A 144,179-nucleotide genomic window follows, 5' to 3' on the forward strand; every position below is an offset into this window, starting at 1 on the left:
CGGTATCTATGAGAATCGGCCAACATCTATTTTTCATACCCCTATTAAGTTTTTTTTCACTGCGCGCGGACGGAGTTGCGGGCGACAGCTAGTAATAATTATATTATCACACTTATATAAAACAAAGGTGTAAATATGTAATAACGTATAATTGATTTCTGTTAAAATGTTTAATGATTATTCATCATACCGCAGTTCGTGGAAAGCAACGGAGTTTGAAATTGTATTCAACAATGCTAAAACCGCATTTCCCAATTAGGCGTTCGTAATTCATTAGAGATTGGCAAATAGCCCGAAACAGTTTCCTTCACTGTAACAAATAGTTCAATTGTGTTTAAATTGATACACATAATGGAAACTTTTCATTACTTAAAATACTTATTGCTGTGATACTGAGAAATAGAAAATTTCCTTATAAGAAATACTAAACCTATCAAGAAAACTCAGTCGTATAGTTCTGTATTAATTCACAATATGGGTCTTTTTTCAAATGCTAATTGTTGGTCGCTCGCTTGTTTGCCACCTAATAATATAAAAAAAGATTTTGCTTTTCCCCATTTCACCAGAATCCACTGGAACACTCAGAAAGTCTTTTTCATACTTAAAAAGCACCACGTATGCAAAGTAAAAGATTTATTGTAAACAATTTATAAGAGCTCTTTCATTTTCTCGGAAGACCGCGGTAACTTTTCAGTCTACTTACTTACATAGCTTGCTATAAATATGCTTGACTGATATTTAGCACTATAACTATACCTTTACAATCATCTACACAAGCTTTTAGATTCTAAAAGTAACTATTAAGAAAAATGAGATACTCTTTTTTTCATATGAAAAGGTGGCAAACGAACAAACGGTCACCTGAATTCGCCGAAATAGCGAGGCGACCGTTGCCCACGGACATCCGCAAATTCAGATGCGTTGCCTACCTTTAATCGACGGAGAATAGAATGCACAGAAAGAGGATATTTCCCCTTCCTACGCATCCCCTCCTCCGCCAAATCCACTTCCCCTTCCCATACTTTTCTAATAAGAAAAGATTGTAAGACTCATGAGACGAAACGCGGAATTACTTCCACTTCAGGCCTGTCTTCTGTGTCGTCGTGGTATTTCACCGGGCGAGTCGGCCAATTCGTGCAACAGGTGTTGTTGTTGCTGGCGTCTACCACTGTTATGTACAGTTATTTACACTCAAATTATGATCAACTTTTAAAATTATGTAACGAATAGTTTGTACTGTAATCAGTTTGTTTTTGTTTTCAAATCGAATTTAGACATCGTGTATTTGAAATAAAAGTTATATTGAGTTTTCAGTGTTAGTAAAACAAAATTTGTTTTGCCTCACAAAGGCGTGCTAACTGGATTGTTTAAACTTTTTATACAAAATCTACGTAAATTTAAAATTAGGAAGTTACGATTAGAATATTTTGAATAAATTTCTATTCTATAATAATAACATGGCGGCAAATGAATAAATATAATCCTGGAAAACTTAAACGCATTAGTCTTTAACAGAAAAGTCGGACAATCTAATTCAAGCGATATGTAACCTTATTTAAAAGTAACATAACCTACTTAAAACAATAAATTTTGTTTCCAAAAACGTAGGTTAACCTTTGATGAAAAAAAATTATATGAATGTAAAATCAGGAGTTAGCCCTAATTAATAGAGGTCACCAACGACGATGGACATTAGCAATACGAGAAGAACCGCAGATGTTACTACCCTTTATGAAAGAGATATGCTCGCTCACTTAACAGATACAAAAGTTAGTTAAGACAAGCAATGTTTGCTGATGTGCTGAATGTAGTTATAAATATTTAAATATTTTTAACATTAAGCCTTATAGTTAAGAGGCTCACGGGAACGCAGTCACACGTATTTATCACGACGTGTTAATTAAACAGAGAACGTGCTCTAAATTATTATTGTGCGCGGCGACGGAAAATGGCGGAGCTTCCAGAAATGTGAAACGTTAAATCTTGCTTTTATTCGCCCGCTACCTTTTGACTTGCTCTATTTTTACCTTTTTTCGTCTTTTTGTTGAATTTTAAGCTAACGACTGTCGCAACAATCATGTATTGTTACTTTTTAAATAAAATTTTAAAGTTTCAAAGTCTGTGGCTTAAAAAGAAGAAATAATTTTTGTTATGGTTTATCTTCGAGTATACATTTTTTTTTTAATTTTGAAAAGTTTTATTTCTACCTAATTGATAAGACATTAAAGTGTTTTAATTCAATGCAGTTTCAAAAATTTTAAAGGTGCTCTCGACAACAGGCTGTCTAGACAACCTGAACATGTTTATGTTTTCGTTTCGTATGTTCTTTTACAGTCCGACGAAACGTTTCATTGTGTCCTTCACAATGTTGCTAAGGACTAGGTAAGCTGACGAGAGCTTTCCAGTCAGGTTGTATGCATTTAAAGATTATACAGAAATATTTTAAGTATATCAGTAAACTTTCTTATTCATGATAACTCGTTTTATTGAAGTATGTACTACCACATATAATACAATACTATACTATAATACTATTACTTTAAAGGTCAATGTACTTTGATCAAATGAACGTAAATGATTAGTAATGCACATAGAGGTCGACCACCCATGGGGGTTGTTAACTCGGGGTGGTCGCCATGCAACGGGAGAGGCGACACGACAGCGACGCGACGGCGCGACTACGTGGCGCGACACGTGACGCATTCGACACCTCTTTACGTTAGGAGAAATGCTGGCAGCCTCCACAAGTTGACTCATCGGGGGCTTTATCCGAATAAAGATTAGTCATTTGATTCCAGTTAGATGAAAATAAAAAAGAACATCTACGTTGCATGAATGAAATGGAGTTTGCAAGAATTTTACCAATCGGCATTTTATAATATCTGCTAATTGATCTCAATAATCTTAAATTACTTACAGGATTCCTAAATAAAATGAGTCAAATTTGAGACCTTTTTAGTGCTATGAATTGAACTTCTTATAAATTTTACTTCAGTTTTGATATCGATTATTCAGCTGTAGAGTTTTAATGTTTTTAATGAACAGGTCTCGTCATAACACTAGCGCATTGATTTAAATAAAAGGGTATTTCTTTGGGAATTTATAGAACCACATCAAAATAATACAATGAAAAATTAATTAGGTGTCTAAAGTTTATGTATTATGTGTAGAAGTAACATTACGTGTAAAACAGTTCAACATGCAGTGCCTAATAAGCTGTTAGACTTTTTGCTTGAAAATTCGAAACAATTACCTACTCTGTGGCTGAAAAGGAGCAATTCTTACAGCAGACGCCATCTTGCTGAAGCCGAGAAACAAAAGAAATTGTCCTACGTGTTACCTTGGTAATTTCACAACTTACAGTGGGTCTCAGTTTCGAAATTCCTGTATAAAAATGATAGGTCAGTATGAATCTTTCTTCTTACTAATATTATAAATGCGAATGTTTAAATGGATGTTTCTTAGAATCTATCTTCATAACGGCTCAATGAAACTCTATGAAATTTGGAATCGATACAACATTGTCTAGAAGAACACATATGCTACTTATTAAGTTACTTGTTAAGCGAGCAATGGTAGTAAATATTTCTTTGATTAATTTTGTTTTATGCAAAGAGATACTTTACGTGTTCCACGTAAAAAAATTAACATGTTTTATCTCTGTTTTGTCCAAAATAATGATACAGATGACGTTTTATATAAGAATTTTGGTCTCAGAAACCAACGATAAAACTTATATAGAAATAGTACAGTAATGTATTAAGAAATGATAAATCTTAATTAAAAATTCTTAATTAACTTTAGTAACTAATTTCAAACTTCAACACTAAAAAGTTACATTACATTCAAAAATGGATTTTCTTATAAGGAAAGCTTTGTTAAGTATTCATTCGTAATTTTAAAAGTGTGTTAAAGTCCACGGTGATTTCAAACTATTCAGACCGTGAATACGGAATGAATGTAAAATATTATTGTTGGCTTAAGAGCAGAGCATTTTGGAATAGTTCCATGTAACGTCTGCTAGCATCGAGATAGTTACTTCCGTACAGATTCAGCTGGATCATTTTAATTTCTTTTTCTAGCATTAAACAGGGCATTCGTTTTCGTTTTATAATACACGTCTGTTAAGAACGTGCTTCCCACGAAACACTTTATATTTTCTTATGCTAAACTTAAAGATATGTAAATATATTCTCACTTTATGGTAATATTGTTATTAGAAAAGATTTAAATACCTTTTCATTTTTCAAAGAAATTTTATACTTAATGTTATCAGCGAACCAGAAACTGATAGCTAGTGCATATAACGTTTTGTTAAGTTACCGTCCGCACGGATTAAGGAAAAGAACATTAGTGTATGTTTTCTATCCACTCTATCTCTATGCCATATTTCATCCAGATCCATGCAAGCGTTCTGAAGATACCTTGAAACAAACATCCATCCATCTATAAATCTAAACTTTCGCATTTAAAATATTAGTAAGATTAAATGTGTTTAATACCTTAAACGAAGGTTTAATTATAAAGTAGTTCTGTGATTCTGCTACACCTATATTGTAGCGATTTGGAATTTAAAGATAGAGGTGGAAATTATTAGCGTTTCGTAACAGAATTTTCATAAGATTTAGTTCGTTCAGAAATATAAACGAAATCAAGGGCACATAGCACATTCTATTGACGATACATATTTTAAATGTCTATCTTCGAGAGATTTTGTAATTAGGAGGACAATAATTATTAGTAACGTAATTAATAGTAAGCTTAATTATCGCTGACATTGTGATTTATGCGCATGATCTTGGCATCGAATTAGCAGCACTGATGAGCCGATTGAACCGACCGGGCTATCGCAATTAACGAACCAATTCGACTGCTGACATCCGATTGCTTTGAAGCAATGATTAGACGTCGATTAACGACATTGTATACTGAGATTAAGAATTTCAAATTCAAATAATAATTATGCGTTAATTAATTACTTGTACTGTTTTCTGTTAGACGGCAAACAAGTATTCGGTTTAAATTAAAGTGATGATCCTTACATAAAAGTTACTTAATAATTATTTCATTATTAAAATAAAGATTTTTGTACTCGCCAGACAATTCTTTATCCCTCAACATCAAACTACAAGAATTTCATTATATAAAATAAATGGGAATTTATATTTTCGACCAGTTTGCCGTCACAGGTATCGCTGGATGGATGAGGTGGATAGGGATCTTCGGGAACTGCAGGTCCGTGACTGGGTCGGACGGCGCGGGATCGGACGGAGACTTTTGTTGTCGGAGGCCAAGGCCCACTTCGGGTCACTGCGTCCCCCCAATTAGTTAGTTAATATTTTCAAAGATAAATTGTTATCAAGAATGATTCATTCTTACCATTGTTGAAACAAAAACTATTTTTATTAGTAAAGTGTCGACCACAAAAGGCAAAAACACGAGCATTAATTTAGCACCGCTCTAATCCGATGTAACACTAACGCGATAAGAACTTCGAGACTAATAGATGAAAAGAAACGTTCAATAGAATGGAAAGATAAAACTTTCTTGTAATATTGAACTTGTATAGGAAAACTCGCTAAAAGCAAAAGGTAAGCGTGGTATGGACATATGCGGAAAAATGATCACATAGATAAGAAAGTAATGAGATAGAATGTGGACGCATACAAAGGTAGGGGAAGACCGAAGAAAGTATGTATGGATTGTGTGAAAGAGGATTTGCGTAAGAACGGAATGAATTCAGATATGACATACTGTGCCGATCCTGCGTAGAGGCGATGAAAGGTTGATTATAAATAGAAAACTCGCTACCAAATTCAGAGTCTAGTCTAGATTTGGTACGAAACGTTCATACTAATGGACGAAATTTCATTATTACCTAGCGACTTTATACAGGTAAAAAGGAAAAAATTATATTATTTGTTAATCAAGTTCATAGCTGTATTAATTTTAGTGCAACAAATTCATAAAAAAAACTATATGTATATACCTTTAAAAGCTTTTAAACGTATTTGTTGAGCAATGTGAATTAAAAATATTACGGTTTCGCGTTGACAATGGCACGCGCCGTAAAAACATTGCGAAACAAATTGAAACCGCCACTGTATCAGTGATCAATCCACTATTTATATGTACATATATGTATGTAATGTTTTTGTTACTTTGTAAAACATTTTCCATTACTAGCTTTTCATTTTCTATAGAAATATACAACTTTTTATTGTTTCAGCAGCGATTGTTATAGTATATGATAGGTACCTATTATGTGTTTATAATAATGTCACCAATCTAATTCTGCGTGAGTTAGACATAGGAATAAACCTTGATCAAAGTTGAATGCACTCCTACAATTTTCGTCTCATCGTCAGTTTATAGTAGTGTCCTAAGAGATAAATGACAAAGATTTAGTTCTTGTACTATTCTATTCACGGTTAAACCTTGTTTTAAAAAGATTTTCGAGATTTTCCTAACGAATAGTAGTCGTACATAACGCTACAATCCAAATTGTATTTATTTATCTTAAAAAATATATGATAAGAGGCATGCGTTCAGAAACATACAATTAAAGGGCCGAAGCTCGGCGGGGGGTGACAAGAACCCCCGCGGGACAATCACGGAATGCTTTTATTTTCCTGCCCGCGCCGCATTTATTGCCTCATCAGTGTTGGTTATGGCTCCGGACGCTAACTTTTCGTACATTACTTGCAAAATATAGGTACAGTATTTAGAGATTTTGAATGTTGTTATTTTTGTGGGATTGTGTTATCAAGAGGAGAAAAATGTCCGACTGTCTTTTACTATATGATTCCACTACCGTCAAGTTTGTGCTAGTACATAGACAATGTAAGGCATAGTATATGTATTAATATAATATAAATGTCAGTGGAATTGTACGTTAATGAAGTTGCATTGAAACAAAGGACGTTAAACCACAAGGTTTTATTTATAGTGTTATGTGTGTTTTTATATAATGTTCATATATGTACAATGTGATAAATATTAATAAATACTGAACTCGCGGTCAAACGTAAGCACTTTAAAATATTAACATAAAGCTGGAACAAAATATAAATCCATACATTTTAAAACTAACGTAATTATTGACTTGCAATTTTACTTGCCCTTATTTCACGTGGTTTTTGATTAATGATTAATTTTACATTATTCATGATATAGCAAGAACTTAAAATAGTTAAATTGTTGATAAACATTTGTTGGTAATACTTGCATAATAGAATTAAGCTTCGTTTAACTTAATTAAGAAGTTTATTCTGACTCAAAATATAAACCCAAAAGTGTTTCTAAATTAGTAATAATTCAAATAAACATAAAAACACTCTCAATAAATATAGCTTTGACAATTTTATCCACGCGGGCAAAGTAGCTAGCGTGGCGCAAGCCAGTCTAAATGTTGAAATTGTATTTGTGTTCTAAATTTTTTGTAAAATAAATAACTAAAAAAAATTAAAGGTTTGAAATTTTTGAAATGTTATAAAAAAAACATATTTCGTGCACATGAAGTATTTGCTGATAACGAAAAAGCATTTTTTTTAATTTTTGTCTGACCGCAAGGCCACGTTTGTTCCGGGTAATTTTCGGAACGGCTAGGCCTAATTTGACTGGAAAGTAGCTGATGCAGGAAGGCATGTTATAGCCTATTTTATTTTAAAATTTTGCTCCGAAAAATTGCGGGCAACTGCTCGTGTTTAAATTAACATAGTTTGATACAATTGATCAGGAACAATCCGAAGTAATTTGTATGCAAGTTGATTGCTTAACAAATCAACTTCGGTATTCGGCACGCTATACATTCGAGTCGCGTTTGACTCAACCCTTCCATGTTAACTTCATTTCTTACCTAAAATTGTCATTTTATTTTCACCCCAATGTGAACGCAATAAAACAACAACGACATTTGAGTGGGAAGAATAAAAGGTATAATATAAACCTTGCATAAATGATGTTTCATCGGAATTGTTGAACACTTCCTTAGCTCTATTTAAAAAAGTCTCAGGACTGCGTGTACTCTTGGTGTTTTGTTCGCTTGATATAAACTAAAGATTACCTCATTATAAAAAGAATTACTGGAGTACATAAATTTTCTAAGAGTTGCGCTATTTTTAATATTTACTTACGTTAATTATAGTAATAACTAGCGACCCGCCCCGGCTTCGCACGGGTGCAATGCAAAATATACCTACTACAGAATGTCCTTATACACAACGTTCACAGCGTTCACATTAGAAACCTTTAAATTTATCAGTGTTTCTCTACTATATTATGCATTTATTATACATACAAACCTTCCTTAAGAATCACTCTATCTATTAAAAAAAACCGCGTCAAAATCCGTTGCGTAGTTTTAAAGATCTAAGCATACATACGGACATACAGCGAAAGCGACTTTGTTTTATACTATGTATTGATTGATGACAAAGAAAAATAATAATGAAGCAATTAAAAACTGTGCATTATAGTGTAGTGATCCATTGTTAATAGACACCCCGTTTGTCGTTTGTTATGTCGCTGTTGAATTTCCGATTAATTATGACAACTGACCGTCGGGGAGGGAGGCCGCGGGTGCCAGTGGGGGTTGGAGGGAATGAATCAACCCTCACTACGTCAATCACACTCGTGTCGATCGTTAGCTGAATTTCAATTTCGTTGTAAATATGTAAAACATTGATATTTTAGTATGCTTTAATAATATGTAAAATTACGAATATAGCAAAAGGTAATATAGAACACACTTTCTAAAGTGTAGTGGGAGAGAACGACCAAAATCCCAAGTCTGACTATAACTAAGTTTAAACTTATAAAAGCTTACATTTTATGGAATGAAATAAACAAAAAAGTGTTTTTTTTACCACGTCATTTAAAATCAGTCAAATAAAATAACGGAGAATATATTTACCAAATCGTGCAACAAAATGTTCCAATTCCACATACAGTCGCACAGAACATGTCCGTCATACGAAAAATATTAAGCAATCTCACAAAAATTACCATAAATGCTAATGCATCATTTCGGTAACGCTGTTTGCTGTTCCATTTTACATTCGGGCTAGTTTATTTTTTATTCTGCTTAATATTTTACATCATTTATTTGGAAATGTTTTCGGATTTTTGTACTAATGTATGCAGAATACAAACAATTTGCATAGGAAGCGGAAGTTGTGGCTTGTAAATAAAAATGTTTACTTTAATAACATTTCCTAATGTTTCTGTGATTTATTCACAAATTTGGCAAGGCTTTTTTATTATGCTACATTATGATGTTCACTAGTCTTATTAGATTTCACGATATCAATTCTGGGCATAAATGGCCCAACATCGTGAGGTCAATAGTGTTTAAGTTAAAAAAAAAAACATATACGCAATGAAAGTTGAGTGGATTGTGGTTGGTGGATTCGTGATCATAGAAATCTTACTCGAAATATGCATGTACAATCTCAAACATCAGTTCAATCAAAAGCACTCAACCTCTTCGCTTGCAGAGCCTTTGAGATCTACAAAACCTTTAATGCTAGTCTGAGTACCTTGTGCGTTGCTGTGACGTTTCAATTTAATGATACGAACCCTTCATAACTAGATAGTTTCTACTTCGATTTTACTCCAAATAAACAATTTCACTTTGAATTAATTCAGTTATTTGTTTTAGACTTCAGTACATCAAAGTGAGTATTTTCGTTTGTTTTTGTTCACTGCAATAATTTTTTTACGCTGCCATTTGCTTCCATAAAAATAAAATATTTTTTTATACATTGTTAGTTGCGGTTGGTCAGTTTGAATACGGGGAATAGCGTATAGTTAAATTTAAACTTAACATAGCACACAGGCTTTAAAACTAAATCAATTGTTTAATGGTCACTAAGGGCGACACTCAGGATACATTTAATCGAGAAATCGACACAATGAAACTCTGCACCAATTAAATTAGCATTTTAAACATCCCGAATGCTGCAATTAGCCACCTTCGTATCTTTTCGATCTTTTGGACAGTTAAATAATCATATAAAGAATACTTCGAAACATTAGCGAAGTAATCACGTGCCTAAAGTATGAAGTGCTTTTTCCAGTAGGGGTAGGATGGGGCACAAGGGGCAACACATCCGCTACAAAGTTGCATGGTATCGGCAAATTATATTTGACACGTGCGAAGTGAAGTGATCTCTGAATATTGAGGATCTCAGCGACGCGGCTTGTACGTGACTATGGACCATTTTACCCCTATACAATTTATTTAAGTAGTCATTCTGTATCAGCTTTGTAAATAGTTGCTGACAAAGTTGCTCTTTTAGTTTCCCCGCCGATAACTTGTGGTTTATAACTAAAAGTTTTGAAGTAACTTAAAATTTGCTTATGGCAACTTGATAAGTATGAAGGGATGTTTTTCATTGTATTTGATTGATAGGTCTATCTCAAATCCGTGCTCAATAGGGCTAGGCAGAGATAAGAATAATTCTATTTGTCGCGAATCAACACGCCCTTTTCGTTTTTTAACATCCAGGCGCCTACGCATTTAACTCGGCCGGATTTTCATTATTTTCATAGGGTACTAAGTTATGTTAACTTCGCTCTAGTCTTATTTATTTTAGTTGTAATTTTATAATGAAAGTTATTTTCCAAAAAGGCTAACATGCAAATATTTTCGATTTTCACGAAAAAAAATCTCCAAGACTAATAACGTACATTTATTTTAATAAGGGCCTTACTGAAAAATAAAACAGAGTAAAATAAATTAAATAAAGACTCTTCCGTGCCTATGAATCATTGTTAGTGCCCTCAAATCTTGATACCTATCGCACAAGGGTCAGCACCCCTCACAAACAGAGCTCGTGTGAGATGACCAAATTTACTTAGACACGAAAACTATACGAGTTTCGCACTTCGGTACAGTCAGGTACATATCCTATAACCTCTGAGTCATTTTACCAGTACCTTAGTGCCTAGGTTACTACTATTAAACCTTCACTCAAAGGGCTGCCAAAACAGTTCTAATACGACGACATTTTTAATCAAAACTATCGTTGAGCTTCTGAAATAATATCAAATTATTATTTTTTTCGTTAAAAAAACTTAAAGTACTTCATAAATTCCTCCTAAATGCAATTTACCATATTATGTACATACGAGTAGTGATCGATATATATGCATTTATATTCTTACAAGATTTAGTTGGCGACTGTACTTCACGCTGCTTCCATGAGGGTACTGCAAACACTACAGATGAATCATAAAAATCCCCAATAGTTTACGAGTGCTACGAATTTTATGGTTCCTCAGCAGATTGCCCATTGCTTTCGTATTTATTACAGAAATAGGCCAATATAAAATATAAAATGTCTAATATTCAATTAGTATTTATATGGTCATTTCTTTATTTATTTTTTAAATATTGTTACTAACATTAGTTTCTAAGCCATTACTAACACTAGAATAACAATATTGATCTTAATAATCTGAATCAAATAAACATTATCATTATTTGCTATTATTTTATGTTATTTATGTAATAACGCACTGACTACGAGGTTACTAAAAAGGCTTTTTGTAGTTACTTATTTAACTAGGTTTTATCCGAACACTTACTATTTATTACTTTTTAAACTACATTTTTTATTATGAATACATTCCCGCTATGATGTGCATAAGCAGAATTGCTAATAAAATTTGACAGGCGTCAACAATACCATTCGAATGTTAAATATTTAAAAAATTTTATCACAATTGTAACAAACAACACGGTCAATTGATTGATTTAATTTAAAAAATGCTTCTCTAAACTATTACTTTTTGCTACGGGTTCGGCTTTAAAATTTTACTGTTTACCCTATTTCACACCGTGATAAATAGCTGTGTCGAAGCTGAGCTTAATGGGATTTACATATATGTGGTAAATCCTTCCGACAAAGCCTTTTACGCAAACATTAGCAGGATTTAAACGAGAAACCTATATAACATCTGTATATCTATACCAACTTTATACAATTGTGGTGGTTTTGTTTGCGCTCTTTGGAGAGACGTAAGCCTCTGTAATACCGGCAAAACGTCGAGACATGTAAAGGGTACAGGATAGCTTAAACCCAATAGAACGTGCATCGAATAATGATTTTAAGGTAGGAGAAACTTTATTTTATGTTTAAACAATACTTTATTAGTTGGTCTCATTTAGACCGTTCGTCTTATACGTCATAGACTAGCTAGTAGACGCGATGCCAACATTTATGCCGAAAGAATAACATAAGTGAAAGATCTTGGTCTTGTGAATTAGTTATCAACAGTTACGGGACCATAAGTCCCTTGTAATCTTCATAAACTTCAAATATTTCAGGAAAAATACTTCATTTTTAACCAGCAAAAATGAAAAGTGTGACATGGCGTAAACACAATACCGCGAATTATATTCCTGGCATGTCAGTCTGGTGTAATGTATCTGTACGTAAGTCTATGGGAGGCTGTAATGAAATGCTGGTGCTGTGAGTCCTCCCCCCACAGTACGGCTGCGGAATACTGATACCGCTGGATTCGGCGATGCGTCTTTCAGGGGTGGCTATGTCGTTGTCAACAAAAAATCCATACTTTTTACACCATAAGGAAATTATGTTACGTTGTTATCTGCAATAGCAGTTTTTTAGTAGTGTTTATTATTTATCTTGCTTGGAAAGCAAAATTTTTCTCTGTTAAATGCAGCTTGCATAAGGAACGACTGACCAATACATTTTGTACGTAATTTTATACAGTATTAAAATATAACATTTTTAGAATAAGACCTAGAATCATATTACTTACCTATTTGTCTGCTACAAAATTGTATGAAAACTAAAATATCTAATTTAAGACGTAACAATTATTACTTCTGGAAATAAAACGCAATGAACAAAATGTTAAAGTTATTATTAATTCAGACGCCGAATTAGTTAACGAGCTGCTTTACTGCGATTAAACGTTTTATAAGCGTTCGAAATTAATTGGCAGCAAGGAATCGACGATAAAATTCGAAAATCCCGGTGTTTAAATCGAAACGGGCTTCGAAAATTTCTCATCTGCACCCTTATCTGTAATTAAAGTCTCCTGCTGTAGGATATTGTTTCATCCGCGATATTTCCTCGCTCGCCGCCGCTGAAATTATTTACGACACGCCCTGGACGTCGCTTGAGTTTAGAAAAATTACTATACATTTATTGTGAAAGTCTAATTTAACAATTTTTATCATCTATAAACACAAAAACCTTTCCAGCTAAGAGAGTAATGTTCACTAAAATTTATTAATAATCTATATATATAAAAGAAAGTCGTGTTAGTTACACTATTTATAACTCAAGAACGGCTGAATCGATTTGACTGAAAATTGATGGGCAGGTAGCTTAGAACCAGGAAACGGACATTGGATAATTTTTACCCCGTTTTCTATTTTTTATTCCGCGCGGACGGAGTCGCGGGCAAAAGCTAGTATGAAATAAAATAAAGTTTGTTGCCAAACAACCAATGAAGTGTTTAATCCCGTAGCTTTGGAGGCTCTAAATATTATTGTATATCATATGTAAGGAAGTTTGTTACCATGTGGAACTGTATGCAATAAACATATATTTTAAAACTTCCATGCCATGCGCAATAATGTCATGTATAAGATTTGTGAATGTTACAAAGAAAAAAGCACAATAAAATGCATAAGGAATATTTATTATTTAATGGCGAACGGGAGTTTTATTGTGAGAGCTGGTGGCAAACGATTTAGGGGCGGTCGTACGATGTCCGCTATTTCTGATTTAACGCATCGCTTCACAAGGACTCAAGATTTATACCGTTTTTTCAACAATAAAGAGAACTATGCAAAATACTTCTAAATATTTATTTTCTATATATGTACGATATGGTAAATAATCCCAAATAAATGACATCTATGTATGTGTTAATGTTTTTGATTAAAACTTTTTGCTTGCACTGTGAAATTATTTTACTTTTTAGTTATTTACTCCTAAAATAATTTTGACTGGCATTGCATCTGATTTAGTCAATACAACATATAAATCCCTTCAAAGGGAAAGATGGTTGTAAAGAACAAATATGGTGTCTTCGAGAGTTCGCTATGAATACTTTATGTGGCAAAGCCAGATCGGTCGCGTTGCGGCGGCGAACGCCACGGCTTTTCAGTTCCCTTACCAGCCATTTCACTGAGCTAAGGATCAACATAAAATAAAATTGAAATACAACTAGATGGAACGCGATGTTTCAACATTCTATGACTTTTGTATTATTCTTGCTGATGTCTAAATAGTTATGAGAAAACAAAATATCATTTTATTGTTTCTAATAACTGTAACTGAGTATTTTATTTGATGTACTCGTATTTATAGTTAAACCTAACTTAGGCTCGATAATTCTAGTCAATTTGTTACTTTAAAACATTCCTGAAATATTTTTTCAATTTTCTGCGATAAACATCACTATTCAAAATTGCTAAGTGTAAGCAAAAAAACAATAATTTTGAAGTCTTGTCGCTTCCTCCAACGTTCACGGCAATAAAGGCTCGTACACAAAGTAACAATCTTGTGCACATCCCCTTTCATCTGCTTGGAGGGAATAAAAGAAACGACATGGTTTGTTGTCAATAACATCAGCAGGTGTCCTTAGGGACTTGGGTTCATTCACCCCAACACAAGGTCCGTATTTAGTGCTTTATTACTTTGTGGTTAAGGGTAACGGGTATGTTGTTAAGTAATAACAATTTCTGTTCCGGGTCATAACTATAAAGCAGCGAAATAATTTATTTCTACCTGCAAATTGTTTGGTTAATTTATGTAGTTAGTATCAGGCGAAAATGATGGTCTATCTGTCTATGGCTAAACTATGATATTCAAGCAGGTTAGAAATATTCTTTGTGAATTTGAAAAATCACAAATGATTACTTTTGAATCTACCGGTTTGATTATTATAGGAGTTATAAATTAATTACTCATTTGCTCTCAACAAAAAGGCGGGCCCTGTTATAACGTAATTTAATACATGATATTGAGGGAAACAGTAAACATAACGCCATTGAAAATAATGGATATATGCGACACCATAAAAGAAAGTAGAAAGCTGACGTCCCTTAGGAGAGGAAGGGAATTTGCGGACTGACCGGACCAAGGAAGTTTCATAAATATTTTATACCAACGTAATATGGAACAGCTTTGTAATGTACTTTTTATGGGATAACGCTTTATACCGGGTTTGTTTCAACATACATCATTATTTAGTCATTTTAATAATAAATAAACAACATATATTTTATTTATTTATTTCTCTCTATGAAGACGGACTTGAATCCACATTACGTTTTGAAATTGAGGTTTAGTTTAGATTACATTATAGTCAAACAAGGATACCTGAACCGGTAAGAAAGACACTGTTATCGCGGTTGGTTTTTTCGGAATATATAAAACCTACTTAGACATAAAAAAAGAAAAAATTGGATGACAGCTACGGTACAAAGAGGATCTTTTGAAATTACTTTTCGTTGACAAGGGGCGCTAGTGATCGGTCATAATTTAGTTTGACTTATACCCAAATAGCCTTACCGATCTATAATTACTTTGTCTCTGTGGATTAACACATCACAAAAAGATGTATTAAAAATACTCAGAGAACTATTTGTGTCCAACTAACGACCTCGGGACTAGTCCTATTAGTATTAGGCGTAAAATATTAATTGAACAGTATGCAAACCTTGGTTAATTGTTTGATTTGGAAACCGAAAAGCGATGTTTACCTTATTTTAATGAAATTTAAATTCATGAGAGATTATATAACAATTATATTTTCAATTTAATTTAACTATACTAAACAAACAATACCGATTCGTTTACTTCATAAACATTTATGAGGCAACAACATGGCGTATGTTTCCAAATTGCCGCATTTCCAGCAATCATTGCTTTAATACGTCCGCCTTTCATATCAAAGTACCAGCGTTCAGTTAACAACTTGTACTGCAAGATAATTAAAGAGCACATCGCAATACGATTCCTTCAGTAACAACTTATGCAATCAAATAGTAAGATAAATTAAAGTGTCTAAGTCATAAAGTAAAACAAATTTAATTGCAGCTTTCAACTGGCTTCAAAGGTGGTAAAAAATTACTCATTTGATACGAGTATTAATTTTGTAGGCAAAAAAATTAGACGGGAAAACAAAATATAAGTCAGAGGACTATGGGAAATCATAAGTCATAGGGTTTTTATACTTGAAGAATGACTTACATATGGTGAGACTTTCCACTGAATTTCTGACCAGTTTTTCTGAATTTTTTTCTGATCGCTTATACTATAAAGAAATACCTTCGCTTTACCATTCGTTCATTACCTTTATTTAAATTATACTTTATTTAGCATTAAGAAGTTTCTTATTGTGGAGTGTTATTTAGCATTAAGAAGTTCCTTAGTGTGGAGTGACCTAAGTTCTACACTAAGTGTCTGTTAAATTAAACAACTATTTTTATTTAATTGTCACCAAAAAAAAAATCGATTAAACCCTATCGTCATTTCCATTAATGAATATTGGCTTTGTCACAAAAATCCCCTATATAATTAATTAAGTGATAACAATGGAAAGGTCCGACCCACGGCACGATTGGGGACGTCTGGCTATTGCAATATTAGAGTACCAATGTTTGTTCAACATACATTTGCTAACAATACAATTTTTGGAATTAATTTAACATTAATAGTTGACTAACTATAGCATATCTCAGAAGTAAATCCAATTTATGAATCTATATACCTATATATAAAAGAAAGTCGTGTTAGTTACACCATTTATAACTCAAGAACGGCTGAATCGATTTGACTGAAAATTGGTGGACAGGTAACTTAGAACCAGGAAACGGACATAGGATAATTTTTACCGCGTTTTCTATTTTTTATTCCGCACTGACGGAGTCGCGGGTAAAAGCTAGTTTAATAATAAATAAAAAGTCTTTAAAGTTTGTTGCTTTATTTTTTAATGCATATTTGAAATACTGCTATAAAACAAAATATTCAATACATATTAATATCCAGAATTTAAAATCTATTCATTTGGCTATTATCATCGTTTTAAACTTATTTATTACGTGTGTACAATGGCTGTACATTTTGTCAATAAATAAATGAGCAAATCTGTACTTGAATACGATAAACAGTACGTGCTTATTAATATAATTACATAATAGTGACTCATTAGTGTAAAAAGTTATAACATATAGGTACAATATTGTTATAATAATATTGAAATAGTTTTTTTTCACACACTAAACGTCGTAATATTAGGAGCATGAAAGAAAAGCGAAGTACTATAAAAATAATGTTTCAATTACCAAGATAAACAACTGCTAACGCAAAAAAAATTACCTGGAATACAAATAAACAAAAACATTAGAACATTATTTTGTCTTAGCAATCTCATTTTTATTATATAACACATTTATCTCTGAAAACAGTTATAAATAAAGCAAATTATCTTAAATGATAACGGTAAGTAATAAATAAAGCTAATAAAATGATGTTTTACAAAGGAACGGAATGAGCAGCGCGCAAAGAATATTTTCCTTTTGGTTTTCTTAGATGGAAATTTTCTACGGAGACGAGATCAGTCCGTGTAACAAATCATGCCATTGTCCTCCGCGAGACCCTCTCTGTGCGGAGAGATTTTTCCACTCCATAAAATTAAACATTGCTACAGGAAGATGAATGTTAAGTACCAAAACATCCATTTCTACTTGAAGACAAAACTCAATTTGGTACCTTGAAGCAGTAGATACAGGGTGTTTTTATTTTCATTATGAATATTAAATATTATAAAAAACTTTTAAGTTTATATTAATCTGATAAGTTTTAATTAAATATTTAATTTCGAAATAAAACTCGAAAAACAAATTCGTGAAAATATAAATGGAACACTTAAGCGCCTGTATGTTTTATAGCTGCAAAGAAAGGTAAACTCGAAAAACAATGGTGTTCTTTTCCTTAAGGCAAAGTCAGTCTGAACAATACGTCTTCAGTAATCATGGTAACGTGCACAGAAAGTCGTTTTCCAACTGCGAGAACTGGATAACACTGTGTTGCATTACTTTGTAAATTTAGTATGCTTCAGTAATGCGTGTATATACTCGGTTAACACACACAATAAGTTGGAATACGGTGAGTGTAATAAAGTGTACCTCCCCCGGACCCAGCTGCGTGGGCGAGTTGAAAGTAGATGTCGCTATTTAAGTGGAGCCCTAACAGTTGCCAATGGCGTCATACATTCTCTACATATTGGTGAATGCTTCAAACTCGTATTATACCAGAATTAAGGGGCTTTGGGAATAACTATTAAGCTTTTGTAAATATATTATTATTGAAAAAGCAAAATATTACACATAACACGCGATATGTTGCTTGTACACCATCATGTACATTTTATACATAGATAAGATTTTGGTTTTACAATAATTGCAATGAGAAGGAAAGGAAAATAATGAACTATTAATGCGCTGTTCAGTAACAATTTTATAGACTAAGAAGTTACTGTTAAAATTTAGAATTTTAAATTTAGAATATTGACAAACAATACCGTAAAGCAAACAAAAGGCGACACAAGAAAAGAGACAAAATAACTTCAAAGCTAGTTAAATAGTTGTTTATTCATAAAGGTAGTATTGTCCCGTAGTATATTAGATAACGAGTCCAAAGGGTGTTGTAATTAAATTATAAACTTTTGTGTACCTCCGGAGTCCTCTAGCGGGAGAGAGGGTCAACTCGTATTCTAAGTAAATGCCGCGTCGTAAAACTTTATTACGTGCCAAATAAAGGGGTTGTAAAGTTTCACATTTTTGTTCAGAACGCTGTGTGATTGTTAAATATTGTATATTGTAACTTTACAACCGTTAAATAGAATTTATAATATTGTTTATTTCCAGAGATGATGTTTTAACGTTTTAATTGTATTCATGTACATAAAATTTCTTAATTGGTACATGTATATGTACCATATTTAGGTACTTTAGTACGTTTAATTTACAAAATGAGAATTTCACATGTGAACAATAAATCTTCGCACAAGCAATCATTTGTCACCTATTTGTATGACTTTGGTATTTGAAGAATTTGCTAGTCGTTCCCAAAAAATATGGGTACGTGTATTGGTACTATAAACTAAATACATGTGCAAATCATTTATTTGATCAAAAACTTTGCTCTGATAGAAGTAAACAAACAGTTCAAATAGTGAACATATTTTTGTAATATTTATTTTTTGTAGTAGATGTAGTTTTTATAACAAATATCAATAACAAACATGGAACAGTCAATTCCAGCGATTAAATTCAAGGTTGAATTGATTATAAAATACGCAAGCGGCCAATACAAATAGTTGTTTGAATATAAATTGACAATTTAAAATGCCTAGACGAAGACATAGCAATTGAAAGTTTTAAGACAATTCTATGCCGTCAATAACAAGCATTGGAATATTCAATATAAAATTAGTTTCAATGAAAAATAAATATCTGATGCCTTGTCACAAGAGTATTTCAATTGCTACCATTCCATTCATATATACTTTGTAATTCTCTCAGTAAAGAATAAATAAGGTGGCTAGTTTGTCGTGTTTGATGATACAAAATTTAATGTCGAAGACGTACTTCAGAGTTGTGATAGAACAATTCAATTTAACCAGAATTTTCCAACCTTCCCTCTAGCTAAACAGTCGTGAATGTTTCTTTACGTGACCCCATCAAGTGCCGTCCCAGAGGTTTCTATCTTTCTTCGTTTATTTTCACTTTTATTCCGCCGCAATACCTCGACTTTTATTGCTCGCATTATTCAAAGGTTATATCTCACTGTAGGAGATTCATTACTTTATTTCAGGTAAACATTCTTTCTGATTTCTTGTTTGCGACACTTGAATTTTAAAACGATAGTCAAAGGTTTGATTACTATAATGTAACAGTGACGTCATTTTACGTGAGTATAGTTAAAAACATATCTAAGATTTTCTGTTGGAATTGTATGTACAAATACCAAATTCCATAAACTAAACTTTCTGATAATTTTAAAAGCTTTTATTTACATTTAAGCCATGGTAGGAAGCTTAAAGCTTACCAATTTAAAGCATGATATTAGCAAATTGTGTTGTCAATATTATTTTATACCCCAACATCCTCTGCATCATAAGTGAAATGAAACAAAGAAGTGCACGGGTCGGCTTCGGAACTGTTCCACAAACAACATCTGCCGCGGGCAATATCGGAGCATTAGAGATTTGTCCGTGCCACAGTGCGAGCGATACGGTCAATCGCTTGACCATCTGCGACGGATTGCGGTTACGAATCGTTTGTTACTGGTCACACAGATTTCCACGTTCACGTATCTAACATCTAGGTAAAATACTTCAACTCTCACTTTTATTTTTTTTGCTTTGTTTGGTCATTAATATGCAATTTGAGTAATTTCTACCACGGTAGTCGAAAGTTTACTTACCGTTGGTTTCTGAGACTAAAATCTCTGTATAAAACATATTGTCATCCCTGACATTATCTTTCACAAAACACAGATGTTTTGAATTGGGATTTTGGATTTTTCTTTACCCACAAATCGGTTTCTAAAAATCTTGGCTTGTGCGTTGACTTAATAGCCTTTGAAGAAAGACACGAAAATATAATTAATAATTATGTTTGCAACCGTAATAAGCTTGTGAAATGTAATAGTAATCAATTTAAATTACTTCTCATTAAAGTTTATGAACGTAATATGTGGTGGTTGAACCTTAATTTCATTGCCATAAAGGCTTAAAGCCTTTTTATAAACAAAGAAAAATTACCTTGGAACACATTAATCTAATTATACAGCGTTTGTTTACTTAGTCCGGCCCTGCCGGGTCACCGACGGGTAAACAGGGGTGGATTATGACGTTCCTCTAATTGTCACAGATATTTTAGCGGAAACCTAAAACCCGTCACCCTTGTTTCGCGATGACGCATTTTGAGGTATCGGATTTGTTTAATTCATTTCTCACTGATTCTGTTTGCTTTGGCATTAGTTAAACGAGCATCGATGCGACCATTCGTGAAAATATTAATGACTCGTTCTATTAATTAGTAAAAAGAAGTCGGAGCGTTGCAATCGGTACTAATTATGCTATTTTTCTATGGAATTTAATTCGTAAATGTTCAACTATAATATTAAACAATCTCATTTATGTGGGACTCATTTAACTGGTTAATTTGTTTTAAAGATTAGTTACGCTACTAATTTTAGTATCCATAAGGTAAAGAAATACTCTTTTCATTTCTAAATATTGCGTATCTTCATTTGTTATTATGTTCATAACAAATTGACATCACTTTCACAAAAGCGGGACCGGCTCTTGACCTGTATCGTATCATTTATATCGAAAACACATTTTTCTTAACAAGAAAATGTTCAATGTGTTCTAAGCAACATTTATCAGAATTGTATCTGAATTTATCAAACTTTTTCTTTGTGTCTCTGAGACTGTTGAAATTGGTTTTCTTTGACTATAAATATTATATTTTATTTCGTATTTACAGTAGAATTCGTTTATTATGACATCGAAAGGAATTGACAAACACGTCATAATAAGCGGACGTCATACAAAGCATTTTATGGAAAAAAAACCGTTTTTATGTAACCCAGGGCAGCTGATAGGTATTCCTTTGTTTCTTATGATTTTAAACCACTGAATTAATGCTTGATCAACATTTTCTTGTCGCAATTTTCGAAGCCTCTTCGGTTTCAAAACATTAGAATTGAAGGATTGCTTAATGCGGTTCTTGTTTTTAAAAATCATTGAGATTGTCGAATGACCCGCGCCAAATTCCTTTGCGAGAGACGAGTTTGATTCTCCATTTTCTAATCTGCATTGCACCTTTCTCCTCAATCGTAAATGCTTTACGCCGCGCCGTTTAGATGAATTTTTTTTTACTCTGCGTGACCTTCAAGTGTCAATTACTCACTGAGAAACTGATATTCAAAACAAAAATGAGCCACGTGCCGAATATCATTGGGAATCAGTGAACATTACCGAAGGTGTAAAGAATTATGTCGGCCATTATAACCGGACATAATAAGCGACATGTCACTGTAAGGAAAGTCATAATATCCGACTTGATTATAAGAATTTTATATGGAAAACAAACTTCCTAGTGCAATTACGTCATAATAATCGGTTGGTCAATATAGGCGGAGTCATAATAAACGGATTCTACTGTACTTCCAAAAACAGTTCTTTCATTAATAGTTTACAATGAATTTACTATGTAATTTACATATTTCAGACACGTATAAGGTATGTCATATTTTTTTAACAGATGCATAATATTATAACAACAGTATTGTACGAGTAAACTTTTCTCACATTAAGTAAAATTTCCCAGCATTATTCAGTAAGATATTGTTCTGCAAGTCTTCTGACGGCACCGAGTCCCTTATGGCCAATTAAGTTATCGAAGTCTACTCACAGTCGCAGCTGCTCGCACAAGTTTAATCTGCTTTGAGTGATGAGCGCAACACTTCGCGATGACGTGCATCTAACGTACGTACGTAATAAACTGTTTGTTACCTTAAGATAAAAATAAAAATGTTATGTACAGTCAAGGAAGTTTAAATTTCGAATTAGAGTTTGAACTTCCTAACTACGGTGTAAACAGTTTCATTTGTTTTTAAAGCGAATCATTTATTATCAAAATCATGTAATACTGTATCAACGCATTTAAGTTAAGACTAAACAATGGTTTTAAGTCGTTTTTTTTAAACAATATTTCAATTTAAGTCTAGTAAGCAAAACAAATTTGGATTACTATCTCCTTCATTTATTTTAACATACGCTTTTTTAAGTTATTTATTAGTATATTCATGTAATAAAACGTGATATGTTGCAAAAACAGCACCGTAAATAAAAGGTTTAATATTTACCGACATTTTACCTCGCACAGGCGTCGGCAAATTTTATCACCCTCGGCCGCGCTCTGGGGTTTGCCTGCAAATTTGATGGATAACTTATTGCTATCGAGATGTCAATAACGGTACTAAATTGATAGAGCACGTTGTATGAAGGCGGTATTGTGTTAAGTTATTATCGATGAAGTTCGGCGCAGCGTGGACCGTAGACAATACTCACTCCTATGTTGTTTAGGAACATCGTGTAGTTGTTTACGAACGATAGAGTAGAGTATGATAAACGAGTCGAAGTAAATTGGTTTGTTTTAGATAATGTGTTTTGAAAGTACAAAAATTAATAAACATCATTGCTACGTCGTAGACATTTCCTAAAACCGAAAGATTATTTTTAGGTCTACGGTATTGTCAATTGTTTTTTTTATCAAATTTCACTGTTGTGTCCACACTATCATTTTAGATAGCTATCAAATTTTATCGCAGGATATCAATTCGTGTTTTATAATGATGCACGTGATATACCTTTTTTGTATTTTTTGTCAAGTTATTAACTTAGCCCCCAGTATCGACGTTGATCGCCCACATTTCAATCTTTGTAGTTTAATAGAGGGCACATACACTATCCGAAGCTAATCCGTATCATCTGCTACTGAGGTAATTATTTAAAAGGGAGCTTGCACGTAAGCTTGTGCGCGTGTCGGACCCTAATTGTTGCGTTCGGAACCAATAAGGATATATAAGAGGGGGAACATTTCATTCTCGTTTAATACACCAGACCATAATAAACATTGCAAATTTGAATTTAGAACAAACTACTAAATATAAACATGGACAATTTACTAAAAATAAAAAACAAGGAAGCTCCTCTAAAGAGTTGTTACAAGGAGTTTCATAGCATTACCATTTTTACTGAGCATGTTTGCACTTTGTATGAAGTGTAAAATTGTGTGAAATATGTTCCACACTTGACCCAACATAATTCATGTAATACGATTTTTCATGGCATCAAAATTTGTCATCATCGAGTCCTATGAGATATGGCACGTATTGTGTCCCTGCAGTTGTGGATAGGAACATAAATTATAAAGCTCGGGGTGCGTCACTACTGCCCTCTGCCTCAAAATGTATCAAACCACAGCGATTGACTGCACCTCGGCCGTGACTCATTGCTTTTATGGACTTTTGCTTTATAGTTATATCAACGGTATCGATAGTTTTATCGAGTTAATATTGAAAGTGCTAGAGTACTGTACCCAGCACTATATGTTTGATATTGCGCTGGTTATGACAAGAAGCAATATAACTACTTTACTAAAATACTTTTTCACGCCATCCACATCGCCGAGAACCGCATAGAATGGAGAATCACCCTTCGCGAGATTGTCACGAGGAGAGGTCGCGACCATCAGGAGTGAGGAACGATGTGCAGGGAGAGAGAGAATACTTTTTCACGTTAGTTTAGCTTCATTGTTTTACTTCAATTATCAAACTTTCTCTAGCCAATTCGTTTCCGATTTAGAAATTAAACGTTATTTAAAAAGAAACGTTAGTTAATCAAATGCATCATTTAACCTGTTTTGAAGTTTCCGACTGAATTATTTAATAGTCTGAGACGATATTAGAAATGCTCTACAAATCGATCTAGCGTTGAAATCTTTTTCAGTTAGGGAAATAGACGAGCGACATTTATAACAAAATATCACTTTAGCTATGTTAATTTTCATATCGATATTATCCACAAATAATATTCAGTCTAGGATGTTTTCTTCACCGTATTTTAAACAGCAGCAGCAGCTAAAAAATCATCTTTAAGTTGTTTTCATGTTTAGATATTTCGTATTATGTCGATAAAGTTTGAACATCACTAAAGTTATTAATTCAGTAAGTGATGTTGTGCAACATTTGCGACATTGTTCGTAGAACTGCGGGCGCAATTGTGCTCCGGCGCATCCCCTCACAAGCCTACAGGAGGATTACACTATAATAATAACGATTAATAACTGTGACGCAATACATAATATATTTGTACCGCTTTTCTATTTTGTAAATTGGTTGTGACGTTTTGAAACTTAAAGTTGAATCGTATTTATATTTTGCTCTTGGTGTTCCATTTGTAAGTCTTCTTTGCACAATATTCAAATGTTTTGTGTCGTTTCTATGGGTTTTCAGAAACCTTTCTATTTCTAAGAAAAAAGAAACTCAGTAACTTCTGACCCAAGTGTAAAAGTTAACAGTCATTTTAATTGTTCTTATAAGGGTTAAATTTATAAATGGAATGAATTTTTAAAAATATTCCATATTCCATGGCTACAATAAAAAACAGTAGTGTAATAAAGACATTTATTTTTTTATAAAAAATGCGCATTTCAGTTGGTACAAAGATTATTCAATAGTAGACATTCATCCGAAAGCTGACAGTCAGGGAGACATACATACATGAGGCTCATTAGCGTCTTACAAATCTATCAAGCTTTATAAAGTTTATAGATAATACAAGGACAAAGCTCGATACAAAAATAAATCATAGAAATTTTCCAAAGAAAACTAGTTTTTTTTAAACAAGTGTAAAATAAAATAAGGAACATACATACACTTGATTCTCTACAAAAACAGTGTATACTAATTTTGTTTCGAAGTAATAAAATATAAAATGTGGATTCGTTAAAACTAATTCTAAAATTGTTGATTCAGCGTACAATTAAAATAAATAACATAAAATGTCATTTGTGTAAACACGATCAACATAGTATACAAAGTTAATATTATTTATTTATTATTATAGGATAATTACTAAAGGAAAACCCGTTAAGTTTACACATAAGATCAGAAAACTTCGAATAACTAAACTAACTTATATTAATGTGATAACGAATATTGTTCGTTAATAACAGATATATTTATGATTGATATCGTATAAAACACATAATTGAAACACCCTATATAAGAGTGCGGAGATCTGTATTCCAGTAAAGTAAGTTTAAATAAATTGTTGTCATTATTCCGATAAAAATATGGATTATAATTAAAAAAATAAATTATTTACAAAGCTAAAAATATTTATTTACAAAATTAATTCTTAAGTAATTGTGATTTTTAGTTCAAGTTTTAAAAAAGTATAATTATTATGATAAAAAACTCTGACTAATCATACCACTGATTTAAACTTTATCAAAGAAATTATTTCTTGTGATGATTTCGTCACGAATCAGTTTAATTTTTATATTTGCAATTACCTCTTGAAATAAAATCACAAGACCATTACAAAAATCTAAGATCTATTTATTTAATTATCTGCATTCTAAAATGACACAACAAAGAGCAAAGAAATGCTATTATTTTTGTGTAACTACACAACAATCATAAGAGTGTGAAGAGGTAAACGCATGATGTTTGTGACATTTCTAGAGAACCTACACGTTAAAATACTATTTACATTACTTATATTAAATACCCTCATTAGAAGTATCAGGATACACTAGAAGGCACGCTTTGTACCTGATGTAGCGAGGTGTATTATAGACTTGTATAGAGATCTTACAAACTAATTAATTAAAATCGCATTCAAACCAAACGCATCAACACGTGACTGCGATCCGGCGGCGTACAATGGTTTGTAGTGTTTAAAAAATTTCGAATTGGTGTGGAAAAATGGCCAAAGTATAGTTTTACATACACATCGGAGCTCACAGTGAACCTAGTTGAGAATACGTTTGGTATGAACATAGTCTTAGGGTAGGGGTCGCGGTTCGCGAGCCACATGCGGCTCTTTAGATGCGAAGCTACGGGTCTTTATGTTTAATTTGTTTAAATATTTTTTTACTGTTAAGTATAACCTATTAAGGTTGAGCCTCACCTTAGGATAAAAATAAGGAGATAGTAAAGCTGGTTACACACTTATTTAAGTATTTAAAATTTAAAAACGTTAATTCGTCTCTTGGCAGTTTCGATATATTTTTTGCAATCACAATCACACAAGCTTTACTCATCCAATAACATCCAAAATAATATAATTAAAACTGCATGTGGCGAGAAGCTAGTATAACGAATTCTTGCTTTAGACAGCTGAATTCTTGCCAATAATTGTTCCACTTGTAGCGTAAACGCGACGGCCGTCGAATTCGACTGAAGAATTTCTCTTTATTGATTCATCGCCCGTATCCTTTAGTGGCTCCTTCTCGTCTCTGAACAATTTTATAGTTCAATTAGTTGTGCGCCAAAGGGAAGCTCTATCCAAGATAATAAAATAAAAACGACACTGAACGATGTTAAAGAAAATAATGGTTATTCTGTGATATTCTATCTGTATTTTTGTTATCTTGGAAAGAACGTTATATAAACATTTATAGTAAAATAAAACACTACACTACGAATGTACAATAACATGAGACTGGTGGAATCTTCCATTCACTCCTCAACGGCGAGTTCCGAAATTTTTGTGTTACAATTTTTTTTTTTGTTTTTTGCTGTCATGTTGAAACACACAAAATGTTATCAGTCTAAGCTCTCTTAGTATTGTACCCAGGTAGTAAAAATGTTATATACATAAACAGAAATATCAATGCGCGCAAAAAACTACAATTTTAAAAAAAAAAAAATTGTTACATGCAAAAAAAGATGTTTGAGTTCTTACAAACACATAACTCAATCAATACACAACTGATATCTAAGCAAATGTTTTTTTTTTAATTAAAAGCAAATTTATATGTACAAACAAAGTTTTATAACAACACATACTGAAGCAAAACTAATGCAAAACAAATCAAGCAGAATAATGCACTAAAGTAGCGCAAAAAATTGATAAATAAATGTGAATTAATCTTACACTGGTGTGGTCGGGACATAGCTATAAGACGCCGCGTGGAGGAAAAAAAATACCCTTATATTAGTATAAAATGTGCTATAAACATGGATGTGATAAATATCATACATATATTAATTAAAACAATGAAGTAGGAGAAATGTTATATTGCCGTAAGAGATGTTCCGGGCAATTTAACACGTTTCACAAACGAAATTGTACAGCGGACGAGGCAGCTTGCGGTACAGTTTAATATGATTTAAAATTTCATTATATACGGTTACAGACTAGATAAATTAAACAGCTTTCAAAAGATACCAAAATAACAAAACCGGCAATATTTACAGAGGCTGTTGCGTAAAGCTTAATCGTTCAATTCAATATTTACAAACGATAGGCCTCCGCGAAAAGTCACGTACGTTAGAAAGATACTTTTTTATCAGAGTACACGGAAATAAAGTAATATAATAAAATACAGTACTTGTCATGACTTTTTTTAGCCGACTTCAAAAAGAAGGAGGTTATCAATTCGACTGAATTTTTTTTTTTTTTTTTTTTTATGTGTGTTACCGCGAATCTCCGTCCCTGGTGGTCCGATTTTGATAAAAATTATTTTAATCGAAAGGAAGTGCTTGCAGGTGGGTCCCATTTTTTTGTTTTTTTTTTTAAAATAACTAGAAGACTAGTAGATTTTGAATATAGCTTCAAAATGTGTTGCGAAAATTAGGGACATTTTTGCTTTCAGCGCTTACGTAGGCTAAACTATAAGACCTACATCAAAATGATGTGTGGCGAATTGTAGCTCTTTAAATGTGCTAAATAAAAGTCCGCGATAGCATATATCTATCTTTTATAGTTTTCTCACAATAACCATTTTTTTCTTTACGAAACATTAATTAAATTCATGCCCTATTTCCGACGCTATTATTCAAGTTCAGTATTAACCCTTATGTAAATAAACATGTTCATTATCAAGAGAATTTAATGTAGATTATATTTGCAATTGAAACTATATCATTCTGTCTAATAGTTTAGGAGATATCGTAAGAATGAAATTACGCGGAAACGAAAAATGCTACATCGCGTTACAATGAATAGCACAAATTTGCTTTCTGGGCTTACGTAGGTCAAACTATATGACTTACATAAAAATGATGTATGGAGTAATTATAGATCCTTAAATTTGCTAAATAACAGTCTTCGGTGGCATATATCTATCATCTATGGATGTCTCACAAAAACCATGTTATTGTGAACAAACTTCGATTGAAATGCACACGAAAAACAGCGTCGTAAGCTTATGGCGCTATTATATTATATTCGATATGAATCCTTATCCAAATAAATATGTTTGATGGTTAGAGTATTAAATGCAGATTACATTAGCCTTTAAACTATGTAATTCTGATCAATAGTTTGGAAGATATTAAATTATTAAAAACTACGCGCATTCGAAAAATTCTACGGCGGCGCGCGGCTGGACTAAATTAAAGGCACGCTACGATGTATTAGTTCGTTAATTTTCAATTTGTATACCGATTTTGATAATTATTTCACTGTTTAAAGGATAAGTGGTTATCTGCTGCATTCTAAATTAGTTTTTGAATTGAAGTACACACATATTAAATAGGAAAGTCCTTTTCTTTATTTCTTTCCTCATACGTATTAAGGAAATTTGTAATTGAACTTCAAATTCACTAAAAATTGTGAAATAAAACAAAAATTTTAAGAAAAAAAAATAGCCGACTTCAAAAAAAACAATCTCAAACAAAATGCACTCAAAAGTAACATAAAAAAAACAATTTCAAACAAAATGCATTCAAAAGTACCATAAAAAACAATCTCAAACAAAATGCACTCAAAAGTAACATAAAAAAACAATTTCAAACAAAATGCATTCAAAAGTACCATAAAAAACCATCTCAAACAAAATGCACTAAAAAGAAACAAAATAATGACATGAAAACTTCTTTCTTTCTTTCTTCTCTCTTTCAAAAACCCTCTAAACTCTAAAGAAAGTTCTCTTCTTTCTTGTAACATGTCTATATTGTATAATTATTGTTATTTTGGAGTCGGTTTCGGCCTAAGTAGGGACATAAACGTAAGTATGTCTCATACATCTCAAATATAAAATGTATAATATTATATTTACTTTGGCCGACACCGACTGCGAAATAACAATAATTATACAATATAGACATGTTACAAGAAAGAAGAGAACTTTCTTTAGAGTTTAGAGGGTTTTTGAAAGAGAGAAGAAAGAAAGAAAGAAGTTTTCATGTCATTATTTTGTTTCTTTTTAGTGCATTTTGTTTGAGATGGTTTTTTATGGTACTTTTGAATGCATTTTGTTTGAAATTGTTTTTTTATGTTTTATAAAATCAAAGACCTTAAGCTCATTGATTTCTATTAAAGTTACGAATACTATAATAATAAGACAAGCAATACATATTTAAACAATAAAATTGATACAAAAATAAAACCATAGCATAAAAAATACTATATTGTTTGGTTTTGTGGTCAAAAGATTTTAACGTCTTGTTGTAAGTATTTTTTGTAATCAAGTTGTAATAAAAGAAATATTTACAAAATTTATATACATACGTGTGACATTTATAGAATTGAGGATATTTTAACGAACGTTAACTTTCACACAGAGGCCGTATCGTATATAAAAAGCATGCAGGCAATTGTTTGATGTAATGCCTTACGTCGGTGTCGGTACGAGCTTGAGGGGCGGCGGCAGGGGCGCGGGGGAGGGCGGCGCGCGCGGCTTCGTACTGCAATAAGGGAGCGGGAAGCGCCAACCGTACAGACTAGCGGGCAGAAACATCTCTCATCGACACTAACACAAAGGAACATGGACCAGGGGAACAGGACATATACTAATATCAAAACAAGAAAGGAATCCAACATGAAACGGAAATCGGAACATAATTGATTCGAAAGTAAAAGAACAATAACAATTTAAAGATATCGATGGTGATAAAAAGATTTTTGTTAGGAACAATGACATAAATAAATAATTTTACTTCATGATACTGACCTTCCTAACTTAGCTTCATCCTCTTTGTGCTTCTTGGCACGTTTGCCGCAAATAGTAGCAATGACTCCTTGTCGTCTAAAGCAGAAGAGCAAGAGATCCACAATGACCAGACAGATGAACACACCAGCTAACGCCACTCCAATAATCATTCCACTTGACAGTAGTTGCGGCGGTGCAAATCCAGAACGTTCCACACCTGTTGATTTAAGATTTATTTAAAATGTATAAGATATTAATAAAGACAATATAAGCGAGAATAGTAAACAACCAAAAGATTTAACAACAAAGTGAAATAAAAATGTTTAAAAGAACAGGAAATGTTGATGTTTACTATTCTTTACTTTGTTAGTTTGATGCATCATTGTTACTGATGTTAGATTAATGAAAGTGATTGTCGAAAAAACCATATCGACGCCAGTGCTAGTGTTATGCGAGTGATTGTTTCATAGAAAATTTGCGATAACTTACTAAGCATTACATATAATCATAACAATGATTTGTATGGTGAAAAGAGAGTGCTTTCAATTCAATAAAACGTGCACCCAATCACCGATAGAGAATTAGAATAGACAATGCAAATAAAGGGGAGTACAAGAATTTGCTTTGTATAGAAAGCTCTCCGTCGCTGTGAAATGGGGTTTGAATGAAACTGAAATTATGACAAATGATGATAGCGAAAGTATATTAAGTCTATGATGCACGAATATGAGCCTTAAAGTAAGAAATAATCAGAGGAAAGAAAAGTTGTCAAGATGCGAACATTCCAAATAATTTGACTGAATGCAAAATAAACATTTCAAACCCCATGACAAAATCAATTCGTTTTATAAATAAGCGTACCTGGACATCTACAATACTATTACAATTTAAACATAAACAAATAATTTAAAATAAAAATTTGGTTCCTATAACCATCACCTTAGTTATTAAGATACTAGCCTAGTATATGCTATTGGAAATGTATGCAACCTGGATTATTCGATAGCCGTATGAAAAATTGGTAAAAATATTTCCTTGAGCACTTATAATCCAAATCACAAATTATCTACAATTATCTATAAAAAATCTTAATTGAAACAACCAAATTATGTCAAAATAATATTTGCGCCAATTATATTAGATCTTCAAGAAATTCCATCAATCCAAACTAATTTTTAAGTGTTTATTTGGCAGTTTCGATAATATAAATATCATTAATAATAAAAGATGCTTTTGACTACATATACCTACCTAAGGAACCAAAAATACACATTAATAAATACAAATAATGTGATGTCACCTACAATGACATGTCTAAACACCAATTAAAATTTTAATACAAGAATTTATAATATGATGCATTTTATAATGCAACATTGACCATGCTCGATGGTACAGAGGTTATTGTGTGATGTGATATGAGGGGACACAAACCAGCAAGAGGGTCATGCACTATTAATTGATTCATTCCGAAAGATATTCGAATAGCAGGTTATAATCTACGGAACATATTAATATAAAATATATTTACCTAATGTCAGTCAGGGCGACACAAACACACTTTTCAAAAAGGGGATTTTGGATTGGTCTCTTGATAAGCATCTTGACAGCTTTCTTTTTGGACTTTTTACATATTTTACAGATTTATCTATTTTTAGTAAGAAAATAATTTACACAGTTTCGGGATTGGCGCTGGGGTCTAATAGGTTAAAATGAATGAAGTGCATTAGTTAAACCGAATGGTATAAATTAATTTAAAAATGCTCATCTTCCTTCATTTTATTGGATTAAATAACTGGATTCGTTTTAGAAACATTTATTTTTCACATTGGTCATTTTCCTGATCGATTTCACAATTTCAAAATTTCCATTGAGCTCTTCTTATATTAGATGTTTTTTTTATCATATCAGGCTTAGTAATGACTTTTTTAAAAGTAAAATCTGGACGATTTTCTTCGAAATAAGCTAGTAAAATTTAATCTAAGTCTTATTAAAGGAATAAAATAGTCCTCAAAAATTCGTACACAAGTGTAGCTACCTACTTTAAGAAGACTATACATTTCGTTTATTGATTTATATTAAATATTAGTTGCGATCAAACATTTTGGCAGTGTATTCGTACCGATTATCTACTTACAAATGTAACATATCTATATTATAGTTGTCAGGGTTCATTATAAAGTTGACAAGATCCTAATAAAAATTAATGATTTGAACCAATTCTATCATTAATTAATAATTTTGTTTGGAGCTTAAGGTGCATCATTAAATGATAAATTCTCGTTCATAACACAAGCAATATCCATACTTATAATTATACATCAACAAATCGTTATATCACAAATTATTCCTAATTAACAGTCGTCTTTGGACTTAATTAGTTTAAGTTGAATATTTATTGTTATAACTATTTATTTATATTACGAAATATATAAGCAGAAGCGTAGTTAAGATGTCCATTTTAGATGGAGCCCATTGGAAAATGCTTGTACTTCCATTTGGGTTACCTAAAAACATTACGATACGATAAAAATCTTATAGAATTAGGCTTTAAAAAATCAAACCTATATATCAATGAAATTAAAAAGAACGAAGAGTAAAAAGAAACTTACCAGTTTTTAGAAAATAACATAACACATTTAAAATAAATAACTTATTACATTTAAAAGAATCTGAATTCATAAATATTAAACGTGCAGGTGATGTCTAAAGTACTTATGGCGCTCGTTGTGTTAAACTTTTTTAAACTTACAACATCATAAAATGAAATATGAACCGGTGTATTTTAACGTGTTTAGTAACGAAATGGTGAATGAAAATAATGTTTTTGTTATTACTAATAAACGGCAAGAAGTCATTTACATGATTTGTACAATGAATGTAGTGTGATTTGTACAAAAAACAAATTCTTATGTCAAAAATTATAAAATTAAAAACTAACACTGGATATTATTAACTTAATTAAAAGTAAGATAAAATTGTACTTTTACAAAATTAAAAATAATACAAAAACACAGATAATAGGAAGTTTACTATGAAATCAATCGCATTTAGAACAGCGTTAATAGCAACTACGAACACTGACACACAATCACAAAATCAGATCAAATAAACAAACAAACAAAATGTGGGAGATGAACAGAACTGAAACACATGAGGTGGTTGCGCTCGACGTAGTCTTCGCGTCGGTTGAGGCATAGACGTTGTAGAAGCCAGCCTTGTGAGGTTTGATATTCTCTGTGCTGTACTCACCGAGGGCAGTCTGGACATATAGTTGGGCAGGCAGGGAGTAACCCAGCACGTTGTGAGCGCGAACTTGCATTCTATAGCGGGTATCGGGATGCAGTCCCCTAACTTCGTAACTGATCGCCTCATAAGATCTAAGTTCTTCTACCATACATTGTGTTTCTGAGGCTACTCGCCATTCTCCGCTCACTTTTAATACCTAGTACAAAAGAAATAGCGTTAGCTACTTTCGTATCATTAAGTTATTCTAGTATACTTTCATAAAAAAGGAGATAAGCTTACTGGGCAATAGTTAACTTCGTACATGTCGATCGGTTCGCCATTATGAGCAGGTATTTTCCATTGGAGTTCATATCTGTCAGCGAATTTGCCATGTATCAATGATTCCGAACTGATTGCTTCACGCCATTTCGGTTGTTCGGGTGGGGACCTAAATAAATCACGATAGAAAATTATTTTTTAGTTAAAATGCCAATTACAATTTAAATATAAATACTTAATGTGTTTTACCTTCTTGGCATCACAACGGTTATGGGAGCACCCCACGATCCTGCACCTACTTGATTAACAGCAGCAAATCTAAAGTCGTATGTGAACATAGGCGTTAAATTCTCTACAATATAAGGAGAATTGACGGACCATGTCCTGTTCATGGCTAAATTCCAATCGAAATTGCCATTTTCCTTATACTGAGTGGTAAACGCCAATGTAGGTGGTCCCATGTCTTCAGCTGGCCCAACGATGTTAAAAGATACTGATGTGGCTGTTATTGTGTCTTGTTTAACCTGTATTAATATTATTAAAAAATCAACATAAAAATATCTAAGTTTTAAGAAGTTCAACATATTATTTGCCGTATTTACTAAAAATATATAAAATAGTTAAAATTTACCTGTAAAACTGGACCAGGCGGGAATGCTTCTCTCAACTGCATAATATGTTCTGCTTCACCGAGTGTGTTAGTTGCGATGCATTTGTATACTCCATATAAACTACGATCCACTGGAACGACCGTCACGTAACTGATAGGTCCAGAGCCATAAATTTTGACATGTGGGGATTCAATTAAATCGTATTCACGGAACCTTTAATGAAATATAAATTATTAATAAGCTGTCAATAAAAATATGATACGTAGAGCGGTTGTTTACTTACTTCCACTTGATGGTAGCATTGGGGATACTTTCTGCAATGCAGCTAATGTTGACTGGCTGGCTATTCCAGCTCCAAACTGGAACGTTTGACATGTGCTCAAATGTTGGTTTGAACTGAACAGTCAGATGACCATTCTTTCTTGCTTCTCCACCTAAACACAATACAATGAATATTTTAATAAGTATAATACTTGTACTGTTATAACTTGCTGAAAAACTGTTAAGTAACAAATAACAATACCTTCATTTTCAGCAATACATTCGTACAAGCCATCGTCAGTTCTGTTTAATCTCGCGATTGAAATAACCGCAGAGGATTGCATCTGATCGCCAGTTTGTCGACTACTGCTCTCGACAATAATCCTGAATCGAATATTATTTGGTTTAAAATTAAATTAATGAATTTAATTGGAAATGACAAAAGAAATAACTTTAAGAAGTAGCATAATATACGTATTAAGAATCAATTTATTTAAAACACAGTAGTTTCTCACCGTCCTTCCTCATTAGGTCCATTTAAGAATGGATCACTGTTGCTACGCTTGCGGAAACTAATTCGGGGCGCGGGTCTACCCGTCGCCTTGCACTCCAATCTTCCATCAGTCTTTTCAGCTGCTGTTGTATTGAATAGTTCAAAGATTTTCGGTGGTACCAACACTTCAACTTCAATTTCAGTTTCATTTTGTCCTGCTTGATTAACAGCACTACAAATGTATTTGCCGTAATCACCCGCTTCGACTCTGTCGATCGTTAGTAGACCAGTGTTATCGTTTACGCTATATCTAGAAGTCGTTGCCAGGTTCTGGAATAATTATTCAATTTGATTTTATAGTCACATGAAAATCAAATTAATTCGAAACATATTAGTTTGACGCTACCTCTCGTGTGTTTGCTTTTATCCAACTGTAAGTTGGTGGAGGTTTTCCCCTTGCCTTACATGTAATGGCTGCCGATTCACCTTCTTTTATTTCGACTCTTGGTTCACGTTCTTCCATTTCCGGAGCAGTGTATACCTGAAAAATAAAATTATTAAAGACTACCCTACCTTTTAAAACACTGTTTGACTTAGTTGAATAATGTATTACCTCTAATTTGATATTCCTTTCGGCGAGTTCTCCGGTTTGTATAACAACCGCACGGCAAGTGTATGTACCGTCGTCACTTTCCTCGACGTTTTTAATTAACAATCCGTTAGCGTGAATCACATACCTGTCAGATGTAACAATCTGAAATAACAGAATATAATGAGTTTGTAAATAAGCCTTCATCATAATTATGACATATGTATAGAAAATAAACTCACAGTGGTTCCTTCTTTAAACCAATCGACTGATGGTGCAGGTTCGGCAGTGACTTCGCACATAATTTTGAAATCTTTGCCTTTGGTTGCAAATTGATTTTCATTTGCATTTACCCAGGTGATTGCAACTGAAAATAAATTTAAAATAAAATTTTATACTCCTCCATTAGTACTACGGCTGTTAACAATTGTTAATAAATTTAGTATTTCCGTACCGAAAGTATCCAGGACAACGCTAGCGCTGAGCGGCATATTGGTGTAGGTCGCAACGCAAGTGTAATTGCCTGCCATGGCCTGAGTGATGGACGAGATGTAGAGCAGTTGCGACTGTTTAGCCGGCATCGCTTCCGTGTAGATCTCCGGTCGGGTGCCAGGCCTGTTTCCAATTGACAAAGGCACAGTTTGATATACTACTAATACTGACTAGTTTTATCATGCTTTCTTTCCGAACAACGATGAATAAAGGGGGAACTTTAAGAAAGTGTTTTTTTTTTATTTGAATTTTAATATTCTTTAGGTATAATCACGCATGACATAGTTATACTCACGCAGCTTCATTGATGACAAATCCTTTTGGGTCTTTCCACTGGGGTTGTGTGACAAGTGCGGGGTCCTGCGTCTCAGCCTGGCAAGTCAGCACCACGGACTTGCCAACAGCGACTGTCTGCTGTTTCTGCATCGGGTATATCCTTAGGATTTGCGATGAACATCCTGCAAAAATAAGAGAGAATTAGAAAAGTAAATCACGAGCGTGCCTTTGACTTATATTAAAATGAGCAATAATGTTTTTGAAAATAATTTTCTGCGATATTCCATATATTGATAGAATACAAATAGAAACTATTATCACTGCAGATATCAACATGATAAAAGCTGAACAAAAGGCTTTGGGTAGCGCAGCTCACGGGCGCTACGCAACTCTTTAATTAAGTTTACCACAATTTATTCAGTCGTACGTGACTAAACTGCAACGCGTTTACGTCTCCTTTTTACATTGAAATCCTGTAATTTCATTAAAATTACTTTTACGGTTTCATTACCATACATTAAGATAACGTTTCTTTAGTTCTAATTATTACTTTCATCTCAAACAACCACACAGTGGTTAATTTTGCGGGTTTGGTGATTTCACAAACACGCACAAATATTTCCTTCGTTGAGAATATATCAATAGACCAGTAATTAAGAACACTAGTCACGTGTAAAAAGCCATCAAGAACTTTTTCTTTTCATTTCCAAAGATTGCAGTGCAAGTATTTCGAATATATGGTATATACTCGTATATTGTATGCGATGTTCGCATAATTTACGTAAGATGTCTTCAGTGCTAGCAAAGGACAATCGTAACTAGCCCCACTGCAACTCGTAGACAAACAAGTAGCTAGCTCACGTCCGTTCGTCCCTAATGGGTTTGTTAGAAGTCGACACAACTTCCTCGACTCATTTCTCAACAGTACTTACTTAGACTAATGTAACATGGTAATCACAAAAGTTTCGAGGTAAACGCGTATATAGTAAAAACACCTAATTGTACCCAGTGCTAAAGTACAAAAAAATATGTCTTTGATAGTTTTGTTTGAACTGGAACTACAAAATTTCTTGGTGAACTTTTACTGCAGTAGAAATATACGGTTGAAATTTCAAAATTGGAATATAACTAAAACGGTCAGTTTTCAACATTGTATATTTATGTGGGTTGAATAAGTATTCGTGTCGCGTCTGCAAGGTAACTCGAGCTCTCCAGTCTATTCACGCGCGCGTATCTCTTTTTACAGGGATTTTGAGGCTTCAGACCGCCGCTTGAATAAGGATCGCTCTTTTGAATCTTGTTACAACATAAATTACTTTTCCTTTTTTATAAAATGTTGCTGTTTACTAAATCATTAAAAAATTTCTCCTAAAAATTGGACATAACACGAATAAAATTCGTTTCGTTTGATAAAACTTTACCACCACTTTAATACATTTAGACATCTTCACATACTAAGAAATAAAAAACAAGCTCCCAATTGGAAACCAAATTTGTCAATTTATCGCGGAAGAAAAAAAAATAAAAAAGATAAAAATATCCGTCTCTTAGTTTAAAGCTGCCTCCCCATCAATTTTCAGCTAAATCAGTTCGACCGATCTTGAGTTATAAATAGTGTAACTAACATGAATTTCTTTTATATATATAGAAGATTTCAATATGAAAAAATGACAAATGAAATAAACAAACTAGAACTACCAAACTCATCATATCTTAATGTGTATATTTCTTTACATTCTTATTATTATTGCATTGCCTTTTTTTATAATCAAGACGCTTGTACTCGTGACACACGATCGGAGTACATTTTTTACCAAGTTTTAGAATGCAGGCCGCGTAACCGCACCCTTCTCCACCCTACATTGGCATCGGCGTCACTTGCATTTTATACACAATAATGCGGCCTGTAACTTTTTTACTATATTTTGTAAAAAATGTGTAATAATATATCGAATAGTTGCAGACTAATGTTTCTACAAACTACTTGTATGAATTTGGTTCGGTAAGCTAAGAAAAATTCATCTATGAAGAATGTTCGTGTTGAATGTTGTATTCATCTTTCGTTGTGAAGATATGTTTTATCTTTAAATACATATCCATAGAGATACATAATTATACTTAGCAATGTATATTTTGTACATAATCAGAAATTGGAAATGTTGACTCTTTGACATGTTTATGTTGGTTGGGGATCTTTATTAAAATATCATAAGGAACCCCCACACATTCTGAGAGTCACCTACAAAAATAATAACCCGATCGGTACGCAATTCGTACGTTTATTATGATTTATGTTTATTGTAGGGTACCAAATATTACTCTACTTATATAAATACTTGTAAATTCTAATTTAATCAAACAGTATCTGGATAAACATTTTAAAGGTGTCATAGCAATATTATATTTGCTGCTATTTAATATTGTGAATACGATAGTTTTAATAATAATTTCCTTGGAGAGACTATTGTGTCGATAGCGTAGGACAAATGTGACAATACATGACATAACTAGATAGGTTATAGAAGATTCAACGATACTTCTTCTATTTTAAAATCGACTGAATTGCTATCCGTTTTTAATAAGGCATGTCATTTTAAATTGTAAACAGTTATGAATAAAAGGCGAACCAAGTATGCCTTTGAGAAACAAAAGTAAATTTAGAAGTATCTTTGGAACCACCGATATTACATCGGCACGAACAAGGGGAGAGGAGAATGGGGATGAATTCACCATTGAGGGGACAAGTGAAATAAGCGAGCGGTGGATTAAAGGGTTTGTGAAAATTTGTACGCTATATAACGGGTCCGCGTCCCCATGCGGTTTTGAATTACCAATTACTTTCATTTAGTTTCTAACAAGGACATCCGAAGGATTTATGAACACTTGTCACATATACAAACACCTATTGTTTTCCAAAAAAGCTTATTGTTACAATTCACAATAATTTTTAATAGACAAATAGAACAATGAACAGTTATTTAACATTAATATTTATGAAACGTGCTGTATATTTTTACGTTGATCGTAGCAGTTTCTAGTTTATGGAACAAACTTCTTGTACAAGATGTAGAATTTGTTGTTACAGAGCTTACAAGTATAGTTGTTTTTTATTGTACAAATATGAACTTTGTACCTCATTGAAACAGAGATAATATACAGATTAAGCTGATATAAGCGTGTGTTTCTTTATTATTTATTAGGGCTTTCTAAACACTGTTACAAAGGAATATATATTTTTATACGCATAGATAATAATCAGTAAATATTTATTTCTTCGGGTAAAAAACCTTTCTGGCTTATCCGTATCTGTAAGTTAATGAAACCCTAAAAGTTATAGTACTTTTTTACCCTTACGGCGTTCAATCTCACCTTTGACTTTTGTACAACAATGAGTAAATCGTAATACGGCAGAGTGAAACGAACCGGAACAGTTTCGGGTCTAGTGGAGACGTCCCTTGCCTCGTCCCGTTGGAAATCAGTCTACTGAGCGATCAAACATACAAAACAAGTACTATATATAGTGCAGTGTAGGGTTGCCACTGTGATTAATTGCTCAGACATTATTTTCTAATTAAGGCCCCCCTTACCGCGTTCTTCCTTAGGGCGTTTTTGTCTTTAGGGAAAAGATACGAGCTTGAAGATCAAGTGAAGACAAAAATGCGAAAATCTGTTTAATAAACCCAAAAGGTTGAGTGAGCGTTATGGATAATTTAAAACGTCTTATAAGATTAATTTAAACATTTTCTAAGTAAATTTTGATTTACAAGAAGAGTAATAATAATTTGACCATCGCCTTAGGATAATCTGTGGTGTGGTGAAATTTCTACGTAAACATGTTTTTGTAGAGTGCTTTCGAAAACAAAATTATACCACGAAAGAAATTATTTCGTTTTAATCATGCAGAACCTTAAAGAAACTACTAGAGTTCACCCCATTTGACACGAGACGTTACGAAAATTTCCTAATTGAGGGAAATGAGATAAATTACTCCGTCTGTTTATTGGAGGGGCGGATGTCTGCGGAGATGGCACGGCTCTGTATAATGCATTTGTTTTATATGATTCAAGTCCAAAGCATACGGAGATTAATTTATTAAAACCTAGGCTTATTCTGCGCTTGAATAAATCAATTCATTCACTACATTGTGATTAACATAATACTTTCTATAAGTATATATATTTCGTATATAGGTATATGCATGTTAGAAATATTGTTAGAAATGTAAAGTTCGTTGACCTTTCTGCTTCAGTGATTAATTTACAAATATTATAAGTGCATTTAGTAAATATTGTTGTAAACGTAACTTAAACTTCTAAAAGCCAATCAAAACAAACGATCCATTTGAAGTTTCTAAGTGGATGTTGCAATAAACAAGACCTAACCGTAAAAGTAACAATACATTACTCGCTCTTTCGTAACCAGGTGTTTAAGTTCTTGGGATAACCATTAATGGACCTATTACAGGTAATGAAAACCATTACACGAGTAACGATAAATTTTCATTCGCGGACTTCGTTTCGTGTACCACAGCTCCCCTCCTCGCTTTCATTATCAGTTTAACGGAAGGGACCCCGGGCAAAAAAAGTAAGAAAAAAACTCTATCCAAAATTCAGCTAAGTACAGGGGCGTAACGAAGTGAACACTTAAAACAATAGCCAAATACAAGGGTCGGTCTTCAGCACTTCCAATGCTTACTGAAGAACACTTAATACACGCTGAATCTGAGAATTTTTATGGGGAACGCTATAGTACGGTTTATTGCTTAGGATATTTATGGTGTCTCGTGGGAGCAATGAACTGTTGAAATTTTAAAAACAATTCTAGTCTTATATGTTATGCTACTACACAACACTACTTTTTTACCAAGGTGACATTGTACAAACAAAATCTTATCTCTTTTTACTCCGAAGGGGTTAAACAAAGCGATCGTTATCCGTCAACAAACTCATTATGTTTGAAAGTATGAAGGGACAGGTGGCGACTTTTTTTTTTTGTTTTACAGGTGAGACATTTCATTATAGCGTCTTGCCTTTTCTTGTTAAATTGTGATTGATGTTTTTAATATTATCTTTCCGAAAGCAAGAAAAATGAAGAATGAAACTATAGCAAATCAGAGATGTCTTATATGTACTTATTTGTTTTAACTTATATCAACTTTACTAGCTTTTGTCCGCGACTTTGTCTGTACAGAGTTAGAAAAAAAACTGAATAAGTAGCCTACGTATTCTTCCAGACTATGTACTAAAACTGTGTCAAATTTCATCGAGCTACGTGAAAATGTTTTGGAGATACGTTGTAACAAACATCCATCCCTACATCAAAATTTTCGTATATTTATAATATTAGTATAATTTATAACCTAACTAACTTATGTAAACAATGTACACCAACTGATGAAATCATAACAGTTTTAAATTAAAAAAAAAAAAAAACTACATTTTTTATTTAAAATATTTTAAGTTTTACTTTTATCGACTCTGAAAATATTCGTAGTACTTTACCTGGACACGCTTTGTTCGGTTCGATTCCGAATTCTGTTCTATCTAAAGCCAAAAATTGTTCGTAAATTGATCCAATTTCACCCCCGACTGTCCCGTCAGACCATTAATTACAGCGTGATGCGTGCCCGCTAGGAGCAAATAAGCCCGCCGCGCAGTTTATAGCCCGCGAACAAACCGACATTTCGCCCTGTCTTTGTTTATTGCACTCCCTCGCCAACTTCTGTGTTAACCAAGCTTTTGGCGCAATTTTCAAACAGGGAAGCATTGCTAAATACTTTTAATTTCATCGTCAATTAACTGAATAAACTAGAAAAAAAAAACTACAACTGTGACAGGCAAGAAACTTACTACTACCAAAAAGTTGTTAATTGTCTTTTATACTTTTATTTGTTAATAGTATTTGCAAAACGGAGTTGATCTTGTAACCTTATAGATGAACCTACAGACGAAGTCAGAGTTTATGTGTAAAACCTAGTATATGAGTGTTGCAGTGGTGTAATTTTTTAAACCAAATCTAGTACTACATCTTAGAGTTAAATGACCTCAATCTATATTAATCGTCGCACTTAGTGAAGATAATGACTCTGAGTGGGTCAGTTAGTGTATTAAATTAACACAGACACTTACTTACGTAATATCCTAATAGTATTAGTGATTGTAATGTCGACAATGCGGATTGTGTCACCGGATGCCTCTACTAGAGATGATTCGTCTCCCATTCACCAACTCCAATGATATACCTACGCACTTTTACAATATACTATGCCCTTATCTTACTCTTAATATAATCAATAATCTTAGGTACATCACTAATCATTTTAAACCATTAACACTATAGAATATTTGGTATACATGATTTGATAAGTCAGATAACGTTGTAAATACTCCTTACTTATTTCATGTTCGGATATATGATATTTTAAAATAATTAAAAAGAATGAATAATGAATTATTATCTTGGATAAATGGAAAAAAATAATTGAGACAGATGTGAGCCTTCAAGTACACTTTTAATAAATAAAAGTAAGTAAAGTCATTATCACCAGTGTAATACAAAGTATAACAAAACAAAAGCTCAACACAGTCAGTGTATTAATAAAGTCACATAGTACTTTGAGTGTTATTGTTCATTTTTAACTGCGACAGTTCCAGTTAAAGTTACAATGGGCGACGTGACTTAAGGACAATGCGAACGCGTAATCATTTCCGTCACATATTGTAAACAAACATTCTACGTGTAATGTTAATGACCTTACAGGTAATATGTTGACTTTGTAATTTGATTGTACAACCTCGAAGCTTGATTGACCAAAACCGACACTTTCTGGAGGTACAAAGATTGTATTGTTAATTGTAATTTGATGACATAAGTTCTTTAGCAATTGTAATTAGTTTTTTAATGCCATGTGGGAAGGGAAGAGAACTAAAATTAGGCCTCCGGCACCACATTTTTCAGACAAAACGCGGAATTGTTTCCACTTCACGCCTGTCTTCTGTGTGGTCGCGATATTTCACCGTTGTTAAGGTCGGTTGGCAACTTACGTAAAGTAATGTGGAATTGTAAAATTGAGGTTGTTTAACTGTTCATACTCGTATAATGTAATAGTTCAGAGAAAGCACACTCGTACTATCCCTAATTTATTTATCGCCACAACAAGCTGCGGTAACGAGATTTATTTTAAAATTAAACGCTGTACATTCTGAATTATATTAAACATTTTGATACTAAAGCCACATCAATTTATAACGTTGAGAAGATATGCTAGTTGAAGAGAACTTTATCTGAGACGTGCTTAAACTGCAAAGAATAGTGAGCTACATTTTATAAAATCTCAAACAATACACCGGCTTATGAAGCAGTTTCTTCTTGAATATTGCTTTTTTTTACTCTATAACTTGCGTAAAATTTGTATTGCGAATTGTAAGATATTTTATTCTACTTTCTATCGTACTTGCAATATAATAAAGCTTAAAATTTTAAAACAACATGAAGGATTTAAATAATCCTTACTAAAAATGCATTAACATAACTACTTGACGCCTGAGTAGGAGTGGTACTTAAAGGTAAAATTTAATCACCCGGCTATAGTAACGTTTGGTTAGATTTAAAACTTGCGTAATTGTCTTTGGAATAATTAAAACAGTTGAATATTTCATTTACGATCGTGTTGAATATATTCAAAATTGCAATTGTAATTGTATGGGCACATCACGACGGCCGAGCACGGGCGACAGGCGCGGGCGTTGTGATTTGTATTCCACACCTCTCGCTCCGCCATCCGTCTGGCCAGATTAATTATCAGTCGCGTCCCCCCATGTTTGCCAATAAGGAAAATCCCGTGACTTTTCAGTATAAATCCCTGATATTAAACTTGTCTCTCCCGTGATTCCGACACGGACGGAATTTCGAAGCAGGTCAATAGCGCAATATGAACGTATAATTAATTACCTACCGTATTCTTGAAAAATCACTAATACTAACTTATTAAAATCAAATTTGAAGTTTGTTCTATGATCAAAATATATAACAACTGGTATATATTTGTACTTAACAAAACAATGTAAGACGTGTAAATTGTAACATTGTTTTAACACAATTCTGTGAGTTTAAGATATCAATTTAATTACTTAAAGCAATTAAAACGTCTATGAAACGTTCTCTTAATCTTATAGAAGTTTTCAAGACTCAATTTTCTCACCTATGTGAAATGTATTCAGTTTGTTCATTTGAACAAACAAAGTTTCGTGTGATACTTTTATAGGAAGATGCGTTCAGAAAGCCGATAGCGGGGACTTTGATCACGCTTTGTTTGCTCAACGCCTCTCAGGCAAACTGGGGTGACAGTGAACGTGATACAAAACGTTGGCAACTTATTACAGCGAAATGCCAAAACGTTGTAGCAATATTTGTAGATTTGTTTATTCGCAAAGCAAGATTAGTGAATGAGGATTTGTATTATAGAGGTAAAATCCCTCGCTGAGTTATCCAAACATAACGAGCTGCAAATAATAGGGTGAATACACTCGGATGTATACGACGTGCACGTACAGAATACTCAGACGAAGCGCCAACGCCTAGCGCCTATGAGATGCGGATGTCAAGTCGTAATTTAACGGCAACATGTGAAGGCGTGTGTGAACTCTCCGGGGATAACGGCGGAGTAAGGACGTGTCTGGGAACAAATGAAACGTCTAGTGTTGACGTGTGAAATTTTTGGATGTACGGTTCTCCTCAATTGTACTTGTATTTAATGATGAAACTCGTATGAAACAAAAATATACAAAATTCAATTATTCAGAGAATTTTCATAATATTTAAGGCGGAATTTTACCGCAGCCCGTTCATTTCAGCTTAGCACATACGTCACCGTTCCTCAGTGTACTACCGTCAAAACTCGTACAGAGTTCCGGACAACTTTATAACGAAATTTCTGGTCGCGACGTGCGACAATAACACTTGGGATGAAATTGGAAAGCATAACAAAGAAAAAAATATTGAAATGTGTTGTCATCGTGTTTGGGTGCGTGAGTGAGAGAGCAATTGTACAAAATAAATGGCACTGAATAAATTATACTTTAAAAGAGCCGTGTCGTGTAGCCGTTGAATGTCGCGACAGAATTACGAATAGGGTTGTTTGTGTATTTTTATTGATGCCTACGCATTGAATAATTTAGACGGAAAGTCGTAAAATTAAAATGAGCACTTTTAAATGCTTTAAATATTAAATGCTATTAATGTGCCCTCTAAAGTTATTTTTTCAGAAAATTTTTAAGACAAAGTCATCGAATAATAACTAAAATGTTCAAAATAATTTAAGTAAGTAAACTTAATAACACGTCTTAGCTTTAAAACGAAGCAGACGCTGTTTAAATGTATTTTAGAATTTCTGAAACACACTCTAAAAATATGGAATGAAAAATATTTACACCAGACCCTCTCTGCCACTAATGCGCTAGCTAACTGGAAAGTGGCGAACCCGAATAATTTTCCAATTATATTTCCCGTCCAATTTTCCAAGGTGTCGCCCGCGGCGCTCGTCAAATGCAGCCCTGCGTTATAATAGATACGGAACCCTCGACGAAACATCTATTTGTTATGTGCCGCTGCAAAAGTCAGGTGCTCGACGATTACCGACATTCCAGTGAGAGTATGAGCAACAGGCTTCTGAGCATTTGTTTGCCGATTGAGCTTTAAAACGCTGTGAGCTTTATCAAGCTTTTGTATACGAAATTTCTATTTGTATTGAATTCAGAAATATTATCTGTAGGTTCTGAATTTCACGCTTGTGTCTATTTGATAAAACATATCATTAATTATTAACTCTATATATCAAGGAATTGGTAGTTTGTTTATTATTTTTAAGTAAATGGTGATAACAAAGGATATTTTAGATTCAGAAATAAAAATTAAGTCATAAATTTATTTTAAGTTTTTCATTTAGTATGTTGGAGGTCGAAACAAAAACATAACATGTGGGCGCAAAGCTTTTAACAAAGCCATCTTAATCCTTTACCAGTCACCCTCTATCCTCTATGAATACTTAAGACCTCAGTCTGATGTGGAATATCGCCCGAGGTACACGTTACAAATGCTGACTGCATAAGTTATATCCACCCTATTAGAGGGTTGAAAACAACAACAGTTAAACCACTCTGCCTCTTGAAGCACGATAAAAAGAAAAAAATATTAGAACACTTACAAATTGTTAAATAATTAAAAGTACACGGTCAAAAGCTTAGTTAAAATAGATAATTAAAATTTATAGTTATATAATTATATAGTTCAGTAAAAATAACAAAAAATATATATCAAATATATTTAATTGCGATTTATTTGCATTACAACTTTGATGGAAGCCTTATTAAATTACCACGACTTATGTTAATACCTTTTAAATTTTCATGGCTTGTTTATGTAGGCCATTTTATGCCCCCAAGGCTCCACTATAACCGTGAAAATGGTTTTAATACAAATTGAGAGGTAAGGGGGCGCGGAGGACCGCAGGCGCCTCAAGTGAAATAAATTGGTAAAGGGGAGAAAGGAGTCATCAAGATAAAAGTGACAATGGAAATTTATTTTTGTAACATCAATAAATTTTTACAATCCAACGCTATAATTTTAATTAATAATATAACTGATATTTCATTGAATTAAGTATAAAAAAGCTAAAATGGTTTTTATTTATAATTCTTTGCAAAGTATATTTTGTATTACATTTTAAAGTGGCACCACAAAAACAACTAATTCCTCTATTCTGAAGCATGAAAGTGTACCTTTAAAGTTTTCTGATTCTTATTTATCCCACAAAGAAACGGCTTTGCAATTAATTGCATTTTAAACCGACAGTGTTGGTAATTTTCGATGAATACAACAGTGAACGCCATAAAGCAACATTCGAGTAGTGTATTTTCTGAATATTAATGTCAGCAATTCGCTTTGTTCGCCGCGGATTGTAATAATTTTCTGAAGTACATCATCAAAATTAATTGACGCGAATAAAAATGATCGTCGAATATAAAATGAAAGCAACGGACAATGGACGTAATAATCGACAATTACACTCTATAACTAAACCGCACCATCACTGAATTGCGAAATATTGGTAACAAAACACACATATAATGATATATTTCATAGTTTCAACTTTATATATCAAACGGCATAAAATACTTAGTCTTTGAAGTTGTAAAGATTTAAATATTCCTTCTAGTATATTGAATTTACGATTCCCATAAATAATTTTACGATACTCTTCGAATTATATCAGCTACTATTTAAAAAGTTATATTACTAGCCGTAGGTTTCTAAGACTATAATCTCTGTATAAAACATATCATTATCATTATCTTTGACAAAACAGAGATAACAATATGTTTTAAATGGAGAATTTGATCTCAGAAACCCACAGTAAGATAACTATTTAATCTAGACCGATTAATATACTAAAGTGAGATGATTAAGCGAACATTATACTATGAATGATTATTTTTACTATTTACATTTTAAACAAGGGAAATCTTACGTAACAAGAACCTTTAAAAGAGACAAGCAATGACAAAAAAGTTAATTAAACATTACATCAGAATAATTTTGCATTACAAATGATATTCATTAATACCTTATTAGATTATTCAAATATAACACCTCCCAAGTTATAATAATTTTATATATTTTAGAATGAAATCTTATAGCACAGCTCTTTTTGACATACAAGTAATTTTTCCCTTAAAAACTCTAGACATAAGAAAAAATTACGAAAAAAAACCCCGCAAATCTGAAGAAATCCTCGGAAGGGCAAGAGGATAAAAAGCCTCATTAGCAATCCCCTGGCGTTCTTTTGAATGAATTCTAATATAGTTAATCGCAAATGCAAGTTCGGCCTGCTTTGTAATTTCCCGATGAATAAACCAACCATGACTATAAAAGATTGTTGCTTTTAATGCAAGAAGATAAATATTCATAGTTTTACTAAAAAATAATGTTATTGATCGTATTATTATTAAAGCTAGGCGTTACACTAGGTCTTGTCTAACTACCCAACACAGAGTCAACTAAAGGAGTCAATTAGTGCAGTAGCGAAATCTATACTAAGGGACTGCTTTTAACCCAATGATTGAGAATGAAGAATTTTCTGTGAAACTTAAAACGTGCCCAAATATCTTAAACATGACAAAAATTATTTAACATTAACAAATAGTTTTGTATTAGTGGTCATTCCGTAGCCTCGATCATATCACGTTATCAAGAATTGACACTATAATTAAGTGACACAGCACGTGCTGTCACGTCTTCAGTTGTGAGTAATTGTGCCCGGGGAACCTCTGCGAATATAAAGAGGGAATTGCTATAGAAACTCACGTACCCTCTGCCATCACATCTATAGCATTATAAAAATGCATCTAAGGAATATCATGAAGTCTACTGCCTTAAATTTACTGTATAAAGTTACAATTTTGTGATTTCGTATACTTTTGGATATTGACATTATAGTACCTCTGTTGAGGTGGGAAAGAATTATTAACTCGCATTGTTTTGTCACTGTGCTTAAGCTGCTCTGCTTTTTTATTTAGTGATGCATATTCAAAGTATGTCAAAGTGTTCTTCTAGACTATGTTCTACTACAACTACTACTATGAAGATAGCCTCTAACAAACATCCATTCATCCATAAATCCAAACATTCTCATTTATAATTTAATAAGATGTTTATTGGTTATTGGAAGTTTTCAAATGTTCCTAAATCCATTGATGCTCCTAAGCAGTTAAATGGTACAAAGTAGAGTAAAGTGTTCCTAACGTTTACTGCAGTATTTTTGGGGTAAACAAAAATTGCAATCATCATAATCAGACAGTGACGTCATGGAAAAGAATCCCTGTAAAAGTGTACAAGGCAGGAGTGAACAAGTTGGTAATCCAATACTGTATTAAAATGACCTCGGCTGTGTGCCATCGTAAGAGCGAAACAATTGAACGAGTCGTGTAATAGACGCATCTCGTCTTCCAATTTGTGGACGACAATTATTCATTCAATACTAAACTATTCCACATTCATTGTCACTTGAAAACAATCCTATACAATTTATTTCTGTACTTTATTTGAGTTATATAACTATATAAAACCTGTTAACCATGGATTGGTTAAGAATGAATGGCTAAATTGACTGGCATCACAAATAAAGTATTTTTGTAGGTTCACTTTGCACCAAACCTCAACCAGGAAAAATTTTCGATGGCTTATCGATAATATATAACGATAAATTATCTCATGGCTTGTTAAAAAATGCAATAAAAAGAAATTCTATTGACTTTATAAAATGGCGACATTACAATATTGGTAAAACAAATCCATTGCATCGCTTCAAACAAATCGAAAGTTTATTGATATTGGCACGAAAGCTGAAGCTAAAATTTTACGTTACATCGTTCTTTTTGTGGGATATGCAAATCATGCGAGTAATGTTGAGATAAAATTCTATTGCATTGTGGAAGTCCGCGCTAACAGTGAGCTTGTATTCACCGAGGAAATGGGAAAAGCCACAGGTAGCCCACATACAAAAGACGCGAGCTCCAACAAAGAGAATATCTACACTTTTGAATATTACATTCAACGCTTCTATACCATTTATACATATTTAAAATAGAGTAGATAATAGAGAAAGCATTCATATAGCTCTTACAATAGGAAATGTTATGGAAAAGTTAACATATTATTTCGTAGTGAAAAAACTGCTTTTATAGTGCACAGTCAAAAGAAAAGTACAACTTTAAGTAGCTTTTATGCAAATATTAACAAAAGTAGTATTTTTAGGTCGAATTAGTTATGAAAAGCCACATGTTCTTTGCTTGTAGGGCAAACATAGAATACATTAACTCAATTGCCTTGGTCATTACAAACTCTTAAAATGCTTCCATTTACTTTTTATAACTATCAAAGAACAATTATATTAGTAAGATTGAATTAATGCGTAACAATTTTATTTATATGGCAAATAAAAATACAAATGCCACAATAAACAACCGTAAATAACATCAAACATATCGTTGAATATAAATACGTTCGTTAAATTAACTCAGTCTGGCATAAAATGAGGTAATCTCTCATTGGGTTCTCCCTTAAATCGATACAGTAACGAGCGGTAGGTGGCGTTGGCGCGGCATATGTCCCGAGTCTCCCGTCTGTCCGTATGCGACAGGTCCCGGCTCAGGTGTCGCTCCAGTGCTCCTCATTTGTTACACGAGACCGCCTCTACCACTCCAACCCTTGAGAATTACCTACTCTTTGATAAGAATGATATCTTCAAATTCATCATTTAATTTTTTAATGTGTATTAAGTTTACTTCTTGCACATTAGAATATATTAGTAAGTGAACAATATTGATTTTGTACATTTTATAATCCAAACAACTTCTGATGCTTAAGAAGAACACCAAAGTTTATGAAAAACCTTCCACCTTCCGCATAAAAGTTAATTTCTCAAACCAAACTCGGCGCTGTACTAAGATCACATAACTTTGTAACTCGAACATACAGAATACTGTGACTTTAAATGTACCTTTTCCCTATAACTTAACAACGTTAAAAATTCTGTTATTAATTAATTCGGTTATGAAGTAGTTGCCATAAAATATTTTTAGCAAAATATAACAGAGAGAAATTTCGCGCGCATCAATTAATAAATCACTTAGCTGATATTTTCGCAGTTGCTATTATCGACATACATGAAATTGAATTTTCGGTACAAAAGCAAACATTGCGACGTCCGTATGAATGAGGTATGAACCGACAGTCGGGCTCAGTTCCTGTAATTACTTCCTGTGCAGGACTGCTTCCAAATGCACGCTTGCATTGTTACAAGCGCAATATGTCCTCAAATATTCATATTTTCTTTCCGTAAATAAATAATTAAATAAGAAGAATAATTTCCACAATGACATTTTTGCATTATTTTAACTCTTAACGTACGACTAAATTATTCGGTGATTTCAAATTGATTTGGTGATTACGATGATTTCAATTCTTTTGACTCATTTGTTAGGTTCTGTGTATCACCGAATTACAGAACAATAAAAAAATCACTTATGATTGGGGAATAAGTAAATTTAGCCACAGGAAATTCTCAGTGTTCCGAAATTAAAGAAATCACGGAATTCATCTGGTTCGTCTCGAGTTTTTGTCACTGTCGCTTCCGCTCTCAGGATCCCACAAGCTGCGACTCATAGAGACGTTCCAAACTGCCAAGTGTTGACAAATACAGTGATGAAACTTTCAAGTGGAACGTTGAACGATTTAATTGTTTATTTTTCTGTATTTATTGCTTTTCCCAATATGTATTCTCTAGTTTTAATAAAAGCGATATATAGTCAAAAGGATTTATAAACCGAATCAACGTTAGATTTTTAATTTCTATTAAAATAGTTTATTATAAATTTTTACGAACGGTGTGTAGAAATTTATTTTCCATACATAAGTGCTTAAAACCAACTATCATCTATCCCAAAGACATAAAACAAAGATCTTAAACCTTAAAAAGGAAATAAAGAAAAACAGTCTGAGACAACTGCATAAAGATTTTAGAAGACGACTCCTAGTCTACCGTAAAATTAAATTCATAAATGTTGGAATTATTCGTGTTAAGCAAAAACGTCGCGACAGATTTTGTAATTTTGTTAATGCTTCGAGAGCTTCAAAGACGTTTAGATGTAAACAGAATTAGACAATTTTAATGACATTCAAGGATTATTTTCAGAAAACAAATTTACAGTTGAAAATACAAAATGTTTTACTTCGTGCTGTCATAATGTTAAACGACCATACTTATTGAATGGATTGATGGATTTGATGCTAAGTTTTTTGATTTTTTTTGGTATTAAATAAAATTGCAATTATAAATTTAAGACCAAACAAGAAATACATATTTAGAGCCTAAGAAGGTTTAAGTAAATTTGAGGAAATTTTGCCAGAAATAAAATCTACAATTCAGGTTATCTGAACATATAGATATAGTGCGGAGGTTTAATCAAACGTTACGTAAGCGTACATTACAAACATATTGTGATTGAAATCTCAACAAGTGAGAGACTAAAGGAAGCAGCTGAGGATTAAGCAAACGATCAACCCTTTGTTATATCAGCCAGGATTGAGTTACCCTAACGTTGTGCGTCGCCGTTTGACATGATAATATAAATTTTCCTCATTTCGGATATTTACTTACTTAAGAGAATAAACGGGACATTTTAACAGAATTTCCGTTAAAATTTTGATATGAGTACATCACTAATACTGTTTTAAATAATGATGTACCCTTTCGTAATTTTATTAATAAATCTTGGTTTCATGTATAGACTGTACGTTATACTGTATTGTTAACACTGAAACTGAAGCATGTATGCATGGATGTATGGATGTTGAAGAGGTTAGTCAGGTGTGTCACGAGCGCGCCAAATGTTCGTAATCTCTGCCTACCCCTCTTACGGCTATGAGTTGTGTTGTTGTTACTAAAATCTTTAGGTTATTTTTTATAAGAAACGGAAAAAGCATTCTTGAGTAATTCACATACGCCAAGACGTTATCCTCGTAAATACAAAATGGTGGTCAAATAATGCGGTTGTCAGGGGTAACAAAGTGTCGGGTCGGTGCGCGAAGCACTGACTAATGTACGGAGCCAGCTACGTCTAATGCGGACCCCTGTCTCTACATGTCCATATTAAATCACCGGCTTTGTCTCAGCGATGGTTCATCGCTCATAAGAAGCATGCCTAATAAAAGGATTTGTCAGCAGTATTACTTTATGAAACCACTCGCTTGTCATATAAAATATATGGTTATATTTAGTTACATTAGAAATACAGAGAGTTACTATGTTTTTCTGATATATTTTATTTTAAGTTATCACTGCCGTGACACATGTATTGGTCATGTCGTTATCTCTGTTTTTTTTTTTTTTTTTTTAAGGAGAATAAATGGGAAGGCATCATTTTTTGACAAATTTTACACACTTTGCTGGAATAGGTATATACAAAATTCTCCAACAATACAAAATATAAACGGACTCAGGTATAAAGGATAAATAAACTATATTAATAGAACAAGCACGTAGCATCGAATAAATTCTAATAAAGTTAATTAAGTCGTAGGACGGTATTATCTCTACCGAATTTTACCTTTTTAAATTAAAAAAAAGCTACCCCCACGATTTGAGCTTCCATTCTGTCAACAAAAGAAGAGATAAAGCCGCCTACGTGACAGTGAAAGCGGCGTCGAAATTATTTTGGTAAAAAATCCATTGTTAACGAAACTGGCAAAATAAAAGGAACCTAATTTAAAAGCCCTTAGAACACTATAAATGTTTACTTTGCTTTTGAAGGTTGAGCATGGTAAAATTTTTCTTATCACTTAATTTATAGAATAAAAGTTACTGTTATGATATTTTTTATTAAAAACAAGAACGAAACTTACTTCTTTGTATTTTTTTTAACATAAAGTGTTGTTGCTAGAAAACTCAATAAGTCAACGCGAGTGTTCATCCAAATTGAATTTCCGATATCCCACTGACTATTAGAGGTAATTCAATCTGATTCTTATAAGGCTTCTACGAAATAAAATACAATCTCAAACGGTTCCTTTTGCAAGGATCCAGAGATGAGTGAGAGATAAGCGTACATAAATTAGTTAAAGCGTAAAAGAGACGGTTGCAAGGGTAACCAAATCCACCATTAATGATGACCTCCACACCTGCGCGGATATTCACGTCGAAAAATATGGTTCGTAAAGATGAAACGGGGCGTTTAAAATAAGAAGGGAGAGACCCGAAAATGTAACGTCGTTATATCGTAAAATTTACTTCTTTACAGTGGGTCTCCACTGTCAAAACAGTTGAATTAAAATACATTGAAATCACTCTCATTCAATGAATCTTTTAGAAAAAAATAACGGATAAGGCAATGAAATTACATGTTAAGAATTTGAGTATCGTATTTTCACAGCTGAACCGTTCTGTTCCGCAGGCTGGCGAAATAATTTTAATACAAAATGCAATGACATGGAACGTGTTAAGTTCTTGGTGTACATCAGTGTATTTAATTTGCATGATCGTATCTGTTGTATCGATGACAATGCCAGACCTGACTCTGAGTGTCTGGTGTAACCACATTGACTGGCTCAACTTACCCCTTGTTTTAAAAATAGATCTGCTTGACCTTTAACATAACACAGGAAACAAGGACGGTTCAGGTTGCTATGCAAGATATAAGAACATATTGTTTAATAAAATTTGGCAAAATATTTTTGCCAATGCTTATCTGATCATGAAGCTGGAAGGTGGCCATTGGAACTTCGCAATGATGCGAAACCTCATTGAGCTTGGACTCGTTTAAAACATCCTAACGAATAGTTAGTCTTTTTTTAATTTTTAGTTCTTTAATTAATAAGAACATATAAAAGATTATGTTTAATTATTTTTTCTTTTAATTATTAATAAAATAGAAGACTTAACTATACATGATGTTTTAGAAAAAATGTTGCCTGATTAATCCTAATTAAAAAGCATACAAATTTAATTAACAATTTTCCCTAAAACATATTACTTTACCCTTGTCTACCTAAACAAATTTACTAATTAAAAAGTAGCCGATATGAATACAAATTACGTTCAAAAGAGAAATTTCACCCATTAGCCACTTCAGGACTGTAGTTTATTTACACTTACCATATAAAATATAAACAGCATACATTATGAAAGGTGTTCTACGTAATTAAGAAGTTGGTACAAGGTAAAATGTCTGTCAACATTACGTTTAAGCTCGTACAAAAACAGAAAATCCCTTTAATTAAGGAACAAAGACGGGCTTTAGTTAAGACAACACGACATCAAAGTTTCACTTTTTTACATTATTTTTTTAAGATACAAAATGGTTCGGCAAACAAAGCCAGCGACTTAAGGCAGACAGAGTGGAGACACGTTCAGAATATTTTCTCCTCCTTTTGTGAATTTTTTTCGAATTAAAGACACCCTGTACTTTAAACAAGTGCTTTGTAATTGAATTTAAATTTCGATATTCTATACATTTCTAAATAGTTGTAAAATTCGTCTTGTTTTGTTCAATTACATAATCTTACTTCTTACTTATACTATTAATGCGAATTTTTAGATGGATGGATGGATGTTTCTTTGAAGGTATCTCCGAAGCGGCTCAACGGTTCTTGACGAAATTTGGAACAGATGTAGAACATAATCTGGAATATAGGCCACTTATACTACGTATTTTTTTAATTCTGCGCGGACGGAGTCACAGGCGACAGCTAATGAATATATAAATTGAATTACTCTAATAGGTTATAGGACTATGATTTGTTAGTAGTCGTTTTTTTCTTAAATATTTTTCTTAATCTTTATTTTTTTAAAGGCAATACAGTTTGTAACAAATATACTTTTCGAAGACATTTATGAATATATATTTTTTTATTTACGACTAATAAAGAGCCATCACAATTATTTTATTCAATATTGGATCCGTGTTCGTGGAATTTCTCCTCGATCTTTTCGCAGCAAATACGTGTAATTGGATTCTTTTTTTATGTAATGTACCTACGTACATTAAACGAGTACGGAAAAATCCGTAGACAAAAATAATTTGAGGAAATATCTTATCGTAGCTGAATTTTAATTATCTTTACTTTCCCACTCTAATTTTCCATTTCTAAAAAGATAAGCTACAACAAGCTTATAAAAAACCTTTCTTACCTTTTTAAAATAAAACCAAAAGATATGAGCACTTAAATCTATTTGAGACACAAACATATCGAACTTATGAATCGATAGAACGAAGAATTTTTAGTTAATTTTGGTAGAAAAGATTTAGAAATATTATTATTTAAAGCTGTAATGACACTTCAAATATTTGTATAAATGCAATTATTTATAACTACTTATTTAAGAGTAGACGAATATGTACATTAAATTTAATAAATATCATGTGGTTTTAAAAAAATTAAAACACTCGATAAAATAAAATAATAACGCAGTAAAGATTCATAATACTAACTTATTGATTTGTAATTGAATTTATTGATATCATTTATCTTCATTTACGACATTGAATTTTCACTTTTCCCACAGACACAAGAGCAATTCTTAGAGAAGTAAAGATACGAAACAACAATGTAAACCTGAACACATCACGTTCTATTGATGGATGGATGGATTGCAAAAAAATGTCACACTTTCATTTCTATATTGAATATTCTGTAAACGGTAGAATAGTGAGATTATCATCGATATTATGGATATTTACCCATAAAAGGGTGAAATATAAACGAAAGAAAAATTCAACGACTATAGATTTGTTTTTATAGATCCGAAGCATCTATACCTATATTTAAAAGAAAGTCGTGTTAGTTACACTATTTATAACTGAAGAACGGCTGAATCGATCTGACTGAAAATTGGTGGGCAGGTAGTTTAGAACCAGGAAACGGACATAGGATATTTTTTTAACCCCGTTTTCTATTTTTTATTCCGCGCGGACGGAGTCGCGTGTAAAAGCTAGTTTATTATTAAAAAAAAAGAATATGTCAAACAATTGAAAACTAATTATTTGCCCACTGGTGACCTTATTAGATCCATTGTGATTCAAATCTTAATCTTGACCTTACCAACACCAGACTAATAGTACATGTACGAATGAATAAAATGAGAGTGTCTGTATGTAGTATATAAAAAAATCATAATTTGCGAAAATGATTTATTTTGGTTGATGATAACGAAAATTGAAGTTTAAAAATTTCCGTCTGTCTGTCTGTCCGTAAGCCCACGTTTGTTCTATGTAATCCTTGGAACGGCTCGACCGATTGTGACTGGAATTTGACGGGAAGATAGCTGATGCAAGCAGGCATATTAAATTTTATCTAATATAATTCTACGCTAAAGAAGTCGCGTGTGACCGCTAGTTTGAAAATATAAATATGAAGCTCATAAAGACATCTGAATGTAAATAAAAACCAAATTAGGTACCTACATAAGAAGTTATTAACGGATCATATACATTCTCCCTTCCGTCTTCGTATCACAAAGTCTATCTGCGAACACTCCCCGCCTAATCAAATGTAATCCAGTTAAAACTTTTCCAATAAGCTTCCCCCGAGCGTGCATTCCGTCATGCCACGACATCGTTACAACGACGAGTAATTACACCGGAAAGCGAAAAAAAGGTCGCAAGTAATCCGCGATAATTGAGAGAGAACAGCCTACTTCGTTAGAACTTAACTCGATGGGATATGTAAATATCCTTCTTACTTGTTGAATTACTACTCAATTGATAGTACTATGTTCAGAGAACTTTACAAAAATCTTTACGCTGTCTAGATATAGATTAAAGCCAAACTTCACTGCATCTTAACATGAGGTAATTGACTCATTCATAAAAAAAATATATTAACAGACCTACATTTTCGACTTCAGTCAGATAGCTTTGCTCTTTTCTATTTAAGAAAGACAAGAGTAATAATAATATGAGCATGTACATTCGCTGTAAATAAAATAAAAATGCTTTTATAGTTTTGCAAGTCAACCCTCCGCGACGGACCATTAAACAAATGGGATAAATCTTGTAAAAGGCATTTATTTCTACCCCTCTGTCAATGAACACGTAATCTTTCAATCTTTTAATGACTTAACTTGGAAATTTTCAAATTTAAGTATACAAAAGAAAAATATTCATAATGTTTAAAATTATCGAATAAGTATTACTACCAAAATTTTAAGTAAAAGTACATTATAGCACGCTATCTATGAATGTACACTGTGTCTATAACTGAAATCTAAGTAAGATATTATATTAGGTTAGGTTATAACCTAAAATAATCGTAAACTCTTTCTACAATTTTTTTATTTAAATGTTAAGTATGTTAGTAAGTATATATGTACAGTACTTTATTAGTGTTGATAAAAGTAATTTAAAAATTACACGAAAAACTTCCCTCGAATGCTAACGACGAATCTAATCTAAAAAGGCAACATCCGTTGGGTGTAATCATTCAAATTATTCCATTCCCCCAGACAACAAGGCAGTGAAATAGAAACTCAAAAATGTAATCCATTTCCACAGTACGTAGATTATAAGATAATAAATGCCTGTATATTTTTCTCCCGAGACTTATATACTTCACTGCTCATTCTAGAGTTTTGACAGAAATTTTTATATTTCTATTGTTTATGTTTTAACTAAATATTTCTTGCAACCTTTATTATTTCTTAATAATTTAATTTAATACATATCTTAGTATCATTTCATTAATTTACGATTAATTGCCGTATCCCTTAAATGGTCAAAAAACTATAAAACAACGAGGTGATACGCTTACCTTATTAACCACACAAATCTAATATATAAAATTCTCGTGTCACAGTTTTCGTTCCCGTACTCCTCCGAAACGGCTTGACCGATTCTCATGAAATTTTGTGAGCATATTGACTAGGTCTGAGAATCGGCCAACATCTATTTTTCATAACCTCCCCCCCTCATTTAGTTTTTTTTTTTAACTGCGCGCGGACGGAGCTGCGGGCGACAGCTAGTAAATCTTTAAAAGAAAATCAAAGGAACGATTTTGTATACTGAACAAGAAGATTGGCATGATCTAAATGAACATGCACTTTGCGAGAAGTACGAGTATAGAGCGTGGACTCTGATTACATTAGGTTCATTATCACTTTACTCAACAAGCCGAATTAAATGAACTGTGAACATAAAAATGATGTTAAAAGTCGAAGCATTACCGAAACTTTTCTATTTGTTTGCTAATGTTATTTCCAAATAATGTTATTTCGTAATAATGAGTGACACTTGTTTAGCTCATATTTCACAATATAAACCAGCGCCGTACCTGTAACAAAAAAAAAAAGATTGAAATAAAAAAAAAACAATCATCTTCCGCATTGTATTTGCAATATGATTCCAAAATAAAGTAGAAGACTTAAATGGAATTCAAAGATAACCCAGACGTTTAATGTATACAAGATGATGACAAACTTACGAGAAATTCAAATTAATTTCAACAATGTAAAGAGCTTTAATGAAGCAATTGAAACTTCCGCCGGTCATACATCATCTAATGTTTGCAATATGAAGCCCGCACTCTTACATAAGAATTCACTTTGAACTTTCATGCATTGAGTTAAAACTTAATTTGCCATAGAAGACTAAATCATATTTCTTTTTAAAACTATGGGTAGCTGATATAAGGGATATATGATTTTTTATTAACCTAACTATAGTAAAAAGCAGTAATTTATTCCTTAATAATTTTGTCGCAACTAATTCCAGACATATTTTGTTCATTACATGACGTCATTAAAAGATATTCTTAATACCATATTTTAAAAGATAAAACCATGACTTTTTATCTTTCTTTAGAAGTACGTAGTAGTAATTTTTAGAAGTAAGTAGTAGTCATTTGTTTGTCTCTACACACTCATTATAGCTGCAAATATTGATTTGAGTTAACTAGACAATAGGTCAATCACATCATTCGATTTACAACCGAGCTTACCGTGCTAAAGGAAGCCATAATAGCTTGTAATTGAATCAATAATTAATTGAAGACAGACATAGTATATGTGAATTAAATACAATATAATTAATTAATACATCATCTGGACATAGATGTTGGATTCGCCAAACAATATTGTCATCATCTCCTTGACCTTGTCCCAATTACGTAGGGTCGGTGCACCAGGTTTCCCTTCTCCAAATCAATCTATCTGCCGTCACCTCCATTGTCACCTCCTTCATGATCATGTCACCATCCATCCATCAAGCAATCCATCCATTTCTTCCTAGGTCTATCTCTACCGGTGTGAGGGGTACACTCATACTTAACGTTCTCTTTGCCACATACGATTCTTCCCTCCTCATAAAATTTTATTTATATTACGTATATTGCTAGTAGTCGCTTTGAGGAGAGAAATCTTTGCGTAAATTTTTCTCTTTGTATTATTCGTGATTGTAAACTATGTATTACCAATCGCGAATATCCTGCCCCTATTCGTTGTTATTGAGATTTTTTGCACGTAAAATAAATCACCACGTCACCCGCTTGAGATCCATTTTCACAACAAAGTTCCCATTTGCGAACGATTTATTTTGCGAGAGCGGCTCTATTTTAAATAAGTTTTACGCCTACGTTCAAAACCACGGCGACTATTAACGGCCGTATGTTTCGGACATGTGCTGATATATAATTCGTTGACGCTTTTGTGAGCTCGCATCGGCTCAGGTTGATAGAGAACGCTTTCCGGCGTTCCCGACAACAACAATACTGTTGGAATAATTTCATAAATAAAATTGTTTCCTCGAAAAACAATTCCGCTGTATTCATCGCCTATAAAATAAAGCACAGAATAACCGTATAGTTTAACAATAGCAGAGAAACATAGAGCATTTTATGTTGCGTTAATGAGTTTGATAAAACAGCAGTAATAATAAAAATCAATTCAGACTTATGTATTTTGTTACGCCATCTACATCCGCCTGCTGAGCCTGCACGTAGCAGAGCGGAGCTACAACGCCATCTACATCCGCCTACTCGCCAGCAAAACGGAAGTCGTCGCTGATCAATCTTTAATGCCAACGATATCGTCACATCCCGTGAATCTACCCTATATAAGCCGTTGCACTGACACCGCAAGTTCAGTTTTTATTCTGTCGTCGGAAGGTCAACATTAGTGATGCAACGGATGTCTGTTTCCGTTTCCGCAAGTGCGGAAGTTCCGCGTGCTTTTCAACATCCGTTTCTGCTTCTGTTTCCGCAACTTTTATAACGGAGATAAAACGGAACTTTACGACGGCTGAGAGATCCAAATGCGCGGCGCGAGACGCGCAGTCCGTGCGCGGCCTTTTGGCACTTGTCGCATTTGTTTGTTTACGTACTTTTTCGTGAATTTAAGCGCGTAATATTTTCTGCTGCTGTTCGAAACAATCAGTTTCTCTTGCTGGAGTAAACTGTCTAGTTGTTGTCCATATAAAATTTGACAACTGGCAAAATGTGACTAGTTCATACTTACGAGTTATTAAATGTACTTTTGAAAAGTGATAACCATGTAATATATCATCAGCTCACTATACATCCCCACTGAGGGGGTCGGAGCCTACCCCAAATTAGAGGTGACTAGGCCATAGTCAACCACGCTGGCCCAGAGCGGGTTGATTTCACACATATCATTAAATTTTTTCTCAGATATGTCCAGGCAGCATCACTATGTTTTCCTTCACCGTAGGAACGTCGGATAAATGTACATATCTAAATCGAAAAACACATTGGTACATAGGGTGTTTCGAACCCAGGCCCTGCAGATTGCAAGTCAAGTGCCTATTAATTATATATTTTTCTAATCTAGATTTGGTGTTTTTGATACTTAACACATTCACTGTTTACAAAATAAAAAAGGTAACAGCTGGGAGCCAAAACTTTTTATGGTGAATTTTTATTTAGTATATCTAGGAGTGTTTGAACATATAGATAAATTAATAATGTTTTTTGTATTTGAGCGCTAGGGTCATCATTTTGAGCACTAGGGATGGCAATGGTTTAGTTCACTAATACTCGTATGTAGATATTTGTTCCACGATTGCATTTCTGTGTACTAATATGTTACAAGATTTTGACAAAGTCAAGTTTTTCATCAAATTCCAGAATATTGAGTAAAACATGTAAGGATACTAATCAAAACCAGCTTTATCTTCTCGGTTTAAGATCTTGTAACATTTCATCCACACCCACACATACACACACACATAAACATAAACGCATACACACACACGTACACACACATACAGGATATACATATATTTAAAAAATATACATACATAACATAAGGGAAGTTCAGCTTAGCTTCATGTGATACAAGATATTTGTATGTTTGCCTCCGTACGAACGTGGTACTAATCACTACAACATTGTAAGAATGAAACTAATACTCTTTTTCGTTAGTTGACTATATTGCCAGAGTGGCCACACAAAGCAACATGGACTTGTTTCAAACGCCGGCGGCTTACTGGCTACTACAAAGTGAACGGGCCCCCCGGATCCGAGGGGGAGGCGCCGCTACTAATAGCTCTGCCCACTCGGATCCGAGTGGTCAGCAGTGAATGTATTAATAAAGAAATATATTTGTCGTTTATCAACACGAGTAGTTTGGCGAACATTAATTTGTAAATAGTGTAATTTTGTTTCCTGAAAATAAATAAAAAAAACGTATTTTAACTTATTGCAGCACAGTAAAAATACATATATTGAAGGCTAAAGGACACCGATATCCAATTTCTTAACAAATTAAAAACGAATACAAACTGTTCTTACCAAAAAAAAAAATTTGTAAATAGGTTTTTTTTTAATATTTACACTTCTGTTTCCGCTTCCGTTTCTGTTTCCGTTTCTGCTAAAATTTATTTTTGACATCTGTTTCCGTTTCTGGTTCCGGTAAGACACTTCCGTTGCATCACTAGTCAACATAACTTCAACTTCAATTTACTTAACTTATGAACTCAGAACCAACCACGCTGCCGGTTGCCTGCTTATTGGATAAGTACTGATTACTGAGTCATTTCTGCCTTTTTGTCATTTTGTATTCGTGACGTTAGAATTACAAATCAATTTAAACTCTAGCCGTTGATAATTATTGTAATTTGAATTTGTGTTGAATTATTGATTTTGTGATAAAATGTAAAATCGCGTTGTGATAGACATCTTTCATTATTTCATCTAGGACTTTTAATAATTCGCTTTAATAATTTCAGAAGTGGGATAGGATCCGCGTGATTCTATCCAGTCTGCTCACTCTGTAGTTGTTTATATTTTCGTGAAAATAATTGCAAAGTGAAAAATGTCTGATCGTTACCGTGATGATCGTTGTAGTCGCAACGAGTTGAATCGAGATCAGAATCGTAGCTGTGTTCGCGAATCATGGGTAGCGTGGACCAAGCCATGGATTCTACATGGGAATATCTGGGTAGTGAGGTACACGCGCCGTCTGTGTATTTCACAGCAGACAGGATTGTGGACGCGATCTCTTCAATTTGTACTGCGGTAAGATCGGACCAATATTTTTATATTTCAAGTTTTGATGCCAAATAAGTCAACATCAAACTTTTCAATTAATTTAAACATGTGTTCTTTACTAAAAACTGAAATTGAATACCTCGATCAGTTTATTAGTGAGGGTCAGGTAAGGCCGAGTCAGTTACCTAAGTCAGACGCATGTCATTATGTCATAATAGTCATTGATGCCCTTTATGAGTTCAGTTTGCTTTGCTCCATGTATTGTCGAGATGCTAACTGTGAGACGTTCTGTGTCAGGAGATGCCTCTAGGGTATCTTCAGGACTGACAAACTGCGGGTTGCTATTAATATCATGTAGAAGACATTGAGTGCAGGATTGATATCGTTTGTAGAGAGGATATAAAACTATTACCGAATCAGGCGGTCCTAGTGTCAGTAGAAAACATAGGCCCCAGACGACTGGGGGAACTATTAGTACTCGACCAAGGTGTTTTAATCTTGCAGGATGTGAATACATTTTACCCGCTACGATACTGAAGGGGCCTGGTGGCGTGGTAAAGGTTTACAACTTGGGCGTGAAGGACGTGGAATTCAAGGCGGGGCAGGTGCTTGTTCGCGGACAAAGCTGTGTGGAGGTATTGGGCAGAAAAGAAAACGAAATTGTAAGTCAAATTCTTTTTTTGTTTTGGTGTCATTTTGATGTATGTAAAGATGTGACTGGCTCCGTACCGTGCTATTCGAATATTTATGTTGGCTCCGTACCGTGCTGTTCGAATATTTATGTTGGCTCCGTACCGTGCTGTTCGAATAGTTCTGTTGGCTCCGTACCGTGCTGTTCAAATATTTATGTTGGCTCCGTACCGTGCTGTTCGAATAGTTCTGTTGGCTCCGTACCGTGCTGTTCAAATATTTATGTTGGCTCCGTACCGTGCTGTTCGAATAGTTCTGTTGGCTCCGTACCGTGTTGTTCAAATATTTATGTTGGCTCCGTACCGTGCTGTTCGAATAGTTCTGTTGGCTCCGTACCGTGCTGTTCGAATATTTGTGTTGGCTCCGTACCGTGCTGTTTAAATAGTTCTGTTGGCTTCGTACCGTGCTGTTCGAATATTTGTCCATACCGAGTTATGAAAGTAGTTCTTCTGTCGATGTTAACGCTGTAGATTTGAATAGAGATGTCGACCGTTCACTTTCAAACCCGGTTGAGACTGACGTTCTTACTTTATCTACTGATGACTGGTTTTTGACTGTACAGCTACAAGACGATCGATTAAAGAATATTTTTGCATAGCTACGTAACAATGACCCGAATCCCGATGTAATTAATAATTACAAAATTATAACGAATGACTGTACCATATGACGCTAAAAGGTGACCGACCGAATCTGTTACAAAAATATCATGATGGAATGGGCCACATTGGTCTAAAACGGTGTGATAATCTCATTAAAGATAAATATTAGTTTCCCAAAATGACAAGGTTTGTTAAAAAGTATGTGCTTGTTTAGACTACGCCTTTCGTAAAGGCCACTATGGTAAGTTTGAGGGCGAACTTCATCCTATTCCCAAGCCAGATCTCCCAATGCATATGGTCAACATGGATCAATTGAGACCTTTAAAGTCGGACAAAAATAACCAGTACATAATAGTCATTACTGACGCTTTCTCTAAATTTGTTATTGCTCGCTGTGTTCGAACCTTAAGTTCTGCTGAAACTGTTCTGAATCTAAGAGAAGTTTTTAGTTTATTTGGCTACCCTTCCATCATAATATCTGACAGAGGTCTTGCTTTCTGTAGTAGACACTTTAAAGATTTTCTCGTACAACGACAAATTAAGCAGGTACTGAACTCTGTAGCAAGGCCTAGAGCAAATGGACAAGTGGAGAGGTTGAATCGCACAATTTTGAACGGATTGAAAGTAGCGAGTGAGGAGAACACGTGGGACTTGAAGCTGCCAGACGTTGTTTTTGGTATTAACAATTCTTTGCATGATCCCACACGCCAAGCCCCCTTTAATCTTATGTTTAAACATAAAAGTAGGGTGTTGTCAGATTTAGAAATTAGTGAAAATAATTTAAATTTAGATGAGTCCAGACTAACAGCTTCCAGAAATATTGTAAATAAGCAAAATAACATGAAATCACGGTTTGGTAAATCGAGGAAACGCAGTCATTCGTATAAAAAAAGGGGATTTGGTGTTGTGGAGGAATCCAAAGAATTGTGCTCAAGCAGGTATCAATAAAAAGTTAGATCCTTCTTATGCTGGACCCTATAAGGTGTTTAAGGTTCTCGGACATGATCGGTATATAATAAAAAGTGTGAAAGGTTTCAGAGGTTATAAACACTTTAATACCGTAGTTGCTGTAGACTCGCTGAGACCTTATGTTGGTGCTATAGGGTCAGATACTGAGGCTGATAATGATAGTGTGCTTGATACAGAAGACCTTATAGATCTTCTAGAAAGTTAACTGTGTACTAATATGTTTCGTGTGGTCACTCAATTACAGGATGGCCGAGCTGTTACGCCATCTACATCCGCCTGCTGAGCCTGCACGTAGCAGAGCGGAGCTACAACGCCATCTACATCCGCCTACTCGCCAGCAAAACGGAAGTCGTCGCTGATCAATCTTTAATGCCAACGATATCGTCACATCCCGTGAATCTACCCTATATAAGCCGTTGCACTGACACCGCAAGTTCAGTTTTTATTCTGTCGTCGGAAGGTCAACATAACTTCAACTTCAATTTACTTAACTTATGAACTCAGAACCAACCACGCTGCCGGTTGCCTGCTTATTGGATAAGTACTGATTACTGAGTCATTTCTGCCTTTTTGTCATTTTGTATTCGTGACGTTAGAATTACAAATCAATTTAAACTCTAGCCGTTGATAATTATTGTAATTTGAATTTGTGTTGAATTATTGATTTTGTGATAAAATGTAAAATCGCGTTGTGATAGACATCTTTCATTATTTCATCTAGGACTTTTAATAATTCGCTTTAATAATTTTATTAAAACATATTATTTTCTTAAAATGAAAGTTTTCTATTTAACCTGAATTCCTTGCCTAAAAGCCTTTTTATCAAAGTGTACATATTTTTATTTAATCTGTGGTTAAATTAATCGTTATACAAATTGTGTAGTAACGCTTCGCACGACACGACAGTACCTAATATTTTTTTATAATCTGTAGGTTAACTGACTGAAAAGTCCGTTTTATGACTTTACATTTAAAACCTAAAGCAACCGTTAAGTCTGCATAATTATTATTGAGCCGTCTAATGGTCTTTCTAATTGCTGCTTTTACCGCATTATATTTTTTTATATCATCAAAACGAGTAGGGTTATCACAAAATTAAACAAACACTAGATGTCGTCTGCGACTCCATCCGCGCGGAATTTAAAAAAACGTAATAAGTATAGCCTATGTGTTCTTCCAGACTATGTGCCAAATTTCGCGAAGATCCACTGAGCATTTCGGATATACCTTCATAAGGATGTTTGTTATCCTTCCATCCATCCATCTAAACATTCGCATTTATTATATTAGTATGGTATATTTTAAAGCATGTTTAAAGTCATATGGTGTTGTAAATAAAATATTTGCATACAAAAGTCATAGTATATTCTTACAAAAGAAATTTAAGAAGTTGTGAAAAAAAATCAATGACAAACTTAGTTCAGTATTTAAAAGCTACTGAAAAAAGTTTCTCATACAATAATTCCTCAAGTGATATGCAATTAATATACTTTTGATTGTTCGCGACGCAACCTCGAGGATTCCACGTAACCAAGATTGCAGTTCATCCCTAGGACTATGTAATGTTCTCACGGCTGTGTTGATTCCGTTAGTCGCTTCTGTTAATTACACACGAGGAGGCTCGCGGGAATCATGGTGATTATGAATATAAAACATCTTCCGCTCGGACCGGAAACGCGAAACGTATTTGACGCAGTAAAACAATCTCCTGTTCCCGCGCTTCATGTAATTAAGAATTTATAATAATTAGGAATTCGTACTTTTGATATTTAAAATACATATACGTATCAAACCACATTTCTAAATATAAAATAAGTCAAGTACATTTGCTTCAATGCTTTCCAACAAAACGATTTCCTTAATAGTAAAAAATCACATTTCAAGCATTTCGTTTAAATGTTTTACCAACATTTAAAAGCAAAGTCAATAAAGCGTCCCGACTAAAGCTTTAAAACCGTTCTATTTTGAAGTTAAATAAATTGGTTGCAAAGACGGACAATTTTAAAAGATCACGGAAAGCTTTTAAGGTTCTATGTGTCACGTTTACCTTAACTTGTAATCAATTTATATTTTGAATGAAAACAAAACTAACCACTGCAACTGTTTACCAAAGATAATGCCGAAGTTTTTTTTTTTTGGATTTCATTGACAGCATTTCTCTGATTAAACCTTGTCTTCTGTTATAGCCGGTCCATTACTGCAAACAATTAAACACGTTCTATGCCACTACGATTTTCATGTATCTGTGTGTACTCACAGGCAAGTCGATGATACTGTATTGTGTAAAATTATAGTTCAATAATTTTGCTAGTATACCTACGAAGAACAAAATGACTCCCTTAAGCATAATTTGTGTAGGCACGAAAGTTCGCGAACTTCCTAACTAAAACAAACATCTAGTTAAGGGACGTTTATTGATGGATTAACCCCTCGATTGCCGCATGCGACGCCCGGCGCGACCTTAGTCCATTAATGGTCGCCACTAGGATTAGTGAGATTAATTGCTGACGGGAGACAACCGACAGCTGACGTACAATGTATCGAAACTTGACATAACCTCACACTGTTTGCAAAATTATTGAGTCACTGTCCATTAATTTATCCAATAAATGCATTAGCGTGATTTGTTACGTAGTTCTATTGTTTCATACTAGTCGTAAGCTAACTTCAGGTAAAAGTTGAAAATTACAGTTTAGATAGAAACTCCGGTGTAAAACCTTATAAATATATACATCGCAAAATTAAAGATGGTCACCATTAGGTATCGAATAAGATAAAAGGTTTAGGATACCAACATAACAAACTCTAATAGTATTTTCTGCTATGAAGGTATTGGTAACGAACGTGCAAGTAATAAAAACCACTTCCGTAAGCTTGTAGGAAGCCGCGGATAATTAGTGGAGTATTGAGGGGCTTTCTCAAATTAAGGAAGTTAAACGGTTTATCTTATTAGCGACTTCACTCTAATTCTGTTAAGTATTCCAATCAGAAATATTAACACTTGATTTGTGTAGCAAAGTTTGAATAAAACCGACATTTGGAATAATCATCGTTTAGAATTTGAATTTCAATCGAGTAAGTTTAATATGAGATATGGACGCATCATTACCGAAGCAACTGCAGTAGTATTTACATTCACCTTAGAAAAACACGCGGTGAATTAGTGTAAAAAGTCAAACAGCGCGGAGTCTGGTCGGCTAAACAAACAGCTCGAATAAACCCACAGAGTGTGCGAACGTAAACACATCGAGTTTCCCGCAAAACGCCCACATATTCGCGACTTTAGTACGGAAACGTATTAGGTTTCTTTTTGCATTACGTAATTGGTTCAGTAGTTAAAATCTTCAGGTTGAATTTTATGTACTCTGACTTTAAACATGTGAATTCATCTAATTTAAACATAGAGGAAATGTTCAACACGCGGCTTTTGTGTGAGTGAAGTGAAGCGTGAATGTGAAGAATTGAGTCTAATACTCATAAGGAGCATCTTTCTTTTTCTTCAAGTTTTCTATATTAATTAAAATAGGCCACCAGCACTTGTACGCAATAACTTTTAAATTAAAGAATTATAAAATAGAAATACAAAATAAGACATTAAGACAATTAGTGTGATTGCTTTACAAAGCAATTAAAACTTCTACCATACAGTCAATGAACGTGAATTTGAAGGAAATGTACAATTATACTTCGTAATTATTTAGTGGTAATTATTTTAATTTCCTTACCAAGCATTCGCAATATCGTCTAATTGGAGACCATCAATATTATAATGGTCACAGTTTAATAAAGTTCAACTTATAACTCAGATCCGCTTGAATTTAATGATGTTTCAATGACGAGTGTGCTGGAATAAGAGGACCCAGAGCTGTCAAAAATGTCTAAAACATACAGATAATTACTATAAATTGAAATTAAAAAATGCATGATTTTTTTAACACAGATACAATCCAAAAATAAATATTATTGAAAATTATGATTTAACGACTCTATTTTTTCGATTCGATAGCTATGACGTTACATAATGGCCAGAGATCGTGCATTTGCTTGTTTTAAACCGGCAAGTATTTGTGCCTATCAATTCGTACTCAAAGTTCAAGAAGTCTCGTCATTTAATTTATATTGGTTGAAGTCTTTGTCATTCCGATTCAGTATATATCAACATAAATCTTCACACACAGCAATATAATTGAAACAAAACAAACTATTAGTTACTGGCCAATTTAAGAACTCAAATAAAAATAACAGCCATATTGAATATGACTACTTTAATATTTAACTGTTAAACGAGTAGTAAAAATTGACATAGACTCGTTAAAGTTGACAAATCCATGTAATAAGCCATTCGAGGACATCAAAAGTGGAAATAAAAATTCGATGCGACGTTTTGCTAAAGCGACTCGTAAAATGAACGCTATTGCAATTTTTATCCTACAACAGATGTCGCTACTTTGTACTGGACACGAATTTCCGATGCCATTTATTAGATCGTTCGGATTTCATTTTTTTCATTTGTATTTGTATAAACGAATTTCATAAAAAAGGCTACCTGCCTGCCTTTTGTAAAATTAAATTAAATTATTTAAGGTTGATCAAACAAACAATATTGAAGCTGAATTGGTTGTTTGTGAATGAAATTTCGTTTGTTGTTTATCAGGGGATAATTCTGGTGGAATAGAAAACTTCAAAGGCAGATTATTGGAATGGTATGTAAGGATTGCGCATAATGTTAGTCATTATCCCAACCCCTCTGGTGACCTGAATGCTTTCATTTCTTTGTTTAGATTACTCATAAAATCTCTCTCTTATTTTCCAAATTCCATTTAAAACAATTTATTGCATCAAAATGAATCGAAAGAATTTCTTTTAAATAACTGTCTTTTTTTGTAAAGTAATAATGTACTAAAGTCGTAATAAATTACACGTTTGGACTAGGATTCCAGCTAATAATCTTAGCACAATGTATAATGTGATTTTTACACAATATGTTGAAATAGAGTGTAGGTAAAGTTCAAGCCTCCTGTTACGTTGGTCGCGAAACAATTTATTACCTTTAGTTAGTTTCACTTAGAGTGAAACTATTCCCCGGTCCATAACACAATCACGCGATACGATCTCAAGCGATCCCGTTGTTGTGAATCGATTTCCGTAATACACTTTTCGTTAACGGTTCGTGAGAGGCCTCGTGATAGAAATCCGAAGTAAATTGCACGGAAAATAATTAAGTTTTGTGTTATAATGACTTTTAAAGTTAAAGTGAAGCAACTAGGTAAATACTTTCCAATTTACTCTAACTTTGTTCCATTCTGTTATGATTCTATTGAATTTCTCTTGGTTGGTTGTCTCTATTGAAATCTAGGGACTAAGTTATTTTATGTCCCATTTTTATCCCAGTACATGAATGTTACAGAATTTGTAGACTAACATAAAGTCATATCTACAGTAATCTTCTACAAAGAGTACCTAAAAATAAACCTGCAATTTTTTAAATGTACTATATTGATTAAAAAAGTCATACATAATCTTTAACTAATTTGTTAGATCTATTCTGATCAACCTACCTACCTTAGTAATCAATACGTTTTCAATGATTATCATTAAATGTTTTTAATATCATGTAAAGTTTGGAATGTTTTCTTTATTCAACTAACAATACAACCGGACTTAGCAAGTTCATCGCAGCAACAGCAAAAACATTTCTCGCGGTGCGCCAAAGAATCTTAATTTTAAATCAGTTTCTCGTATAAGTTAACAGAAGCAATCACTTACAGACAAAAACAATCATGTTTTAAACATTTGAATTACCCATTAAAATAAAGTATTTTTGTAAGATTCGTTACTTGTTTGTTTTAATTTTAAAACATGTTCACTGTGTTGACTACGCGACGTAAAATACACAACAAACATACGACATTATTTTTTTAAATAGGAAAAGCATACAACTGATAAAAATTTTGTGATGCGTGTTAAAATTTAAATTTATTTCTGATTTTATTCAGAGAACTGAGTCGGCTTTTAAATTTAAACCAGTCACATTTATTTAGCCTCACTTAGGCCTTATCTTATGTTTTCAATGCATTCTTCGTTTTCAACTTCCTACTTCTACTAAGATGCCCACGAATTGGAAATTTATTACGGAAAGTACAGATGTTGTTCCCTAACGCCAATACAGGTTAGCAGCATGCGCCACCTTCTTAAAAAAAACCTGGAGCCATAAAAGTATTATAAAATACTTGAAGTACCTTCACATCGTGCGACATCCCACCAACAATGGGCGGTCTGTACTAAATCCGAAATTGACGCACAAAAGCTCTCGGAAGCCACTCGATACTCGGCTTCTAATAAAAACCGGATATGCTCGGATACGGATACAATCACCGCAAACTTCGAGCAGCCCTTGTAACAAAGGCGTTTTACAAAAAACGAATCCCCTTTTTAACCGCATGCTGTCAAAAAATCTTTTAACCCCTAATAGTTTTTTAATATCATTACTTTTTATGTATATAACGTGGTTACTACTCGTATATACCAAATAGCATGGTATGAACACAAAAAGATTGCCGAAAAAGGATCGCAGAGGGTTAAAAATGCCGTGTATTAAGCTTCCAGTAACTAAAATACATAGTAATGAAATAAGTTGAATGAGAGAGATAAAACTGAGTTTAATACATAGCAACAAATCTGTAAGTTTATTCATAGAAAGCTAAAGGTTGTCCCGAAAACAAACACTAAAGCCTTATGTCTGACGATAACCGAACAAGAGAGGGCGATAGAAAACAAATTGACATTTGAATGGAGCACGCCAAGGACCGGCGCATTAGCAATTCAAAGAGCCACTCTTCAATAACACGACAACGTATGGAAATAAGCACGTTTTGAAAAGGTTCTGATTTTGGTGCAGATACGCCGCTCTCAAATGTTTCCCAATAGACAGAAATGCGCCGTATTGTTCAACACTAATTTACTAAGATAAAATGTATGTATACTTTTCAATATCTTCGTATAATATACATACTACATTTATTTTATCACGTAAAAATTGACGTAATGTAAAATTGCCTGCGAACTACCTAAAATAATGTGCTTACCCATAAGCAGAATTTATTAGCCGAAGAACAATAGGTTTAAGACTTTTCAAAGAGAACAAATCACAAAGTACTTCACATAAATAAAAAAATCAACGAATGCTAATATATCATACCAAAACCTTCCCTCTATAAATCCATTATCATACATTTGTATTCAAATTCAATGTAAGACATCAAAAGGCGGTCCCACAACATGTGGAAAAGAAAAATAAATATCAACGCAAAATACGTTTTTTTTTTTAACATTCATATTGAGTGAACAGTGTGTTAAAATATCAAGAGAAAAGAAAAGACACTTCTTAACACATGTTAAAATACTTATAATACACCAAGGAGAATGTAAATTTATTTCGTAAATTTCATTATTTTATTAATAAAAACAACTTTATCAAATTTTTTTTGGTAATAGTACAGGAATACTTATCACATTCGAAAATTGTAACAAATAACAAATTAAAATATACATTTTCAGAGGATAAGTAAAGGATAGGATTGTAAACGAAACAATAGTGTAACAATGTGATGATTTGTAAAACAAAGGAGTTCTATCACCAATCTCCCATTGTGTACCAATCAATGCTAATTGGCTTAGGATAATCCGCACTCGCACGTAGCTGACAGCGCGTGATTAACTACTGCAAAGGAAATCCAACCTTATTAACATTTCACTACTGCCAACATTAAATAAATATTTTTGTAATCAATAAAAATCACTTTAGCATGTCAATAGCCGTGTCTTATGTAACCAATATTAAAATATTCATACTAGCTTTTACCCGCGACTCCGTCCGCGCGGAATAAAAAATAGAAAACGGGGTAAAAATTATCCTATGTCCTTTTCCTGGTTCTAAGCTACCTGCCCACCAATTTTCAGTCAAATCGATTCAGCCGTTCTTGAGTTATAAATAGTGTAACTAACACGACTTTCTTTTATATACATAGATATAGATTAAAAGATGCTTGATAATTTTAGAAATTAGACACATAGAATAATATTCGCGTGCTACTTTACCACTTCATAATATAAAAAGATATTTACATGTATGAATTAATTATACTCTGTCGTCTATGTGTCACTACTACATATGTTAATTGTAACTTTCAGTGGTGGTGATTGGATCCGTTTATTGTAACGTAACAACCGTTAAATCTTTATTCCGTCTTACATAGTCCTAAATTTGTATCGTATTGCGCCACAGGGCACACGTGTACAGAGCTTCAGCATTGTGACAGCGGATTTGTGTTTGATCGGTTTAAGACAATTACCAGCCGGATTCAGACGGATTACAACTCCAAATGTTGTTACAAATATCAAATTGTGTCTCTTGATCTGTTTAAATGTTACTAGAAAATGTTTTACAGTGTTTGTTTCACAAAGATATGATTTTTGATAATAAATTTATTTCAAATCATTTCCTCGCCATAATTTTATACACAATCTTACTTCCAAATATTACTCTTACGGTCAAAATTGTATTCATATTCCCTCTTAAATTAATCTTTATTATGAACTAAATTATTGCGCCATTATAATTAACTAGATCGAAGTTAAACAGCTTAACTTATTAACATGAGTTTTCTTAACCAATGAAATTAGGTAGTATTAGTATGTAGTGTAGTATTATTTATCAAAACCAATAAAAATTTACAGCACAATTATATTTATTCCTTATACAGTTTTTGTTAAGACTTGCCTGTCCGGAACATTGTAAACAAAGTAAATAAAACAACAGTTGCTCCATTTCGTCGGTCAGTAACATTTCGTAAACATTGCATAATTCATTCTTGAAACGCGAGCGATGAATACTCTTTTCAATCATTTACATAATTCGTTACATGTGCGTAACGATTACGCATTTCTCCGCTCCCGTTCGTCTTCCTGCGAACACCAACTCTTTGTTTACCAATGACGTAATCCGTAGGTTCATTTCAAAAATAGAACCAATAGCCTTTTGTTCACTGAAAAATATGACGTGCTTCTTTATTATTAAACGCAACAACACTGCCAGTATTGACAGCCGTCAAAATAAGTAGGTTTACGGGCTATAATTTTAGGGGACGATTTAATTACGTTTATTGCCAGTCACAAAAAGCCGTCCTTTGTTTATGGCTCTACATTTTATGGGTTTTATAATAATGAGTATTGTTCTCTGTGTAATTGTGTTTACTATACAAGCAAATGTTCGATGCGATTCTTTATTAAAATAGCGTCTTTAACTAGATTTTACTATAATTATTAAATCTAAACTTTATTACAAAAATAACAGAATATTATTTGTATAATTAAAATTCGTAAGTTAAAGGAAAACCTTAAACATTTGACTATTTTCATCTATATTATCTAAAAAGTCGAATCACTTCACCTTATTTTAAACTAACTTTTACCCGCGACTCCGTCCGCGCGGAATAAAAAATTGAAAACGGGGTAAAAATTATCCTGTGTCCGTTTCCTGGTTCTAAGCTACCTGCCCACCAATTTTCAGTCAAAGCGATTCAGCCGTTCTTGAGTTATAAATAGTGTAACTATCACGACTTTCTTTTATATATATAGATAGTAAAATGACCCTATTTTAATATTAGTTAATGAAGAAATATTTATAAAGGCGAATTTCTTATTTAGTTTTAATCATTTACAGATGTTCGGTTCAAATAGAATCAGTAATGACTCTTCCTTATCCGGTCTTAAAGACATAAAACACGTGTAACATATACAAGGAAATACTAATTAAGGGTGAGCACTCAATTTGTAATATAAAAATACTTAACATCCATCGAAACCGACAATATCCTGTACACATTAGCCGTTTGTATACATGTAATGACATATTTATTACTACTTGTTTATATTTAGGTTGTAAAAGGGCCGACCGCTTGATAGACGTGTTAAAAACCAATAAAATTTACGCCCTCCTTAAAGATTATTGGTTTCGGCGTGATAAATGTTACAGTAGTTTAATTGCAAACATTCTTAACATTAATGTTACCAGTCAAAAAACTATCTCTCGTTAATACTGCATTAAAATTAGACAAATTATACCTGCGCTGTCGTAAGTGTATTCCTATTAAACTTTCTTATTACCTGAAACAATAATGATAGCAATTTAATAGATGGTCCTGATTTCTAATCTCAATAATTATTTGGCTGTACCTAATCCACTAAGTTACAATTACCACTTACAATAGTTACCATAGAAAATCTCTACTCGATATCCAACTGCATCTAGAGAGATTTGCGAAGTTTTATTACGATTGACGGTTGTCGATAAGTCCGCCCCACGTACGCCCTATCCAATTACTTCCAGTGTTACTGAAGCCCCGAGTATAGAACCTTATCTAAATTTCATCTAAAGAAGTCAAAATCAACCCGCGTTCAATCCGATACCATCTATGATTCATGAACTATGTTGTTATACAATTTTATGTCATAATAAATGTATGAGATAAATTAAATGGAACATTTATAGGATACTGACCGACCCTACAAATAATTTACATTTCATTTAGCATTCGATTTTTTGATGATATTTTTTTTTTTATTGATGCATTATTTCTAAGAAAAACAAACGACTATCGAGTTTTATTTCGTTCTAAAAAAGTGTCTAAATGAAAATGAGAATTAAAAAAAATGTTACATTATGAAAAATATTTTAAAACGTTCTTATTCACTGTGCAAGATAGAAATAAATCTGATTTATTAACAGAATTGAATAGTCAGTATTTTCATTTAACAATACAACGACTCGTATTAAAATACTATACATAATGAACAAAAGCTGCAAACAAATGTTTAATGGAATCGAAAGACTTCAAAGCATCAATAAATTTTAGCTTCAAACGGACGAACATTCGGCATTTCGAGTGGAGTTAATGAAATTTAGTTTTGGTAATCGAGATACTTTTGTATGGCGCAATCTGATTTTAGTTTTAACAGGTAGATATTTAAGCAAACGCTTAGCAAATTGACATAATCAAATAAAAAATGTGAAAGTTTATTTTTAATAAAAATGACTTAAGTCGTAATATTTATCGACCCAACTTTATCGTTTGTTATCATCCCCATTTTTGCAATGCTGCTTCTAAAGTATGTATAATTTATATTGGTAAACAAATATCCCTCATTTCAAGGGCCGCTAAAATCCAATTAAAACGTTAGCTTATCTTTTGGTAACGGGAGACTATTGAAATTTCCTAAGGCTTCTCTATTACCCAAACATTTTACGAGGCAAATTTGACTAAGCTAGCTACTACAACTGTATTTCATTTTTACAACTACTAAAATACACATTTTTATTATAAATTAGAATACTAAATACATGTTATTTTATAGTTGACAAACATTTTATTTTAGTACCGCAAATTGAACAATAAAAATTAATTTTTAGAACACGAATATTCTAGACTTCTTACTTCAAGTAAATAAGCCAGATTCCAAGTTATTAATATTTATGTAATTGCATTTCCAAGCAATGACGTATCGCATACTTGAGAAAATAAAACCTCTATTTGTATTATCTTCTAGCGTCTCATTTTGGGACAATACGCCTAATGTAATGCCACAAATGAATACGGAATTCCGGGAGGGGTATTCCCCAAAAACTAGGGTGACGCCACACCGAGGGCTAAAGCGAAAGCGAGTCGAAGTGAATCAACGGACAACGGACATGGCTACATTAATTTGTTAAGATCGAACGCTTTCTCGAAACAAAATGAGAATAGACGGCTCAGTAATCATTTGTCCCAATCGGTAATTTACTTTCACCTATTGTATTTACTGTGCTTTGAAGTCAGTATCGTTTGAATCATCTAAAAGTCATTATTAGTTTTTTTATTATGTTTTAATCGCACTCGAATTGAGCCGAAATGGTTTATTAAACTAATATAGACAGAATAGACAGGTCATAGCCTCATCATTACCGCCTTAGATTTAGTATTTTTTTATTTATTTAGAAAATTGATAATTTGAGATTAAAAACACTTATTTCAGAAATAATGTGAACAATTGCTTTTGTTTAAGTTGGATGTTTCGGCAATGGAAACATGAATAACAGCAGCAACTGACGTTTATAAAATTCCATTCAAATGTACAATCTATCGCCGGTGAGTCCACTAAAATTCAAAGGATTCAATTTTCGGGATCATTTTCGATACATTAAATACCTAAAATTCCATAGCCACTGATGTACGCTGAACGGATAACTAATTAAATGATATGAATAACTCGAGTTATATTTGGTTCGAAGATCGCTATTTGTGCTAGCACAGACTGGCGATCATTTTTTTTTTTCTTTGGGCATCATTTTCTTTAGGGGCAGCATTAAATATATTCTGAACATGATCTGCTCGCAGCTGGAAGACATTCAGAAGGTAAGCACGTGATGTCTATCAATTTTTCTAGAATACAAATAGGCTCGAAAGCGTTTTTCTCAGCAAATTTCCAAGCATTTTTTTTATTTCATTTTCCAAACCTTTTGCGTGCTCTGAAAGCCGAAATTTTCAAAGAGACGCACGGATTTTAATTATTATAATACAGAGTACATAGATACTTATTTTTAACAATTGTTCCTATCGTCAAAAAGTAAAGTTATTTTTCGAACTGCAACATGGTCTTATACTTAGTACCTGCAACTTTTGGGGAAGTTGGAATCTCAACTATTTTTAATGTTTCTGTCCATCACAGCACGATTAATGTAGTTACATGATACGTATTCAAAAATTATGAAATACTAGCGACCCGCCCCGGCTTCGCACGGGTGCAATGCAAAATATACCTACTACAGAATGTCCTTATACACAACGTTCACAGCGTTCACATTAGAAACCTTTAAATTTATCAGTGTTTCTCTACTATATTATGCATTTATTATACATACAAACCTTCCTTAAGAATCACTCTATCTATTAAAAAAAACCGCGTCAAAATCCGTTGCGTAGTTTTAAAGATCTAAGCATACATACGGACATACAGCGAAAGCGACTTTGTTTTATACTATGTATTGATAATGTAACATGTTCACAAAATAAGGAAATACTCTAGCCTGGTTTAACCATTAAACAGGCAACCCACGATAATTTAATAAGAGAGGTAATATGTAGTATGTTTAAACGACCTAAACGTAAAATATGTTATAATTACATTTTCAAAACGCACTCCTGATTTATGGATACAAGTTAATACTGCGTAAGTACTTCACACATTAAGCTTTTAATATAATACTCGATCAACTGATACTGACGGACGAACATTCACCTTATATCATAAACATAAGATCTATTTTCGTAAGTAAATATTTTAGAGGACACCACTGGCGCGATATTTCGGCAGCTTTCTGTCTTCAGCCGCAGGAACATAATATGTGGATGATAAAATTACCATATAAATCACTGTGTCGTAGCATATATGAACTCCAATTTTACGAAAAGAAGTCTCACTTATGGAACACTGACATGTTATGAAATCATGGTAATATTACATTTCAAGATAACTTGACATTATAAGACCTGATGAAATGTAGATATTTATTAAATTACAATCATTTTATAAAATTACTTTTAGAACAGAAGGCCTATTGTAATTATGTTTAAGGGACGAAGTTTTATCATTGTTAAAAGATTTTGCAGATTAACAATAATTTTTTAAATATGTTTGATCAAAATGATACATCAGATACAAGTATAACCGAAAAATATTTTCAAATATTGATTCAACCCAAGGTATGCTTTAATATAACAGATATCGAATAAATATCAAAGGAAACCACAAGATAAAGTGAGATTAAAAAAAGAGAGCGAAAAATGTAAAATGTGCTGAACATTTGCAGGCATTCGATTCTGATATTCAATTTAGTTTCTTATGAAAAGCTTGCGAAAACAAAGGAAGATGGCAACGTCGAACAAATCTTTATGAAGTGTAATACCGAGGCTGCGGTGGAAGCAGTCTTTAGTTATAATTAAAATTTCATACCATTTCTATACGTTTCTAATTTAAAATAATTTCAATGGTTATTATAATTCGAGCAAAAATATAAGTCACTCAAAATTATTTTTTCGATATAATATATCCAATAAACAAACAAGAGGTCGGAGTCTCGTGTCTACACTACTTTATTTCGTAACATCCTAGAATTTGTATGGTCCTGTTTCTCGTTCGAAATATCTTAAAAAAAACTTTATGTAAGTTAATGATATGCCATAGATATACAATAACAGACTTGTATACCTCGATAAAACAGTTGACGTAAGCACAGCATCAATTTGTAGTGATCAAAATTCAGCGTGTGTCAGTGTACCCTGCGAGCCGGAGAGGGTATATCCATGTGGGACAGGAAACACGCGTCTTGTTATGGAAAACCGCTCTGCATTCATTCCGCCACCCAAGAAGTGCAAAGTGGAGTAATATATTATAATTTTATTCAGATCCCTTCCCCCGGTGCCGCTTTTGTTGGTACAATTGCATTTATTGGTAGTTCGGTTCAATGTACTACATTGTATGAGTTACGTACATAGATTTTTAACTGTACATTTTAAATTAGGAGTATCAAGTGTTCAGGTGCTATTAAAATATTATTTAATGTTTTTATGTCAAAAATAAGTTAAATAAGTTCCCTCGATGAATCTCTCAGAATAGCATGAAAAATCAATTTTTATAATCACTGTTCAGCTCGTCCGTCTTCTAAAGTTTCATGACCTTTTTCTTTAGCAAACATTTTTAGAAATAGACGGAGATTTCATCTTAGTTACTACCACTTTACTTTTGAATAAAAATTTACTTTATTCAGTATCAAATGTTAAACATATGATGATTATTTTATAAGATTGTATTCGCTAAATTTAAAACCATATTTTTTAAAATTTAATACATAAAAACTTAATTAATTAAAATTTGATATTCCATCCATTCACAAGTCAAGCAAATCCGAGTAGTGATGTAACAAACAAAATGATCTCGGCCAACTAGCTTACTTGCTAAATGAATTCGCAGTAGGCGATCGCACGTGAATTTGACGTTGGCCAGTCGAAATAGGATTTGAGAGATGCAATTTCCTCAATCCCAACAAAGGCCGGCCTTTGTGATGTGTTGTAACACGAATCACAGATTCCCCGTTATTTTGATGGAAGAGGTGAACGGTGCGCACATTTGTGGGGTTTATTTTACCACATCACTAAATCTTTATTTCATCAAACGATTTCCAGCTAACGTTATTCAAGGTGCACATAATACATATAGTGTTAGAGATTAAATTGTTTAAATTTTCGTGAGATATCATAATTAATTTTAATTAATTGGTGCCGTCACCGGACGATCAAACGTGAGTTAAGCCGTTTCTTAATTAATTAATAGTGTTAGAGATTGCTTGAATAGAATTAGTAAACGTAAACGTATTTGTACTACTATTAAATGTTGAACTTGTTCTGCTTTAATTATAACATTTGTGCATCTATTAAGCTAGAAATCTGAAAAGCTGTTTTGTGACTACTTGTGATTATTAAAGTCGTAAGAACTTTTTGTGAGTATGTACTTCAATGTTTCTTCACTGTAATTGGCAACACAAAAATGGATCACAGAAGATTTGAAATTGGATGCTTACGACACAAATGCCTTTAAAGATGAGATGGAAAGTAATCTCAGATCTAAATTACAGCTGTTGATTAAACAAATTTATATCTCCAAATAAAGACCGCCCAGCGGTTTCGCATTTAATACCACTTTCGAAAATTCACCCTATTGTCTGTTACCATCGCCGTTCCTACACGAAATTAATTTAATTTAGAAATGAAAGAAATCATATACTATTCATTTTGGGTTGATGAGTTTGTTCGTTTTCATGAAGCCAGTCTACGTCGAGTCAATTATTGGTCGTCTCTATCGTAATGAAAATCCGTTCTATTTGACTGCCGGTTAATTAAATTTTGCTGCTTATAATAAACAGTAATCCTGAATTTAAATAAATTAACCTACTTTCAACTGTCATCATGTTTACTTATGACCTGACTCGAATATACTTGAAAGATATTTTAAAAATGAATTTTAATAAGTCTTCTGTATTAAGTTCTGAGCTACACCAGGCCAGGTCTTTGTAATATTTGTATACAGAATAAACGATTTCTAACTATGTCTTTGAAATCTTGACAACAGAGCGAGGTAATAAATTTCATACGGGAAACGAACAAAAGCTACATTTTTAACGTGGACTTAGAATTCACTTATCAAGATTGTCGATGTTAAGCTGCGGAACATAGTCGCCCGGGTAAAGCCACGTTTTCATTACTCCCTCGCGCACAATGATCGCGACAAATTGATTTTTTAGAGAGTGTAGTAAATGAAATGAAGTAAAAAGTTTCTAACCTTACAAGATTGTAATGGTTCAATAGAAAAACTCGTTAGAAAAAAAAGTTAAGAGATATTATATGGCATTTGAAAAGTGTACATGTTGTCATGACTCATTTAACGTAATAAAAAAAACTTTTTAACTAGCCAGGCTTGTTTGTAAAACCACATTAAAAAAAAGCAATCCCGACTCTGGGAATCCATAGGAACGCTCGAATTCACAAAGGACTGGGAATTGCTAGGGCTTCTATACTCACTATCTATAAATGATTTATTACAACTGCTGGAACGTATAAAGGATGCTATGCGGAAAGCAACGCTTACTCTTACAACGCTCAATACACATGTCACTGAGAAATTCCTACGTTACCTAACTCTTTCGGTGAACATGCAACAACAAAAGAAATGGTTCAGAAGAAATTCTTGCGCATACTGAACTACTGAATCCGTTTCCAATCCATTTACTTTCAATGTTCGATTATTATCAGCGAACTTTGTAAAAGCTTTCACTTTAGGAATATTTACGTCGGTAAAATGATTACTGTCCAGGCTATCTTGTGTTATCCTAATTTGCTATAAAACTGAGTAATTTTTGCAATAAGATTTAGAACATTAAAAAGCTTTTTGGATACCCACCAATTTGTGCTCGAAAATTCTTTCCACAAAAACCGTTTTCAAACAACAATACCATTTAGTGTCGGCAAAACTACAAGAATAGGACTGTAAAATAAAACTACGTCTCTGTCCAGAGCAAATTGGAAAGTTCACCACAATAGCGGCACGTTTACCCTCACACAACTTTTAGGGGACCATCTAAATGCGCATAAATCAAAACTTTTCGCGCTCATCGGCGATGCTTTTAAAAAAATATACTTTTCAATTTCCCAAATGGCTCGTAGTCGTTAATCCAGTTTGTAGTGAGTCTCGACGTGCAAAGCTTGTGGAACAATTAAGTACGTGATATTGTACCAGAAAATATCAAAAACAATTAATCAGTGAAATTACACTTTAATTCATCGTCAAGGTGTAAAGGTTAGGATCGTGCTTCGTCGGCGTTTTCACTTTGTTAGAAAGTAAAACATGAATATAAATTAGCGTATTACTCCGAATAATGTGTAAAATATCCATTAATTAAATAAATTGCAGTAATACGCATTCGTGACCAAAAGTAAAGGATTCGAAACAAAAATACAACCTAACCGCAGCGCGCTTGGTACAAGCCAACACGCGCTAGCATGCAGCATGTTCGTCTTATGAAAGCGAAGGTCACAGCTGCTCGTGGAGTCAATTTGTCAATTTTACGATGTCCCAGAACGGCTACAATGATGTTACACTACAATTTTATATAAACCCCGGCATGCCTTGAAGAAATAAATAAATTTTATATATGAATAGAAATAAATTACGTAGATCTGAAATAATATTCAAAGTTTATATGCAACTTTATTTTAGTTGAACACATTCAGGAGAACTGCGATCTCAACTGCTCCCGATATTGTAGTTGGGCGAAAATTTATTTCAGCAATTTCAAAAATCTTATTGCGTGTTTTTACTAACTCGTTCCAAACTCTGCAACGAATTAAAGTCAGCACATAAATGCAAACTACCCAGGCCGGCAATAAAAAACGTGCTCGCGACTGCTTACACCGTAAAAGTTGAATGGAGCTAAAGTTCTTCGTGCAGGAAAGAAATGTCTTTGTTCTCAACAGTCAAAATATAGTCGTGTTCGGGTGTTTGTTACAATAACAAACGTTTGTACTAACATTTGCAGTAAAGAATGAGCGAAAACGTGCTCAATCAAAGCAAGGTATTGAAAATATTTTCTCTCCATTACAAAACGTGCGACGCTTAAGGCGTTCAGGATTAAGCGTTCATTGTTAACTGCGAACGCCTTACTTGAGTAATAATAAAATTCTTTACCTTAATTGCATTTCGGTGTGAAATATTATTCAAGTATTGGTCAACTGTTCGCACGAAATTTATGCTGGCAATTTAATTCCAAAGTCGATATGTATAGCCTATGTTAACCTCATATGAATCAAACGAAGCAAGTATTTCAAGTGTTTGCAGCAATCCAATCTGAGTTACGTATAATCAATTGATTTCGATACTCGATACTGAACTCTCTTGGAATACATTACGGTCTACAATCGCTATAAGATATTGAACAAAGTTGAATCTGCAATGCTTCTTCCTGCATATTTACGAGCAACAAATTATGGCTGCAGAATATGGAATATTGAAGATATTGCTCCTCGCACTCACACGATGCTAATAATAAACTTCGATGCAAACTCCGGTTACTTCTTCAATTTAAACAATAACTCTTGCGAGCGTGCTTTCAAGAATATTAGAAATAATATTTGAATGCATAATCAAATATTTTATAACATAGTTAAAGAGCATTTTTATATCTACTTTACAACTAATATTGAAACCATTTAAAAAGACATGACAATCTTAACAATATGCCTATAATATTTTGTCAAAATCTAAATTTTCTAACAAAACGTGTTACAATCAAAATCTGTTATAACGACATCGAAGGGACTACTCATATTGAGTCGTAAAAACCGATAGTTGTAACAACCGGTGACAGGTATTAATAGGAAAGATATGTAATAACATTCAGCCAGGACCTTTGATTTTGGTCAATTTAACCGGTATGTTGTTCTAAACGATGTCGCTATAAACGGTTTTGACTGTATATCAATTAATTTTACTTAATTGGCTATACTCGTAATAGCTAATGAAGTTAAAGCGTCTAGACACGCAGACAAAGTAAGCATTGGATCCCTCGGTCGAGTTCAATTCGTAAACGATAATTCGCTGACGAGGCATCAAGGCAGGCGAGTTACACTCTAATTGTGCAAACAAAGCAGCTCCAACGCTCAACGATTGTTTACGAACATTGCCTTCAACTGAAATTGAACTCTGAACACTGTTTACAACAGTAACCGATATTCCTTTACTGTTGCCATTCATAGGAAATGGGAAACGTTGTAAATATGAAACTAAGTGATGCTGCCGAAAGACGTTATTGAAAACTTTCACCTGTTGTTTGAAGAATTTATGTTTCCGGGTTGCGGTTATGAAAGAGCAATCAATTTTTAAATTCTGTTTCTGCATTTAAATGCATACAATTTAAATAAATCAGCTGTACAAGTTGTTTACATATTCTTTGACTTAATTTAAGTTTGCTTAAATGAAAAACCGCAATGATGGTGATCGATATTCGGTACTGTACAATCTGCTAGTTGCATACGTTCATTCATAGTTTAATGAAAATGTGAATTTTATAATTTTTTTTTCATTAGTAAGCTAGTCTTAAAATGAACAGTTGTACATATTACATTTCTGATCTTTTTAACTTCAAGCAAATTTGACAATGTAAGCAAATCTTACAGCTTGTTTGTAAAAGTAGGGTATATTGTAAAAGAATTGACTAATGTTCATTTGTTCACAAAATTCAATATAAATCCATAACATCTGTGTAACTTTAGCAAGTTTTTATCGTCTTCGAAACAATGGTACTGGCCATTTGTACTATAGTTATTGGTAGGGATTAAAACAAAACTATTCTGATTTACGAACCGTCGACATGTGTTGGCAGAATGTTCACCACTTATTGTATCAAAATTTGAGGTTGTTTCTGAGGTAGCAGGAGCAATGAACTCTGTGGATATTAATTAGCAACACTCTTGTGTAATAGACCACTACTCTATACTCATTGATAATTACGTTTAGATACCAGCCAATTTCTATTCTTAAACTCTAGTTTAAGAAATGGAATGGAATGGAAAATTGTTAGGATTATGTTTTCGCTGTGAAAATTTTTACAACACAAAAACGCAAAATCATATTGTGAAGTTTGATTACTGATATCTTTTTGAACCGCTTTGCCTTCAAATATCTGCAAGCTTTCAAAATTTTTTGGGTCATGGATCTCGTATCCTATGCAGGTTATTTTGTAAGCTTGTCTTGTTGTCTTAATACTTAATACTATTTACCATTTGTTTTTGTTAACATCAAAAAAATTCTGAAATTATGGTTTTTTTGTTGGACCTCTACCTACGTGATGTATCTAATGACGGTCTTATTGCCGTTACTCTTGCGAATTCATGGGTAAAACCAATGTACACTTAAAAGAGACAGGTTCAAAATTAATGGTTTTAAAAAAACGATTTGGCAACGCATGGGAGCAGCCAGCAACAAAGGCGCACGTGTTTTATCTGAACCAGCGCAACTTGCCCGAAAAATTATTACCACATGTTGCAAATTGCCACGCAAAAAAAAACCTTACCTGAACTGTTGTACTCGATTGAGACATTTTTATAAAGGCCTTTTGTACTACGATACGATTTAAAAATAACTTAGAAATAAATTTTTGCATCCATCATGTGTGAAGATGTTATGTTTTATTTATTAATTTCACATCTAATAAACATAAATAAATAACCGTCTACAAAACTAAGTTAGTGTATAAAAGGTAGAGTGGATCAAAGTAATATAAAACTAATAAAATATGTCGATATATCACATAATTGCCCCGTCTAGTACAAATTGTGATGACAGTGGTGACACACTGGGTGGTCGTATCGCCGTCGGCAATAACAAGCAAACGATCGTGTAATTACATCACTACACGTGTCTATGTTCTTACCACCGACGACGTTTCTAACTATCTATTTATTTATTCAAAATACAAAAGTCAATGACAGTATAATTTCATTGAACGATAGATTTTTTATTTAGCGATCTATTTCAAGTAATTGCTGACGCTTGTATGTCATTAGTACGTCGTATGAAGAACTTTTTATTGATATCAGTAAGTCGGTAATTTTACAGATTATAAACCTTGTAAATGATTACTTGAATAAAATACTTGATATATTAGTACAACTCTTTAAACAGCATGAGATATAATTTATTATTTAAGGACTATAAAATAGAAAGATGTAAATAAATAGATACATCGTATTACCATAAATTCAAAGTGGAACAAAATTCAGTATTAAATTTGTCGGAAGCGGCGAAACGTAATCCCGATGTAATACTTACCTGGCAACGTACGATTGGCGAAATAAATTGGAACCGAAATACTCGTAAGTAAGGTCTAAGCAAGAAGGAGCCTTCGATAAATTTCGTTCAGAAACCGCTATCACCGCTCCCGCGCGGCGGCGCCGCTTTAAAAGTTTACTTGTTAGAAATTTCCGACTTCGCCTTGCTTTGCCAGAAAGCTCTTTCGGTACAAATTGACCTATCAATTCATAGCTCCACTCGTATCCGAATATAAGGATTGGCGAGATAATATTTTATATTACGACATGTTGGCGCCTTAAACACATGTTTAGGTTCGTTGAGAACGTTTCAACCGAACCGCTCTATAACGGTTACATGATTCACAAGAAAATATTTTTAATTGAATGGAATAATTCTCGTTGAAACAAATGGTTACTGCAATGTACAAATAACAAAGGCATTCTATAAACTTATTGCGAAACGAGAATTTATAATGGAAGAAGAGAGATTTATTGAACATCTAAGTAATAGTAACAGTTAATTTATTTTCCTTTAATTATACTTTTGATATTCATATCGTAAAGCCCAAAATAGTTAGTAATTATAATAGTATTTGTTTCCTTCATTTGTTACAGATTTTGATCTTCACCTTACATTTAACTTTGATTTCAAATGTTGCTTATTAAATAAATCAGCCATGTCCTTAAACACGGTACACCCGGTCATTCACCGGTAAATAAAATTAATCAGGTAACATGTAACACTCCAGAAACTAATCCCCATACCAATATACACTGAAATTACATTAACACGAAGTTTACCGGAGAAATTTCAAGGCGCAAATCAAATCTCGTGCAGCAGTGAAATTTCTAATTAACCACCGAAACACTCGAGTTATTAGCAGTTAATTTTAACCTAAATGATATACCTACATCAGCCGCAACTAAGCAAAACTCCGCCGAATTACAATATTTGATCTGATTACGCAAACCTTTGTTATACAATTAGGGTTAGTAATTACCCTGCACGAAATTAGCAAGTATTCAGCTGATGTTTAGTTTGCTGTTGTTTGATGAATAGATAATAAACTTGCGTGTTTGTGCCTGAATCGTATTTAGCATAATCTTTTAAGTTATATATATGATTGATTAAATTTAAATTACATAAAGAATGTTCCGAAAAATGTAAGCTCTCATTACTGGGTTTCGAGTAAATACTTCAAGTGAATATTTTAATACGCTTTTAGGGTTTATGAGATTGAATGTGGATGGCTATAAAGGTAGAGGAAGACCAAAGAAAGTATGAATGGATTGTGTAGAAGAAGATATGCGTAAGAATGGGGTAAATTCAGATATGACGGCTGATGGAGATGTATGGAGGAGTAGTACATACTGTGTCGACCCTCCATAGGGATAAGTGCAGGTTGATAATGATGACGACGATTTTAGGGCGCACTCTCGTAAAACCGCATATTGTCTGTTACGGCGAATCAATTAAATCAGAAATATGCACTTACGTGACATCTGGAATATTTGAGCAAGTTACACAAAACAAAAAAAGAACTTTTAACGAACAGGGCAATACGTGTGTACTTTACACTTCGCTACGAGAATTTATTGAGAAACTTCTTCAAAACGGTTTCAATAAATAAGTACTTGGAACATTACGCGGGGCAAAGTTAAGCGATACACCGCTTACGCTGACAACGCGACGGAATATATTGCCTCTTACGGACTCCTCGGGACGCTACATTGTTCATTGAGACGGAACTTGTATGTGCAATTATTTAATATATTTAAGGAATTTATAATTAAAGCAATCTACACAGATAGTCGTAAGTCTTTAACGCAACCGCCAGAGATACCAACAGTTCTCTTTTAATCATTTCAAAGCTTAATTTTAAAGGCATCATCATCAGTCGCCTAAAATCAATTGACAATATCATTGAAAGATCAGCTTCAAACAAAAACATTATTAACTACACTACGAGAACGTTTGTGAGTGTAGAGTATTAATTTCGTTAACTTAGCATCTCGTTGCAGGAGCATTGTCCGAATTTCAACACAACACTAAGCATTCTATTAAAAGTGGTGTAATGACCTAGTTCCTTGCAAGCGTTCAGATTTATAGATATTTTAAAAGTATTCGACAAGAGATGGGTATCGCTTGTTCATTGTTGCCGACTAAAGATGATTGACGTAAGCGCCTCGCTTCAACTCATTCATTTTGTTGCACGGATTGAAACGAATTTAGTTTTAATACGACCGTATTTAACATTTCAAAATGTAATTTTAGTGACTTTCATAACTTTTTGGCCAGTGTTTTTAAATATGTTTCGCAAAATCAAATTATTGTTAAATTGATTATTTACAAAGACACGTGTCAATTAAGTTTAAAGTTTTAATATTGAACATGCTCGTAAAAATTACAAACTTCAAATCCTCGTGCAATACACATAAAGAATAAAAAGCGTAGCTTCAAGTAGCACAAATAACGATCCCAAAGCACTTGTAGCGACTTAAGTCAAAGATATTTTTAAACAAGCTTATCTTCCTTCTTACAAGTGGTCTGATAACAGGGATTACGGGCGCATGCCGTGTGTATTTACGTACAAGCTCATTTCATATAATGGTGTACTGTTTCTTACAAGAAATTGTATTATTTTTAAGATAAAACTTTGTACAAAGAACATACAATCAGGTTAAATTGAAATCTTTGTATGTATAATTTTAAGCAGGTAACGAAGAAAACTAGGTAGATTTTTTAATCTTTTTTTTACTTCGACCGGGCGTAATTAAAAAAAATCTAGTAAATATAGCCTATGTTGCTCAGTGATAATAAAACTTTCTTATGGCAAAGAATTTCTGAAATCAATCCAGAATTTTTTTAGTTTTATAGCAAAATTTTAAGGTTTTACTATTTAGTTAAAAATAAAAATAAATCTATCAAAGACGCATTAGGTTAGAAAGTTATAAACATTAACAGAATTAATATCCGTTGAAGGACATTGTTCCAACCTCAATATTTCAGTTAGCACGACATAAACAGGATTATAGACATTCAATGCCACACCGTTTTTCGTCGGATTAGTTGATATTAAAATAGAATACTTTAAAAAAAAACATGACACACCTTTAGCGATGCAACTCGGACCAGATACGTTCGAAATCGACATGCAATCAAAGCTTAATTACAAACATGAACCATGCGTCCGTGTAACTCCGCTGGTTCTGCAAATTGCAGTTAAATTAGTCTTCCGAAGCTGCGACGCCGACAGAACTGTCTCCAGACTAACATGCACTACGAGCTTTATACTAACATAAATTGCTCGATAGAAATTATACTAAACTATTGTTTTCTAGAGAGTGCATTATTGAGTGGTTCCAATTTTGTAAGTCGTTTATTGATTTATATTGTATCGGCCTCAATTGTATTTCTATCTGGTTCTTTGCTTCATTCATTCAACAAATTCAGGTGGCCGCTTGCTCGTTTGCCACCCTTAAACAAAAATGATTATTCAACCATATTGCCAAAGTTATTAAATCACATCGTCTCCGTCTCAAATCACATAAGAGCGTATTAACATAAATCGTCGGTGTTACATGGAATCGTGCTCACAACAACTACATAATACCAAGTTGCGCTAAGCTTAATATAGCATTAATTAATGTAACAATTTATTAATAGCGGTAAACGACTTAGAAGGATATTTGCTTATCACTGACCTCCACACATATTAAAAGGTTCAACTATAGTGACCCATGACTATTACCACAAACAACAGATTTTTTATTTGTTTTAGTTTAGGGGTGATAATTTTCAATTAACCCTTATCGCAATAATGCAAATATCTTCAGATGAATTTAGATTAAATGTTACTTTGATATTTGATGTTTGATAAAAAAAAGTTTTTAAACTAAAAAAAGATTACTGTTGACCGTCCTCTCTATGTTAGTACCGAATTATATTAAATTTTAGAATCTTATTTCCTTAAGTAATTTCTTAAAGATTTAAATATATTTTTCGTTTCTAACATTAAATTTACCAGTAAATATTCGATTCACAAATTCAAATACAGATTATCAAGAGCTCTGCAGTCTAAGAAAATATCAAGGGGAAACTCGAATACGTGTTCTGAATAATTTAGGATACTAGTACATGCAGGCTGCCAACTCAGTTCGACCGAATGTACTAACGGATGTTTTCAGCAGACTTTACCCGCAATAGCCTTATACGGAGTGTTACCTCAAAAGGAAATAAGATCTGCAATCTTTACACTTTTACCACCACAAAGTAAATGAGATCGAGCATTATTTCATAATATGTCATGAGATTTTAAGGTGTTTTGAAATACATATTTTTCTGTTTTATACGAAGTGGACTTAACCTAACCTCAATAAGTTTCTTTTATCATAGTGCTTGATTCTTATAAACCACGATGTTATTTAACTTTAATGTAAACTATTAATTTGCACAAAATTTTTAAATCAATCATCCGCGGTGTACATTAGCGACGCGATATTAACCACGAACAAGCACAATTACTTTCCCGCCACAAGCACCTGTTATTAGATAACGTCAACTGTCGCGTACACTTTGCAACACCAGCGAACCTAGCGTATGATTTATGAACTACCCGCAAAGATACCGCAGTAAAGTCGGACCGCATGAAAATAAGAAAGGGACCGTATCAAAGGCAGTAAGGCATCCCCGAGGGTAACCTTTATTTATAACCCTCGCCTTTGTTAGAAATATAAATAGTTCTCGCTGAAGCCAATGCGATGCATTCCAGACCACGATATTGTGAGAATTAATGACGTGGTCAGTTAGATTAGGGAAGTGTTGAACGGTTTTGGCGCGAGATGCTAAAAGGATCGGGCGTAGCTTTCGTTTGCGGAACACTAACGTAAATTGGGAAAGTACTCGGGGGCCGCATAAATTGCTCTCAAGTTCGTACAAATCCTTTTAATACCACTTGAGAGAAAATTTCGCGTTACTTCCCCTTAATTTATTTAATGGTATTTGTTAGATGTTTTTTTTATAATAATTTGCAAAATTTTTTGTTTAGAAATTAGTCTCGGTTTGACGTTCGAATTATAAAAAGTACAACATTGATTTGTCGTTTTAAAGTCTCATTTCGTGTAGAAGTTTAGAAGCATGATAAAGTATGTACGGTTCCAAATAAAACTACTAATACATAAACTAGAACCAAGTAAATGCAAGCAACTGACTCTACCGAATGGCCAGTTTCTTAAATATTTATGTGTTAGTGTCGAGGGAGTAATAACCCTTAAAATGAATTATGTGCATAATTCATAGCGCCGTCTCTGTTCTAGCTTGCTATATTTTTTTTTATTTACCGACGGGGAGTGCAATTGTTATATTATTTAGAGCCGCAAAGATTCATTTAAAAAGTTAAAAAAGTATTTAAAAATACATAACGGAAAATCCTTATGTATTTTAATAACCAAGACAACGTATTTTTTACGTTACTGACATAATTTAACCTCTCATTAAAATAATACTAAATAATCGAAGTACTGTAGTATTTAACCATATACCTCACACCAATCTGTATTTGTATAGCTTGTAAGTTTTAAATAAAGCTAAAAATTTATATTTTACAAGAAAGTATCAAACGAGCTTAGTAAACAAACCCGCTATAAAACTAATTTTACACCATTAACTATGCACAAAGTTGCAAAGAACTAACAAACGAACAACTTATCAGAAACATGAAACTTTGTGTTGCCTTCTTCAGCTCATTAATATTTTTTTCCCAATGATATTCTTGTGTATGGATGATACATGTTTTAATCGTTTGAATGTATATTTAATAGTAATTATTCTGCTAAAATAATTTGACTATGATGTACTGCCGTAATAATCAGCCTAGCATGAATAGTTGTAACAAAATTTGTTTGTGCAGCGCCCTCTATCGGGCGTAAAGTACAAAAAAAATCTCATACTAATTTTGACATAATTGACGATGACAATAAGAAGGCTATAGTCACAAATATTCTTATTAACTAAACATAAAAAAAGCTATTTTATTTCTTTGTTATTTCGAACTAACTGTGAGTTCATCTATATTAAGTAAACAGTTAAATATTATTAGTCTTAAAAATATGTCCGTACTCTTAATTACATCGACAATATTATACATACATGAACAACGTTAGTTGACATATTTTAAACATGGGTTCAATATTTATTTGAATGTGCACTCAATTGTTTTACATTAAGTTGATTATGACAAATGATATGTGTTTGTCCACATTGGAGCGTAAATACGAAACGTTGAATGCGGGTTTATTGTTCGATGGGTGTGCGCTATTTAAAGGGTTACAAAATTTTGTCAACATTATATAAATTATTAACTTACAATTCGGCATAGCGTGGGTATTAAAGAAATTAAACTGCTACAAAGATGTGAACTAATCAACAGTGAGGCCCAAAATTCGATCTCGATTTTCGTTTATCCACGGAACATTTTTATGCCTTTGTTAATTTAACCAAACTAAGGACCTCAATAACATTTGCCAAATCCAATCTATCTTCTAGAAAGTGAACGATCTATTTTTGTACAATCATCAATTATCTTCGGATCGATTATTGGGTTCGGCGTAACTCCCATTTGTCTGAACTACCTACCTACAAGCCGAAGATGAGTTTCAAAGTACACAAGTAGGCAAATACTTTAAAAAAATCGTTGAGTTTTCGTAGTGTGATGAAATGTACCTGAAACAAAGTAATATAAAATTTTATATACAACATGTTTTCAGTTCTTTTACAAATTGAAAAGCTTAATTGAAACGTCAACGCCACCTGCTGTAACGCATGGTTACAGGATGTTTGTTATTTTAGTTTTCGATATTTGGTACCATTTATTTTTATGAAGTGTAAATTACCGTGGAAACGATTGCTAGGGAATAACACATACTAATCAGCTGTCGTAATCTAAGTTTTAAATTATATCTACTAAAAAAATATAATTGTTTAAGAAAAAAATTATTTTATGATAATAAAAGCTGTACTTGATAATTAGAAATTTTAATATACAATAATTATTAATATACAATTAAAATTTCTAAATGTTTTAACTTACAATAACGATTATAGTGTTACATATTGTGATACTAGATTGAAGGATTTCGTGCGATATAAAGTTTTTGTTCAAATTTTTAATAAACAAATTAATAATGCCACCGCACAAGGTCCCTATTCCAAAATACGTAGGAACAAGCGGCACACAAAAACAAGATATATTTTCCCCATTTAATCCGAACATTGAAGAATAAAACGAATAATTTAATAAATTATAAATATTGTAAGATATTTGATGCAAAAGTATTTTAAAAGAATTAAACTAACAGCGAAACGTGAATTTAACTCTACTTCATAATAATCCTCGCTGTAGTATAAACTCAAACCGAACGTGAATAAACAAAATGTCAGACGTTCCGCAATGACGGATGGAAAGAGACTGCCTCGAGCAGCAGCGCATACTTCCTTATAAAACCTTTTTTTTGTGTGGCTACCCTCAACAGTCCTAACACGGCCTCTCCTGACATGAGTCCGTCCTCGGGCTCGTTCTTCCAGCATCTTCAACACTGGAATTCGTCTGTAACAATGGCATAGAGTCTTTCGATACCAGCTCGTTGGCAGGCGCGATGCGGGCGCGCTGCTCATCGTCAGGCGTTGCACTGGCGCGCTGCTCGGCAACAGGTGCTGCATTGGCGCGCTGCTCGGCAACAGGTGCTGCATTGGCGCGCTGCTCGGCAACAGGTGCTGCATTGGCGCGCTGCTCGGCAACAGGTGCTGCACTGGCGCGCTGCTCGGCGACAGGCGCTGCACTGGCGCGCTAGACAGGCACCGCTCAGGCGCGCTGATTGTAGACAGGCACCGCTCAGGCGCGCTGATTGTAGACAGGCACCGCTCAGGCGCGCTGATTGTAGACAGGCACCGCTCAGGCGCGCTGATTGCAGACAGGCACCGCTCAGGCGCGCTGATTGCAGACAGGCACCGCTCAGGCGCGCTGATTGCAGACAGGCACCGCTCAGGCGCGCTGATTGCAGACAGGCACCGCTCAGGCGCGCTGATTGCAGACAGGCACCGCTCAGGCGCGCTGATTGCAGACAGGCACCGCTCAGGCGCGCTGCTTGTAGGCGGGCGCGGCTGTGGCGCGCTGCTTGTAGGCGGGCGCGGCTGTGGCGCGCTGCTTGTAGGCGGGCGCGGCTGTGGCGCGCTGCTTGTAGGCGGGCGCGGCTGTGGCGCGCTGCTTGTAGGCGGGCGCGGCTGTGGCGCGCTGCTTGTAGGCGGGCGCGGCTGTGGCGCGCTGCTTGTAGGCGGGCGCGGCTGTGGCGCGCTGCTTGTAGGCAGGCGCGGTGCACACAGCTACATAGTAGGACACAAGACCCGACCAAATCTGCATCTATATCAATAATGGTGTCCTCGGTTATTTGATCATAACTCTTTATGGTTTCAAAACATTCGACACATGACCATGGGAGCCATGACATCAGTGGCAGCCCGCAGTATGCCAGATGCTGAACGTCCCGCAGTCCGTTCAATGCCTTAATTCACAAGACCATGTAGGGCAAGCGTCCCGCAGTCCGTCCTCTACATGATATTAATGGCAAACGGCAGTTTGTCAGTCGTGAAGATACCCTAGAAGCATCTCCTGATACAGAGCGTCTCATATTCCGTTCACAATCGCACATCTGCAGTTGGGTATCCTGCAGTCTACGCATCGCAGAGCATCTCGACAATACATGGACAAAGCAAACTGAACTAATAAAGGGCATCGATGACTATTAAGACATAATGACATACGTCTGACTCAGGTAATGGCTTAACACGCTCAGCGCAACCGACTAGCCTTACAAGTTCACTTTAAAATGAAAAAATCATGTTGGCATGTAACGTGTTAAATCTTGCCACGACTCGGCTTTACCTGACCCTTACTAATAAACTGATCGAGGTATTCAAATTCAGTATTTAGTAAAGAACACATGTTTAAATTAAATGAAAAGTCTGATGTTGACTTATTTGGCATCAAAACTTGAAATATAAAAATATTGGTTCGATCTTACCGCAGTACAAATTGAATAGATCGCGTCCACAATCCTGTCTGCTGTGAAATACACAGACAGCGCGTGAGCCTCACTGCCCACATATTCCCATGCAGAATAAACGGCTTAGTCCACGCTACCCTTGTTTCGCGAACACTGGTACGACTTTGATATCGACTCATCTTGCTATGACTACAACGATTATCACGGTAACGATCTGACATTTTTCTCTTTGCATTTATTTTCACGAAAATGCAAACACAAACACAGAGTGAGCAAAGTGGATAGAATCACGTGGATCCTATCCCACTTCTGATGTAAGATATTTGATGCAAAAGTATTTTAAAAGAATTAAACTAACAGCGAAACGTGAATTTAACTCTACTTCATAATAATCCTCGCTGTAGTATAAACTCAAACCGAACGTGAATAAACAAAATGTCAGACGTTCCGCAATGACGGATGGAAAGAGACTGCCTCGAGCAGCAGCGCATACTTCCTTATAAAACCTTTTTTTTGTGTGGCTACCCTCAACAGTCCTAACAATATTGTAAAACCTATTTCCACTACTTACTGCGTATAAGACAGTTTTAGTTAATGAACAACAACAAGACAATAAGACAGTCGAGTGAAGATCTTTAAAATTAATTCCACTTTATGTTCTACGGACGAATAAGGGTTTTATTATAAACGTTAAAGAAGTTGCTCGTTAATTAGATTAATTTACGTTCGCAATGGGTGTCTTACGCAATTGCTTCGTAAAGTGCCTCGAATGGGCGGAATTAGGCAAGTTTTGAAACTTCGATGATAGATCATAAATTAAAATATCAATTATCGAGTATCTTGTAATAAAATAAGTCAATTAATAAAATATCGAACAAATCGTATCAAGTTGTTATTAAATTAAGCTTACATTAAGTTTTAATGCTAGTTAGATGCTAGGGCAATGTTTTCAGAGGGACTAGCACGAATTTTCGTGTCGTCATCAACAGAATTAGTATAAAATAATGTGCAGTTCCTCTACCGGGCGTAAAGTATACCAACAAATCTCGTACTAATTTTGACATATTTTGTCGATGACGTTACGAAAGCGCGTATCGCGAATATTCGTGTTAGGTTCTCAATGCCAATAATAACCGAAATTCTACAAAGACTAAGATAATGACAAAGAAAGGCACTATGGGATTAACATGTCCTAAAAGGCAAAAATCCTAAAAAAAAAAAAAAACAGATAAAAAAAAGATATTGACAAGCTTAGTCTCATATAGTAAGTAACGAAAGAGATAATTCAAAAGTGAAAAAAGTAACAAAATTTACAAGACTAAACAAGCAAATTCCCACACGAGACACTAAGCAGAACTTTCAACTTGTATACGCGTAGACAAACACAAATTTTCCTGAAGGCACTTGACCGGCTTGGCTGGCCCCAGTGTTGCAAAGACTCGTCCTGGGGCCATAAAAAACAAAACACTTTGGACTCGAGCCAGCCACCACTTCTGACTCAACCTCATTGAAAGAACCATTTTAAACTTGAAACGGCACCACTTGAATCCGTTTCGAGTAACGAAAATATCTAAATAAGTCTTTATTAAAAGGTCCGTTTACATTACCCTGCCTTTTTCTCGAGAGATGAAAGACGCTCAGATAAACATTGGTTAATTAATATCCGTTTTTCAACCTCTTCAGCGCCAATAGCAAATATTTTTGTTTTAACAACATAAAGTCAAATAAAAGGGACTTAAAAATCTTTCGTAATTTTCTATACAATCAAATCTTAGGTTATTAAAAATGCTTTAGTTCATTTACATTTAATGTTTAATTTAGATACACTTAAAGACGCCATCACCGTCACTCTATAAGGTACTAAAACTCTTCTGTATGAAGTGATAGTAAAATTATAAATTTCAGAGACGTTGTAAAAATAAGAGCTTGCTGTAATAAACAGCACAATACATGGTTTTATAGCGTTCCGCATTGCGAATAACCTCATAACTGCCGTCTAAAAGTTAAATGAAATCAACTAACTTTTTTATATCCAAGATATCAAAATTACGTTTTATACACAAAGCATCTTTACATCATTTCCACCGAGTGAGTTTATTAGTAAAGCATGTTAACACTATTAAATCAATTAATCCTGAATAACTAACGACGATTTTACCTTCAATAACGCAATCGAAAATTTCACTAGTTCCGCAATCTTGGTTTATATTCAAATTGTGATTTAGAAGAGCAAACCATTGAGATAGCTTAATTAAAATTATTTTATTAAAAATAGAAACTACAAAGTAGTCAGAAATAACATACTTTAATTTCATTTCTTATCAACGTTTAAGCGGAATAACTTTTTCAGCATCAAAAATAGGGGTTTAAATTTCATCCGCATTGTAAACGTCCGCGTTAGATTAATTCCAAAAGGGAAGATTTACGCGGGGCATTCACAAAGTTTTTAATTTTATTAAAAACCCTACTTGTACGGGCGGCGGTTGTCGAGATTGGCCGTGCTGGTCCGGCGAGATACCTGCACTAAAAATAGAATAATACCACTCAGAATAAAGAGCTCTACATTTCATAGCCCACTTTAACATTGTCGTTTTATTGTTTAGAATCCGAGAGAGCGCCGCGGACCGCTTTTTCCACACATTCGCATAAATGCTGGTAGAATTTTGCGGTCAAATTTCTTTCTCTGACCGTATTATTTTGCTAATTGTACTAGTAACCGCTCGCACTCAAGAGTACACAATTGCGTCTTTCATTAGCATAATTCTAAGTGAGAAGAAACATTGCGTCTTGTTATAAAATATCAAGTTACCAACTGAAGCTCAAGACCACTTGAAATATGATCGAATGATTAATTATTATTAATTTTTAATTATTCTGTGATAGCTGAGTGGTTTTCGTCTTTGACGTTGCTTTGGATGAACTATGTACTATACATTTTTTAGATGCAATGATATAAAAGATATCATTCTTGCAGTTCCCTTCCATTGTTACGGATTCCCTATTACCCTGGATCATAACAGTTTCTTTGTAACGAGGCCTTTATATTGTTTCGCCTTTTGTCGTACCATGACGTAGTAGGGTATAATATATTATAATCAAATGTAGGATATATAACGAGTTGGGGTTCATGAAGTAATTTAAGTACCAATAACCTTATGGTTAATACTTTTTCTATACTTAAAATATAAAGAGTAAAGATTTGATTGTATTCTTAGTGAATAGGTTCCGAATCTACTGATCCTATTAGAAAAATTCTTTCACTGTTGGGAAGCTACACTATCCCTGCATGACATAGGCTATATGTAGTACTTCATTTTTTAATAAATTCTGCGCGCACGAAGTTGCTGTCAACTATTTGTAAAGTATATTTCTAAACAACGTATGATAAATTAAATTCGCCATTTCTGTGTCCAAAATTTCTGTTATATTTAAAATGAGATTGGTTTGGTATTTGCATAGAGCAACATACATATACTAGTATGTTATATATTAATAAGTTTTTTTTATTTAAGTGGGTACAATTTATTTAATACCCATCTTGGATTTTTATCACAAAGGGAATCGAAGTAAAACAATGCACATAATTCATTTTGATGCCCATAACATAATGGTGGTAGTAAAAGTGATATACCGTTACATTTATGAGGCGGTCCAGTCAAAATCCCCTACGTAACTAAGTCTTACGGAGACAGCACAATGGCTCCTGAATGATCTCCTATGGAACACCCTCTATATCACGCGCGCCTTTGTTTACTTCCTTTGTTTTTTTCTCTTTGTGTTGTTAGTGGTCGTGCGGTTGATAGGTAAGATAAAACCTGATAATACATAACTATAGCACGGAAATATCATATTACATCAAATAATGTCAAAAGATCTTATATTTGTTATCTAATAAGACAAGTATTATTTATTGGATTCAGTTTTATAGTTTAAATAACTATGTTTTAAAAAGTTTGCGTTCCATATCTTATTTGAGTCATAATGACATGACATTGCCAAATATTTCTAATGTAACAGTTTAAAATATGTACCTCACTAGCTTTTGCCCGCGACTTTATCCGCGCGGAAGGTAAAGGTCTAAGTTTTACCTCTGGTTAAACTTTTTTTGTAGTACAGGGTGACAAACGAGCAAACGGCCACCTGAATTCGCCGAAATGGCGAAGCGACCGCTGTCCATAGACATCCGCAATTGCAGATGCGTTGCCTACCTTTAATCGGCGGAGGAGGAGACCCACAAAAAGAGAATATTTCCCCTTTCTATGCATCTCTTCATCCATCAAATCCACTTTCCCTTCCCGTTTTTCCTTATAAGAAAATGGGAAGGGAAGGAAGACCAAAATTAGGCCTCCGGCACCACACACGTCAGACGAAACGCAGAATTACTTCCACTTCTCGTCTGTCTTTGTGGTCGTGGTATTGCACTGAGCAAGCCAGCCCAATCGTGCAACAGATATTGTTGTTGCTGGCGTCTATCACTTTTAAATGAAGGTATGAAAATTATTTTTAAATTTCAGAATCTGACAATTACTTTATGAATTGCTATATTTTTAATGTAAATACTTTGGAACCTTATGAAACATGAACATAAAGAACTTTTGATAAAACCAGAAAGCCCAACTTCCCCCACTTTCTTAACCGCATGAAGCGTGGTGGAAAGGTTGAATCACGTTTGAAGTCACAATAAAACGTATTAAATAGCTCGGAATGTTGCTTCCTCTCGTCCTTCATAAAAACTGAGACACGCGTCGAATCCCAACGCAGGTATATTGCATAACTCGTATAATCCGCTTTAGAATGCTTTGTTAAACTTTTTTTAAGGATTAAATTTTAATAGTATTGAAGCGTATTGTAATTTTGTTTGTAAGTAAAGACAATAATGTTTTTTAAACGATTACTTAATTTTTTTAGTAAATACTTTCAAGGAAACATTAAACATCATCTCGAATGTCTTATATTTCAATTAATAATAACAAAATCATTGTCATTTGTAATTGTTCAACTACATAAGGTCGTCTTACAGCATATCCTAACACTGTTTCTCATGGAATACAAAGAAAAATATGAATGAATTTTCAACATTTTGAAAGAGCCATCAAAAACAATAGAGCGGTTCGTAACACGTGTCTACATTGACATCTTTTTTTTGTAACCTTCCGTTCGTAACAAAAGACCATCTGTCGGGTTGATACGTAACTAGTGAATTTAGAATACCCGACTGTATGCCTCATTTAGTCACAAAGCCAGGCCGGGAATGCGGCCGTGGCGCATCTGTAATTGTGGCAATTAAGAAAATGTCTCCTTTAATTTACAAGTGACGATGAACCCACGAAACAAAGCTTGAAACAGGATTTGTATCATACACAGTGCTACTGAGAGATTCTCTTCGGCATCACACATGTCTGCTATTTCCTTATACATATCTTTAATGTACAAACTCCCTTTGAGGAATTGTTTTAGCTATGTTAAGCGGTAGCCAGCGGGCTTCAAGTCTAAGTCACCGTAGCCTAGCCGTTACAGACCTATTATGCTTTATTAATTAAAATAGTATTCAAAATATTTCTGGACGTAGTCGGCTCTAAATCAAACTTGTTATATATGGGAGCCCGTTTCTATACCCGAAACAATACATATAAACAAATCATTATTGAAACGACTGTATTGTATTTCAAATTATATCAGCGCATATCCATTAGGGCTAATCAAAATTTCGAGTTCCTGTGACCAGCGGGCCCTTGTTGTCCCCTTTATTTGCTGAGTAATATGATACGTCATCCACACCAACCACCGACCACCGGACGTACTCCTCATTAATGTCAATAACGTTGCCCAAAGCAGACGACACTTATTAACACATTCACTGCCACTGACTCAGTAAAGTTCACTTTAATATATGAAAGTCATAGTAGCATTGAACGTGTTTACAGTTGACTCATACTAAAAAGTGAAATGATAATTTAACAAGCTCAATGAAAGTTTAGGGCGAAGTGCGATCAGTCATTTACTTAATGTTTCTAACGCAGTCATACATAATTACATTTAATTTTATATCAAACTAGCTTCTTCCCGCGACTCCGTCCGCGCAGAATAAAAAAAAAAAAAAGAAAACGGGGTAAAAATTATCCTATGCTATTATTCTAAGCTACCTGCCCACCAATTTTCAGTCAAATCGATTCAGCCGTTCTTGAGTTATAAATGGTGTAACTAACACAACTTTCTTTTATATATATAGATGTGTTGCGCGTTGCGTTATATTATGAATCTCTGAAAGGGAATATAGTCTGGTACTAGCGCTTGATTTCATCCTTCAGATAAGGCCTAGGCTGCAGATAAGGATAAGGGCAGATTGCCGTGCCAAATCATTTTTGCATTAATAGAAAAATGTTGTAGTTAATATTGTGTTTTGTTCCTACATAGTTAAATTGTTATATTCTTGGCTATAAATAATTTATATAGAAAAAAAAATTAAATTATTTTGCTACATTTTCACATAGAAAGTAGTGTGCAAATTTCATCAAGTTTAATTTTAACAGATTGGAATTCATTGAAAATGAAGTTCTGATATTTTACTCTTGAAATGACTGAATCTGTTCTTTCTTGTTTGTAAAGAGAAATAAATGAATTGAAGTTTATTCGCAGTTTAACCGCTTGCGTAATTTTTACTATTGTGAATATTAACTCTATTTTTGTGTAAAACGTACCCGAAAATTAAATGTCACAAGGCAAAACTTTTTAATGTAGACGTAGACGAAAAAAACGAATTAGTATACGTAATAACCTGGACTTTATTGCTCCTTTATAAAATATACGAATAGTCTCTAACTACTAACAAATAATTCAGCGCTTAGAGTGTGATATCTTTAGATCTGTTCTACCCCGTTTGTAACGACTGTTAAAGTAATTTAAGTTTAAGTTAAAACAAATACGACAAGACCTATTTAATGATAGGTGTAATTATTTACGGCTCACTAGGCTTTAAAGTAAAACAAATGTTTTACAGGCTATTTGTATGAATTTGTATATATGTCTTTTGCGAGGTTCAGACTGAGCTCCACATGTTTACACAAGGCCGGAGTCCTTTTGTTATATCCTGCTAAAGGGTTATCTAAACAAAAGAAATTCAAGTCACTATGCCAAAGGAATATTTCATAAACGCGCTTTGTATTTTCAAACGAATATGTATCGCCTTGTATTGTTGTGTTTGTCATAGTTATAATTTAAGTGCTGTAATGTATGATGAATGTTGGAGAGAAGCTAACAGTTACTTTCTAATGTAATTGCATGTACCAATTTAGGTTTTTTGGTACAGGTAAAGAAAATTTACTGTATGAAGCGAATAGAATAGGGAGAGAGTTTTATACCAAAAGAACAATACATTGAAAAAAAAAATTATTAAAATATTTCAAGTTACAACTAACTTAGAATTTAGCTGTAGATATACTCAGCATGGAAGTGTATCTATGAACACAAGTGTCTAGATTCATCCATACAAATGTAAATAATACAGATAATAATGTCGCAATCTTAGTCGTAGTCTATTCGTTCCTTAAAACCATATTATTTTTAATTATGTTCCAATGTTATATTAACACCATACTGTATGAAGTACCAAGATGCGAATCAATTTGAGTTACATGGAAACACTTATGCGATATCTAAGTAATATGCGGAAACGTCGAAAGTTCGTGAACCTTGTTTTGAGGGTGAATGTGGGTTGAGTACAAGCTGGCGGATTGCCAACGCCTTTATTCGATGATGATAGAACAATCATGCAACTTGTACTAAATTTTAATAACAATTGTTACTTTTATGCGGAAGAAAATAACAAGACGCCTTTGTAAAATGGGCGATGAAAAATATGCTTCCAACATACTTAGTTGTTTAGGAGCAACAATTCATTACAATGTAAATTTTACATCAGATATTGAATTAAAAATTTACGCATTTGCTAAGCCAAAGAAAGGTATTCTATTTTATTATACGAGTATTACAAATGTAAAATTATACCTAACAATAAAATAGGTTAATACTTTTTTAAAGAGATCCCAAATTCTAATCAACATATCAGCAATGCACGCGAAATCATTTGTACATCATTGATATTTCCCTCATTTTCAGGTGCAGGACGGAAGTAAAATTTTCATGTCAGCTGCACCGCCCGAAATGATGCTTTGTTAAAAAATATATATCAGAAATCCAATAAATATATAAAAGAAACCCGTGGGCAGTAACTAGTTTATTTATAAATTAATTATGTGAGCGCCATCCCCGTTCGGGTAACGTTCTAACTCAATTTAAGTGATGGTGGAGTTTGAATTGTGTTGTCCGTTGCATTTATCGGACCACTTGTGGACCAAAATAACCGCAGCCCGGAACGGTAATGAATCATAAAATTTTATTCTTGTAAAATGAGTCGAGGGAGATTGGTTAAAAACTTGTTATTGCCCGAATTAGTAGGTCAATAATGAATTGATCTATTATAAATTAAGGTAAGCTAATTAGTTTCACATGAAAAGATTGATTTGGTTTGCGAATAGATGATTTGCAATCTTTCTTATTAAAGTTCTATATTGATCGACGTTGTTGGTATAAAAAACACTTTTTAAATAATTGACACTTTTGAAAAGAAAAATTTTAATAGTATCAAAGTCGATATATAGGTATGATCGTTTAAGAGTCTTAGTTGTTCGCGTATTGTTAAAGACGAGAACAATGACCGTACAGCGAAATGCAACGGTGCAGCCCCAGCGACGGAACATCGCAAGAAATCGCAAGCACGAGCAATTACAACGTCTGAAACAATGGTGAGAAATACTAGAGGCTTAAATATATTCCATCTGTGGGAAAACAAAGCAAATTATCACATTTCTCCTTTAAGTATTGTTTGCTCACAGCTAATTTACTATGTAAAGATATAGCTGTAAGTAAATATAGAGTTTTATTTATTTTAGAGCCCCACAACAATAGCTGACATATCAATAAGTCAGCTGGACAGAAGAAAAAACTAGCTTTGTTTATTGCAGTTGCTTGCAAAAGTTTCGTTTATTGTCGTTTAAATCACCCCGATTTATGAATCAACTGTGGAATACGTACAAACTTCGTTTATTTTTGTATCAATTTTCATCATAAAATGCGGCAACCCTGATATACTTTTGTTTTAAAACGTCAAAAAACGAAACGTCAAGGTCCGCGGGTCCGCGGCCAGTGACGGCCAGTCTGTCGTCAGTCCGGTTAGTTCGACACAGTCTGTTTCCGACGCGCGATGCCAACGCGCTGGCAAACCTGTCTTTAACTGCAACGAGTTTTATGAAACTTAAATAACAGCTACTGTTCTATAGTTTAGAATACAATATTAAATTGCGATTTTTTTCGTCGCCCCGCAATTGACTATTTCATTCTACAACACTTTCTTCTGATATGGGAAGTAAATTATTATTTCTGTAATAAAATAAACCAACACAAAATAATCCTGGCAATGTAAAAATCACATAGTAAAATATTACGACGTTGGAGCTTGTATTGTTATCAACCGACCTCTTAGAGAACTTGCATACTTTTGTTCTGAGTCACAGATCTTGTTTATATTAACAGCATCTAGTGGACACAAACTTAAATCCTTCAAGTCTTCTTGGGAATTAAGAAATTACTAGAAACGACGAACTAAAAATATTAACTTAAAATCTGTTGTTCTACTTTACCAAAAAAATAGGCGTACGTATATTAACCAAGCATGTCTAAGATTCGAGAATACGCTAAATATTTGCCTCTTAACCTTTTCTTATGCAGGGCAGTTTCTTTTGACCGTTTAACTAGTAAATGTGTCAATGGGCTTTTAAGAACATATATGTAAACGTCCTTGTACCAGTGAACCAATAACTTCTTTTTCTCTTTGTGGTTACTTATAATATTAGACCTCATAACCAGCATCGTTTATTTCATATTACATAGCAACACGGAATAGTTGTCAATGATTCCTAAACGAAAGAAATTGATGAGACGTCTTAAGTTATTAAAACAATCTAGGCACTTATAAATAATAGCTTAATAATCTCTCTAACAACTGACACGAGTTTAATATCACAGTAATAAAACTAACTTCAGTTTATTACTGCGCTCACTTACTAAATTGCATGCTATGTGGGCGCAATTCATAACTATCGCTGTGCGGTTAATAAAATAAACTATAACAATAAATATAATCTTACCAACAATAATAGCAACCAAAACAAATAATTAAAAATAGAAAACGGAACAGGAAACCCTATTTTACAATTAAAACTACACAAGCAAAAGAAAAACAAGGTAACAAATGTACAAACCGGGGAGCGTAGGGTCCGGTTCTAACAACAAAAACTCGACACCTGAGTGAAATTGTCGGGAAAATATTCGCAATGTCCCCGCTTCCCGTCCGCTGCAAACCGGTTAGGACACGATAAAGCCGGTTATCAAGAATTCAGAAGCTGTACGAAAGCGATATTACTTCGAGATGCACTCTGCAGACGGAAATTTACATTATTGAAAACTGGCTAGGGCTGGCTTATTGGCTTAATGTGTCATAATTCAACTCTAAATGGAATCAGCACGAGCCAAATTAATTTTATCGTCTACTTTCAGTGAAAGTTTAAGAGTTTTACCAAAAATTCTGACCGTGTTGGAAATTTAACGGTATTTCTAGGTGATGACATCAAATTTGTATTTTCAGTCCACTTTGTACATAGATAACCAGCAAGAATAAATTTAAAAAACCCAATTCTCTCTGCCTTTGCAATCCTAGATTTTGTCCGCGACTTCGGCCACGCGGAAATCTAAATCACTTTTGAAATAAGTAATTGCTCTTATGAATCATAATGACGTCACGACGTAATAAATACAAAACGTAAACCATAGTGGAAACAAGATATGATAAAATTGTGTAAATAATGACTAATGTCTTATAGAATGAAATTGTTTAGAAATATCATAATATTTTCATTAAATACTGTAAATGCAATAAAAAAGAGAATGAAGAGAAATACGATGTTGACACGAAAAATATTATCCTCAGAAAGAAAAATAAACTGTAGTGTAATGAGATCATATTCTGCATTACCATATATACAGAAAATCAGCGCATAAACAAACAGATAATAAGAATTTTTAAATCGAAAAACTTCAAGATAAGCTAGGATTTATGCAGTAGACTATTTTCATTGGTTACGGTAAATGCGGTTGGGATGCAAGAGACCGCTTTGCGCAAGAATATTACCTAATCTTATATCGTTAAAAGTAAGCGAATTCTGGATTTTGAACATTTTCCTAAATTTTTTCTAAAAATATCTTTTGTAATGTTTGATTGCATTTAAAAATTATACTATACCAGTATTATAAACCTTAGAAGCCATGTCATTCATATTGTAGTGCGGCTAAAAAAATTACTTACATCATTTATTCTATTGGTTCCTCTCAATTTGTCAAGTACATTATTTTCTTTTGGCCTTCTTGGTGTCAGTATCAATAGAGAACATTATTGTCCATTTATTCACCATTATCAACAGTGGCTTTCCGTTTGCTTTTAATAAACACATTCAACCTCTTGACCTCGAGTAACCTCAAGCCAAAAAATTTAAGACACTATTGTGACGACGTATTACCGTGATCACTGCTAGATAAACCTACATTTGAAAACCGGAGATACAGCAATCTTCTTCTTCTTCTTCGTGCTTTTCATTCCGATGTGTTGAGGACCTGCCTCCATACCGCTCTGCCCTCGGCTTGTCTTATAGACCAACGGGTAGGTGATCGGCCCCCTGACCTTTGGCCGTGTGGCCAAAGTAACTGAAGACAGTAGCAGTTAGCGGATAATCTAATGTTGTGTATATAAAGCAGTTTACTTATAAATGTTAAAAGATATTACTAGAACATATAATTTGATCAAATGGAAACTAAAACATAAAAAGAGATTTTTTTATTTCATCTTTATTAATGTTATAAGGAGCTGGACATTTATATAAATTCATCTTGAATAAATATTTGCGTTCATCTTTCAACAGCCTTGAAATGTATGAGTCACGTCGCGCATGTTATTAGCGCAAGGAAACAGTTATTTTTCAATTTACATACGGACGAATCGTACATTTGGCGACCTAATAAATATCAACCAATCCATATAAATAAGCACCAACGACTGCTGCCCCGAGAGGTAGGCAGAGATAGATACAGATTTTCATTTGTCATGGCCATGACACGCGGTTTTCCCATTTTTTCTCTTGTCTACAAAACTACATCGTTAAGTAAGTCTTTTTGTGAGATTTAAATATGCGAAAAGTTTTTTAATGCATGCTATTTAGAAGGTTTGGTTCCACTTTTTTAGTTCTCAAATGTCAATTTTTTTTCTTTTAATTATCAATGCTATTCCTCATAACCTCAGAGTGTACAATATTGTTCTAGTTCTCTAGTATAAAAACGTGTCGATGTAACATATTTACGCAAAGATAACATATTTCACATTCGATAAATCGAATCGCATATGTAGGGACTACCTGCTTCACAAGATAACATATCTCTGGATATCAGTCACCAACATAAATAGTAATGCACGACATTCTCTTATTCTGATTTAATTTAACGCGACTTCACGCAAATGAAGTATGTAAATAATAAAGTAAAATTTACGAGCTACTTTAATAATTTACCTCAGTAGATTATGGTTTGCCGTTTATCTCAATCAAGTCTAGTAGTAATGTAGCAAGAGACGTCTTTGAAATTATTTTTATATAAAATGTAACTTGCTAAAAATTCTGCTCCCCTGGTACACTGACCCCTGTCACATTCACCATCTAACAACCGAATAAGAATCACACACACAACCTTTGTTTACAATTCCTCTGAGATGTGTTCCTGTTTTTTTTAACTAAACATGGTTGTATAAATTATATGATATAGTTAATCTATTTCTTATAAAATAAAAATGCTTTAACTAATTAATTTAGAAAGCAAACATCAGATTATTTTATAGTGGAATACTTTATGAAACTGCAGTATCATTAACTTTATTTTACGTTTGATTTATTGTATTCTGCTTGTAGTTTTACGATGCTGTGTACCAGGGCATCATACCACGTGTGCGGTAGTTATGTTGTCACGTAAGTGGCCCAGTACGTGATGAGAGTGATGTGTGTTCGTGTGATTCATCACGGTGACCCACATCACAACTACACCGTTACTATAAAGTGTATACTTTACCATTTTAACGAGGCGCACTCCGACCTTTTTTTTTAATTAAAGCCAGCGACGCACTCATGGTTGCATTCTTGGAAACGTAGCACAAAGTTGGAATGCCTTACCAAACATGTACCAAATGTCTGATATAAGACTCACTAATGCCAGTTTTCCTTTTAAGAATATTTTTCTTTAGGCCTTTTAATCACTGCATAAAATTTGCCAGTAACAAGTTAAAAATAATTACCAATAAGTCACCAATTTTTGTCGTGGGATAAAATAGAGTTATCGTGTGCGTATTATTGATTTGGAATATTACGAAGATATAATTTTCTTAATCTGTCGGCGTCAGTTTATAAAAGTTAATATCCTGTAATGCAATATATACTGTCGTAACTGATATTCTTTTAACTAATCTTAAGAAATCCAAACAATTGTTAAGATTACTAGACAAATTTTATACAAACGAATATCTCCTGAAGAACGATGATATCTACATAAATAGCTAGCATTGTTGTCATTATGACAGCTTGTGTACGCGTTAACTGCAAACAGCTAAGGGTAACGACACCACTGATGCGTTCAATTTGCATGTATACCGCATTAGAGCGAGATTCACGCAGTTGCAACAAGCTTGATTGGAATACAATATAAATTATTACGACCTTTGCTCTTTGTTTTATTGGATAAATATATAAATATTTCTCATTATTTAAATAGTATTGTGAAATTAATTTACATTTCAGATGCAGTTAGAAAACTTTAAGCCATCTTAAATAACGTTTGACATTTCATAATGACAAGATATCTGAGGTCACAAGACAATGAAGTGCAAGGTTCTTCACTTCACAATGCAGATAAAATATAACACAATTTATTTTGTAGATTTTTTCTACAAGAGTGATTGTTTAGTTCGTTTTAAATTCAGTTCTTCCAAGGATTAAATCCAGAAGCTGTGCTTTAGTCAAATCAAGCATTCTCGTTTTATACTCAAGCTCGGTGAACATCCCAGTGTCGGTACTTTCTTTCACTAATAGATGCAACCATGACTGTCAAACATAGAATGGATAAAATATTTTCGAAAATTTATCTTTTCATGAAATTTGCATGTAAAATTACAAAGCGTTATCATACGCGGAGCAATCATTAGTCCATTATTCAAATTGCTGTTGAACAAAAGAGCGGATGCGATATTTCCATTCGATCGATTCGCTGGCGTTCGGGTGAGAAAGTAACGCATGGACGCGTCCAGAACGAATGTGGCAGAATTCTCAATTGTTCCAGGAAACCTTGTTCTGTGGCCGCGCCGCTGTACTGCCCTGTTGAACGCCTAACGGACGGCAACGGTTTTCGCACAAGCCTCCACACTTTCGTAGTTTGATCTTGTATATCGTTTTAATTTTGTAGAGACTATTCTTTTACAGTATTGTCTTTTTTTGTAATATAGGAGAAATTTATTAAATATGTTATTAACAAAATAAATATGTAATTATATTCATCGATTAAAAAAATTAATCTTGAAGCTTATGTGACTTAACTATACGTTAATTTTTATTTGATTTTAAGTATGACAGATTAGAAAATAGTTTTATTATAATAATTTAAGTTATTATTATTTACATATTAAATCGACAAAGGTACTTAAATTACTCACAGAAAGTAGTTTTTTTTTTTTAATTTATCATTTGGTAATTTTAGTATGTTATAGACTAGGTAGGCATATACTTTACATTCTAACCTCAAAAGAACATGTATGAATCATGTATGTTAATTTGCAACTTTCAAAAATTTTCTTATTTGATACTTTTTATTTGGAGTCATCTCCACAATCAAATTGCGTATTTTGATATTAAGTCTAAAACATTGATGTAATATTTTAAACAATAAGTTAAGTACCTGTTATAACTGCCAAGAAGACCGCTAAAGCCGCCACACCTGTCGCTCTTACTCGCGTGGCCCTCATTTTGTCTCTTTTTCACACGATACTAGTTTACGTTCTCATAAACAAGAAAAACAAAAGATATTTAAACCAGAGTCTTCAACTGCCCTTGTCCTTTGTTCAAAAATAATTAAGTATTACACTTGCAATTTGTTACACCTACGCGGACTATATTGTTTATTTGAGATCAAGTAGATAAAAGGTAATCCACAAAATTACACAACAAAATGTTCTTAATGTTTCCAAACTGTCGAAAATAATGTTTTTCTCAATTGTTCACTCAAGTTCATCGTGATGCTTTACTGCGATTAAAGATTCGAAGAAGTAAAGAATGTCAAACTTGTTTCGTATCGCAGTTTCTGTGCGACGACAGAGCTGCGTACGTCCGTTCTACTCGAGCGCGAATCCGAACTGTTGCTACATAAGCGACATGCCGCTGTGACGAACGAATGAGGAACTACAGGCGCCGCCGCCATAGCCATGCGACTTGGACTTGGATGGAATACAAAATTTATTGCAGATTGGAACGTTAATTTCAAATAAAAAACACGATTATATTCATCATTATTGTTAAAAAACAATTAAAAAATATATTGACAATCAGAGTTTTAGCTTAAAATAAGTTAAGTTGAATGTGCGGCTTATTTAGTAAACTTTCTATATCTTCAAGAATAACTTAAACAACTGATTGATATTTTAAATGCTTCTTAATTCGTGGTTATTAAGAAAGTTCTAAATATATTAAAATAATACTTTAAAGACAATACTTTAAAATGTTCAACTTATAGAGTACTCGGTTGTCACGTGACAAACTGCAACTGTTTGTGATTTGAGAATTTACTCCGACTTAATAACTTATCGCAAGTTTCTGAGGTCAATATTGTTTATTTATAAACTAAAATTTTCATCGTCATCCTACGGAAGGACTTACCTCTACCTACATATTTCTTTATATTACTTTCGTATTCAATCGTTTCTAAATAAATAATTATGACATTAAATTAAAAAAATAGGAAAGTTATTTAATATTTACTTATAACATTCAACTCTGTTAATTTATTATACAAAACCTAAAGAATGTTTACTGTAGCGAACTAACATAAATCTGCCAAAAAAGACTGTCGCCGACCGACACGATATGAAACTTACATAGATCGACCTAAATATTAATAAGGTCACCATAACATTATATCGGGTTTAATCATAAATATAACAACAAACTAGTGTACTACCCCCTTTATTGTTCGTAATCATTTAAAATTCATTTTTAAAGCGAAATATACTTTTTTTGTGTAATGGATAAATATGTACACACTGAAACTTTAATGACTTACTTTTAATAAATAGGTCTATTCGCATATTGTAGGTATAATATGGCTCCGGGGTTTAAGAAAGATGAAAATTACAACCAAAACAGAATTATAGAGTCAGCATTACGATTAGTTGCAAGATTTAGAGAGTAAAGCTTTGTCGCTAAGTAATATGAACTGGAATCACTCCTAATCTCTTCACAAAAATGGTAAAATATGAATTGTTACAAAATAAAATAGTAAAAAACTGGTGGAAAAGTAGTATGAGATTATTTTTAAACGAAATGGATAAACATACATAAAAAAAAACTTATCAATTATTAATAATGCAGATGCAGTCGCGTCAAAGCCTTTCATTTGGTCAAACGTAAATTCGAAAAATAATTTAATTTGGTCAACCATTGTCATCATTGCACAGTCTAGCAGTCAGGACTCAGAGCTGCAATTGCCTAATAGAGCGGTTATTGGAATATGGGGTGTACGTTTTTAATTCTATTTGCGCAGTCAAAACAAGGGCCAGTCCTCATCCCCTTTCAATTAATTTATCCGAGTAACCCCTACGTCAGTTCTTTTTGACGATCCGATTTCCAATTTCCTAAAATCGCAAATAAAAGGCCTTATTGTATTTCATATTGTAAAGAGAGTAGAGATACAAGATAAGAAGAACCAATGAATTAATTTAAATGTCATAGAACAAAAAAATACTACTTATGATTCAAAAAATCGCAATAAGTGAGCTTCTTTTTTTAATAATATCGTGTTTAATTTTCCGATTAGAATAATGTATTTAATAAAAAAGTCAAAGTTGAGGTAACATCAAGTCAACAGTCGGTTCGCGATAAACGCAACCGTGCAAATATTCAACGTTTCAATCTGTTAGCGATTTGCATTAACCAAACTCCAAACAAAGTGTCGGCGTAGGCTTCGTTAACTTCACTCCCGTCTTCCGTCGACAACTTCACTTATATGACGATAAACTTCTCACTTATAAACCTCGCAAATATCGCAAAATAAAACCTCCGCCGTTGTGCTTTTGTTTATTTTCCAACCAATCCCTGACTCTTGTGTTTAAAGCCGTTTTTATTCGTGAGAAATTAGGTTCCTTAATTTATTGAATATGTTTCAAAATTGAAAGTTTTGATTCATATAAATAAGAAATGAATCTTAGCTATTATTTCATTAAAGTGATTCAGTGATTTCGACAATGTGAAAAAAAAATATCAATAAAGATATTATTGTAAGGGTCCCGTGTACTTATGTTCTTATTATACGTACGATCATTTAAGCATGGACTAAAAACCTAAAGTTTTAAAACATTTGTATGCAGTTGCTCTCATTTAATTTCAGATATACGAATGTTCCAACTACGATAAGTTTAAAAAGTGCTTTCGTATTCTCAGTGGATCTGCGCTGCATAAATTATAAAACACAAATCAAAGGCACAAACAAACTGCTATTTCTCTTTGTTGGAAATTTCATACTGTCCGGGAAATACAATCCACCTATTTTCTAATAATAGTTGTTCCTGTATGCTCTATGTGGACGCATTTTCTGCTTCTTTGAAAACCTGGACGTAGATAAATTTGAATATTACATGAGCATTTTTTTAATGAAACAAAAACTTGAATCAGCGGGAAAATACAGCATGCGGATAAAAATGCTATTATAGTCTGTAAACTGTAATAAATCTTTGAAGTACTTATAATTATTTGTTACGTGCGGAAACTATGAGTCAAAGAGTGTAACTTATGTTGTTTCAACCGTGTGTTTGCACTGTCAAAAACGTTTACAAAAGCTATCTTCATAATGCTGGGAAATATGGAAGTTGAAAAAAAAAGTCGATAAATATTCTAGTGGCTTAATAGTATTAATTAAACACAAGTTTGTTACAAAACAATCGGCCAAAAAATTGTAAAAAGGCCTTAAGTTAGGCGTGATTAGAGATAAATAGCATGGTAGGAAATTTACATTATCCCATCTGTGTTTTTATCGTGGTGTAATCGAAATATCTCTTCATTTATTTACATCTTATTATGTAAATTTTATTTGTTACTTTAATACTATTGTCACAGCAGTGGAATTTCATGGTCAATCGGCACATCAATGTCTATTCCAAACGGTTGACATTGAAAGGAGCATCACTAGCTTAGAATACCTACCTAAAAAGTATCGATAGATCACATAGGATTGGTATCGATAACAATTTTACACACACATTATCACGTAATTTATACAAGCGACCCCGTTTAGCCCGAGCCGAGGTTGGCGAGGGATGGGCTCAGCCCCGTCCGATGTCCCGGCGGATTAGTGACGGCACACTGCCCTCTGAAATCACCAATATCGTTAAGGTGAGGCGGCCAGGATATTACAAAATTCTAAATAAAGCAATATGCGGCGCTAGTCGTGCGTGTGATTTGCGAAAAGCGAAATTATATGCTTCTCTGGTTACCGATAACGGTATAAATGAACATTTATTATATCTATGCAAGTGGATTTAAAATAATGACACACACAACAATGGTGGTATTGTAAATTATTTTCTACTATATGTTCATTTAATCATCTTCTTTGAAATATCACAACCAATTAAAACAAAAATTATAAAACAAAATCCTTTTCTCTCAATACATTTTTTCACCACTTAAATTCTTCAATTGTTTTACTATTTTTTCCACGCACGGCTTTACATTACCGGCCAGTACGACCTCCTTGGCAGTATGCAACCGATGCCGTTCTACCAAGGAGGTTCAATAATACAACAATATGCTTTATACAGATGAGTTAGAACATGAGTCTCTACACTTGACTAACGAAATACTTGCACCAAGGTTATTTTGTTTTTTATGCAACGATCAAAATACAACAAACTTAAAAAGATACATTGAAACCTGAATTATTTTCTTTGTATCCTGAAAGAAAAAAAAATCATCTCTCGAAGCTATAAATCACTCGTCATTGTCTCCTAAACAAATATATTTTAATCTGAACCAATCTGTTTTAATATGCCGCTTTATTTAAATATATGACTTCCAAACTTAATTGAGTACGGAAAGGAATTCACGCTTCAGACATTCCCTATGAAAGCCGCAAGCTTGAGGGCGCGGGACATTCAGAGACTGCATTAGTGAGATCCACGTTATGACTTGGAAAATGCGACACTTCTTACCCTAAAAGGGAGTACTGTATTTATGACGTGCGTTTGATTTATTGCTCAACAGCCCTCGAGTACGTTTTGTTGTTCCTTTGTGTTGATGAGGGCATCGCACCCCGGATTCTTGAGACAATCGGAAGATGTCTCTGGGAATCAAACTTTACTCACTTCGAATACCTTACTGTGATGAAAGACTTGATTGCTTTTAATATTATTATAAACACCATTAAGTTACATGATATTATTCGCCTGCTCATGTTTATTTCATGCGTATTATTTATTACATCTTAAAAGTTTGTCTACAACTCTACTCTACAAAATGTGTTCACAAAAATGTTTTCTGACATTTACCTTCAACAACCAAATCACACTAAGGTAGATAAATTCAAATTATAATCCTTTGCTTACTTTACTTGATGTAAGGAAATGTTGTAGTGTAATGTGAAGAAAGGCGACGTTGTAACTATCATTAGATGGCGATTTGCGATTCCTCGTGTGTTCGCAGGCCATTATTCACATTTCATTCCGTCGTGACTACATTGAAAGCTACTGCGGGAACAGCTACGTTGCGTAAATCATTTGAATTACACACTGGCGACTACTGCCCGAACGTCTTAATGCTCCCTCAGCGTTATCATTGGTGTCTTACAACTTTAGCCTTTTATCTGTTCAGTAAAAATGAAACAAGACGGTAAAATAATTTGCTCTTAATAAACAAAAGAAAGATTTATTATACCTTGTATTAAAATAGCAATTTCCTTACATGCTTAATTGCTAATATATTCCAGCAGAAGCTAAAATAGAAAAGTTTATTATGAAAATAAAACTACCATATTTCATTTTCACACAAGCATTACACTACATTAACCTAAACTTTCGCATTTAAACTATGTTAAACAGCTACAAATAAAGTAGTGTGAAAAAGTTAATGAATTTTTTATAGCTGGTATCACGCGAGTCTTGGCACGAAATACCAAGACCTACCGTAAAATGTAGATAAGTGCTTAATAATTAGGTCACGGCCGGATTAAACTTAATGATCAGAAGTATACTTATCGCACACACAACTATGTGGATTAAATACTTGACATTAATAAAGCTCCGATCAAATTAATTGAAATCATTTTTTATTTTAATTTATTCTACAAATCAATATAGGAAAACAAATACAATTTCAATTAGACAGCAGTACTAAAACCCACAGGATTTACATAAGTGTACTCGCTGATCGCTTAGTTAGTTTATAAAATCAACTCTTATTCTCTTGTTTTTAACAGACTTCAATAAGGTGCAGTTTCTCAATTCATCTGTATGTTATTTTAATAGAAAAGCTGCTCGAATAGTTAAGGAGTTGAATCGAATCGTTTTTCTTGATCTCCTCATGATGTTAACATGACGACTTAAGTTACTAACTGGTATGAATTATTATTGAAACTCAAAATATATGTTGATAAAATTCAAAAGAAATCCAGTCCGTTGCGTAAATGTCAAGGCCCGCTAACATCAAAAGTTCCACGTTTAAACGAGGGTTCGGCGATGAGCTTGAAAACAAAAGGAGATAGCGGAAATTTATTTCTATTCTGCAGATATGAGAGTGGTTTGCAGGTCGGAAGGCGATTGAAATGAAGTGGGTTAGTTGAATGTGGCACACATGAACGCCTCGGCGACGATTGCTTTGCAATTAAATAGGTCGTCTGCTCGCCCCGGACTCTCCAATCGATGTTGATATAAAGGTGCACTGGATCATTTACATTACGTAAATAGCGTTCTATGTTCTGTATTTTTAATAAAGCTATAGTTTTATACAATGATGATTTTAATAGTGAGTAATCTTACTTCTTACTAATAATATAAATGGGAATGTTTAGATGGATGAATGGATGTTTGTTTGAAGGTATCTCTGGAACGATTCAAGGGATCTCGATGAAATTTGGCATAGATGTAGAACATGGTCTGAAAGAACACATAGGCTATTTTTACGTTTCTTTTTCAATCCCACGCTGACTGAATCGTAGGCGCAAGCTAGTTGATTCATACATGCGAAAGTTTAGGATTTTTGGACGTTTGTTACAAAAAAACAACAACTAGCTAACTAGCCCTAAATCAGCTAGACATATTTTATATAGATAAAATTTGGCACTGAAATACAACATATTCTGAAAGAGCTTATGGCTTTTTTACACCGGAAAATAGTTCGGTTCCCATAACACAGATTTGTGTTATTTCGCAGGAAACAGTAATGATACAATAAACTATAGGATTGCATACTTTTTAAAAGAGTTTGACCCTTATTTCAAATATGTTGCTTTCATCTGTTTTAATCATACCAATCTGAGTTTTATTACTATTTCTACAACTAAACAACTAAATCTCTTACCCTTGCCTTGCGTAAATCCTGTCGTCGTGTTGTCATTTTGACATGACACATGTTGTCATTCACATGTCTATTTATCTGACAAGCGCCAACGGGGCCACGTGGCGCGGATTCGCGACATAAGCTACAATTGAAAAAAAGTCGACAACTAATCTGCAAAGTCAATGATGAGATTATGTTTATTTGCTTCTGCTTTTTTTCCTACGGCTATTGATTGCAAATATAAAGAATGTCTTTTTAAATGTAATTCGAGATATCGTAATCCTACGAATATTTATATTCCACAACGTCTTAAGGGCTTTTTTAAAACTGCACAGAACCTAATTTTTTTATTGTGTTATTTTATATTGTTACTATATTGTTGACTTACTTCTAGATCTAAAATATAAATTATGTCCAATATTTTTTTTATATCACCTTTGTTGGTTTCTTTAGCATTTTAACACATACTCTGAACATATTCCTTTGAGTGTAATTTTCACTTTATCCAAACTTAATGGTAAAAACACCTTTAAATATTGTACTAGTATTGAAAAGGATTTCATTTGACCCGAATTCAATAGTTTCCCCTAATCGATTCGGTACAATAGCAGTTTAAATCGGATGCTAAACACGTGTCAAACGCTGTGACATCGCTTGCAACGTATAAACGAGACTCGAAATATTATAATAGTATGACAAGAGATCGGGAAAGGGGAACACAATAGATAGACGTATGTGCAATATGCGTAACGAATGGCACATACAGGGCTGCCAAGATCTCCGGGTTTTCCTAGTTCATGTTAAGGCAACGGGTTTTACAACAATGTTTTTAAGTCACAGTTAGTATGTAGCAAGCCGCTGATTTTTTTTTTCTTCTTCCGCATATTTGTTGAAGTAGATGTCAAGACATTGATTGTCGTTTGTTTATTCGCTGATAGTGTTCGCATCTAGGTTTATTGCAAGTTGACAGCCCTGGACACACCCTGTATCTGTCGCTATTAGGGCGAAATATCCGCCGGCGTAAAAAATAAAAATTAATCGCATCAAGTTTTACTGTAGCGTGAAATATTGAAATATTGTTGAATACTCGTTAGTGTCACTCCTCTTGATTCGTTTTGCGTTTTAACTCGAAATTCGTTGCAGCTTTTTTTTTTATTTCATTAATATTTGTAAGGATATTTTTACAAGGATAATTAAAAGGAGTTCAATTATTTCTTTGCCGGTTCAATTTTATTATTGGAATTACAAAGTACTTTTCAAATGCAAAGTAATTAATATTTTTCTTTTAATTTATTGAAAATCGTGAAAATAAAATTGAATTTTATTAATACATCCTATAGAGTGATTTATATAAAAACGTATTAAGTAAATAAATTATAATTATCCTATATATAAAATTCTCGTGACACAATACTCCTCCGAAACGGACTGACCGATTTTTATGAAATTTAAATGCGAGTTCAGTAGATCTGAGAATCGGCTACTAACTATTCATACCCCTATTATTATTATTTTAATTACGAGCGGCGGAGTCACGGGCGACTGCTAGATTTACTGTATAAATATTATATTTGCATATTAATTGTCGCAGAAGATTAACATAAGGTGCCTTTTTTCACAATTTAGCGTGGTTTTTTGAAACCAAAAGCTCCGTTTCAAACATATTGTCAACACTGTCATTATTTTTGACAAAACAGAAATAACAATATGTTTTAAAAGGAGATTTAGGTCTCAGAAACCTACAGTTAGTCGCATAGTGATAAATGTCATTAGTTAACAACGTAGACACGAGTAACAGTTTTACTAACCATGCATGCAATGACATTGCTAAGTTCGCAAGTTCGATTTGATATTATTTGTTAGCATGCATCGTGTGTCTGTTTGTGCATTCGATATAAGTTTACGTAGCTCACAAGTCCAGTTCGTCTGTCGCTGAATATTCATGAGCAAGAGTCGGCTGGAGTTGCCTCCGCTGCGACGATATCTTCCTACTCGACAAATTAGTTTAAAACTCTCGTTATAAACGTCAAGACGGGAATTATTAATGCTAGAGTGTTTATTCGATATTATTACACGGTAATTGCTGTTTAATTTTGCTATTTGTATGATAGTAAGAAGTGATTTATTAAATAAATTTAATATAAATCGAATAACATATTGGACTCTTCAAAATCGGTCAAATCGATAATTTTAAAGGACGTTGATTACATAATTCATGTAAAAACAAAGCCTACCAAAGTCAGTCAGTCGAGCAATTCTCCCCCCCCCCTAATCTTGTACCACTTAGGTAGGGTCGGTGCATCAGGTTTCTGTCCTCCAAATCAATCTGTCTGCCGTGATCTCCATTGTCACCCCCTTCTTGATCATGTCACCTTTCACGGAATCCATCCACCTCTTCCTAGGCCTACCTCTACTGGTGTACTCTCTTAGCCACATGCGATTCTTCCCTCCTTATAACATGCCCATACCACGCTAACCTTTCACTTCTCAATTTTTCTACTTCCGGTGCTACTTTCAGACTTCCTCTAATATACTCATTTCGTATCCTATGCACTCTTGTAACTCCACACATCCATCTTAACATTCGTATTTCCGCCACATGTACTCTCTTTTTATCCGTCCCTTTAACAGCCCAACATTCGGATCCATACATCCATGACAGGACTTACGAAAGTTTTGAAAATTTTGTCAAGCAATTAGCAAAGTAATTAAATATCCTATTTAATAAATCATATCAAATATAAAATTAGAGCATTCATTTATATTCAAGCTATAGTATGTACTCGTTCGGTAAGCGCTAGTTTAGAGAGCTTACTCTATGTTACTTAATGCAAGAGTCGTCCCTTAGCTCCTGGTATGCACTTTAAGATTCTCTTGGCTCAGTTGCAATTACTTATATTCACAGGTGGGCACAGTTAATCGAGAAGTTAACTTCGTTAATCGTTAATTCGTTAATTGAAAAATTAACTTCGTTAATCGTTAAAGCGTTAAATTCTCGAAAATGTAACGCAAGTTAAAGTTAATCGTTAACAGTTAACCATACCAAAATTATACATACTAATTTCACACTTATGTGGCGACACTTGTTTAAAATAGTAATTTGACTATACATTCTATAACGAATTAGTATTGGAAACAAGTATGAATGTATTATAGTATATTTCATTACGAGTGCGGAAAGCCTGTCATTGCAGAGTTCCGACAAATGTCTACCCGAGCCGAGGCGCAGCCGAAGGTGAGGGTTAACAGTTGGAACATGTTGTAATGACAGTTCCGCATGTGTACTAAACAACTATTTAAATACAGTTGCGAAAAAATGAAGCAATTTAATAGAATAATAAAAACACAATAAACTCAACTAAATAAAATGTTTGAAAAATGGCGCCAACTGTAAAAGAATACAAACAGAGATTTTTTTGTTTTCTTCACCCATTCTGGGTATGCAAAGGGAACTATGCCCAAACGGCCAAGTCTTCAGGAGATTATTTTTATTGATATGAAATGAAAATGAAATTTAATGAGATGAAATAAAATGAAACCTAACCTAATTCATTGAATCAAATCATTAAATCTAATATTGTAACAAATTAGGAACTTCTTTTTAGAAATATTTGCATGAATCATAAAAACTTTAATGATTTTTTTTTTGTAAAAACTTCGTGGTTGGTTTTTTTCTTTTTAATAGACATTATTTTGACAGTTGGGAAAGAGAACGCACGAGTTTGGAAAAGCTAAAGAAAAAGCACGAGTAAAAAATTGTTTTAATACAGTTGCTCAAAAAGGGATTGGAGGGTATTGCAGGGACGAAGAGCGTTCGGAATGTGGGCTGTTACATACTCTTGTTTTATATACTCGTAATGAAATATACTATTTCGAACCTTCTTTTGATTTTGTCCTGTTGGTCACGTCTTTCCCGGACGCTCTGATGCATCACACTTGCACGCGAACTTCACATATATCAATTATCGACTCGTTCGTTCACCATTCGAGTCGCCGACAGTCGCCCAATATAGTTCAACTTACGAGCGTGGCGTGGCGCGTAATTTAAACAAAATGACAGCACGTCTCTAAGTTTCTAATTTAACGATTAACGGACTTTTTTTAACGGAAGTTGAATTAAACGGAAGTTAACAAAAGCGTTAACACTTTTTGAAGTTAACTTAAAAGTTAATCCGTTAAGCAAAATGTTAACTTCGTTAATTAACGATTAACGGATTAACGAGTTAATGCCCAGCTCTGCTTATATTTACTTAATGAGCAATAGCAAATATGTGCCAGAGTACGTAAAGCTATAAACAAAAATCAATAATTATTCATTAAAATATGACCATCTGAATGCGGAAATAGATAAAAAAAAATTCTAAAAAGTTCGTCACGTTTCTAATTGGTTTTTTCATTTTCCCAGTATGAAGTCATCTTCAAGGACTGATAAGAATACTTGCCTACATTCCTGCGATGCTTGTGTTTAGCAAGAATGTAGGTCAAGAATTGACCTGCTTAAGACAAAAGTGGAATATGGATTTCCGTGTCGTAGAATAGGAAATAAATTTAGCCAGACAAACCTACAAAAAGTCATAAATAGTTTCAGTAAGTTTTTAATAGCAAATCTAATATAAAAGCTTTTGACTATTATTCCAACACAGGCGCTTCACAGTAATATACATAAAAAATGCTTATTTTACAATTGAAAAACTTAAAAGCAAACTCATTCGATTACGTAGTTGTGTACACTATACCCCTGTTCTATCGACACTAAATCGATTCAAAGTGAACACGAATCCGCCACAGCTACAATGTTTATCCAATGCATATTTTATGAGTGGCGAAACTCTTCCGTAGGGATTAACACCTACCGAGCTTAGCGTATAAGTAGGGGCGAAATTAATAGTTCCATTTTCACGTAACGCTACCAAGACCGGTTATTTCGTGGCCCTAAGTAAATTATAAATGAGATTACACGTTAGCTAATGTATTTGGAAATAATATGCAAGGTGTAAATCAAGAAATATTTAAAAGTCTGGTATTGAAGAGTCTATATTGCATTGCACGAACCCCAACTACTCAATCTTACCAAGAAAAAAACTAGAATCGCATCATCATTTTTGCATTGCAGTTTGTACTTAATTGTTTGAACATTTTCATTCTACTGACAAAAAATAAAGTACTAAGAGTAATATATATATTAGGAATAGAATTTATAATTAGTTTAACTTGCTGACTGTCCCCAGTAACTATAGATATACGAAGGGGAAGAATAAAACATTTGTTTCCATTATTGCCATGAAATTAAATCGGCGTGCCGAGTGCTCACTCAATTTACTAATGGATTGCACCGGCTTATATAGATGTCGACATTACTAAAAAAAATATTGGCACAACAATCTCTTTATATATGAAACCCTCGATCTTGATGAAATTTCGTATCTACGTGTAATTTATCTCGATTTTTTGACATAAATATTGCTAATTAGAGCTACCTTTGCGAAACCGAGGTGCGTCACTAGTAAGTAAAATAAAATTTTACTTTATTTTTCAATCACCGTAGAACCTACTGCAAATAGAACAATTCTTAAAAAGGAAAAGGAAAGTACACAGTTTTGAGTTAAAATTACAAATTCTATTTAATACGTGTCTTGTGAGCAGCTTCCGTGTGAGCCGTGGATTTAAAATATAAAACCTTCAAAGGTAAGACGATTACCTTTAATATTTTAGTGAGAGAACGACCCGTGAGCTTTGCGTCGACTTCAACAGAATTTGCATGATATTGAAGACGGAATATGTCTGCACCATACAAGTTTAGTGTTAGCAGCGCTTTGTATGAGTGGCGGGAAGATATTTTATGGCTACACCAGCGTTGGAATTTGTCACGTATTTCATAAACCTGGCTAAGCTATTAGACGAACTCAATATCCGACTGATGTGCCATTTGACGGCGAGTGGTACGACCCTATTGAATTTTTTACTGTGCATCTTGTGGTTGAGGAAATTACGGAATAATTTAACATGATGTTTATTTATTACTCTAACTCTATACGTCCTATAATATTGAGTGTGACCGGAGTAATGTTTTTGAAGATGTGAATGGACTCTAATCCATATTATACTTTTACTTAAATAGTTATTATATCCTTTAAAATTACACTCATCGTCGTCTTTCTTATCAAGTTAATTACTATCAAATCATCACATATTTATAGTTAAAGCCATTATTATCATTCGTGACCCTTCAAAACTCTGTCGTGTTCTAATGTTCCAATTTGGGCAATACCAACTGCACTCGTGTTAACTACGTGAAGGTACAAACAGTCAGGCTCGAGAAACAATTTGCTTACGTCCAAATTTTGAGGTGATTTTATGGAGAACATAAGCTTGTTAATAATCGAAATATTTGAATAAATGTAACATATATAAATAACTCGGCGTATGTCTGAAGTTACACGTTAGTTTTTTTTTTATTTTAATGTATTTGACGACAAAAAAATCTGAATTTATGCTTATTTAGGGCTGTTTTTTGTTCGGAAATTTAATTATTTTATTTTTATTTACATATTCCATCTTTATTGTCAAGATACTGCGATATCACTTTAAGGTATTGAACATGCTAACAAAAAAAAATTATACTCAGGATTATGACACAAAGGAGCAAAAAAATAAACAAGGGAAATTTCGCGCCCTCCCTTGTTTGCTTTCGTCATTGAGGAAAATAGCGTCGAAGGGAAAAAATCGTTATTGACTAAACGTGTCCTTTGCCTTGTATTGGAAATAATATCCGTTCCTTGTATAAAAGCAACATATTTAATCCTGATATATTCTGTTTATTCTATACCGACAAATCAGGTTACAATATTAATTGATAGGAACAATGAAAGAAAATGGTATGAGATTTAAAAAAATAGGAATAATAGATTTTTTCTAGCATATTCCAAAATAGTAAAGTATGTTATGTATACTCGGAGTTTATTTATTTTAAATTAATAAATTAAAATTAAAGTTCTAAAAACACTCAATAGTTGGCGCTATCTATCCATTCGAGTCTCTGTCGGGTTTTGTTCCCCGACTGACAAGAGAATTATGTTTTCCGCGCGTATATGTAAGTTTGTTTCTGTGAATGTAAATTCCATTGTAACGGCCTAAAGGCTAACAACTGGACAGATTGTAACGAGCGAGACGATATTGGATTCGTCTTGCAAAGGTATGACACTTGAAATTAACCCTAAAGCTAGGACAATACAAAGTTTTGAAGGAAATAGGCTCTTATACTAACGTTCGTTATCGGTGAAAAACGTCAGATTTACAAGCGTTACCTCGGTATACTGACAATTGTTGGCTTATGCGGGATGCGGGGAGAGAGGTGAATGAAACTTATTATGCTAAATTTCCAGGATAAATTATTTTCATATTTGTAATAATTGTACGCTTTCCCTTCTTTCAGGCGTCCCTAGATGGCACTTTTGTTTTTGTTTTTTTATTTACATAATGCGTAAAGTACTAACATAAATTTTATCTTACAGTTTTTTCTTGTTTAGTTTCAAAATAGAAATAGAAACAATGGAATAGACCCGCCATGTTTCACAACTACCCGCCAGTTGTTGGACGTCGGTTAGTTTGGTGAAGTTTGGGCGTGTTATAGTAACGCTACAGTGTACGCTTTCAGAAAGGACATTTGTCATTGTTGAATTTGAAACTTGTTGAAGCGAAAACTACTTGTTCTGCTAATTTTAGATACAGGTAACTCGTAAAGTTAATTTACTAAGCATTTGAAATGACTTCAAATATCGAATTAAAAAAAAGAATACAATAATTGGTACAACGAGTTTTTCGTTGGGACTTTCCAACTAGATATCTACTACTATCTACTTAGATATTCATTTTATATAAAGGGTTAAGAAGTTACAAATGAACTTCATAATCTTTTTACGAAATTAAAAATTCACTTTTAAAAGACACATCAGTGGGCCTAGCACGAATATTACTAAAAATCTCATAGGAATCTTAATATAATTGACGATGACGATACCGATTGTCACAAATACTCGTGCTAGATACACTGAACGAGAATCCTTAAAGTTTTTCACGCCTTCCAATACAGAGAGTAAAAGACAATTTATTTACGATCAAATAATATTGCAATCATCAATATTTTCACAGCTACAATTCGATATCTACTAAAGTAATTAATTTAGTTCTGACACAAAAGAGTAAATGTTTTCGCAAGACAAAGTCCATTAAGGCTTCCGCCACTTAATGGCTATTGTTACATCAAGTTTATTTAAAGACGAACGCCTCAGGAGTTACAGTTGCACTAACTTCTCTTAGTTTGGACGTTGCTTCTGTCTAATTGTAAGGTTACTCGCTATCCATTTAGTGTCATTTGTTTAATTAAGACTAGCTTTTATTAATTCACTCATTCAAAACTGGTACAATCGTATAAAAAGTTATTGATCTCGACTGTCTGATTGTTACATACATAACTTTAAAAAAAACACTTGTAACGATTGAAAAAAAAATAATTTCTTCTCGAAATTTAACGTGTATTGTATTGCATTTTTAGGAGCAAATCAAAAATTATAATCCATAATAAATATGTTCCTTTAATATCATTTTACAAATAATGCTAACATTATCTTGATTAAAGAATTTGTTTTTAAAAATACCTTACTTGATTTAAAGAATTCATATATTTGTTCACAACAACGCAAAAGTAAATGAACACGGCTGCAAAATTATAATATCAAGGTCATGAAAGTAATTGATTAAAAAATGTTAAATATATATATTTCAATACATACCTTCATAAACGAATCCAACAAAAATGGTAACAACTGCTGGAGCATACATATTTAGTAAAAAGCATACAACAGATCTCGCAATATAGAGTATGCCGTATACTATCAGGATTGATAGATGTGATACGTACCACAATGAACATAAAAATATACTGTTGTTAACCTACAAAAAGACATAAATTACGTTACGTATAGACTTACAATTAGAGTCCCCATAGACGATGACTTGAAAAGATAAAGCTATCGGCAGACAGAAGGTCTATATTGAATCTCTATGTAAATTTACTTTATTAGGCGACCTCACGAAGAAGGAGGTTATCAATTCGACTGTATTTTTTATGTGTGTTACCGCGAAACTCTGCCCCTGGTGGTCCGATTTTGATAAAAATTATTTTAATCGAAAGGAAGTGCTTGCAGATGGGTCCCATTTTTTTTTTTTAAATAACTAGAAGACTAGTAGATTTTGAATTTAGCTTCAAAATGTGTTGCGAAAATTAGGGACATTTTTGCTTTCAGCGCTTACGTAGGCTAAACTATAGGACCTACATAAAATGATGTATGGAAGAATTGTAGCTCTTTAAATGTGCTAAATAAAAGTCCGCGATAGCTTATATCTATCTTTTTTACAAGTAAAATCCAACCTGAATAAGCGAGAGTCCAAGGCAACTCGATTACAGAGGTTTCTCGCGTGTGAAGGACGTTCGCCGGGACTGGACAATGGCTCTCTTATATAGGTTTCTCGCTTATACAGTTGTTGCTTATCCAGGTTTGACTGCATAACCCTCAAAACCATCATGAATCTTTTTAGTCTGTACAGGCCTTTTTGAATATCATCTACAGTCTGCGATTCTCAACTTTTTGCTTCAAAATATTTACCCATCTCAAGTATTCTTATGTGTTCTTAGTAAAATAATTTTTAAATTATTATATATTCGTAAGTTGTGTTACCCAAAAAGTTTGAAGAAACAGCAAGAACGATATAACAATCTGATAGATTGATAGATTCGTGGAGACCAGAGAGAATATCAAATTGACAGCTGATATCGGCTTCTTGCTGAAGCCGTCCAAGTACGTAGTGTTAAGAAGATATGTCACTGAACATAGCAGTATTACTAAAGATACCACCTGCAAAAGAAAGTAAAAATGTGGATTATGTTTGACATGAGAAATTTGCTATTGAATATAAAAAAATATGCGCTATTTTTCGATTGTATAATATACTAGCTTTTTCCCGCGACTCCGTCTGCGCGGAATAAAAAAAAAAAGAAAACGGGGTAAAAATTATCCTATGTCCTATTCCTGGTTCTAAGCTACATGCCCACCAATTTTCAGTCAAATTGATTCAGCCGTTCTTGAGTTATAAATGGTGTAACTAACACAACTTTCTTTTATATATATAGATTTATCTTTAGGATCTTTATAATAGACTTGGAGGAGAGTGTATTATTTATTACATGCACATAATCAGTTCTATCTATTGCTATCCTATGGCTTTCATGTATACGTTGAATTGGGTCTAAATAAAATAATGGTTTATTACCATGGCTACCTTCAGACATATGATGTATTTATTTTATATATATGATGTATGTATAGAGCATATACCATTCCCGTTACTCCGACAAACATCACACTTTTGCGAGGGTTTCGACCACACAACGATGCCAGGTCGAAGCATTTGAATTTAAATTTTCCCTCATTGTTTTGTGAATAAGTTTCCGATTTCATTTCTAATAAAAACGTCAAACAACGTCTCAGCTATTGACATGGACATCAAAAACTAGAATCTTATGACAGTCGGAAAATATGTGAACTAACAATGACATCTTGACAACGTCATATTTTGACAAATGAAGAAGAGGCAGCAGCACGGTTTAATGTTGCCAATTTAATAATTTTGAAATTCGTAAAAAATAACATGCATAATATTATGACATGTAGGTCAATTTGCTAATATATTAGGTTGTATCAATTTAAATAGTAAATAATGACTACGATATCTCGGTTCATAAGTTGCAAATTGCTTGAAGTTGCAACGTGGACCACTTTCGGAAGAAGTTGGGAAATTTTTGCTCGCTGGTAACCATTTTAATGGTATCGGGGCGCCTACTAGTTTTAAATAGTAGGCGCTCCCTGTCAATATAAAAAAACTTCCTTAAGATACTTGTAGGACTCTATAATTTGAAAGATGATATGACTTTAGTTTGTACAGATAATAATGTCAATGATATTTAAGTCACAAACATAGTTATATAATGAAAATTGTCTTCTCCTATTGCCTTCAAAATCTTGTGCAATAATATGTTTAAATACATTTATTAATTTTAATATGAAATAAAATAAACAAGACAAAATATATAATAATTTTCAACTCCAACCTAAATTTCCAACAACCAGAGAAAATGGAACTCATAAAATAAAGAACCGTAAAGTTAAATGGATCGTACAAAAGATATTGCTCTACAAGTCCTATATTCTAAACGTATGTAAAACATTTTAATTTTCTTTAGTAATTGTTACGTTATAAAGTTATTTTGTGTGTAAAAAATAAAAATAAGTGTTTGCAAATATAGGTATTAAAGTATTACATTTTCTTTCGGTTTCAGAGTCATTGTCAGAGAGTCATTAAAAATCACTTAGTGTAGATTCATATTTAATCCATACAAAGAGACTCTGTAATTGACCACTAAGAAACTTTAAGCGTGGCAGTTTATGTTTTAAAATTTCACTCACATATTTAAGTTACTCAAATTTTATATTCAACTAAATTTCAAGAAGAAGCAAAGCCACAAATCCTTAGACTCTGACAATGCTAATCCGATCGCAACTCCTTTGGGAAATCTTACATTTTATGAATTTTAAGAACATTCTAAAAGATTGAAAACCGTATTAAATGTTATGAACGTTATTTTTATTTCAATTTAATAATGTACGTGAAAAATGATATAAATCTCAAATCAAAAATAATAATAAAGATTTATCTTGTCTACTATTGCCTCGTTTTTTTAAATAATTGAAACCCTTCCCAAAATAAGAAACTAGTCTGCAATTTAATTAACAGTATCTTATTTCTATAAAACCTCTTTAGAATAACGAACGTGAAACAAAAATTAGTATAAAAATGCGTCATTAATTCACTAAATTTATCTAATTTGAAATAGCTGCACAGTTTATTATCATTTAAAAATGGTTAATTAACTATTAGTTTAACGGTTGATATCGTTGAAAACAAATTGCCATTTCATTAACTTTAATGTGGCAATTTAATTATATTTGTTGCCAGTTGTATTTGTAGTTTACTTATTTATTTATTTATGTAAGTTTACATAACAGCTAAAATTCACACACACTGTCTTGTCTTCTTTTATTATGAATTTTAGAGTACATAAAAGCTATCTTGTAATCGAACTTAGAATCGACTCCCACAATCTTAATAATAAATTTAATTGCTATTTCTAATTTGTATGTAAATTAATTTTACGATAGGTTACCAATTTCAGTTTCAGTATCTGATAAGTAATGAAGAGGGACGTAATTTCACTTTTATTAGATAAAATCCCGTCATAAATTTTACGTCTTTCAAATATATTACACGTTTTAAGAGAAGATAATGGTCAGTTAATTTTCAATTTGTATTCATAAATTCAATATAAACTGTTTTATTTCACTTTCAGTATTAAGTATTTAATAATACCAGATTAAAAAGAAATAGTAACTGCTAATAACGTCGTCAACATATCAATAAAAAACAAATCGGGTATTCGCTTTTTATTGATGTGACGTGAATAAACAACTTTTTAAAACAATCAACAAACATAAAACTCTGCACTATTTGTCTACGAGTTGCTACGATATTTTGCTACGGTGTAGTAGAGTGATATGCTGCTATCAGATTTGTATATACTCGTAGAATCTTTTGAGAGTTTAGTATATTTATCTAACTTTATTCGTACTTTAAATGCTTCATAAAAACTGTAACAATAGAAAAAGTTTTACGTAAGTTTTAACCTACATACAGTATTATTATAAAATGTAACACAAGGCGCGTATATTACAAAAGTTTAGATTTAACATGCAAACTAGCACACTATACCTGAAATTGCTTTTTACAAAATGTTTTATCGTGAAATTTGAAATTAGAAACTAACCAAATACAAATTATTACAGAACTAGCTGTCGCCTGCAACTTCGTCCGAGCGGAATTTAAAAAAATGCAATAAGTATATGTGTGCCTATGTGTTCTTCCAGACCGTGTTCTACATCTGTGCCAAATTTCATTAAGATCAATTGAGCCGCTCCGGAGATACCTTCAAACATACATCCATCCATCCATCCATCTAAACATTCGCATTAATAATATTAGTAAGATTAACCCAAGTTTACTTGTCGATTCATCAATGTTTACAGCATATTTTTTTAATTTAAATCGTAACGTAATTGATATTATTAAGGTTTGAACACAACACTATTGAAATGTAATGGATTTAATCAAAACAATTAATCTTATCACCTTAGTACGCCTAAGCCTTTGTCTAATTTCCAGTGAACCGTCACATCGTAGCACTAACTTATTATGCTGGTACGTGTACATTGCACAAACAAGATCTTGTGATACAAGTTCTGTTTGCTTTGAAACATCTTTGACACGCATACGATATATGTGCTTTCTAAATCAACAGACAATGTTTTATTTCCAATCTTGATTTCTATCGTATATTGTCTACGTTGGAATCTCTTTTTTTAATACTGAAACTGTGTCAGGAATATCTTACACAAAATCCTCATTTACTAATGTGTTAAAAATTAGATATTTAAAATACAAAACTTTTCAAATCTTTCGTTAGAATAATTTATAGTTAAATAGATGTAGAATATAAAAAAAGACTTAATTAGTAGCCTAGGTCTTCCAGATAATGTTCTAAATCTATGTTAATTTCAACGAAATCCGTTTAGCCATTCTGGAGATAGCTTCTAACAAACATCCATCCAAACATTTGCATTTACATTTTTATTAAGATTGTTGACAAAGAACAGTTGATATTTTATGAACTTTGCTTAGTGCAAATATCATAAAACCAATCCATTTGTTTACTTTCCTTGAGTACTGAAAACTGAGGATTTGGCTGAAAAGCGTCTCACTTTATTGTTTGCTTGAAGTTTTATCGTTGTTAAATCTATGTAGCTAAGGTTTCCAGTATATTGTAGTGCCTTAAGTATGTTTGCTAAAATATAAAGGTATCATTCATGAGATAGTTTCCATTCGGACGAGTTTTAGTTTTTTTTTTTACATATTTTCTATTGTTGTACTTTTTGTTACAAATATTTGATAAAAAAGTACTTTAAATCTTAATTAAACCAATAGTTAACATATATAATAACAATTAACATAAAATTTCACGCAAAAAATAATATATTTCAAGAAAATAAGACACAGTCTCCGCAAACCAATTTTTATTCTAAAGTCAACGATCAGAAGACGTGACATAGAATGTAAAATTCTCTCATAGACAGTGGCGGTGAACTTAAAGTACAAAAATGTTAAATTTCCCAGCGGAATGGCAACTGAATTAGCATTGTCACAGCCTACACTCCCGCACTCCCTAAAGCATTACACCGCATAAAAAGTTTGCAACTAAAATGCACTTTACTGGTTAAATTACAAATTAAAGCACTGTAGACTATGACATCCTTACTGCAATGTTAAGCGCGCTTCACGTCTCTGTTCCTGCAGTTGAATGGTTTCGCAATTATCTTTCTGGGAGGCAACAATGCATACGGGCTGATGATCGTGTATCAAGCTTCTGTGACATTTCTGCTGGTGTGCCACAGGGCGGAGTTCTTTCCTCTCTTCTGTTTTCTATTTTCATCAATTTCCTCACTCCCCTCCTCTCCTGTTCCTACCACCTGTATGCGGACGATCTCCAAATTTATACCCACGCTCCTGCTGATGACCTTAATACAGCTGTTTCCGTAATCAATAAAGATCTGGCCACTGTCCTTCGTTGGAGTCAAAGTCATGGTCTAACGGTAAACCCTAATAAGTCGCAAGTTATAGTTATCGGTGGATCGAAGCAGGTTAATAGGCCCAATTATGACACTGTTCCCAAAATCATTTATGACAATGTAACACTACCTTGGAGCGATGCAGTCAAGAACCTTGGTATTTATATAGAGTCAACACTTAATTGGTCTCACCACATTTCAGAAGTTAGTCGCAAGATTTTTGCTGCGGTAAGGTCACTTAACCGTTGGAAAAACCTTCTGCCTGTTAAGACTAAAGTTGAACTTGCGCAATCCCTACTTCTCCCTATTCTGGACTATGCAGACGTTTGCCTTACCGATCTCAGCGAAGAACTTCTTAACAAATTAGAAAGGTTACAAAATGTTTGCATCAGGTTCGCCTTTGGACTGCGTAAATATGACCACGTCTCCGAATATCGTCAGAGGCTCGGTTGGCTTCCTATCAGGCTCCGTCGAGACGAGCATGTTCTTGTCCTCCTGTACAAAGTCCTATTTGATCCTCGCTCTCCCCCCTATTTGAAGGAGTGTTTTCATTATCGTAGTGTTGACCTTTGCCGTGTTCTACGCTCTGGGTATGGTAATGTACTTGATGTGCCATTTACTAGGTCGGGTTATTATCTGAATTCGTTCACAGTGAAAGGTGAGAGGTGAAACTTGTGGAATGAGCTGCCTCGTGATGTTCGCGAGTCAAAGTCCCTAGCTATATTCAAATCTCAGCTACATAGCCATCTCCTGAATAAAGCCACTCGCTAAATCTATTATATATTATGTAAGTTGTATAATCTGTTTAGTATATTCGTATTTAACTAGTTTAATTATACATAGTTCCTGCTCTTATTTATTTATTTTTGACCTTTTTTTTATATTTATGATACACCCCGCTATTTATGTTAGTCTCTCCTGTCCCACAGGGTTGCCTGGAAGAGATCGCTTATAGCGATAAGGCCGCCCTTGCGATGTAAATTAGTATTTAGTAATTTTTCTGTATAATTTGTATTAACAATAAGAGTTAATAAATAAAATAAATAAATAAATAAATAAAGCATGTAACAGAAGAACAAAAAAATAGTTCGAAATTTAAAAAAATAATAAACTCGAATGATCTTAAACAATAATTTTGTTTATGTGTACATTAAATAATCATAAATATAAATAATGCATGATAACCTCAAAAACTTTTTGACGTTATAACCGTAGAGGTGCCATGTTCTACAAGTTGAAGGTAGTTGTATTTTGCACCGAGTTAGTTTCACAAACTGTGCGGAGTTAAGTTGTATTCAGGTGGCTTGTGCTACGGTTTTAGAAAGAGCATTTGTCATTGTTCTAATTTACAATGTACAGTTGAATAGACTCAATCTTGTATAACATGTGCTGGGAAATTTTCCTTGACTAACGGGTTTTTAGTAATAAATTGAGATTTTCAAAATTACCTAATTTCTTTGGATATCGGGATTTATTAAATGTAATACGACTTTTTTATGAATCAAAGTTATTTGTACATAATTTCACGACTAAATTTTTTTGACACAAACAAAAAGATAAAATTGTTTATTGTTACGATTGCAATTGTAAAGGTTAATTTTAAAACAAAATGAGATATGTCGCAGGAAAAAAAATCACGTTAGTTCTAAAGAAGCACTTCATATATCTGAGAGAGTTATTCTATATTATTCAGTTAGTAACTTCCTATACCTTAGAGTTTCTAGTTTTGACTTTCTTCAGACTCCTTTTTATGTCATACATATTTCACGTTTATATGACATATTACATTATAAAGTGCGATATTGAGCATGTTTTAGTTATGTTTTTATTTATCCTGTCGGAACAGATAAAGTTAAATTGCAATTTGAACAGCTTACATCCGCATGCCGGTTATACGCGGCTCTTTGATGAATAGGGCTATTTGTTATAATCCAAATGGCCCCAGTTGTGAACCCATCTCAATAAAACTGCAATAGATGAATACCCGCTTAGAGTAATTGCTATACTTCATGTCATGTCATGAAAATATTTTATGATTTAAATAATTAAACTTTATTATATTGTTTCAGATTAATTGCAGATGGATGCAACTTCTAAAATAACAAAGAATAATGCAAAAAACTTAAATGAATTAAAGATTCAAGGTACGATATATTAATTTTGATTTTATCCAAAAAAGAATTTTGCTCAACTTCTGACAACGAGAAATTAATTAAACCGATTAGCGGAATAGCTATTTATATATTTCTTTGAAATAAACTTCGGTATTTATTATTTCTCCGTTTTTATTAGTGTAAATACAAGTTATAAATTAATGCTTGCTACAAATTTATGTTTGAAATTTTGTATCTACGTCTTAAACTTGTGCTGTCATGGAATACCTTTAAATTTATGTTTCGAACGTTTGCGAGCTAAAAGCTTCAAAAACTTTATTCAACGTCTAATTTGATATCGTTGCAAACTTTGAACTTTCCTCGGATTTCTGACATTTTAAACTTCCCTTACATCAATTAAATGTCAGTTTTGTAACGATTGAGATTTGTTAGCGCGTCATATTTGACGTCAACATGCTTTGCTATTTGTTGAGGAAGACAACCGATAAATTTTCCTCTTTATCCTCTTAGAATGTTTCACTTTTGAGATGATCTGAATTAATTAATCTGTTCGAAAATTGATATGATTATGAAATACAAAATTTACGTCAGACTCTATTTTAGTTTCTTATTAGAAGCTTATTGCCAAAGTTTTTGACTTAAAATTACGTTCTTATTTATTTATTTTCTAACAACTAGTAATATAAAAATATTCTTCAACGTTTTGTAATATATTATACAAAAAATATATTGTTGTAATATTAATGTATTTTAACTTTATGGGAACGTCGTGATACGATTATTCGTAACAATTGAATAACATTTCTAATCAAAGTGATTGGTTTCGACTAGTCACGTAGACTTGGCAACGTGATATCTGAAATTTGTATTGTTAAAACTTTTGGGCAAGCAATTCTGTAAAGTTTAATTGGCGCTCCCATTCTAATCTAACGTGTGTCCGTTATTCTCACTTTATATTGCTACAAAACTTATTCACGCGCTAAATATAATTTTGTTATAAACTTTATCCTTTGAAAATTCATCCATCTGATATACGTTTGTATAATTTTAAAGCTTAATCATACATCGACGATATGTTTCCATAAAATCATTTTTGTTTTATAGTTTTTAGCAATTCAAATTTTCTTGAGAAAACAATTATTGCGGTCAGTTAAAAATAATACGCTAATCAAAAAATATTTACTTATACAAATTCAATGTTAAATATGTTAAGGGCTTGTTTTATTTTTAATTAGTTTCGTTTTTGTAAGATAAGTGGAATGAGCTTAGCTACGAGTGGTTTAAATCGGCGTCAGCTGACGGAAATTGTTTTAGAGGAGCTCATCCCGACTTAATAAAGATAATGGTGCGGCGCACTCCCACGGCTCTACTAAATAAATTATATTCAAGAAATTGTTTAAAAATGTACTATGAATTAATTGATATCAATAAAGTAGTACATCACTTTATAACTGTACTGCTGTGACACTTGTGTTGAGTAATTTTGCCATCCCTTTCATTTCCTTTGACAAAACAGAGACGACATTTTAATGCAAGTGTAATAAGTCAATTCATATATGTCCCCACTAAGGAGTCCGAAGACTACTCTAAATTAATGTTGACTAGGCCATAGTTAATTACACTGATCCAGTGCAGGTTGGCTTCACACATGTCTTCGAATTTCTACTTAGATATGTCTAGATTACATCACGAGGTTTCATTTGCTGTAAGAATGTCGGATAAATATACATATTAAATTCGAAAAACACATTGGACAGAGCGGGTATCAAACCAAGACCTTATACATCAAGACTGCAAATCGAGTGCTTAATCTCTGGCCGCCGAAGCTTTTATGCAAGTGTCGCGTTAGTCAAATTTTACAGTTTACAGTTTTAAACATATCGTTTTCATCCAATTAGAAAAATAGATATATATTTAAAAAAAAATAAAAAAAAATAAAATAACTTTATTGTTTTCCCTATGGGTAAGGGACTGGTGTCCAAACTAGGGTGATACCCTGTGTGATGGATCACCAGGCGCCCGCCCCACAGACCACAAAATATACAATTCAAATCAAACATACTACAATCAAATTTTACAAAGTGGTTAAGATTTTAATTAGTTTTGATAACAATGTTTATATTTTCTGCAGAGGTTTGCTATTAAGAGTTAAAGTGTGATGTGTGTATATGTGTGTGTATGTGTGTGTATGTATGTGTGTGTATGTGTGTGTGTGTGTGTGTATGTGTAAGGTGTATGTTATGTTCGTATTAAGGTGAATGAGCGTTTGTGTTTGAATTATGTATGTATGTTACTTTGTTTAATTATTGTACAGAAGTTTCTCTGTTTGTTCATAATCTAGCTCTTCTAACCATTTAGAGATATTATAATCATTATCTTATTATCTTATATATAAAATTCTCGTGTCACGGGGTTCGAACTTGAACTCCTCCGAAATGGCTTGACCGATTCTCATGAAATTTTGTGAGCATATTCAGTAGGTCTGAGAATCGGCCAACATCTATTTTTCATAACCCCCCCCCCCATTTAGTTTTTTTTTTGTTTTTAAATGCGCGCGGACGGAGTCGCGGGCGATAGCTAGTAAATTTATAAATTTGGATGGATGGTGGTATTTTTGAAGGTATCTCCAGAACGGCTCAACAGACTTCGATGAAATTTGGCATATAGATGTAGATCATAGTCTGGAAGAACATATACGCTGCTTAGTATGTTTTTTTTAATACCGCGCGGACGGAGACGCGGGCGACAGTTAGTTAATAATGTTTTTAAATTTTCAATTAAAAATTCTTTTGTATCCTTGTTTTTAATTCACCTCGCTAAACACACTTTTAACAAGTTTACGAGACTCGTTACGAATGCAAATACTTCTTTGCAAATTTAAGCACTTTAAATTAAACACTGATTTTGTATAAAACTTTCGTAATTTAGAACAAAGGGATACTTAAATGTTCCAAGCCCTCTTTAAATACTGTTACTTTCCGCAAATGGATTAACATGAAATTTTGTACATACAATGGAGATAAACCATTTATTTGTAACTAACTTTTACCCGCGACTCCGTCCGCGCGGAGTAAAAAATAGAAAACGGGGTAAAAATTATCCTATGTCCGTTTCCTGGTTCTAAGCTACCTGTCCACCAATTTTCATTCAAATCGATTCAGCCGTTCTTGAGTTATAAATAGTGTAACTAACACGACTTTCTTTTATATATATATAGATTTCGAACCTTATTCTATTCAGGAGAAAGGGAAATTGCAGGATTGTATCTCAAGGTGGTTCTTTAAATATTAGTATTATCTACGATCGATTGACCGCGTCTTAATCAGAAAAAAGAAAAAAAGGTAGCCTATAAATATGCGCAAGTATTGGTTCCCGTCAAAGTCTAGTCAAAATCAGACCAGTCGTTCCGGAGATTACCCGAGACAAACGCAAACTTATGGACAGATAAACAAACAAAAATTTTTCATTATAGGCATCGCAAATACGTACATACATCGTGTTTGCGAAATATGTTTTTTTACGAAACAGAAAACTCAATTTTTATAGAAATAATGACCATTAGACTATAGGTTTAAAAATAATACTTGATATTGAAGTCAGAGAGAGACTTTCAATTCAATAGTCCTTTGTTACTTGGAATATTTCTGACAATTTTAACGAATTTATAATTACCACATAATTACGATAAAATCGATAGCAATTGTTTTCTATTTTCAGTTCTATCTCGATCTTAATAATACTTCAATTTAATTTTTAAATCCATTTTATTATTTAATGCCGAGTATTTTGGTATTTTGCAAGATACATTTTAGCGAGTGCGGCCACGTAATTTCATAATTTGATTTTCCACTCAACGTCCAGTGTGTTTACTAAAATTGCTTGTTACAAAATATATAGTAGTGGTATTATACATAGCGACGTTGGCACAATAGCCTTACTTGTAAGCAGGTCTGGATTCAAACCCTGTCATGTAAGTACGAATATGTTTTACGATTTACGAATTTCATATGTACATTGATTCAATTTCCTTTTATGCTGAATATCGTGATGCAACCTGAACATATGTGTAAGAAAATTCAAACATGTCTACGAAGTCACCCAATCCGCATTAAACCAGCCTGGTTAACTAAGGCCAATAGTTACCCCTAACTGGGAGTCCACGAGCCCATCTGTGGGAATGTGTATGAGCTGAGAACAGACTGTATTTGTACCTATTTGAATTTTGTTATATACTATGTTATTTCAATTCTACGTCAAGTCGTATTGTGATCGGTTAGCACCACTAAATATAACCTAAGAGTATATTTAAAAAATAAATTAAAGTTGACGTCTGTATTGAGTGCAGCTTTCATTAGAAGTTCCTTCGATGCGAGTTATTCACTTAAAGAGCCTTTGAAATATAGTTTTGCTCGGTAAAACATTATTTTTCACCCCACTTTCTTTAAGCCCAGGCAACTCATTTGCTTACTGCACTTTATTTCACCAGTTGCTACGAGTTGACCCCATAATTTAATGGTCTATTTTAATATTTTTTTAATTGTAACAAAATAAATAGAAATATTTTTTTCATGAAAAATATATGCTATCACGTTTAATGGATACGAAGTGTATGATCATAGGCTACAACTACAAAAATATATAACATATATTCGTATATTTACAACTTTGGTTTGTTAAATTTGCGTGAATGAAGCCTAATTTTTAGTCCTCTTTCTCTTCTCTCCTTATGAAAGAACAGGAACAGGAATTTGACGATGGAACGAACACAGAGGACGGGAAATATGCTCTTTCTGTGCAGCCCCTCCTGTGTCAGTCTCTTGACTATTTTAGCGACAATTTATACGAAAAAAATTAATACATGTACCACAGGTGAAATAACAAAATCTCTATATTATCAAAATTATTATAATTGAAAGGATTGCGTATTTTAATGTGGATAGACAAAATTTTGTGTAGTATTCCAATGTTTCAATTCGCTGAAGCCCAACTGCGTCCATTGTGTGAACTAAGCGTAATCATATACCAAACAATTTGCATTGTTCACAATTCTCCGAATAATTTTGAACAAAACTTTAGGTTACGAGTTATTTGAAATGTTATTTTCTTAAATTATATTATACTTATATAACTTAATTTAACAAAAATTGTGTAAAAAACAAAACACTCGTACTAAAACAAATTCTTTCTATTTTAATTGAAAAGACGATTTGAAAGGTGATTTGTTCAATTTCTAAAAAAATTCTACTTATTTATTTACTACAATCAACTATTGATTCACAGAAAAATCTCATAATAAAAATATTTGACGGATGAAAAAGAAATCTTTACATGAAATAGTAAAAATATGACCTATAATATATTAAAATTATATATCGAAAGATGAGTGTATGAAGACTCGAACAGGCGCTTATGGAGTCAAGGAAAAAGTTGAGTGCAATCGAATGCAGCCTCGCTAAATGCAGAAACTACTTTATAAAAGTGGATCACGACTGTGACGTCACACACTAAATATTGTGAGTTGAGAAAAATATTAAAATCGACTGCCCTTCAACACATGTACTTTATAGTTAAAGAAATTACAGAGCTTCCTTTTTCATAACTTACAAGGTATTACCCAAGATAATAAATAATTAAAATTTATGTTAAGGAATATTTTTCCGTGGTAAAAATTTGCTTATGCATTCTTTTAGACTGTGTTCTTTTTACAGATCTATTTAATCATTGCAGTGTTAACTTTGAACATTGAACACAAATCCATACATACATCCATGAAAACTTTCGCTTTTACAAAATTGAATTTTTACTAATATAAATGTATGAATAGATGAATGTTTATAAGAAGGTATCTCTAGAACGGCTCAACGGATCTCGATGAAATTTGGCTTGGATGTAGAACATAGTCTAGAAGAACACATTGGCCACTAATGAATTCCGCACGGAGTTGCGTGCAACAGCTAGTATAAAATACACAATAAAAATGATTGACAAAACATTAAATTGAAAATCTAATAAATAGAAGAAAACATGAGAGTACTAATGATACGGTATGATCATAATTTCACCATAATATTCAGTTAATGCTCCATTTAGTTTTCCAGTAGAGTGGGCACAGCGCGAGCGCTCTTGTAATTATCTAGTCACCGGGAGCTCTGCGGGTTTGAACCTCTCTATCTATACTTATTATGTTCAGGTTACATTCCAATAACGCTGTTTATAGATTTCAACCATTTATAATACTGTTGATATATGGTCTATTTAAATTTCTCGCTTTTTATTATAAGACTACATTTTCTAAACCTTCAGCAAACATCAGGAGCAAAGCAAGCTAAGGCCTATGGCAATTTAGAAATTGAATCCGCCTTTGTACTCAAGTTCTCCTAGATATGATAGCGTGTTCATCCATCACCTATATGTATAACACATTTTCCTTTTATTATTATTTCTACTGCGTTTCGAATACTGTTAATTGTTCTTTTTATTAAACTCCATTAAATTATTTCAAGATTTACACCAGAAAAGATGTTCTAGCTTTCCAAACTGCTTTTAACAACGATTGTTACATTATGGTGTTATAAATTTATTGATTTCAGAAACCGGGCGTATGTAAATTTACACACCGTATTAGTAAATGATTCTATTGATATTACACCGTCCAAGTATCCGTGTAGTTAACACAGTATTCAAGCATACAAGTTGGAGCAACTACATCTACTCGAGCACTAACATAACATGTGTCATCGTTGTAATATTTACTTGGAATAGTTGTATCGATTTTGATGGTATTAGACACAACTTTAGTACCAGCAATTTCGATACAACACAGATAATTATATATTTTAAACTGAGATTTTGTTCTCAGAAACCGACAATTAAAAATCTGTTAAAATTACATGTACTCTATATTAAATTGTTTAAACTTTCGTGAGACATCATAATTAATTAATTAAGAAACGGCTTAACTCACGTTTGATCGTCCGGTGACGGCACCGGACGATCAAACGTGAGTTAAGCCGTTTCTTAATTAATTAATGTACTCTATATTTTTTATTGAGTAGAATTGCAAGTAATTATAAGAAGATTTATGAAATTTTCTGGAATTAGTTAATTTCTTGGTTAGTTTGTCTATATAAATAAAATGAGTGCAACGACGTACAAGTTTTATAGCTTCAAACTTAAAGTGAAGTTGATGGAAGTTGTGCCGTAAATATTTTAAGATAGTATTTTCAACATGAAGTTACTAACGACTTAGATAACTTGGAGAGACGACTTAGCATTACCTATATTTGGTAGCTAATTTAAATTTAACTTGAATGTCTTAATTGTATTGAGCTTGGGTAGTAAAAATAAACATTACATTCGAACATTTGATTGATTTTAGAATTTAAATATTTTATTTTTAAACTGAAACAAAAGAATTAGACCTTTTCAACTTAACAATATTTAAAAAGTAATTTATTTAAAAAAAAAATATAGGAAATCTGACGAATATTATAAATGCAAAAGTTTTGATGGATGGATAAATAAGTAGTTGTTAGAAGACATATGGAAAAATTAAGATTAAAGCCAGTTATCATATAATAATATCTAGAGTCAAATTTAATTTACAAGGAAACGAGACATTATAACAAACATATCAAAATAACGTGTTCAATATTCTAATATTATCATGTATTCAGTTCAAATTAAATAGATAATATTTATTACAAAGTCAATGTATTAATAAATTATTATCATTTACTGTAATATTTCGAGCTAAAACTGTTACATGCAGGTTTCACTAACATAAAACGTTCAGAATTAAAACAGATAAAACATATTCAATGAATATTATATGCAATCCGCTAGCTGTACACTACGCTTTAAAAGCTTTCCATTTGTGTTACATTCAATTTGGCTTTGGATAATTCGTACATACGAATGACTAGTATTTGCTTAGGAAACAGTTTTGATTCCATTTTAGTTTACGTTGTTTTCAGTTATTAAAGAATCGAAACGGCGCTGCAGTTTTCGGTATTTTATAATATATAACCGTTCAACATTCAAATAGACTAAGGTAAAAAAAATGATACGCACTACTGATGGTTATGGGTTCTAATTCCGTACACATGAGTACAAAGATCTATTGGTGACTTCTAAAAACTTTCTAAATCACAGTGTATTAATTCAGGTTTAATTAACTTCCATTCTTTCATTATTATTTATGACTGTCCTAATACAAGTTATTTATTAAAGTTTAATAAGTTTTACGGCATCATTAAGAAGTGTTTACTTAACTCTAACAAGCACTCGTATGTCGGGTTAAGTGCACATGTGACAAAGGAACGGCAATTTACAAGGTTACGGCATTATAACTTTCGTAGGATTCGCTATTACTCGAACTCGAAACTGTTACAGCAGCTTTTTAGTATTATATATTTATTTTATAATAAAGATATTAAGTAATATTTAGTACATTACTGTGCATAAATATTTTTATTAACAATGATGTTTGTATAAGATTCATCGATCATAAAAATCTGTACCATCAGACACGT

The 144,179-nt window shown here is 33.3% G+C and overlaps 1 protein-coding gene and 1 long non-coding RNA gene across 5 annotated transcripts; one reads left to right on the forward strand and one right to left on the reverse strand.

Annotated features, from left to right (window-relative positions):
* Positions 1–26,218: 26,218 nt before the first annotated feature.
* Positions 26,219–112,357, reverse strand: LOC106708859 (fasciclin-2). 4 transcript variants are annotated; one of them, XM_014500443.2, is made up of 16 exons: positions 111,883–112,357; positions 36,991–37,153; positions 36,658–36,818; positions 36,446–36,570; positions 36,228–36,368; positions 36,021–36,155; positions 35,637–35,944; positions 35,384–35,505; positions 35,144–35,294; positions 34,881–35,073; positions 34,499–34,773; positions 34,271–34,418; positions 33,995–34,187; positions 30,764–30,959; positions 30,429–30,533; positions 26,219–27,100 (listed from the first exon to the last, which is right to left on the reverse strand). In XM_014500443.2, exons 1-16 carry the CDS (start codon positions 111,947–111,949, stop codon positions 26,974–26,976), a joined length of 2,610 nt encoding a protein of 869 aa, XP_014355929.2. In that variant the 5' UTR covers positions 111,950–112,357; the 3' UTR covers positions 26,219–26,973. The 4 variants fall into 4 exon arrangements, with proteins under 4 accessions (XP_014355929.2, XP_014355938.2, XP_014355945.2 ...); XM_014500452.2 differs by having other exon boundaries at positions 30,429–30,497; positions 111,883–112,356; XM_014500459.2 differs by lacking the exon at positions 30,429–30,533 and adding an exon at positions 27,742–27,762 and having other exon boundaries at positions 26,220–27,100; positions 111,883–112,356.
* On the forward strand, positions 63,852–66,676 carry LOC123721637. The gene is made up of 3 exons (XR_006756274.1): positions 63,852–64,049; positions 64,527–64,684; positions 66,528–66,676. It is a non-coding gene; the product is annotated as an uncharacterized LOC123721637 (long non-coding RNA).
* Positions 112,358–144,179: the final 31,822 nt, after the last annotated feature.

Source organism: Papilio machaon, chromosome 14, assembly GCF_912999745.1.
Source record: "Papilio machaon chromosome 14, ilPapMach1.1, whole genome shotgun sequence".
Taxonomy (NCBI): Eukaryota; Metazoa; Arthropoda; class Insecta; order Lepidoptera; family Papilionidae; genus Papilio; species Papilio machaon.

What these genes read in the sequence shown, in the direction of transcription:
- LOC106708859 (XM_014500443.2), bottom strand. Translation starts at nt 111,949, where the DNA reads ATGAGGGCCACGCGAGTAAGAGCGACAGGTGTGGCGGCTTTAGCGGTC. An exon ending in TAAAAGCAAACACACGAGAG is followed by an intron (nt 35,945 to 36,020) that starts GTAGCGTCAAAC and finishes TAATTATTCCAG; the next exon opens with AACCTGGCAACGACTTCTAG. An exon ending in ACGAAGTTAACTATTGCCCA is followed by an intron (nt 34,188 to 34,270) that starts GTAAGCTTATCT and finishes CTTTTGTACTAG; the next exon opens with GTATTAAAAGTGAGCGGAGA.